This window comes from Diadema setosum, chromosome 2 (assembly GCF_964275005.1).
Source record: "Diadema setosum chromosome 2, eeDiaSeto1, whole genome shotgun sequence".
Lineage (NCBI taxonomy): Eukaryota > Metazoa > Echinodermata > Echinoidea > Diadematoida > Diadematidae > Diadema > Diadema setosum.
The window spans coordinates 23,192,682-23,336,860 of record NC_092686.1 but is presented as its reverse complement, the minus strand read 5'-3'; the positions used below and the strand labels follow the sequence as shown (position 1 = coordinate 23,336,860).

The following is a 144,179-nucleotide window of genomic DNA, read 5'->3' as shown; positions in this document are numbered from 1 at the left end:
CAGCTACAACATACTTAAGTTTCAGAGGAAATGAAGCAAAATCAAGTGAGGTAAAAGTGCTTGAGCGTTATCGTCTATGCATGGTTAAAAAAAAAAATCCCCCCATAGACATAACACATAATCTTCGCTGATTTTGATATCTTGCCTTTAATCACAACTTCTAGTATGATGACGTCATCAAATTAGAAAACATCGACATGGACTTGATAGACAATTGTTCAAAGTATAACATATTCAAAGTATGTCGTCAGTTTGGTATTGACTGGACGATCAAACACAGGAACATGAGGCAGCGATTAGTAATCTTCGCTGATTTTGATATCTTGCCTTTAATCACAACTTCTAGTATGATGACGTCATCAAATTAGAAAACATCGACATGAACTTGATAGACAATTGAAGGGGTCGATGCAATATAGTGCTAACCCACACAATGTTCATTTTGAGATAATCGCTGTTGAATGTTTGGAAAGTCCATACATTGTATATTGATAAAACATGAATGCATGCATTTTTTACCATCTTATTGGTTGAATTCAAATATGATATTTTCACGGAGGTTAGAGTGAAGGATAAGGATTATGAAAATGCTTAATCGTGTCATTAATTCCCAATCAATGACATCCCTACTATAGGCATATCATAATTTCTCATCTAAAATCAATGGTCTATAGGATTCATGCACCATTACTTGTATAGTGCATAAACTTTGCTTTTTAAGCTTTGAGTGAAACGTGTCATAGCATAATTCTGTAATTCCATCAGCAGTGATTGACATAATGAAGAAGAAATATATATCACATTGAACGCTTAGAACCTAACGGGGGGGGGGGGGTATTATAGCATGATACTCGGTCTTTTACTGCCCAGCTAGATGCCAACAACATCCATCACTCACGGCTACGCATAGAGAAACAGCCATGGCGAAAATAAAACTTTGCTTTCTCATAGGCACAATGACACAGAACCCCGTCAAACACACTTTTCTTGGCAGGGATGGACATGAAAAAGTTCATTACTAATACTAAACAGCGTATGCATTCCATTCATGTGGAGCTAGATACCTCTATAGCAACATAAAGCCTGTCTTCAACTCCGTTGATAGAACAATGACAACCTGAAATTTCAAAGAGATGAGCGAGACGCTATATACACCTGGCCTAGAGTTAATTTATTCAGTTCTCATTCCTACTTCAAGTTGGGTTATGTTATTGTAATCATTCCCATCTGCAGTATAACAAAACCAAAGTGAGGGAAAAGGGGAGAGAAAAACGAGAGGTGGCAAAAGGAAAACTGCATGCACAACTGCAATCCATAGCATTGCGTGTGACAAGTGAAACAAATGTTTTAGTTGTTATAGCAGTGTTTTATGAGCATAAACAGACAAATAGACAGACAATGTCAAATTTAAAAACCATCAATTTAATGTCAGAGATGGTAAACAAGATGCATTGAAACCGTAACTAAATCGAACATATTCAGATATAACATTCTTGAATTAAAAACAAGATAAAGAAAAATAATGTCCACGTCATTATTAAAAAAAAAAAAAACGCCGCACGAACATGCATTATATTCTTGATGCAAAGTTCCAAGGATTGTCTCATTAATTTAAAAGCAATGATTCCCTTACCACCACCAGCACCACACCACAATGACGTCTCTAAAATCAATGGTAGCACATATCATTGTATCTTGCATTGAATTAGCTCCCTTTTCCTAAACTACCAGTGAAACGTGCCATATTATATGGTGTAATTCGATCAGTAGTGATTGACTTTAAAGAAGAAAGATAATGCAACAAATTGAATGCTTACCACATTGCTTATAGGGCTATTCCAGTTTGGTACTGATCTGTTCTATTCTCCCAGATGCCAACAACACATATCACCTATGGCTAAACTAGTGAAACAGCCATGACGAAAATAAACGACAGAGAACCCTGTCAAAATCACTACACTAATTGGAAAGGTATTGCCCGAAATTCCTCATATAATATGAAGCAATATCAAGTCACTTCCTTCCCTGCCTGTCTTTAACTCCGTTTTTGTCAAACAATAACAACCTGGAATTCTAAACAGATAAGCGAGACGCCATACACCTGGACTAGAGTTAATTAATTCAGTTCCCATTCCTGTTAGTTATGTAAACGTACACGTTCCTAAATATCCTGCTACAGTATAACAAGAACAAAATCTAAATGAAGAGAAAAGGAAAGAGAAAAAGAATGGTAGCAAGCGTGGCACTGTTTCAAGGGGCAATTTACAACATTACGCGTGACAAAATTAATGAAGCAAACCCAACCTCCAAACTCCAATACAAAACAAGGGAAATAGAGTAGCTGTGTTCATGACATCAGAGTGAAGCTGAACTGCTGAAAAAAAGAAAAGAAAAAAGAAATAAAAGGAAAAAGTCCTGCGGGACTCGATTAACTTCTCTCCTTCCGGTCGGGCATTATAAACACGCAGCGTGCTAAGCGATTCTGCCACACGGAAGATCCGAAGATCCTGTGCGAAACTTAAATCTATCTATGTATGCTATACACAACACAAATTTACATTGATATTCAGTTTTTTGGCGATATACGTCAAGTGACTGATAGCGCTGTTCAACTTCCCACGAGTGGCCGCGTGGATTCGATCAATATACAGTTACAAAGATAAATCGGGAATCGTTTCGACCAGATTCCATTCTCATTTTCAGTGATCGACAACGAAAATAATGTTAAGTAGCGACTTGAAGTATAATATAATATTGAGAAATATTCGTGAAGTCCAATTCTTTATGCAGTCCTACATAATTCAGATGAAATTGTTTCTGTCATGCAACCAATTGAAAATTTCGTGTGGTGTCGGCGTGTCCAAGTAAGTTGATTGGAAAGGATATGTGAATGAATATTTACCAATAGGTCTTTATATTGTAAAAAAAAAAAAAATCAAACATGGCCATGCGGTCTTTTAAGAGCCATCTTCACTTTAACATTTGTAATTTCAAGTCCAAGTTGCCAGTCAAAGCAATGTGGTCTCCAACACAAAACAAAGGGATATTGTGTGTGTGTGTGTGTGTGTGTGTGTGTGTGTGTGTACGTTTACATGAAAACGTGATTTCTACATGGACGAAGGTGAATACTCCATAAAAGAAAAAAAGCAAAAGATGTAAGCATTTTGTTTCGTGTTCTTATGGGGTTCGAACCCGTACGTGTGCAACCTCACGTATCTTGTGACGTCGCCTTTATCCTCTCGGCCATACGTCTCGACGAGAAAATATGAGGAATGTAAACTTATGTATGTGAAAGATGAATCAGGAATCGTTTCGTCCACATTCCATTCGCATTTTCAGTTTTTAGCTGCAAAATTATCAACCTGATGAGGAGATTTGAAAAAACAAAATGCATGATTACTGCAGCTTATTGTCTGAGCTACCACATACTTAAGTTTCAGAGGAAATGGAGCAAAATCAGCTGAAATAAAGGTGGTGAAACGTTGTCAAGTCAATGCATGGTTTAAAAAAAAATCACCTCCCTTAGACATAACACGTCAACTTGTCTGATTTTGAGTCTTTACCTTTAATCACAATTTGAAGTATGATGGTAAGTCTTCTCGAACTAAGAGTGTGGAACGGAAGCTTCTACGTGAAAGATGAATCATGACGATCACCCGTGACCGACACATCTTTAAAGGGATCAGTTATTAGAGGTGGAAGACCTCGTGCCAAGATATTGTTTCAGCAATTCCAAAGCAATGATACCCTTACATTTAGGTATACCATAATTTCCCTCTGAAATCATTGGTATTATTCATGTACAATTGCTTGCCTTGTCCATAAACTTTGCTTTATAAACTTTCAGTGAAAGGTGTTATAACATAATTCTGTAACGCCATTAGCAGTGATTGACTACATAAATAAAGATATATCAAATTGAACGCTTAGCGCGTATAAAAGGGGGATTTTAGCCTGATGTTGTGTTATTCACTGCTCAGATACCAACAACACTCATCACTTACGGTTACGTATAGAGAAATAGCCATGGCGAAAATAAGGTTTTCCTTTTCTTTGGCAGATAGACACACAACCCCTTTGAACACACTATAATTGACATGGAGGGACATGAAAAAGTTCATTACTACTACTAAACAGTGATGCCTTCTACTCATGTGGCACAAGATACCTCTATAGCAGCATAAAACCTGTCTACAATTCCGTTATTGGGTCAAACAATAGCAACCTGGAATTTCAAAGAGACGAGCGAGACGCCATACACCTGTCCTAGAGTTAATTTATTCAGTTGCCATTCCTGCTCCAGTTGAGTTATGTAAATTATTTTCCGACCTGTCTTGTGCAGTGTAACAGGAACAAACGTAGAGAAAAGGAAAGAGAAAACGAAAGGTGGCAAGCGGGGCACTGTATATCAAGGGCAATTTACAACATTACGTATGATAAATGAAGCAAATCCAACCTCCAGCCTCCGACAAAAAAAAAAAAAAAAGGGAACTTGAGTGACTGTGTGTCGTGGGGTAATGACATCGGAATGAGGCTGAACTGCCAAAAGAAAAACAAAGAGAGAGAGAGAAAAAAAAAATAATAGCGTCCTGCGGGTCCCGAACATCTCGTCCTAAGGTAGTGCATAATGACCATGCAGCGCGCTAAGCGACTATAAAGCCACACGGCTGTCCCGAAGATTGGATGTGAAATTCATATCTTTATATCATTTACAACATGAAAAAGTTCATTACTACTACTAAACAGTGATGCCTTCCATTCATGTGGCACAAGATACCTCTATAGCAACATAAAACCTGTCTACAACTCCGTTATTGGGTCAAACAATAACAACCTGGAATTTCAAAGAGATGAGCGAGACGCCATACACCTGGACTAGAGTTAATCAATTCAGCTCCCATTCCTGCCAGTTATCTAAACGTACATGTTCCTATATACCTATCCTGTTACAATATTACAAGAACCAATGAAGAGAAAAGAAAAGAGCAAACGAAAGGTGGCAAGCGGGACACTGTAACAAGGGGCAATTTACAACATTAAGTGTGACAAAATTAATGAAGCAAACCCAATCTCCAAACTCCAATACAAAACGAGGGAAATAGAGCAGCCGTGTTCACGGGTTACGTATACTTGGTAAAATAATACGATAAATGACATCGGAGTAAAGCTGAATTGCCGGAAAAAAAGAAAAAAAAAAGAAAGAGAAAACTTCCGCGGGAGTCGAACTTCTCGCCTTCCGGTATGGCGTTATGAACACCCAGCGCGCTAAGCGATTACGCCATATGGCTGTCCTGGAGATTCTATGCGAAACTTAAATGTATGATTATACTGTCGTGACAGTGCTGACTGAGATGGCGCTATTCAACTTCCCACAAGTGGCCGCGTGGATTCGACCAATATACAGTTGCAAAGAACAATCGGGAATCATTCCGTACAGATTGCATTCTCATTTTCAGTTTTTAACTACAAAATTGTCGACCTGATGAGGAGATTTGAAAATATAAAATGCATGATGACTGCAGCTTATTGTCTCAGCTACAACATATTTATGTTTCAGAGGAAATGGAGCAAAATCAGATGAGGTAAAGGTGCTTAAACGTTGTCAAGTCAATGTATGGTTTGAAAAAAAATCACCTCCCATAGACATAACACGTAAACTTGTCTGATTTTGAGTCTTTACCTTTAATCACAATTTCTAGTATGATGACGTCATCATATATCAAAACCATCACATGGACTTGAGAGGCAAATGTTCAAAGTACAACATATCTGAATTTGGGATAATATTGAGCTTAAACAACAGAGATACGAGCAAATGAATGTCAGAAACAGTACCTCAAAAAAATCAATTCCACTTTTTTTATATAAAATGACGATTTGATGACGTCATCGCGTTTCTCTGGCAATATTGATACTTGGAATGTTATTTACAATTCATATGCTTTTGTAATATGCAATAGAAATATAGGGTCAACGGACGATTTAAAGAGCTATGACGAAATAAACAAAGACATGTTTTTTCACTATATTTGCAGAAAGACGCGCGTGCGGAATTTCAACTTTGACGCCTGTGCATTCCTTTGTTATGGGTCGAAATCGATCGGAAATCAAAGGATACTGTTACTCAAAGTATCAGGAATCCAAATCAGTCAAAAAAATTGCATTTCCATGTTTCTTAAGCGCTCTGCGCGCGAAATTGCGCGGACGGACGCGCACGCGAGAAAATGTTTGAAACGCTTATAATTGTCTGAAACTTCGAGATTTCCCATTGGGAAGTCGTTTTGAGCCTTTTAAAATTTTGACGCGCGCTTACGCGCGCCTAATGATGACCTGGGTAACTAGCGTTAGAAAGTAAGATAGAGCGTGACCTGAACTTTATGTCCAGCGAAAATGATACAGAAATGACATCTAGTTATGAAGTTATGATTGATCATGTGACAAGGTCCGAAAATCACAAAATGGCGCCTAGATGACGTCATAGATACGTTACTGTCATGAAAACCTTATTGTGGCTAGATATTGTTATGAGACATGTTGACTGAAAATGTCATGTCATTCCGTGATGTCATTGTTGAGATATTGACGACACAAAATGTGGCAGAAAGAAAGAAGAATAAAAAACGAGATATGAAACTCGTCACACTAAGGACGAGTTAGGTGATACGCTTGGGGTCATCAGATGTCGGTCATCCGTGATCGACAAAGAAAAGAATGTGATATAGGCACCTTGAAATTATTCAGCGTGCATGCAAATCCGTTTCTCTAACCACTCGGCCACGGGACATCCACGGAAATGGTTAGGCAAAAAAAAAAAAAAATGTATAGATATTACAGGGGGAAAAAGTCAATGCCCACTCAACAAACGGGGCCGCGTGAACATGTATTGCATTGCTAGACGGAAATGCGGCCTTGTAACGACTGATGTCGCTATGCCATTTCTGGCGACTTGGGAAAAATACGTGCCGTAGACATAAAACCTATAATCGGCTGGTTTTGATACCTTGCCTTTAATCACAATTTTCAGTGTGATGACGTCATCAAAGTACGAAACAATAAGCCAGTTCGGGGTTCCACTTTGAGCATGAGCAGAAAAAGGTCATCTGTACCAGCAGTGCATGGTGGTTTTTAAATTCACTGAGATAAGCATCTGTAATGTAATGATTATTCAACTGATCCCTATAAGTGGTGCTTGCCAGCACATCCACATGACAGCAAAAGCGGTGTCTGACAATATCAAGAGAAAGAGATTGTTAATACATTCAATGCAAAATAATGAAATGGATGCTTTCCAAAATGTCAATGGAAGGATCATTCTGGTCACCTGGTCTATGCAAGTTCATCCTTTGTTTGAACATGACTGATGAATTCCATAAATTGTTACGTTGGGCAAGCTCATGCCTTCTGTCGCTTGAAACTAGTGGAGTGCCTAATCAACTGAGAAAGAAGAAAGGTCATTTGTACCCATGTGCCCATGAGCTAACCCCGAACTGGCTTATTGACATGGTCTTGAAAGACAATTTTTCAAAGTACAACACCTCCGTCGTCGTCATTACATACTATGATCGGTTTGACAAAGTCAGCCTGCAAAAGTTTGCAGCAGTCGAAGCAATGTGGTCTCCAACACAAAAAAGAGGGATATTGTGTGTGTGTGTGTGTGTGTGTGTGTGTGTGTATAGGTGCGTTTATATACGAACTTGACTTCTACATGGACGAATATGTAATACACCATTGAAGAAAAAAAAGTAAAATAGCAAAGTATTTTGTTTCGTGATCTTGTGGGGTTCGAACCCGCACGTATGCAACCTCACTTCTCTGAGACGTCGTATTCACAAGAATCCTTTTGAGTGGTTCACAATTTACAAGCATTCAGTGAACCTCTCAGTTCTTTCTTTTTTTTTATCCTCCAAACATAACTTTGTATTTTGCCGGTATGCATGTATAATTTCGTATTTGTTAACCATTATCTACCATGTAAAGTCGAATACATGCCTATGTTATATCTTCTGATACATTTCGTGTTATGTTTGACGAAAAAGAAAGAAGGAATGAAATAAATGAAATGAAAATGAAAATGAATGAATGAATGAATGTGTGCAACCTCACGTCTCTGAGACGTCGCCTTTAACCACTCGGCCATACGTCTCGACGAGAAAATATGAGGAACGTAAACTTATGTATGTGAAAGATGAATCAGGAATCGTTTCGTCCACCTTCCATTCTCATTTTCAGTTTTAAGCTGCAAAATTGTCAACCTGATGAGAAGATTTGAAAAAAAATAAAATGTATGATTACTGCAGCTTATTGTCTCAGCTACAACATACTTAAGTTTCAGAGGAAATGAAGCAAAATCAAGTGAGGTAAAAGTGCTTGAGCGTTATCGTCTATGCATGGTTAAAAAAAAAAATCCCCCCATAGACATAACACATAATCTTCGCTGATTTTGATATCTTGCCTTTAATCACAACTTCTAGTATGATGACGTCATCAAATTAGAAAACATCGACATGGACTTGATAGACAATTGTTCAAAGTATAACATATTCAACGTATGTCGTCAGTTTGGTATTGACTGGACGATCAAACACAGGAACATGAGGCAGCGATTAGTAATCTTCGCTGATTTTGATATCTTGCCTTTAATCACAACTTCTAGTATGATGACGTCATCAAATTAGAAAACATCGACATGAACTTGATAGACAATTGAAGGGGTCGATGCAATATAGTGCTAACCCACACAATGTTCATTTTGAGATAATCGCTGTTGAATGTTTGGAAAGTCCATACATTGTATATTGATAAAACATGAATGCATGCATTTTTTACCATCTTATTGGTTGAATTCAAATATGATATTTTCACGGAGGTTAGAGTGAAGGATAGGGATTATGAAAATGCTTAATCGTGTCATTAATTCCCAATCAATGACATCCCTACTATAGGCATATCATAATTTCTCATCTAAAATCAATGGTCTATAGGATTCATGCACCATTACTTGTATAGTGCATAAACTTTGCTTTTTAAGCTTTGAGTGAAACGTGTCATAGCATAATTCTGTAATTCCATCAGCAGTGATTGACATAATGAAGAAGAAATATATATCACATTGAACGCTTAGAACCTAACGGGGGGGGGGGGGGGGGTATTATAGCATGATACTCGGTTTTTTACTGCCCAGCTAGATGCCAACAACATCCATCACTCACGGCTACGCATAGAGAAACAGCCATGGCGAAAATAAAACTTTGCTTTCTCATAGGCACAATGACACAGAACCCCGTCAAACACACTTTTCTTGGCAGGGATGGACATGAAAAAGTTCATTACTAATACTAAACAGCGTATGCATTCCATTCATGTGGAGCTAGATACCTCTATAGCAACATAAAGCCTGTCTTCAACTCCGTTGATAGAACAATGACAACCTGAAATTTCAAAGAGATGAGCGAGACGCTATATACACCTGGCCTAGAGTTAATTTATTCAGTTCTCATTCCTACTTCAAGTTGGGTTATGTCATTGTAATCATTCCCATCTGCAGTATAACAAAACCAAAGTGAGGGAAAAGGGGAGAGAAAAACGAGAGGTGGCAAAAGGAAAACTGCATGCACAACTGCAATCCATATCATTGCGTGTGACAAGTGAAGCAAATGTTTTAGTTGTTATAGCAGTGTTTTATGAGCATAAACAGACAAACAGACAGACAATGTCAAATTTAAAAACCATCAATTTAATGTCAGAGAAGATGGTAAACAAGATGCATTGAAACCGTAACTAAATCGAACATATTCAGATATAACATTCTTGAATTAAAAACAAGATAAAGAAAAATAATGTCCACGTCAGGATTAAAAAAAAAAAACGCCGCACGAACATGCATTATATTCTTGATGCAAAGTTCCAAGGATTGTCTCATTAATTTAAAAGCAATGATTCCCTTACCACCACCAGCACCACACCACAATGACGTCTCTAAAATCAATGGTAGCACATATCATTGTATCTTGCATTGAATTAGCTCCCTTTTCCTAAACTACCAGTGAAACGTGCCATATTATATGGTGTAATTCGATCAGTAGTGATTGACTTTAAAGAAGAAAGATAATGCAACAAATTGAATGCTTACCACATTGCTTATAGGGCTATTCCAGTTTGGTACTGATCTGTTCTATTCTCCCAGATGCCAACAACACATATCACCTATGGCTAAACTAGTGAAACAGCCATGACGAAAATAAACGACAGAGAACCCTGTCAAAATCACTACACTAATTGGAAAGGTATTGCCCGAAATTCCTCATATAATATGAAGCAATATCAAGTCACTTCCTTCCCTGCCTGTCTTTAACTCCGTTTTTGTCAAACAATAACAACCTGGAATTCTAAACAGATAAGCGAGACGCCATACACCTGGACTAGAGTTAATTAATTCAGTTCCCATTCCTGTTAGTTATGTAAACGTACACGTTCCTAAATATCCTGCTACAGTATAACAAGAACAAAATCTAAATGAAGAGAAAAGGAAAGAGAAAAAGAATGGTAGCAAGCGTGGCACTGTTTCAAGGGGCAATTTACAACATTACGCGTGACAAAATTAATGAAGCAAACCCAACCTCCAAACTCCAATACAAAACAAGGGAAATAGAGTAGCTGTGTTCATGACATCAGAGTGAAGCTGAACTGCTGAAAAAAAGAAAAGAAAAAAGAAATAAAAGGAAAAAGTCCTGCGGGACTCGATTAACTTCTCTCCTTCCGGTCGGGCATTATAAACACGCAGCGTGCTAAGCGATTCTGCCACACGGAAGATCCGAAGATCCTGTGCGAAACTTAAATCTATCTATGTATGCTATACACAACACAAATTTACATTGATATTCAGTTTTTTGGCGATATACGTCAAGTGACTGATAGCGCTGTTCAACTTCCCACGAGTGGCCGCGTGGATTCGATCAATATACAGTTACAAAGATAAATCGGGAATCGTTTCGACCAGATTCCATTCTCATTTTCAGTGATCGACAACGAAAATAATGTTAAGTAGCGACTTGAAGTATAATATAATATTGAGAAATATTCGTGAAGTCCAATTCTTTATGCAGTCCTACATAATTCAGATGAAATTGTTTCTGTCATGCAACCAATTGAAAATTTCGTGTGGTGTCGGCGTGTCCAAGTAAGTTGATTGGAAAGGATATGTGAATGAATATTTACCAATAGGTCTTTATATTGTAAAAAAAAATCAAACATGGCCATGCGGTCTTTTAAGAGCCATCTTCACTTTAACATTTGTAATTTCAAGTCCAAGTTGCCAGTCAAAGCAATGTGGTCTCCAACACAAAACAAAGGGATATTGTGTGTGTGTGTGTGTGTGTGTGTGTGTGTGTGTACGTTTACATGAAAACGTGATTTCTACATGGACGAAGGTGAATACTCCATAAAAGAAAAAAAGCAAAAGATGTAAGCATTTTGTTTCGTGTTCTTATGGGGTTCGAACCCGTACGTGTGCAACCTCACGTATCTTGTGACGTCGCCTTTATCCTCTCGGCCATACGTCTCGACGAGAAAATATGAGGAATGTAAACTTATGTATGTGAAAGATGAATCAGGAATCGTTTCGTCCACATTCCATTCGCATTTTCAGTTTTTAGCTGCAAAATTATCAACCTGATGAGGAGATTTGAAAAAATAAAATGCATGATTACTGCAGCTTATTGTCTGAGCTACCACATACTTAAGTTTCAGAGGAAATGGAGCAAAATCAGCTGAAATAAAGGTGGTGAAACGTTGTCAAGTCAATGCATGGTTTAAAACAAAAAAATCACCTCCCTTAGACATAACACGTCAACTTGTCTGATTTTGAGTCTTTACCTTTAATCACAATTTGAAGTATGATGGTAAGTCTTCTCGAACTAAGAGTGTGGAACGGAAGCTTCTACGTGAAAGATGAATCATGACGATCACCCGTGACCGACACATCTTTAAAGGGATCAGTTATTAGAGGTGGAAGACCTCGTGCCAAGATATTGTTTCAGCAATTCCAAAGCAATGATACCCTTACATTTAGGTATACCATAATTTCCCTCTGAAATCATTGGTATTATTCATGTACAATTGCTTGCCTTGTCCATAAACTTTGCTTTATAAACTTTCAGTGAAAGGTGTTATAACATAATTCTGTAACGCCATTAGCAGTGATTGACTACATAAATAAAGATATATCAAATTGAACGCTTAGCGCGTATAAAAGGTGGATTTTAGCCTGATGTTGTTCAGATACCAACAACACTCATCACCTACGGTTACGTATAGAGAAATAGCCATGGCGAAAATAAGGTTTTCCTTTTCTTTGGCAGATAGACACACAACCCCTTTGAACACACTATAATTGACATGGAGGGACATGAAAAAGTTCATTACTACTACTAAACAGTGATGCCTTCTACTCATGTGGCACAAGATACCTCTATAGCAGCATAAAACCTGTCTACAATTCCGTTATTGGGTCAAACAATAGCAACCTGGAATTTCAAAGAGACGAGCGAGACGCCATACACCTGTCCTAGAGTTAATTTATTCAGTTGCCATTCCTGCTCCAGTTGAGTTATGTAAATTATTTTCCGACCTGTCTTGTGCAGTGTAACAGGAACAAACGTAGAGAAAAGGAAAGAGAAAACGAAAGGTGGCAAGCGGGGCACTGTATATCAAGGGCAATTTACAACATTACGTATGATAAATGAAGCAAATCCAACCTCCAGCCTCCGACAAAAAAAAAAAGGGAACTTGAGTGACTGTGTGTCGTGGGGTAATGACATCGGAATGAAGCTGAACTGCCAAAAGAAAAACAAAGAAAGAGAGAGAGAGAAAAAAAAAATAATAGCGTCCTGCGGGTCCCGAACATCTCGTCCTAAGGTAGTGCATAATGACCATGCAGCGCGCTAAGCGACTATAAAGCCACACGGCTGTCCCGAAGATTGGATGTGAAATTCATATCTTTATATCATTTACAACATGAAAAAGTTCATTACTACTACTAAACAGTGATGCCTTCCATTCATGTGGCACAAGATACCTCTATAGCAACATAAAACCTGTCTACAACTCCGTTATTGGGTCAAACAATAACAACCTGGAATTTCAAAGAGATGAGCGAGACGCCATACACCTGGACTAGAGTTAATCAATTCAGCTCCCATTCCTGCCAGTTATCTAAACGTACATGTTCCTACCTATCCTGTTACAATATTACAAGAACCAATGAAGAGAAAAGGAAAGAGCAAACGAAAGGTGGCAAGCGGGACACTGTAACAAGGGGCAATTTACAACATTAAGTGTGACAAAATTAATGAAGCAAACCCAATCTCCAAACTCCAATACAAAACGAGGGAAATAGAGCAGCCGTGTTCACGGGTTACGTATACTTGGTAAAATAATACGATAAATGACATCGGAGTAAAGCTGAATTGCCGGAAAAAAAAAAAAAAGAAAGAAAGAGAAAACTTCCGCGGGAGTCGAACTTCTCGCCTTCCGGTATGGCGTTATGAACACCCAGCGCGCTAAGCGATTACGCCATATGGCTGTCCTGGAAATTCTATGCGAAACTTAAATGTATGATTATACTGTCGTGACAGTGCTGACTGAGATGGCGCTATTCAACTTCCCACAAGTGGCCGCGTGGATTCGACCAATATACAGTTGCAAAGAACAATCGGGAATCATTCCGTACAGATTGCATTCTCATTTTCAGTTTTTAACTACAAAATTGTCGACCTGATGAGGAGATTTGAAAATATAAAATGCATGATAACTGCAGCTTATTGTCTCAGCTACAACATATTTATGTTTCAGAGGAAATGGAGCAAAATCAGATGAGGTAAAGGTGCTTAAACGTTGTCAAGTCAATGCATGGTTTGAAAAAAAATCACCTCCCATAGACATAACACGTAAACTTGTCTGATTTTGAGTCTTTACCTTTAATCACAATTTCTAGTATGATGACGTCATCATATATCAAAACCATCACATGGACTTGAGAGGCAAATGTTCAAAGTACAACATATCTGAATTTGGGGTAATATTGAGCTTAAACAACAGAGATACGAGCAAATGAATGTCAGAAACAGTACCTCAAAAAAATCAATTCCACTTTTTTTATATAAAATGACGATTTGATGACGTCATCGCGTTTCTCTGGCAATATTGATACTTGGAATGTTATTTACAATTCATATGCTTTTGTAATATGCAATAGAAATATAGGGTCAACGGACGATTTAAAGAGCTATGACGAAATAAACAAAGACATGTTTTTTCACTATATTTGCAGAAAGACGCGCGTGCGGAATTTCAACTTTGACGCCTGTGCATTCCTTTGTTATGGGTCGAAATCGATCGGAAATCAATGGATACTGTTACTCAAAGTATCAGGAATCCAAATCAGTCAAAAAAATTGCATTTCCATGTTTCTTAAGCGCTCTGCGCGCGAAATTGCGCGGACGGACGCGCACGCGAGAAAATGTTTGAAACGCTTATAATTGTCTGAAACTTCGAGATTTCCCATTGGGAAGTCGTTTTGAGCCTTTTAAAATTTTGACGCGCGCTTACGCGCGCCTAATGATGACCTGGGTAACTAGCGTTAGAAAGTAAGATAGAGCGTGACCTGAACTTTATGTCCAGCGAAAATGATACAGAAATGACATCTAGTTATGAAGTTATGATTGATCATGTGACAAGGTCCGAAAATCACAAAATGGCGCCTAGATGACGTCATAGATATGTTACTGTCATGAAAACCTTATTGTGGCTAGATATTGTTATGAGACATGTTGACTGAAAATGTCATGTCATTCCGTGATGTCATTGTTGAGATATTGACGACACAAAATGTGGCAGAAAGAAAGAAGAATAAAACGAGATATGAAACTCGTCAGACTGACGAGTTAGGTGATACGCTTGGGGTTATCAGATGTCGGTCATCTGTGATCGACAAAGAAAAGAATGTGATATAGACACCTTGAAGTTTTAATTGAGTTTGCATGCAAAACCGTTTCCCTAACCTCTCGGCCACGGGACATCCACGGAAATGGTAAGGCAAAAAAGAAATGTATAGATATTACAGGGAGAAAAGTCAATGCCCACTCAACCAACGTGGCCGCGTGAACATGTATTGCATTGCTAGACGGAAATGCGGCCTTGTAACTACTGATGTCGCTATGCCATTTCTGGCAACTTGGGAAAAATACGTGTCGTAAACATAAAACCTATAATCGGCTGGTTTTGATACCTTGCCTTTAATCACAATTTTCAGTGTGATGACGTCATCAAAGTACAAAACAATGATGTGGTCTTGAAAGACAATTGTTCAAAGTACAACACCTCCGTCGTCGTCATTACATATTATGATCAGTTTGACAAAGTCAGCCTGCAAAATTTTGCAGCAGTCGAAGCAATATGGTCTCCAACACAAAAAAGAGGGATATGGTGTGTGTGTGTGTCTGTGTGTGTGTGTGTATAGGTGCGTTTATATACGAATGTGATTTCTACATGGACGATATATGTAATACAAAATTGAAGAAAAAAAAAGTTAAATAGCTAAGTAATTTGTTTCGTGATCTTGTGGGGTTCGAACCCGCACGTGTGCAACCTCACGTCTCTGAGACGTCGCCTTTAACCACTCGGCCATACGTCTCGACGAGAAAAAAAAGAGGAACGTAAACTTATGTATGTGAAAGATGAATCAGGAATCGTTTTGTCCACATTCCATTCTCATTTTCAGTTTTAAACTGCAAAATTGTCAAACTAATAAGGAGATTTCAAAGAATAACATGCATGATTACTGCAGCTTATTGTCTCAGTTACCACACACTTAAGTTACAGAGGAAATGGAGCAAAATCATCTGAGATAAAGGTGCTTAAACGTTGTCAAGTTAATGCACATAAAAAAAAAAATCACCTCCCATAGAGATAACACGTAAACTTGTCTGATTTTGAGTCTTTACCTTTAATAACAATTTGAAGTATGATGGTAAGTCTTCTTGAACCAAGAGTGTGGAACGCAAGCTTCTACGTGAAAGATGAATCATGACGATCACCGTGACCGACACATCTTCAAAGGGATCAGTTATTAGAAGTGGAAGCCCTCGTGCCAAGCATATTGTCTCAGCAATTCCAAAGCAATGATACCCTTACATTTATGCATACCATAATTTCCCTCTGAAATCAATGGTAGGTATATTCATGTACAATTGCTTGCCTTGTCCATAAACTTTGCTTTACAAACTTTCAGTGAAACGTGTCATAACATAATTCTGTAACTCCATTAGCAGGGATTGACTTCATAAAGAAAGATATATCAAATTGAACGCTTAGCGCGTATAACTAAGGGGGATTTTAGCCTGATGCTCTGTTCTTCACTGCTCAGATACCAACAACACTCATTACCTACGGCTACGTATAGAGAAACAGCCATGACGAAAATAAGTTATTCCTTTTCTTTGGCAGATAGACACACAACCCCTTTAAACCACACTATAATTGACATGGAGGGACATGAAAAAGTTCATTACTACTACTGAACAGTGATGCCTTCTACTCATGTGGCACAAGATACCTCTATAGCAACATAAAACCTGTCTACAACTCCGTTATTGCGTCAAACAATAACATCCTGGAATTTCAAAGAGATGAGCGAGACGCCATACACCTGGCCTAGAGTTAATTCATTCAGTTGCCATTCCTGCTCCAGTTGAGTTATGCAAATTATTTTCCGACCTGTCTTGTGACAATATAACAGGAACAAACGTAGAGAAAAGGAAAGGGAAAAGGAAAGGTGGCAAGCGGGGCACTGTACCAAGGGCAATTTAAACAATACGTATGATAAATGAAGCAAATCCAACCTAGAGCCTCCGACAAAAAAAAAGAGGAACTTGAGCGACTGTGTGTCGTGGGGTAGTATAATTGATAAGATAATACGATAAATGACATCGATCGGAATAAAGCTGAACTGCCAAAAGAAACACAAAGAAAGAGAGAGAAAAAAATGATAGCGTCCTGCGGGTCTCGAACATCTCGTCCTAAGGTAGTGCATGCAGCGCGCTAAGTGACTATAAAGCCACACGGCTGTACCGAAGATTGGATGTGAAATTTATCTTTAATCTTTTTTTATTTATATATATATATTTATCTTAAATATTTATACCATATACAACATGAAAAAGTTCATTACTACTACTAAACAGTGATGCTTTCCATTCATGTGGCACAAGATACCTCTATAACAACATATAACCTGTCTACAACTTCGTTATTGGGTCAAACAATAACAACCTGGAATTTCAAAGAGATGAGCGAGACGCCATACACCTGGACTAGAGTTAATCAATTCAGCTCCCATTCCTGCAAGTTATTTAAACATACATGTTCCTACCTATCCTGTTACAGTATAACAATAACCAATGAAGAGAAAAGGAAAGAGCAAACGAAAGGTGGCAAGCGGGACACTGTAACAAGGGGCAATTTACAACATTAAGTGTGACAAAATTAATGAAGCAAACCCAATCTCCAAACTCCAATACAAAACAAGGGAAATAGAGCAGCCGTGTTCACGGGTTACGTACACTTGATAAAGTAATACGATAAATGACATCGGAGTAAAGCTGAACTGCCGAAAAAAAAAGAGAAAAAAAAAGAAAGAACGGATAAAAGTCCTGCGGGAGTCGAACCTCTCGCTTTCCGGTATGGCGTTATGAACAACCAGCGCGCTAACCGATTATGCCACATGGCTGTCCTGAAGATCGAGTGCGAAACTTAAATCTAAATACTATCGTGACAGTGTTGACTTGTGATGGCGCTATTCAACTTCCCACAAGTGGCAGCGTGGATTCGATCAATATACAGTTGCAAAGAAAAATTGGGAATCGTTCCGTACAGATTGCATTCTCATTTTCAGTTTTAAATTGCAAAATTGTCAACCTGATGAGGAGATTTGAAAACATAAAATGCATGATTACTAAGCTTGTTGTCTCAGCTACAACATATTTATGTTTCAGAGGAAATGGAGTAAAATCAGATGAGGTAAAGGTGCTTAAACGTTGTCAAGTCAATGCATGGTTTAAAAAAAAATCACCTCCCATAGACATAACACGTAAACTTGTCTGATTTTGAGTCTTTACCTTTAATCACAATTTCTAGTATGATGACGTCATCATATTTCAAAACCATCACATGGCCTTGAAAGGCAAATGTTCAAAGTGCAACATATCTGATTTTGGGGTAATATTGAGCTTAAACAACAGAGATACGAGCAAATGAATGTCAGAAACAGTACCTCAAAAAAATCAATTCCACTTTTTTGATTTAAAATGACGATATGATGACGTCATCGCGTTTTCCTGGCAATACTGATACTTGGAATGTTACTTACAATTCATATACTTTTGTAATATGCAATAGAAATATAGGGTCAACGGACGATTTAAAGAGCTATGGTCAAAAAAATTGCATTTTCATGTTGCTTACGGGCTCTGCGCGCGAAATTGCGCGGACGGACGCGCACGCGAGAAAATGTTTGAAACGCTTAAAATTGTCTGAAACTTCGAGATTTCCCATTGGGAAGTCGTTTTGAGCCTTTTAAAATTTTGACGCGCGCTTACGCGCGCGTAATGATGACCTGTGTAACTAGCGTTAAAAAGTAAGATAGAGCGTGACCTGAACTTCATGTCCACCGAAAATGATACAGAAATGACATCTAGTTATGAAGTTATGATCGATCATGTGACAAGGTCCGAAAATCACAAAATGGCGCCTAGATGACGTCATAGATATGTAACTGTCATGAAAACCTTATTGTGGCTAGATTTTGTCATGAGACATGTTGACTGAAAATGTCATGTTATTTCGTAATGTCATTCTTGAGATATTGACGACACAAAATTGTCCAGAAAGAAAGAAGAATAAAAAAAAATAAAGAGAGATTTTGACAATCACAATAGGTGATACGCTGATAGCGTATCACCTAAAAAAAGAGAAATTTTGACAATTACAATAGGTGATACGCTGATAGCGTATCACCTAAAAAGAGAAATTTTGACAATTACAATAGGTGATACGCTGATAGCGCATCACCTAAAAAGAGAAATTTTGACAATCACAATAGGTGATACGCTGATAGCGTATCACCTAAAAAGACAGATTTTGACAATCACAATAGGTGATACGCTAAAAGCGTATCACCTAAATAAAGAGAGATTTTGACAATCACAATAGGTGATACGCTGATAGCGTATCACCTAAAAAGACAGATTTTGACAATCACAATAGGTGATACGCTGATAGCGTATCACCTAATAAAAAGAAATAAAGAGAGATTTTGACAATCACAATAGGTGATACGCTGATAGCGTATCACCTAAAAAGAAATAAAGAGAGATTTTGACAATCACAATAGGTGATACGCTGATAGCGTATCACCTAAAAAGAGAAATTTTGACAATCACAATAGGTGATACGCTGATAGCGTATCACCTAATAAAGAGAGATTTTGACAATCACAATAGGTGATACGCTGATAGCGTATCACCTAAAAATAACAAACCTTCACGAGTTTTGGTCCAAGTTCAAGCCTGAAGGTGCGGTTAAAGAAAATATTTGCTTGTGTGTTCAACTAATTCCGCAACAGAATCAGGCTTATTGGGGATACAACTGTGATCAATCTAGTGTTACATGTGCATTGGTATTAATATTAGTTGATAATGGATGATTCATAAAAACAATATTGTGCCAAACCCAACCCTACAATGTGTTGATCTGAATTACGAAGTACATTCCCATCCTAATGTCTCATGTTCATCTTCACGTGTTCCACGTCTGATGTTCATTCGGTATGAGTGTGTCAGCTAGATCAATTCCAGTCAGATCAATCACAAGTACAGAGATACATTTACATGGAACATGATAGCTATACAGTGATCTGATAATAACATGTCCCGAGGAGTTACACAAACATGTAAATTGTGGTGGGATGTCCCACTATCAATGTGAATAAAATTTATACAAGAATTACGTAGGCCTATATACATACATGCATGCACAAAAAGAAGAATTGTGATGAAGAAAGAAATACGCAAGATATTGTTCACAGACTTCCCCAAAAATGATTAAAAATAGGGATGTATGTTTTATTTTTATCTCCCTGGATCAACAATTCTAGCAAATCTTACTTTTTACAGTGCATAACAGGTATTTCTTAAATCTACTTTAGATATATACAGATAAGACGCAACCCCAAGTAGGGGTGTAAGTTCCACAGTTTGGGTCCAGCAAAACAAACTGGTATGACATTGTTCTATGACTTGCAAGATGTAGACAAGTGTGCTGTCATCATGGAAACTCTTGGGGGGAGGACTAGCTTTTAAGCAAGATGGTATGGTTTTATTCATAGTTTTGTATGTAGACGAAACACATCTTGTTAAAAAATATATCATAAACTGTCTATTATCAGCCTCATTTTATGATAGTGTTCAGCATAGGGTAGGGGATTCACCAACTATGAATCGAATAAGTAAACTAAAATTTATTTTGGAGATAAATTGTTTTTTAAGGTGCGACTGGCATAATATGTTTGCCCATACCAAATTGCAGTAAGAGATACAGGGGAGGATGAGTATAAATCAGAGGATGAGTATAATCAAAATGTCATCGAAAGAAACGGACGTGTTTTTGTCTTGGCTCCCGCCACCCACCACAGTCCAGTGAATCCACACAGCTAAAGTTACTATGTAACTTTCCAGTCTTCCACTCTTCGACTATGTCTACATCACAACTGGACCTTTTCGCGCACTCAAAGCGCACTATAGCTTTACATTACGGGAGCCAGTCAAAAACTATAAGCATGTCGTTCCTAATGTCCGCTTGGATTTCTGTGTTGTACATTCTCTATTGTCATCGTCTCGGAAGCCCTCGGAGACAATCAATTTGTCCTCATTTACATGTTATGTGTGTTCCATGTTTCTCTTCGTTGTCACTGAACTTTCTCGTCTACCTTGTACTGCTCTCTTTTCTTCCCTGTTCGTCTTCTTCGCAGCGATCTTCTGTCCATCATGATTTTGACAAAATTCACGTTCTTTGGCTTCTCCAGTGTCCTACCTAACTCTGTTGGTTGAGTGTTTTCTTGCAATACGCACTCGTTCCTGTAATTGCGGCTTGTTTGACAACGCAATCTCTCATAGTTATGTCCCACATTTACAATGGCTAATTTCCCGAATGCACCGTTTAGTTCTCTATCAAATGATGACCTTTTTTGAGCTTTTCAGGCAAATAAGGTTAGAATCAGATTCAGTTGGTGGAGTATCTAATTCACGAACAACGTTTTATGACAATTCTGTCGCTGACAACTTAAATTCTTCCGTAAATGAATTACCTTCTGATTTCAGTGAAGAGTTAACCGAAAATATGTCGTGTAATTATATTACTGTGAATCAATAGCTTTTTCTAAAGATACATTTTCTTTGTTGCATTTAAATATTCGGAGTTTGAACAAACATTTTGATGAGTTCAAATTATTCTTAGAGATTGATGCTGATCAGTCATTCTCTGTTATTGGTTTAAGTGAAACCTGGTTAAATTCCAACTCTGATTTTTTTTTTTTTTTTCGATTGACGGCTATAAAATGTTTGTCAATAACAGGCCCGATAAGAGTGGTGGTGGTGTTGCACTGTATAATATCACATACTTTTGAATGTATTGTTCATGATGATATTTCGAGAATGGATAATATTGTTGAATCCCTTTTTTTTTTTATAGAAATTTACATACCAGGAATTAGAAATATTGTGGTAGGCATTATGTACAGACCTCCCAACTCCAATATCAAGGATTTTTTAACTTACCTTTCTGATTTGGTAAAATCCCCTGTTTTCAAAAACAAGGATTGTTTCTTCCTCGGCGACTTTAATATTGACTTACTTAAGTCGGAAAATGATACTGTCGCACACGAGTTTCTTCAGACATTTTTGTCCTCCTCTTTTCTTCCGCTTATTTCGAAACCTACGCGTGTCACAGATCACTCTGCTACCCTTATTGATAATTTGTTTTGTAACACCCTACCCCTTACTGATTCTTATATAATATTCTTTCAGATATGACTGATCATTATCCAATTATGACTCATTTTGCTCTTAAAACCTCTGTTAATTATATTAGTTTTTTTGAGTTTCGTCTGAAAAGTTAGCTAGTCTCGAAAATGCTGACTGGTCAAGAGTATTTGAAAGTGATTACGTCAATTTGTCTTTTGATTATTTTATGGAAACATTCAATTTTCATTTGGATAATGTAATTCCAAAGCAAAAAAAAAAAAAAGAAAAAAAAAGAAAAGAAACTAGACTATATATATATATAAAAAAAACACCTAGGTTACCGTGGATTTCGAAATCAATTCTTCGGTCGATTAACAGGAAAAATCGATTATATTATAGATACAAACTGGAGAAAAATGAGCGATCAAAACATAAATACACTTCATATAAAAATACTCTAACTGTGATTTTACGTTCCGAAAAGAAAAAAATATTATTTTAATCAATTGCAAAGATATAAGTTTGATATGAAAAACACTTGGAATGTTTTAAAGCAAGCTATGAATATTTCGAGTAAACATTCATGCAGCTGTTGATAATATCAAGTTGAATGATGAAATCATCAGTGACCCTGTTCACATTGCAAATGTTTTCAATTCTTATTTTTCAAAGATAGGTGAAAATTACGATCAAAATATTCCTGTGTCAGAGCATCATTTCACTGAATATTTAGGTCAGTGTAATCCCAATTTTGTTTACTTTACTCCAACTAATAGGCATGAGGTTATGGATATTGTATTTTCCTTTAAGAATAAGAGGAGTTCTGGTTATGATGATATAGATAATTGTGTTCTTAAAGGTGTTATATCTTCAGTTGCTGATCCACTTGTTCATATTTTCAATTTATCAATTTCTAATGGTGTTTCCTGATAAGATGAAACTGGCCAAAGTAATTCCATTGTTTAAGAAGGGTGACAAATCTGAAGTCAGTAATTATCGTCCAATTTCATTATTATCATCGTTGTCCAAAATCTTAGAGAAACTCATTTATAAGAGAACTAGTAATTTTTTGAAGTTGCATAATATTTTGACTAATTCTCAATTTGGTTTTCGAGAGAAGCATAATACAACTCATGCTCTTTTATATTTTGTTGATAAAGTAGCTCACGCAATTGATAATCACTCTCATTTAATTACTATTTTCTTGGAATTCTCCAAGGCCTTCGACACAGTTGATCATGATATTCTACTCCACAAGTTATCACATTACGGAATACGTGGGAAGGCCTTAGAGTGGTTCAAGAGTTACTTAGGAAATAGAAGACAATTTGTTACAATTAAAGATAATTATTCAGTAATAAGAGAAGTGAATTTTGGCCTTCCATAAGGAAGCTTATTAGGGCCATTATTATTCATTGTTTATATTAATGATTTTTGTCAGGCATCTGATGTATTGTCCTTTATCCATTTTGTTGACGATACCAATGTATTTTTTGCCCACAATGATGTTAATTTTCTTGTTCAAAAAGTCAATACTGAATTACAAAAAGTGAATAATTGGGTTAGAGCCCATAAATTATCGTTGAATGCCTAAAAAACGAAATATATGATTTTTAGTAATACTGTTGACACTTTGAGTACAGCTATAGTTTTAAATGATTTTCATTTAGAACGAGTTTCACATTTTAAATTCCTTGGAATTATTGTTGACGACAAACTTTCCTGGAAGTTACATATTGATTATATATCCAACACAATCTCACGTAATATAGGTGTTATAAATAGAATGAAATTGTCTAATTCCACAAAAATCATTCCTTATGTTATATTCGTCATTGATATTGCCTTATCTTAATTATGGTGTTTTAGTTTGGGGCAACCTCACCAGAACCTACTGGATAGAGTGTTCCTTCTTCAAAAGAAAGCTCTCCGTGTCATCAGTTATCCTTTCATACCCTCCCACTCAAATATGTTATTTGCCGCTAATAAGCTGCTAAAAATTAAAGATTTGTATTTATTTAATTTGGGGCAATATGTATACGTACAGCAACAACTCACTCCCCTCCATATTCGATTCTATGTTTCAAAGAAATCAATCATTCCATGACTATCCCACTCGACGTTCCAATAAATTTCACTTACCTCTTTTACGAACAATTCTTGCTAAGAACACACTTATCTATACTGGCCCAACTTATTGGAATTTTCTGAATAATGACATAAAAATTGCACCCTCTATATTTTCATTTAAGAGGAGATTAAAGTCTTTCTTATTGCAATGTTATGTTCCTACAGAATTGAATCAGCCTGTTGGCTCATTTTAATTTCTTTTCGAAGAATTTTGATCACCAATGATATACTGTCACATATTTTCTCGTCCCTGTTGACCTGACACACTTACAGAGTAGATTCAATTCTACTTGTATTACTTCCGCATCTATTTCTCTCTATTTTTCCATATTTCCGTATCCTTTCCACGCATCCCATTATTTTTTCGATATAGTTCTGTCGAGGATCGCTGGATCTGTTTTGCCTTTCTGTCCGTTGTGTTGTCTTCCTATTATGACAGTCTTGTCTCGTTCTGTCTTGTATTTAAGTCCCCCTTTATAAGTTTTATCGTCCCAGTCTCGTTTAACGTCCATTCGCCTGTGTATGTGTGTCTCTCTGTTACTCTGTCTTCTTATTGGGCTTCCAGACTATTTTAGCTGACTTTATTCCCAATTTTTCCCCTTTTTGCATCAGTTCATTTTCTATTGACATTCTGTACCTGAGGGCCCACATTCTATAAGCATTGCCTTTTTAGTGGGTCCCTCCATTTTTCGATATTTTGTGTAATGTTATATCGTCTATATCACTTCGGTCAATTTCCATTACAACATTCATTTTGTTTCCCCAAGGTTCCACAATTATGTTTTCTCAATTTACTCTGTTTTGATTATATGTAACCTTATTCTCTGTTACCAAAGAAAGTGAAATGTTTATGTTCTTTTCGAAAAATGAAATAAAGTTTGAATTGAATTGAATTGAATTGAGTGTACAATACAATATTCGCAAGGCATTTTGAACAACTATGTGCTGGATCGAGTCTTCAAATAATTCTAATGCTCTTTGATACCTAGCTTTCTCTAAACTTCTTTATGTGATACTTCCAACTCAACTTTGAGTCTTCATAAACTCCACAATGGAACTTGGTGTACCCAACCATAGGTATTCTTACACCATTCAAATCAATTTCAAGTGCATACTTCTAACATATTATTAATTCATAAAGAAATATAAGCGCGGCACTACAAAGTTACGATAAATAGCAAAGTTTTCTCTGATATCTTTATTACATCCATGACTACATAGGTTCGTGTACAAATTTACACTACTGTGATACCAGCAGCTTTCCTGAAAACCGAAGAGCTATACCACCAGCAAAGCGAACGAACGGCGCCGTTTTGTTGGCGCCTCTTTTCAGGTGGAGCATGTACTATGCTGTCCACTGCATAAGGCCTAAGAACTGGTAAATGCAAAGGAAATATGCGCCAGCTAGATCCACCAACCCGATCGGTTCGGTGGACAGGTACGGTACAGCAAATGCACAGAAGCAGGTACATGTATTACAGAAAGTGCCTCCATCGCAAGCACGCATAGTGCATACAGGCAACTCTACACACATACATCGTAAACACGCATACACACACATGTCATCTCCATCATCGGCCACACCAAACACCTCCTGGCTGAGTGTCTGCACATTATCGTGCCCCCTCCGCCCGGTCTGTCTGTAGGTTTTCTATTGAAACTGCGCTAGTTAGTACACATCCCCATCCTTCGGTCACTTTCCTGATCGGCTCTACCCTTTTGTCAACGACTGCCATTCTCCACCCCGTATACGTGATTTATAGTTGAAATTTCGAATATAATCGTTCTGCATGGTGCCAAACTGAACATGAGGCCTAGTGTCGAGTATCGGACGTTTGTTTTGGCAGTCGTGCTGTCGGGGTTTGCCTGTGACTTCGCAAACGGACAGGATCCCGACGACGAAAAGGTTCCACCACTGGCCAGGTGAGTATACATTGTACGTTCGTCTCTCCGGGCGCAGCCGGGCATAACACAGGCTATCTAAACGTGGGGTTTTCCTTTGCTGCTGCGTGAATCACTTACGTATAAAACTACATTCATACAATGTATCACTTCTTTCGTGTGTCTATACACGCACAACCATTACTTTAGACTATAAACTCATAGAGGAAAAAACGGGAGTCATTTATATTCTATAAGAATGTTTGACTCAGAGTGGCTGCACGGTTGGGAATATGAAATATTTGGCCTGAACCAGTGACTAATAATATGAATGTAAAACTAAAAGATGTATAATTCATGTACAGTCCCCTGAAGTAGGCCAATGGCAATGTACTGTGTGACAAATTAAAGCTTTATGTCTAGCTACTGGCCAGGCTTACTGGTATTCCTTTTTGAAGTGGAAAGTTAAATGTAACAACAAAAATGATAATGAAACATGAGCAAAAGAAAGAACATTTCAGAAGCCAATAGGCATGTTATATTTACCATGTCTTGCTTGTCACTGAAAGGGGGTTACTTTGTTTCATGTTGACCTTTATTTCTACTTCTGCTATGGGGATACTTGACAGGATCCATCTTATAAAATGTCAGGATGTAATATGTATGCTAAGGTTTTTAAGCTTGGTGCATAGTTTATATGTGGCAGTGCAAACACAACTCTTTTGTTGTTGTTTTTTCTGAGAAGAGAGTACCAACTCAATTGACTCTATTTTACATGTAAATACATTGTACATTCTTAACATCAAGTTACCTATATTTGAATTCTCTGGTGTCTTTGTGTACAGTATGATGCCTCCAACAGTATATAAACTCATCTCTTGTGAATGATGAGTCAGTAATGTTACATTATGAGAATATATTTCTATGAGAATATATCATCCATAAATTTACTTAGAAATTGCACAATCAGAACAGTGTAGTACTGTCTGAGACAGTCAGATCTCTTACATTGTATGCTGAGTTTCTACTGTAACTGTCTATCACCACACATTTTTTTTTTAAATTTAGTGTATTATTTTACTATACCTAAGTTTTATTCATAAAATGCATCTTTTTTTAGTTGTAATACAAGATATTACTTTGCGTTTGATTGCTATTTGTTTGAATCATTAAAATGAATAAAACATAAATACAAAGATAAAGAGAAATGGTCAATACTTCATGTGCAATATACCCTGATTGCAATTCTTGTTGTTAAGAAAATTGATGTAGAGTACAATGTATGGTAGCAAAATGTTATCATCACCTACATGTACTATATGACCAAGACAGACCATACATGTATTTGAAATGTTACAGGCTGTAGTTTTAAAAACTGACTCTTTGTCAAGTGAGTAAATATCCTTTGGATGTGTACTGTAAATAGCAAGCCTAAAAGAAATTTGCTCCAGCTCTCGTATGTCATTTTTTTATATGTTTGTTTGTCTTTTGTTTACTTCATATTCACAGTGTACATGGTATAAATGTGGTTTGAAAATGACACACAAATTGTAATACAACATTGTCTTTTTTATTCTATCTAAAATTATCATCTGTACATTATGAAAAAGAGGGCATGCAATTTCGTCATACTTATAGCCAGTAAGCATACTGATGCATGCAGCCAATATGAAGATGGGAAATGGATAGAAAATAGGTCAGATATGTAAATTTCCATTTTCCATTTTACTGAATTCTTTTTTTTTTCGAAACTACATTTGTGCGCACTCTCCATTTTCAATTTCTCCAGCTTGTCATGCTCTTATTTTCAACATATAAAGTTCCTGCTATTAAGAATGATTTTCATTTTCATCTTTTTTTTTTTTTTTTTTTAATTCAGCATCTACATCTGGATTTCTATGGTTAATCTATAGGGCAAAAACAAGACCAAAATTGTATGAGTGAATTGTTTTGTAGAATATTACTCTTCACAGAATTACAGTTTATGTATGAATTACATGTACTTCATAGTGTTCATAATTTAAGATAAAGTAATAAGATAGTGTCATTAGTATGTCTTAACTTTAGCACTACAATGTTTGGCATTCACTAGATATTAAATAAATGAAAAATTATCTTTTAATTTCGATGTGAATAATTGAGAAATAGTATACCAGTAATAAGGTGCTGGGATTTGTATGAGATGTGACTTGATGAAAAAACAGATTGTAAATCATGGGCATTCCTAAGGCTGTTCATTAGTGTGGACATGACAAGTTAAATGTTCATAGAGCAAAGTTCAATGCAACTTTCATTTGCTAAACTCTTTACATGGCAGTGTGGAACTATGGACAGAGGCTTTGAGTAGACAGCTGACATCGGCCCTTGACAATGTTACTCAAATCAATGCACTCAAAGAGGTGAGTATTCTGTCCATTTGCCAAAATCTTTGTTAATACATTTTTCTGTTCTGTGTGTTTTGCAACATTCTGTGATAGTATTAGAATAGCTTTCTTTGTTTGGTGTACAGTGTATATTGTAGAATGGTTACAAGGCTGGCCCTGCATTTTTAAAAGTCGGGGGGGGGGGGGGGGGGCAGGGCAGTTTATATTTCTGGTGCCACTTCCAGGTTTCATCAGCTGACAAGCAAGCATTAAAAAAAAGAACCCCCCCCCCCCCTACAGCTCCCCAGTTGCGCTGGCCCTGCAATGTACATGTACATTGTTAAGTTTACAGGACCCTGTTGCATAAAAGTTGAGATCAACCAGAAGTCAGAAAATCCAACACTAGGGAGCTTTAGATTTTAGATGCATGGACATTCAAAGGAAAAAAAAAAACGTTCTGAGCGTGCGCAGAAACGCGCGTCAAGTCGATCTACATTTTTAGCTTGCGTCGCCTGAGTTGTTTACTATGCGTACTGGGCTATTTTTACGTCCGCACAGTTTGCAACGTAGAGAACTACTTCATGTACCGATCATATATGGGGGTGCGATTTTATTTCTTATACGTTGCGTCCCAGCGTAATCGAAAGCTACTTTTCTACACGACGCAGGGGAGAGGAGAACGTCCAGCACACTCATCGTCTCAAACGTCCGCGCGTCAAAATCTAAAGCTCCCTATTATTAAGTCTGTGAATACTCAATTCTGATTGGTTAGTACATGTACCTGACTTATGTTTGATTTTCTGACCTATGTTTGGTTGCATCTTTTCATGCAACAGGGCTCAGCATGCATAATGTCATCATGGACAGAATTGACCCATATCTCATTTCTGTTGTACATCATTACCACATGCCATGGCATCAAAAGACCAGTGTTGGCTTACTGCAAATACTTTGGTAGTTTTAATGCCACTGCTTGTTACAATCCTTGTTCAGATAGCTTGTTAAAGTTGACAGTGAGGCTGTGACAGGTAATGTACTATTATATGTCATACACTACAATGTACATCGTATGCAGATGTAGTGTACATGTACAGTAGTTGTTGATCTTATCCCCTTTAGGTGTGACGTAGGCTTTGATAGTGTACAACAGTAGAAGTACTGTATTATTATCATAATATTGTAGTCAAAGCTCTGTGCAGTATTTTATTCAAGCTTAGATTTATTGTTGACAGATTTCTAGTCTTTGTGATCTCATGCATGAGAAATCATTGACAAAAGGTTTGTTGCCCATGTACAGTGGCACAGGCTGATATTAGGATTCAGGCTGTAAAAAGCTGTGTCTGTTTAACCCGTTGAGGAAGGACTGATTTCGCTACAACATGCATTTCCCATAGACACCTGCCCAAGTATACTCGGGACTTGTCCTCAACGGGTTAATAGGGTGGCTCTTGACATACCAGTTAGTATTACACATGTAAACTGGGAGTTAAATTTTTGCTCAAATTTGCTTTGAATGCTTGTTTCAAAGGGCACTGTCCATAATACATAAACCATATGTGCATGTGTGTTCTCTTTCATTGGCTAGTGTGTGTTTGTGTGGGAAGGAATATTGATGATGATTGATGGATGTCCCCACAGTCATATTTACTCCCTTTTCACCTGTCACAGATCAAAAGTGAATGTACTAATAAAGTGACTATTAAAAAGGGGTATGGAAAGCTGAATCCATGTACATGTATTTTGTTGAATTTCCATCATAGTCTCAAACTCTGAAAAAAAAAAAACAGTGTATAGCTTAATAATAGCTTAATGTTGTTGATGTGTCTTGAGCTAATTATAAATGTAAACTCATGTCATACATCAGTATACAATTTATGTGTTGTTGTTTTTTTAAGAACCATGAACTAGTAGCAGTAATCTAAACAAAAATTGTTGCAGGAACATTGTTTATTTTTTTTTTTTTTTTTTTTTTTTTTTAATCAAATTAGCCAGCTTTGTGCTGATAAACTGTTGTTTGGCAAATGAAGTTCAAAAGAATGAAAATAATGTACAGTTTCAGTGTGATTGCACTGTGTCTATCAATAAGTGTACACTATTTTTAACTGTAGGCCAAAGAGTTGTTACAAATGCACTGTACAATTACACATATTATTTGTATTAAGCCCTATTTGTAAAACTCTTCCTCTGTGAATCTACATCATTGTGTGTGCATGTCAATGTTAATGCAATATTTACAAGATATGGCATTACCTGATTGGGAGTAATGTATTGCCTGTGTTGATATTTATAGATTTCGACAGGTAGAATTGATATCCATTTACTTTGATTTGCTACCTCATACATGTACATTAATTCAATACTATGTGTTGAAAGAATGCACCATGCGTTTGTATTTTCTCTACCTCAGCCATTCAGCAATAATGAATGCATGCTATGCATACTGTTTAAGTATATATTTCAAAATCCATCTGGTTTCTGTGCCATTTAGAGATGGCAATTTTACATTAAAAGCCTGGAGGCATATTTCTTGATATTCATTTGATTTATTAGTGTAATTATTCTTCAAGCAAATATAACTCAGAGATACTACTAGTGCGATAGGGCAGGCCACCTAAAATGGACTGTACATCAATACATTTGTATTTACCTGCATCTACACGTACATTTGTATGTAGACATTGATTTTCTGATGGCTTCGAAGGTACATGTACATGTGTATTGGTAGGTACATTGATATCTTCCCAAGATGAAACCTCACAATATCTAACTAATCTAATGTACAGTATCACACCAGTGGGCAGTGTCATTTTCTGTGTGGGCATATCCTGCTGTACACATAGTGTCTTGCCGAGGGATGCATGCATGCAGTAGCAGCGCACAGTGCTGTGCCTTGGGAAGTAACACACACACATACACAACACACTCACAGACACACGCATACACACACACACACACACCAATATCAGTGTGTCCCATGTTATCTGCGCATAGAACTGGCTACACCTGCAAGTACAGGGTACTCCAGTGTGTATGATAAACTCCTTTGCTGGAGGTACAAGGTTTGGGCTTGTGCCATGCATAAACCAAGCACATGAGTGAAAATACATACATCAGTAGAATGTGATTGTACTGTACAGAACATGTACACGTACATGGGAGCTGTGTGGTGTCAGGTTGCATGGGCATGTCAAAAAGTGCAGGATACATTTTACACCATGGTTAACTGATCATATCTATAGGGGCCTACGTTTGTAAATGATTTTGTACATAAATATGTGACCAGAAGTATGAAACATTATACCAGCTAGTATCCCACCTTCTTACGCAAATGTTGATAGGAGGGATACAATGTATGTGCCATTAAAATTATCAAAAACAATCCTGTTTTGCTGCATTCTCTAGTCTGATATGCAAAGTTGCATTGTTCAGTATAGACCTTATGCATATGACGTCACACGGTCTTACCAACTGAAGGGCGCCCTCCCTCAGAGGGCAAGCGATGCGTTGCTAGAGCGTGCTTTTACACGCGAGGCAATGGGCATTTACACACAACATCGGTGTTTCTTTTACTGTCTTTTCTATTGCATGTAATCTACAGCCCTAGATCGGGAAATTCAAGCTTATATAGCAAAATCGACATTTGAGGTATGCATTGCACTCACCAGGTTAATGATATATCCAACATTTTGGCACAATTTTCATGAAAAAAGATGCAACTACCAGCAGTCGTAACAGCTCATCAACCTACGAATCCGTTAGCCAATCACATGTGAGTTAGATTTCTACGTGTTTTTTACTAAAACACGTACCTCGCATGTGATTGGCTAATGAAATTCAAAATGGCGACATACATTCAGCGAACGGCGATGTTGCGCTATGGATACAAATTTCTGCGATATAACCTAGGAATTCTGTAGTTACTGTGAGTATTTCGATTGCACAATGTGAGAAAATTACCCAAATATTGCTGCATAATGTGTCATGTCATGTCAAACTTGTTTGATGGTAAGAAAAAACCTGCCACTAGCCTGGGGACTGGCGGCGAGTGAGGCGATCGCCGCTAGCGCGCATAGGAAAAGCACATAACAAGCTGCACGCCTCTGCGATGTCAAGGACTTCGCTTGCCCTCTAAGATGGCGTCGCGAGAGGTTGTCAAGCGAGTGATGACGTCAATGCATAAGGTCTATACTGAATAATGAATTATAATTATTTGCTGATGATATGAAATTGTCATCTCACATAACTTGCATTTATGTACTGTAGACCTATTGAAAAATAATGTGATATGGCAGAGACATACTACCTGTCCTTCTTAGTGTGACTTTATGGTCAGTGCTGAGTATTTTGACAGGTATTCTATAGTCAAGCAAAGTGAAAAAAATTACTGCACTACATGTACACTGTAACATTTGCTGTTCACATGGTTTGCATCACTGTAAATAGTACCTACATGGTATGTGCAATCGACTTGTAGTTGATAATACACATATTTCATTCAATTTGTTACTCACTTTATACTGACTCGATTTTACCATGAGGCTGAATGCACCCACCTCTGATTGAACTGCTGACTCTGCCCAGCTGTCCTTTGTGTGTATGCATCCCTCTTTGTTTCTGGAACCATGACGTTACCCTGTGCAGTGAAGAATTACACTGCAGTATAGAAACAAAACATTGTATGTAAAACCAGAAATTTTAGCATGCATGAAATTTTCACAAATTTTGTGAGGAGCCCCAAGATTCACGAAATTAAAATACACGCAAAAGTGCTTGTCCATACACTTAGATGCATTGAATGTCAGTGACAATTGGCGAAAATTTAATTTTGCAATAAAAGCTGTTAGCTCCGATTCACAAAAATTTCACGCTGCAAATATTTCTGGTTTTACAGTATGATATTTGTTGTAGAGTTAGGACATCACTGTCATGGTCTTGATATGTGTAAATCTTAGTTGAGTGGTTACAAGTATGTGATTGAGTTGCAGCTGAAATAGCCAATTCTTCAAGATGTTATGCAGTGTATGGCTACTTAATTGAATCATATTGTATGCATTGTCCAGCACTGTTGTATGCAAAGAGAGTAAACAGTAGCTTTCTCAGGGTGTGACCGTTCCTTTCTTTGTTTAACTTTTCCTTGCAGTTATACAGACAAGAAAACTTGACGACAGTGACGATTGATGGGGTAGCTCTAATCAACGATGTGGCTGATAAGTGGCAGGCCATACTTCAGAAGAAAATGACAGCTGTCAGGGTATGTAAAAGTAATGTGAATATTCCAAGCCGTGAGGTGTAAGATAGCATTGAGTATATGTTTGGACAGACAGACAGACAGACAGACACACTCACACACATATTATATGCAACAGTTGTCCAAAAACATGTATGTTAATCTCCCATTGAAGATCTTTTTGATTATAAAAATTTGATGATGTCACATCAGTTTTTACAAGTCCCTTTGGAAAGTGTACTCAATAGCCAGAAATTTTAGCGTGCATGATTTTTTTTTTTTTTGAATTTCGCGAGGAGCTAAGATTTGTGAAGTGAAATGCATGCATTTGCTATCGTGTCTGCACTTGTATGCATTGAATGACAGTGACAATTCGCAAAAATTTCATACTGTGAGCAGCAAATATTTCAGGCTTTACAATACCTGCCCTTTTAGGAGTACTTCTCTTGGGCTTACCTGTTCTACCACTGATGAAGATTCATATTGGTGATAGAATGTGTATTTAGTTTGAAAAAAAAAATGAAATTTGAACCAAGGAAAATGTAGCACTGTAGCCTGTCTTGATGAATTGTGATCTGATCAGGGTTGCCCTGCCATTATATTTAGTCTAATTTGCTCCGTGTGTTGAATAGCAAATTTGATTACTTGAGGCCGGGCCCAACAAGGTACAAGTCGCACCAGAGGACATCACAGTATTATCAGCTGGAATGATAAAATCCTCCAGATATGCAAGCAAGTGATAGAAATGTGTCTTGTTTAAAGACCTAATAAAATGCTTGCAAAATTTTTTAATATGCAAAAGAAATGTAAAATATATGTCATGATTATCAATGTAAATATGTTGTCAGTGTCGTTCCGGTTTTCATCGCTTCTAGAAACTCCCCCAAATATCACATTTTTGGATGACCCCGTTGCAGCTTTTGCGAAAAAGATAGTCACGTGACTAACACCCCTGAACCGATTGATGACGTATAAGCACGGAGTTGTGCTCAGTTAGCAGACGCCGCTCAGCACAAGCACTCAGATTACTACTAGCTTGGTACACGCGCGTACACGATAGCTAGCCCGGCCAGGCCCGGGCCCCGCGGGATGTGCGCTCCCGGTCGACACACTGACTGTCGACATGTACGCATTAGTACCACGTACATTATCACTAAGTTAGCTTGCACAGATACCTGGTACCTCGAGCATAATGTCTTACCCTATATGGGTAAACTTCGACATTGATGATGATGATGAAGACTGCAGCTCGGACGATAGCGGAGAGGAAGAGGAGGCACATGAAGTTGAAGGGGAAGATGGGGAGGGAGAGGCAGCCGATGAACCAGAACGTTATCGTGGGGCTGCACCTTACCGATATGAACCAGCTGCATCTCCCCCGCTGCCAGTGCAAGAACGTATGAACATATGGCACCAAGCCCGAGAATAGACCTCACGGAAACGATCGCCTGGGAAATACAGAGTGGTATGTCTGGTATGCCCCCATATAGTTTAACGTTAGAAAGGATACACTGTATTCTACATGACTGACATTGTAAGTTGTAACTGTCTAGTAAGTAGATTAGAAGAACAGGCCCAGCTCGCTCACAAAGTGAGCGGCTACTCCGGCCGCAGCAAGCAAGCGGGAGCGTCCCGGCCGTGGCCTGGCCCGTCGGCCGGCGCTTACAAGTTAAACTACCAGTAGTAGTCTAGTAGTAGATCTAGTAGCAGTCTACTAGTAGCTATAATAGTCTACTAGTAGTAGTAGTCTACTAGTACTACTACTAGTAGTGTACTATTACCACTACCTGGTACGGCACTAGGTCTAGTAGACTAGTAAGTAGTAATAGCAGAATCTTTGGTAGTAGTACAGAGGCTACACTCTAACGATTAACGGTTAGGGGGATATGTTGTTACAGGGTGGGTCGTGGCTGAAAAAAAAAAAAAAAAAGGCCTAACACGTTAACCAGTTTCCCATAGTCAGTTTCTGCAATATGATCAGTAATTTAGATGCGTCATTTTCTAAGAAAAACGATACCAAGAATGATCGTCAATTTTGGTCGAGTAGTTTTTGTTTTATGCTAAAAATCATACTGTGGAAGGAAGCCCAAACGCCGTGACCGATGAATGCCACGGTGGGGCTGGATTCACGAGTAGGTCTAGGCCTATAAAGCAGGCGAGTCGCCGTAGTATTAGTACAGACACGCAGTGGTGGTGGGGCTATCGTGAAATAGGCCCCACCGCAGTCACGCGTGCACCGTACCCGTGCGTTTATAGCAAGCAAGGGTAGGTCCTCCTAGGGTTTAGGGTTAGGTAGGGTTGTATTTATGGTTAAATTGGCCGTTAAATTAGTCAAACCAAGGGCCATATTATGAAGTCATTTTCGCCGCATTCACGAGTATTCACTGTGGAAGGCAGCCCCACCGCCGTGCTTACCTACCGAGATGAACGCCACACGGTGGGGCTGAAACAGGCGAGTCGCCGTAGTATTACTATTAGTACAGACACGCAGTGGTGGGGCCTATTTCACGAGTTTGCCGAAAATAATGGATATCCAAGCGTACCACAGTTGTAATCTGTATTATTGGCAGTATTAAATCCGATACAGTTCATTAAATATTTTTTATTCTTTTGTCTAAAGGCTTAGCCAATGACAATAGTGCAGCGCAGCACCTGCTATGCGCTCGCTAGCTCGCTCCCCCGCCAGCGCTAGTAGCCAGTGCAGCCGCCGGCCGCGCGCCGGCTGTCGCTGCGCTGCGCTAGCATAGCCTTGCCAGCTCGCTGGCTACGGCTAGACTGGTCGTGAACGACTCCGTTCTTAGACGTCATCACAATTTAGAAGTGATAGTGCGCCGCATGCGGTGAAAGTATAGCAAGTTTTCCAAAATCGAGGAAATTGCATCCATTATGTTAACAAATATAGAACAAAATTCAGAACAGTAAAAAACCCCGCACAACCATAGAATTACTTAGAATTTAACATTTAATATTATTACATCATTGAGAAAAAAATGCCTAAACCATTTTATTAGGTCTTTAAAGATTTAACGTGACAAAGGCACTTTGATGTTATTTTGCTATCAATTTAGCCTTTTCATTAGTTTGATGAATTGTTCAGTGATGCATACCAGCAATATTGCAATTTATTTGCATAGTGGAAAATGGCAAACTCAGTGACATTTTTCTTGTTTGTTCAGTTGCTACAATGCAATTTGTTGACTCTGCTATAATTGTGTAAATTTTATCGTATTCTATACAGGTGCACAAGCTAGTTGACATTTGTCAGAAGATTTGGTTGTGGCAGTTATTGGGCAAATTTGAGTGTAGTATTGTACAACCGGGGTTTTGATGGGTGTACAATTTGTGTTTACCTTTTCGTTACCACAGGTATATTTTGCTTTTTTTTTTCCAGCTGTTTTATTCATTAGAAGAAATAAATTCCATGCTGAATTGCTGGTTACTGAGTCTTGCACTTGCAATTTCTGGCATAATCGTTTATTCTTTTGAAGTGATATGACTGTCACTCACAAAAAAAAAAAAAACCAAGTTCAGAAGCAATTTGTTTGTATGAAGGAATGTTATTGGCTTAACACAACTACAATATATTCAGATTGATGATAGAGAGCAAGGTTGTAAGTACATAGATATGATTACTATTGGAATATGGTGTTTGATTATTTAGCGAGATCTGCAATGTAGATTTCTAGAATTTACAGTGTTGAGTAAAGCATTTTATACCAAGTACTTCTCTTAGATACTCAGTATCAATTGAAAAATGTGAATAGAAGTCTACAGTTTATTTACTGAGAGCCTCTGTTCTTTGCATTACTGCTACCGTGTACATACCTTTTTCTATCATAATGAAGCCAGGGATTTTGGACAGTGTACAGCACTTGTAAAAAAAAAAAAAAAAAGGGGGGGGGGGTTATACTGTGCTGATTGGCACTCAAGGCACACAAAGTGTTAAAGTCATAATTTACCATTTGAAGATGAAACAAAAACCCAGCATTAGTGCTTCAAAATAGTTTTAAAATGTAAGTCAGGGATAGAAACAACCACTGTAAAAATTTGAATCCATATAATCAATGTTAAAGGGGAAGGCTAGTAACTGATCAGTGGGAATCAGTGGAAATGCTGGGGGATGATTGTTCCAATCCTTATGGGATTCATTCAAGAGTTCATTGTATATCTATTGTTGTGTGAAAATGATTTGCTTCAAAACGGTCTCATATTCAAGCAATGTGCACATTAATGCTCCGTCACTGACCAGGGACGCTAACCTGGAAGCATTAAACTGCACATTACTTGAATATGAGACCATTCTGAAGCAAATCATTTTCACACAACAATAGATATACAATGAACTCTTGAATGAATCCCATAAGGATTGGAACAATTATCCCCCAGCATTTCCACTGATTGCCACTGATCAGTTACTAGCCTTCCCCTTTAAGTGTTGTTACAATGTAAATACACAAAATGTGAACAACAGTTATAATAATAATGTTTCCAGACTAAACCGTCTACAGTTACGGTTTATTGAGAAAAACACTGATCAATATCTCCTTATATTTTAGGCTTTATTGCAAAAATTTTATATGGCAGGATGTTTTGTGACACAACAGACCTATACATATGCATCAAATGTGATATCTTGAACATTTTTTAAATCACTGCTCCCAAAGGTAAACTGGAGTAAAAGGACCTTTAATAGCAGGGTTTGGTATAGCTTACTCTGTTCACAAGGCATGCTGCATTGTACTGTAGTGCTTTTCAAACAAAGACACACACAAAGGAGTTGAAAAAAAAAATGTATATAATACTAGAGCACTAAGATGTAACAAACAATCATGGACTGAATTCATTGTCAGTTGCCATTGAATACAGAATGTAGACTTCACAGGTTGTAGGCACATTAAGTATTTAGTTTGTGCGCTCAGGTTCTACAGTAGATGCAAAACTAAAGGCAAAAGCCGCTTGTGATGTGGGTAGAGGAACATGCCAATCATGAGTAAACCTGGGATTTCATAACAAGAGATTGTATTGCAAAGCTTGGTTTACATTACATGTGTATGTCAATGTGTGACATTAAATGAAGAAATCTGAAGCATTCCATTTGGCTTGTCTCTACTCCAGTTGAAAAAAAAAAGAAGAAGAAATGGTCTTACATATAATTTACAGATATTGAAGATTATAAAATTGAAGACCTGCCCTTTCCATCATATGTTGCAAATGCCATTGTTTAAAAAACTGATCCACAGGAACACAAAACTATTCATTGCTCGTTGCAGTGATCTGTGAGAGACCTGTAGACACATAGTGTACGTGCACAACAAATTACATTAACACTAAAACTATACATCTGCATACATGTATGCGCCTACAGTTCTTTACTTTGTACAAAGACTGGCAACAAGAACTGTTACTACAGTATTAGCAACTTTTGAGCTGAAAGCTATGCAATGATGTGTACTGATGTTGCATACAGTGTAAGCCAGCATTGTGCCAAACTTCTGATCAGAGGCTCATAAGTCGAGAGGAACTACTTTTGCACCAGGATACTATACAAATATCAAAATAGCACAGTCCTTGTTGTTAGAATGCTAAAGTTCATGCTAATGTGTAGGTACTATGTACATGTATGTATAAAGATAGTGTTGTCTGAGCTGCAGTTTGAAGCTGTACTGGTATAAATCCATATTGAAACTGCCATGGCAGTCATGGAGACAGCTGACAGTCTTGAAGTGAAAACATAGTTCTGGTAAGGGTTTGAGAACCCGTCTTGCACCATTCCATATTTGCTTGCAATGTATTGAAAGAGTCTACCAAGAAACTTACCTGGCTGATGCGATTTGCCGGGAAAGTGATTTGTTTTGGAGTATTTTGAGATCAAAAGTAGATGTCGGTATACCGACTTTTATTCCAGAAGGATCCAGGTCCAGGTAACTCGGTCTCCGCAACGACTTGGCCCTATTTCAGACAATTTACACGCAGTTCGTGATCATTGTATTCTATACATACATTGTAGGTGCACGTTCATTTTGTATGCGCGCAAAAGAGGTTCTTTAATGCGCACGTTGTATCAACTCGGCCCATAACTGCGACCAGCCAGAACGCGAAGCGCTCCCATAGCACAATACTGTACAATCCAGAGTTATAGGGACAACTTGGCCTGCGCAGCTGCCATTAAAGCGAGGCCGAGTTGTCCCCGAGTCCTAGGTAGCGGGACCTCCGATCAGGTAAGTTCTGAGATACGAACCTTTTTGGTTAATATTTCGCATTTTCGTCATTCCCCAAAAACGAATATCATGTTATTACAGCCTTACTCCACACATTTCTTAGGCATATATACATAACAACATTTTGGAACGATACAATTTTGCAGGGGTACCAGAATTATGTTTTGCCTTTAAAACGTGTGTGCTCAAGCTCACCTAGTGCAGTGTACCTCCTTGATCACATGTAAGTGATATGTGTGCTCTACACTTTGTGCACAGGATACACAAACACATGGTGTGATTTCATTGCTGGGAGAGTTGCGTTGGCTGTGAAATACAATGCAACTTTTTAATGATGAATGGAGCAAGGAAAACAAAAAACACACCTACATAATGTAAAAGTACATTCACATGTGCAGAACTGGATGGAAATTACATGTTGAACAGATAGTGAACATGTATGCAGTATGATATTTGTTTTGTTCAGAATATGTCATGACACTACAGGTATGTTGGATGAACATTATTTTCAAATTTTTGGGGTCATACAGTATGATGTCCCTGTTATCAATTTATCTCAGTATTTAACCAATATTACCTGCTTTATACTTAAACTATATACATAACATGATATTCCTTGAAAAAAAAATTGTATACATCTGCAGTTAGAACGTATGTTGTATATGAATGTGACAGAGTAGTAGTCCACCATAAGTTTACATACCGTGTACACTGTATGACCAGCGTTGTAAGTGAAAATTAGCATGATCTCGTTTGATGTGTAACAATTCTGAATGTAAATGCACTTGTGAATCTATACAGTATAAAATTCAAGGATACATACCTCAAAGCTTCTACAGATCGAATGGATTACAGTAGAGACAAAAAGAATTATGGCAATGCGACTTGATAGCATCAAACAAACAGGAGGGAGGATCAATTTCAATCTAGCATGAATTAATAACACCCATCTGAGATATTATCATGTCATTAATGTAAGTGATAGACGCACATGCCAATTTACTTATCAAATACACTACATATCGTATATTATGACACATACGATTGTCAATCACACTCAAAATCTGTAGGAAGTTTGTCGTCACCTTTAAATGTAACATGGATCTTAAATTTATGTGTGTTTGGTGTGTGTCAGCATCGGTGCTCAGATCTGTATTGCTCGTTCATTCATGAAACCTGATCTTCTTCTGAATTTCATGTCTGTCTAAAAGGGTTGCACTGCAGACTGCTGTCATATTTCAAGTTTGGTAGGAAAGATACAATAAATACTTCAGTGGTAGTACACACAGTTCACTTTATTCTGCAGTGTTAACGCAATGCCCTATATGTGCAATGTCATCTTATTTGTGATACGTGTTGTAGATCGAGGAGGGGTTGTAGAACCTCAAAATGCAGTGACATTAATTTCTGCGATGGCAATTGTCTAGCCTCGGTGAGCCATCAAGGCTGTTGCTTGTGTGTACCAGAGAGAGGGAGAGATGTACCCGTACAACACTGATGATATGCTGTCTTTGCAGTGAGGCAGTGTGTACACTGTGTATGTGTGTGTGTTCATGCAAACCTGTGTGTGCTATCCAACAGATGCCTCACTCTCACCAACTCACTGCTGGGTGACAAGCTTTGTGGATCTGCCTAGAATTATATGAATTAAACATGAGCTTCTCATACTCTTTGTATACGTACACACAGTGTTAATTAGAGGTTCCCCATTAGATGTGATATGTTCGTGGACACCAAAGATAACCTCTATCAGAGTTATTACTTCTTATTTTACAAAAATGTAACATTTTAAGTATATACTGCCAGTTATGTTGACAACCTGGCCATTTACAAAGTATAATTAAACATTCGTGTATCAATTTTATCCACTTGAAATGTGAATCAGGAGTAAGTAAGAAAGAATTTTGCAATGCGTAGACATTTTTAGAAAGGCTGCTACTTGGATCATATTTTTTTTTTTTTGTGTGTGTGTGTTAGAGAATGTATGATTGGCAGCAAAAAGTGCAGCAGTGTCACAGCTTTTATGCATTTCCATAGTAATTATTCCCCAATTGCTATTTTGAATGTTTACTTTTCTCATTAAAACAGTGTAAATGTAGTTAGTTACTGAAAGTTTTGCTATAATGGACACAATATGTATACCGTAAGAAGAGGTACGTGATTACAGTTGTAGGCAGGCTGTAGCTGTACTTCCAACACTACACCGTATGTATACAGACATGATTATTATGTCTAATGATTGAAAATATATCACATCATGCACTGTACATTGTATGTGTAGGCCTATATGCCTGGCATCCTTACAATGTTTGAGGAAGTTATAGGAACACAATTACATGTACTTAATGTTTTAATTGATAACATCTGCATGAATTACAGTTTATAGTGATCATGAACTACATTTGTATTTCACAAAGTGTATCTAAGAGAAGGGGTATTATGAATTTGTGCTATAATTTTCTTTAAATTTTACTGTGAACATTGTTCTTTAAATACTGAATGACAATCAATAGAGACATACAGGAGTTTGATGAAATTGAATAAATAATTGATCTTGGTTCTGCTGCTTTTTTTTTATAATACAGAAAATAGTTGACAAGCTAGAAAGGAGCTTTGCAGCATATGAAACAGATCCCGACATCGAGGTGAGTATGTTCATTGCTTAGTGTTTCAGAGGGGTGGTATAGTATTGGTTGAGGTGAGGATTCAGCTTTTTATGTTTTGCAAGATATTTAGAAACCACTCTATGAACTGTTAAAGAACATACAATTCTAAGGGAAATTGAAAGTTTATTTGATGAAAATTGGTTTTGAAATGGTAAAAATGGTAAAAACAAGGTAAAAAAAGAGATCCTAATAAAAGTCGTGGCCTGTTGCATTTTATTAGGATCCCTTTTTTGAATATCTCGGCCATTTCAAGACCAATTTTCATCAAATAAACTGTGAATTCCTCTACGAGTTACATGTTCTTTCGTATTTCAGTTTGAGCTTTCTCATTATCTCACAAACACGCAAAAAAAACCTCAAAACTGTACCATCCCTTTAAACCAAGACTTTGTGTACCATCAGGTAGGATTTGAATGAACTTAGTCGATAAGAGGATGGAAAGTGGTAAAAGATGTGTAGTGCAGCCATTCAAGACCTGACTGTAGGGCCATTCATGCTACCAGTGAAAATTGTAACATGTTGCTGAATGTTGCTAGGCAAGTGTGACAGAAGCCAACTGAAAAATTGCCAGGAAAGAGTTGATTTTTTTTTTCTCGGCATAAAGTTTGGTATCATCACTGGCACTGAAATGCATTCTGCAGAAAACAAAATGTAATTTTTGTCATATGACTTTCATTGATTCCTATCATCAACACAGAAATATTTTGATAGGAAGGTTGAAGTATTTTTTGTATTGGTTTTATTTGAAAAGAAATTATCAAAAATAAAGATTTGTGCATACAGTAAGTCAGATGGAGACTAATGAAGGATGACATCATCATATCAAATTTGCATATTTGTGGTTGTGACTGATATTACTGTTTTGTGAAAATGTTCAGAAATTTGAAATTTTTCACCTATCTAATCTCATGTGTGATTTCAAAGCAAATTCTGCCAATCTGTACAGTTTAACTAACTTGGTGTACAGTAGTACATTCACAACTGTAAATTGTATGAGAAGGTTGGAATAGGCATCTTCACTGCAATCATTGATGAGGCTACCCTGAGTAAATACATGTATGACCTGTTTTATCATATTACTATTAATACTACTTCTACTACTTCTTCTTGTTCTTATCATTATCAGTATCATGATTATGATGATGATTATTATTAGTATTATTATCATCATCATCATCATCATTATTATTATTATTACTATTATTGTTATTATTATTATAATGAAAATAATAGAAGTGATATAAAATAATATTAAAGCTAATAATTATAGTAGATTATCAATATAAGATACTGTTTTGCTGCAGTACGTGTAGAGAAAATTTAGTCCCAATTTTTTCCATGCCTATACCTATTTACCGTCATAATTCTATGAATTGTATCATTTTTCTGTTCAATTTTTGTAATAAATATCCATTTAGCAAGAAGATGTGAGTTACCCAAACTCTAAGAACTTGACTGGTGTGGAGCTGGATTTTGATGACCGTTTCAAGTCATTTGTCAACCTAAGCCAGAGCTCCGTGCAGATTCCCACCGACATCTACAAAGGAGGTAAGTACTATCTTTTTACCTGTGCTGACCTGTGCATGAAAACTTCATCACACTCCAAAGTTCTAAATAGAATAAAATATAAAATTTCTAAATGTTTTCAACCAATTTCCATCATGTGCCTATTAGATCAGTGAACTGTCTTACTGTTCAATCTTTGAGGGCTGATAAACACACCCCAAAAAAAAAAAAAAAAATGTGATTACAAACTTGTTTCTTAACATGTCTTTTGTCCCCGCCGAATGAGTTCGAGCAAGTGACTATGAAACGGGCTCCGTACGTGTGTGTGTCCGTGTGTCCGTCCGTCTGTCTGTCTGTCTGTGCGTCCGTGTGTGATCAAAATGTTCAATTTGCTACTTCTCTGTCATTTATGAGCCAATTTTGATTCTGTTTGCTTTATATGATAGCACCACATGGGAGCTTTGAAACTTTTACACAGAATTTCAGTTGTGACCTTTGACCTTGACCTTTGACCTATATTGTACATTTTGCTTCAAAATGCTACCCCTTCGCCATTTCTAACCCGATTTTGATTCCGTTTGCTTTATGTGATGGCACTAGGCGAGGGCTTCAAAACTTCTACACAGAATTTTGACCTTTGACTTCTTTGACCTTTGACCTTGATTTTTGACCTATATTGTACATTGGCTACAAAATGCTACTCCTTCGCCATTTCTAACCCGATTTCGATTCCGTTTGCTTTATGTGATGGCACTAGGTGAGGGCTTCAAAACTTTTACACAGAATTTTGACCTTTGACTTCTTTGACCTTTGACCTTGATTTTTGACCTATATTGTACATTTTGCGACAAAATGCTACTCCTTCGCCATTTCTAACCCGATTTCGATTCCATGTGCTTTATGTGATGTTACTAGGTGAGGGCTTCAAAATTTCTACACAGAATTTTGACCTTTGACTTCTTTGACCTTTGACCTTGATTTTTGACCTGCATTGCACATTTTGCTACAAAATGGTACTCCTTTGCCATTTCTAACCCAATTTCATTTCCGTTTGCTTTATGTGATGGCACTACAGTCTGTAGGTGAGGGCTTCAAAACTTCTACACAGAATTTTGACCCTGGACTTCTTTGACCTTTGACCTCGCTTTTTGACCTATATTGTACATTGGCTACAAAATGCTCCTCCTTTGCCATTTCTAACCCGATTTCGATTCCGTTTTCTTTATGTGATGGCACTAGGTGAGGGCTTCAAAACTTCTACACAGAATTTTGGCCTATGACTTCTTTGACCTTTGACCTTGATTTTTGACCTATATTGTACATTGGCTACAAAATGCTACTCCTTCGCCATTTCTATCAAAACCCGATTTCGATTCCGTTTGCTTTTTGTGATGGCACTAGGTGAGGGCTTCAAAACTTCTACACAGAATTTTGACCTTTGACTTCTTTGACCTTTGACCTTGATTTTTTACCGATATTGTACATTTTGCTACTAAATGCTACTTCCAGCGGGGACACATTTTACGCACCGCGTAATTTCTACTTTTCCTTGTATCTAATTGTGGAAATGCTTTTCAAAGTCTGAATGTAGAATTAACTTGAATCACATTTGTTTGGCCAGATGTGGTCTAGAAATGCTTTTCAATCAAGTTTTGCCCCATTTCTGATGTGCATTTACAATGCAAATGGTTTGACTTGAAATCTAACATGAGGAGGCAAAACCTGGCTTGATTGTGTGTTCACATGAAACATTGTTGTGCATACTCCTGTATGCAAGCATACTGAGAGCTGTGGGGAACGTTCATTGACAGGCCATGAAGTTTTTGATGCAGTAGGTGTATGATGTCTTATGCAGTTATATGCAGCATGTAATAGTCCGTAACAAAACTTGGAGGCGGTACGTAATGGGACGCGATGAGAATTACATGTATGTGTAGTCTAGCCTGACCAGACACCATGAGAATGGTGCCTGGTAGCTACATGTTGTTCACTAGAGCGAATACTGGAATGAACAAGACTAAAATATACGGGGGGGGGGGGGGGGGGGGGGAGGAGAATATTCCACCCTACCACAGTGCATTACGTTTCAGGCAAATGGGACTGTTGTGACTGATGGCAAAATGACGTAAACATAGCATAAGAAATGCATTCCAGAAGCATAGTGTAATACAGATACAATGTATGGAGTCTTTTGCAAGTGTGAAAACCGTCTTCATGACTACCTTTGCAGAAGTCAATAACCACAACAAGAATGCATTTCTCATGATTACACAACACGACAATTTAACAGCAAAGGGATGCCATAAGGCATTTAAAGATACAACAATGTCAAACAGAGTGCCTTATTGTGGACCCATGTCTTCCTTTGGCAGAACACTGATAAATTTCAGCCTCTATGCAGGCCACACACTAACCCATTTTTTTCTACTGGTATGACCAGTAGGTACCCAGTTTTTCCATTTTTTTTACTGGTCCGTTTCTGAAAGAGTTAATGGTGCAACAGTAATTTTTACTGATCAGAGACCGTCGGACCAGTGCTAGTGTGCAGCATTTCTTTATGTCAGAATGCCATTAATAAAAAGTAAAATGTCAACCATAAAAATTCATGAAATGGAAGGCGTAAAATATGGCATATGTGGACCCAGAGATATTTTGAATCTGATTTGACTCATGATGCATTTATTCACTCATATTCCTGAAATAGTAGCAATGAGGATTTTAACCCATTGAGGATGGGCTGATTTTGCTACAACTCGCATTTCCTATAGACGCCTGCCCTCTATTATACTCGGGACTCGTCTTCAATGGGTTAAGATTTAATTGTTGAATCTTGCTATTGTGGTCTTATGTATGTCATCCCTTGTTCACGCAGACAAAGTGATCCTGAATGGTATCCAGGCAACCGAAGATGTTGACAGCGTCTTCCTCGAAAACTTTGAGGAGGATCCCCAGCTGCTGTGGCAGTACTTTGGCAGTGCTGATGGCTTTTACCGCTCCTACCCAGGTAAGGCCCCCTTCCCTCCCACCACTTTATTCATTTGAGTCAATGTATTTGAAATGTGATAAAGAAATGTGAAGACAAGGCATTCAAGTATACATCAAACACTTTGAATACTCTTGCAAAGTCTTGTGTACGTTACTCTTGTAATGTCTTGTACTCCTTACTGTAATGCTTTAATTTGACCTTTTCTGTGAACATTTGAGTCACTGCTACAGTAGGTGAATGAGCTGCATGAATGCAGTTCGTGATGTTCGGTGTTTCAGTGATGTGCAGTTTTAAACTGCAAAAGTTACACTGGAGTCATGATGGAGTCAATACCCTCTGTGGTATTTCCGTCACAGAAAAGGGCTACGACTGAAATGGCCTTCACAAGTTGTCATGTTTACATGTTGACATTTTGTTATGAAGGTGAATTGGTCACATTGTTGCTATCCTATCTTGCTTTGTACTTTCAATGTCCAAAGCTTAGGATGTCATATTCTCCCAACAGATCGAAGTGTGGCAGGATTTGATTGATATTGAGTGGTACAGCTAGACAATAATGGTCACTGGTCATGACTACACATCAGCAAATTGTATTAAGACGCATAATGACTGTAATTACCAGAAGCAGTCATTAAAGTATTCCAGTTAAGAGCTATGTACTATAAAAAGAAGGCAATTTAGACATCATAGCTGTAAAACACAGATGCCAAGGTGATTAAAGTGTAGCTGCTCACTAGAAGCTCAGTGTGATAAAGCTGTTAGTATGGTAAGCTTTATTTTGATAATAAAGTGTCTATAGGGCTGCAGATAAGTTATAAAAGCTGTAAATGCAATATATGTCATTGAATAGAATTGACAATGTAATTACTGAATTATTGTTACAGAAGACAAGTCTATCAAATCAAATGTGATTAGTCAGGCTGGATTAGTGGTGAATGAACAAAAAATATCAGGCTAACAATGTGTTCCTCTTGATGTTCATTTCAACACAAAAACAAACTATGACATTGAAAAAACAAAGAAAAGAAAGAAAGAAAGAATATTGCCCTAATCCTGCCTGGGTTCTTCTTGAAGTACTAAGGTACAATGTGAGTGTTTGTAAAATAATAATGATAATAATGTTAATGATCATAATAGTAGTAATAATAATAATAATAATAATAATAATAATAATAATAATAATAATAATGATAATAAAAAAATTGATACTAATAATGATATGATAATATGTGTCTAAACCTTCATTTTCTCTGGGATTGCTCTAATGTATCATGCAAGAATTCAGTATTACTATCAGATGAATAGCAATAATGGAATATCCTGAAAATGTGTTTGGTTATTCACTCATCTCACAATTAGCAGACCTCGTTATGAAATGGTTTGTACAGGCAGGAAGGGCACACAGAGTACAAACATGTAAATTATCATTTTCCCTTCCAAAAGCCTCTACTTGGAGTCTTGGAAAGAGGTCATTTTAAGGGGAAATATGTGACTTTTGGGAATGATTGGAGAGAAAGCAGCATGGGATTTTGTAAAATGCCGTTATGCCGTTTCTCGGAAAGAGACAGCTCCCAATAATAAGCGATCATCATATGGGAATTTGTCCTTCCCAGTTACATCTGACTGGACTTCTGAGGGAGAGAGAAAGGGTGAGAGAAAGGGTGAGAGAAGAGAGAGAGGGAGGGAGGGAGAGAGAGAGTGTGTGTGTCTGTGTGTGTCTGTGACACTACCAAGTATATTGTTGTATCACATAACACAGTGGAATATACACTGTATGCTATGAGTGACTGCCTGTGAGGCATTGTGTAAAATGAAAGGGTATCTGCAGCAAAGCCATGTGCCCTGCATTGCAAGCCTGTGTGACAGTGACCATATCAAATGTCCTATCCGGCCTCTTAAAATGTCCCATAGACATTTTGCTGAGAGGCAGACTATTTGTAGAATACTTATTGTACAAGAGTTTTATCATCATTTCTTCTTCTTCTTCTTCTTCTTTTTTTTTTTTAAGGAAATGAATGGTATTTTACCAAAGCCAGTCTTCATACTAATTTGACACTGTGACATGTATGTAAACAGTGAATAATATCACAGCTTTTTCTTTAGACACATGCATTAAATCTTCTTAAATCGACACATCTATTCAACCATAATTGTTATTGATTGAAGGAATTGTAAGAGGGATTTACAGTGTATGCATACAGAGATGGTAAAATGCAGCTTCCTTTTGCTTATTATGGGCTGATTGCATTGCATTTTGAGAACACATGACCAGTTTAGACCCACTGAATCTGACTTCTAAAGGGACAGCTTCTCTACCTCATTGAACAATTAAAAAAGAGGAAGAGAATACCAATAGCAATAGTGTCACAGTATGCACAGGTGATTTTTGGTATATGAGTGATGCATTGCATTTGTGTGTGTGTGTGTGTGTGTGTGTGTGTGTGTGTGTGTGTGTGTGTGTGTGTGTGTGTGTGTCTGTGTGTGTGTATGTGTGCAGAAAAGGATTTTAGGATTTGTGAGAAAGAGGGTTTAGAGGATAGGCAATGGATTAGAGCATATTGTGGGTAAGGCTGCTTTCACATAGAAGTATTCGGTATTCGCTATTCGCTATTCGCTATTCAGTATTCGCTATTCGAGCACCGAATACACCATCACCCGCACCGTCAACTCACCATCCCATGTAGTGAGGATTTCTTCCTCCTACATCCCAGCAAATCTTATTAACAATTTCTAAACTGCATCAGAATGTCAGTTTACATGCTTATTTTTGCTAAAGGGCAAATCCAGACCAAAATTGTCATTATTTCATAAACGAGAGATGGTATACGCTGCAAGAAAATCGAACAAGCTCGATTCCCACTTTGCTATACTTTTCGCAGCTATTCGTACTTTCGAATAGTGCCCTCTTATGTGAACCGGTGTGAGGAAATCCTATCGTTCGATTCAAGCTATTTGCGTGCCCTCGAAAAACGAGCCCGAATACCCGAATAGTATACTTCTATGTGAACGCAGCCTAATGAACACTGTTATCAAATACCAACTGATATTGCTGCCACAGGGATAAGAATAGTTATGTGGGTGAAACTGTAATTTGTGAGCATCAGTAGTACTGATTGTTCCACAGCTGGGCAAGGGTCTAACTCTGGGTTCTTCAGTTCTGACATTTTCAAAGCAGACACTCAGTAACACTCTTGAACTGTCCCCGAGAACAGAAGAGTGCTTACAGTCAAATATGAACAGGTCTTTATCCAGTTACTCACTTTTTACATCTGCCACGCTCTATCTCTTTCAGCTGGGCCATACATAGATGGCTTATATGACGCCCGTTTGCGGAAATGGTAAATTTGATTTGGTTTTGAATGGGCCCGATCATCTGGTTGTCCACAAGAGACAGCTAGATGATAGTCATGATTTATCGTTTGTTGCCCGGACCTTGTTGTTTGCACTTGTCAATCTTTTACCTTTATTTGTACTAACATCACCATAACAATTAATACAAAGAGGACCTCAATTCTGTGTATGGTCAATCAGGAAATGATTGACATATCTAGTGGTGTTCGTCAGTGAGTGGTCTTTATTTTTTTTTTTCTCCTCTTATGTTTGATTGATGTTAGAAACTTGAGAGTGCAGTATATTGATAGTATTTTCATCCAAAGCACTTTATGGGATTCATATATATATATATATATATATATATATACATACATACACATGTATATAGAGGTGTGTGTTTTTTTTTTTTTTTTTTTTTTTGGGGGGGATCAAAGTCTATTGTTAACTTTGTTGCAAGGGGTTAAAATGTGAATCTGCAATACAGAATAAAGCTTTGCTAATATGCAGCAACTTCCTGCAGAAGTAATGGAAGACTTGCCCCCTTCCGTTCCCCCTTCCTTGCTCCCCCCCCCCAAAAAAAAAAAAAAAAAATCAACCAAGAGGGATATTGCATTAGTTCTAATGATGATGAATAAGCTGAATTTGTGTTATGAATTATCCCAGAAGTTTTGCATAAAGCAACAATGCAGCAAAATTTAGACACACATATAAAAGTTAAAAGCAAGCATGTGGCTTTATTCAATGTCATCTTCAAACTTCCAGCTGCTAAGAGAGACTGGCTGCAAATAAAAAATTGAACCCAGTCCTCAATGGAGCATGAAAACTTTATACTCACCTGCTATCCATATTGGCTTGGTTTTAAAGCAGTAAGAAAGTATGAAACTAAATATTCAGAAACTAATCCCGGCATGAATTCAGCCATTTTGTTTTCCCACCTGTTGGGTCACATGCGTGAGACCAATCTGATGCAAAGACAAAGAGTAAAATCTTGCAGTCTTGTCTGAGCATTGTATACCTAATTATAGTAGTAGTGATTGCTGTGTTGTGCGTGTGTGTGTGTGAATTTGAATGTCTACTTGATATTTTTCAGACTTATGGTGACTATTCTTTCTGCATCCATTCATCACAATGCTGATTTCAGTGTACATTGCATTTATCATCCAAAGTCAACTATCATGGTTTCATCAGCCCTCCGTTATCAGGCCCAGGCTGGTTTATAGATGCTTCTATAAACCACAATTGTCATGAATTTTGCAAGTCAACAGTTATCTCTAAAGTATAGGGGAAAAATATGTGCCATGACACTAATTTATACAAGGTATGTATCAGCTATTCATTCTGATACTGATGAAGGTATACTGTACATTGCATTCATCCAGCTCGCCTTATCATGATGCGATCTGCTCTCTATATATTCTGAAAGTTGACACAGAACTGGTCGCAGGTTTTCAGATGCTGTATATGCCATATTTTGCATGGTTGCTGTATTTTCTGAAATTTTGTTAGTCAAGGAGTGTTTGCAAAATACATACAATGTACATCAAAAAGCAAAGTGTTGTTGCTGCTAGCACAAATGTAATTTGTGTCGTCTCTGAGAAGGTAAAATGCAAAGTTTACATCTTGAAGAGAGATGATACATATTCCTTATTCTGTCATGCAATCATGAATTCTAACACTCCCGAGATTGTCTGACATGTCCCAATTTGCAAAATATCTTCTTCTCTTTTTTTGGTAGAATTTTCAAGTGCTTTTTAAGACTCCACTATATTATTATCATATTCATGAAATGTATGGCGTATAGGTACATTACGGCACATTTATCCAAAAATCACATTTATCATCTGGGACATACCTACTTCATGGAACATGTGAATTTTTAAAGACACAGAAAAAGGAAAGGATAATGGTGTCCTTGGCAAGGTGCAATGGAATCAAAAAATATCTCCATGCGTGTATTACTCTTCTTGCATTGTGAGATTTACTTTAATGTGCAGGCATTATTCCAAGGTGCACAACATGCTGACTCCAATCTTTTCTCCTGGCAAACTCTTGGTGGAAGGATGGTATTGCAGCAGGAAATCATTTTTTTTTTTTTTTTAATCAGAGTATAGCAGTAATAATGAGCTTCACAACGCTTTTGTGGTCCATATCACCCAAACAGGCACCCATGCACACATTCATGTACAAGTTTATATGTGCATGTATCCTCAGTGATGTAGAGAACACACATCTACATTGTATATTCTGATACTAAAAATGTGAATGTAAGTAGCAGGTATGTCTTATTCGCCTGTTGCGTATTAGATGCTATGAGGGTATATTCTGTTTCAGCGAACTTGGATAATTGGCATCAGATACTGTATTCGTGTCTCTATTGTTATGAATTCTGTATCATTTTGGATGCATCCTACCTTCACCTGCTCACATCATTCATATAGTTCAAATATTTTTCTCCAACTACGAATGCAATTGCTACCGCAACCAGTGTAGATGTAAGTTTCTTTTATGTTAAAGAAGATTATGAAAACTTTATGACAGCAGCAAGAGCAGTAAAGAAGAGAAAGTAATGAGGCAGTTTCACTGGTTTTTGGTTCAAGTGACAAAACCATACAAACCTGGCTGAAGAAATTATGATTCAATAATTGCATAATGCACAATGCATTTTTTGCTTTGGCTGAAGGGAATACAGGAACAAAACAATTACAGTAGCAACAACAACAAAACCACAAACAAAACATTACGCTTACATAACACATTGGAATGATATTTCACCGCAATCCAGCGCTGACTTTATTCTCTTGCGGTGGAGCTGCACTTCATACTTCATGTATTCATGCAAGATGACTGTCATCAATATACTAAAAAAAAAAAGCAAGAGTTCCATTGAAATCATACAGTACATGCAATAGAAATGTTACAGAGTATTACATTTTAACACAGTAATATCTGTATCACAGACGAATGAAAATTCTCCAGTAGTTTTTTACTCTATAAAAAGATACCATAAGACATGCCTTTGGATGAATTATTAATCGACAGCAAGCCCATTCCCCTTAAAATTTGTTTTTGTTTAATAGGTATTTAATTCTGCAATTATTAAAAGGAAGTTATCGGCAGTGAATTCTTCTTTATTCATTTTGACAAATTAGAAATTCTGTAGGAAAAGTTTTTGCACAGGTTAACAGGAAACTTGTTATGGGATGACATGACCGCATCATAATTGTAGTACAAAAACATTTAAACCTTTCAGATTTTATTTTTTTTTTTTTACCTTAAGTTTCGTACTTCATGTATGACATCAGTGATCCCAATGACGCTTCTTGTGTCATGTTCTGTCTAACAGTATGTTATTGTGTTTTGTTTGTTCGATTTATTGCAGTGGACGTGATTGCATAGTGGACTCTTAGTTTTAACCTGTTGAGGATGGGTTGATTTTGCTGCAACATGCATTTCCTGTAGACATTGCCCAAGTTTACTCTGGACTCATCATCAACGGGTTAAGGGGGACTGGGATAGGGTGGATATTGACGGCTGTGCATGAGGCATAGTGACAGAGTTTGCCTTTAAAAGAAAATGTGGCAACTGTGCTCGTGGTTAATGAGGAAGAGCTTTTTTTTTTGAATTTTTTTGTTGTAATTTTCATATATTGTTTACCACGCTGTGTTTGTAGACTTACAGACTGGCACAAAATAAAATGTTTGATAACCTTTCTCTCTCTCTCTATCTAGTATATCTATCTATCTTTCTCTCACTTTCTCTCCTTGTCAACCTTGTGTTGTTTTGAATATTAGTCAAAGAAATCCACCTGTTGCCAGTAATGTCTTCTTTGCACTGCCTCCTGTCAAATAAATCCTTGGGTCATATTGTCATTTGTCCTTCAGTATGTACATTATGTATCCTTCTTACTGTTTGATAAATGCATAAGCCTTGGGTATTCTTCAAGGCATCTTATGTCAAGTTTTTATTTCTTTTTCAGGTGTTTTGAATCCCACTCAAATAACAATGTCAGACCTCATGGTCATCATTGAAACTATTTCATGTTTTGAAAGAAATTTCCCCATAGCAGGCCTCTGGCAAATTGCTGTCTTTCTTCTGATATAAATGTATGTATGTTACTGATGGTCTCTGCATCTTTTAATCACAAAACTTGGAGAGCCTTTATGCCATGGTCAGTGGCCCTAATTTTTGGTCAAATTTCAGATTAAAAAATCAAATGGCATGATTTATATAGCAAATAATTTGAGAGATCTTCACTTTTGTAAATTTCATGAGCGAGTGGTATTGATGAATTCAAAAACATGAAAAAAAAATATTAATTCTGGTTCTGACATGAATGCTTGGTGACGTGCACACATACATTTCTTTGTTTGGTACTGTATTCCACAATCGCAAATTCAACCACTCGCAAAATTGTTGGGAAATTCTAATTTGCGAAAAATTAGACTTGCTAAAAATGTGTGTCATATGCAGTACTCATCTTGTGCTCCAATAACCATAGAGTACCATAGAGCATCTTGTTGATTCTTTACCAAGAGTGATAGTGTTTCATATTTAATCCTTTACAAACTTCAGCAAGAAATGTCACATGTACTTGTATCTCTGAAAGACATATCAGCTGCTGTTATTCAGAGTTCACAGAAATTGCAAATCTCAGCCACTGGATGCTGCTTGAAGTGTTGGTTTTCGAATGTTCATGGTGTTTTGAGTAAATTTCTTCAAGAGACATTGACCATGGCAGTTCTTCTGCTATTTATAGCTTTCCATCCAATTATATACATTTGTATTGTCCAGAATGTATGCTTACAAGTATGTGTGAGATATATCATGGCCTCAGGGCTCTGCATCATGTTCATGTACACGTTGTATCATGTGCTATTACTTCGTTTCTCCCTCCTAAATATGCTCCCTCTCATTGTAGCTCGCCAGTCTGCTGATGATGAGGTTTCTTTTACCTATGATGCCAGAACAAGGCCATGGTAAAAAAAAAAATGATAAAAAACAAACATAAGTATATGGATATATTGACCAGGTGGTTCAATTTTCACCAGCTCTTTAAAATCCTACAGCAAACCAGTCCAACCCCTCCCCCCCCCCTTCATCTTCCATTTTTAATTCAGACCCTCCCTCTCTCTAGAAAAGCATTGGTACATAACTCAATGTGTGTGTGTGTCTTTTTCTCCCTGTTTCCCCCGGGCCACCCATGTGTTGCACTAAAACCTTCAAGATAGATGTGGTCATTATAGCTATTTCAGGGTTGTGAGGGCTCTCGTTGAATGTGCAGACTTAACATGAATGTATTTAAGTGAGAGGAATTTCTATTTTCCTGACATAGCAAACCTTTTCAGAGCAAAATTTGTGGCAGATAATGAAATGTACAGAAATGACAAACAAAAGTATATGTAATTTGCCATCAAATTTTGATCAGACAGGGTCCGTTGACTAGTAGAATTGCAATTCATACTAATTATGTTAATTCAGTCTGATTATACTTTATTTCCATTAAAGAAAATATAATACATCAGGCAAAGTATTTACTTTTGCCAAATTATATTGTTTAACATTTTGTAAGAAGCACAAGTCAAAATACAATACAATATATATACACAAATGAATGTATAATGAGAGAAACAATGCATACGTTGCAGTGGTAACAAAAAGTAAATACAGCAATGGAAGAGAGTGATGTACTGAATAGTAGAGATTGAAAGGAATAGATCACTCAAAAAAATCTGCCAGTAACATCCAAAATGTATTTATGTACAGTTAGAACATTTGATAACTGAAATATATGACGCAGGTAATATAAAAGCATTTCGTAAATTGATAGTACTTGATGTAAGGTACATAGGAAGTGCAAACTTTAAATAAGATATCAATACCTTGGCACAGACACTACAAAACAGAGCTTGATCAGCAGAAAATGTGTCTTTGATTGCAAGGTGATTTATATTGTAGTGTTTTTGTTTTTTTTTAAATCAAAAACTTTGAAGAAGATTATAGGCTTGAAACAAGTGCCGTATGAGAATTCTGTAACATAACTTTCCAAAAACCCCTGTCTACTAGAGCACATTGCAACACCTATTAGAGAAAAAAGAGAAGTAGTCCCACCTCACATCCAATGACCCCATGGAAGACCAGCTTAATGTAGCTGAATATGGGCTATCCAGCCATCTTCTCAGATGGAAATGAACAAACAAAACAAACAAAAACAAATAACAAAAGGGGGAGATTTGACTGTCCAACAGAAAACCCACTGGTAGAGTTGACACAATAATTGATCATGTCACTTGTGTGGAAATATCTATGTGGGTTCAAGTAAGTACAATTTTAATTTCTGCAAGGTTTTTGAAAAATAATTATGGTAAAACTGTGCTTACTGGACTGCTTAGTGATTTTCAGTGAATGGACAAACATAACTGAGTACACAAACACACAAAAGTTATGATAGTTAAATGCTGAAGTTTACTGTATGCCCATGACCAAAATCATGCTACTGAATAACTTGCCAAATGACCATATTACTGACACTACATGGTTAAAAATTGAATTGTATGATATATCTAGTTGCCTACATTCATGTTTTCAAAACAGGTACATTGTAGCATTCTTATTTAATCACAATAAATTCATACATCTATACATGATTATGCAATCCTATATACAATAACAGAGCCTCTGGTCGTAATGAGGACAATGAGTTTTTTGTTTTCTTCTTTTTTTTTAACAATCTGGAAACACACTCAGCTATATAGTGCCTGCCAACCTCTTTGGTCCGGCATCTTACAGAGCACCATTTGTATTGCATGATATATCAGGTTTGTTAAGGGTTGTGACAGATTTGATACAGAGGCATGCTGTAGAAATCATTTAACCCTCATTTTTAATACTGCGTTCTGCTGACATTTTGTTTATATACACCCCATTCCCCCTCCCCCAACATTTCTTCCCATAAGGACTGAATTGAATTGAGTTAATGTGGTTAAGTGACTGAAAATAGCAGCCCAGAGGCTGAACTACTTTCAGTTTTTCAGGATACTAATGTGGTGGTCCATCTGTCCTTCTGGAGATCATGGAATTAAAATCATGACAGCGGAGTCTTGATTATGAAGTGAAGATGACCTGCTCGTTAGTTCCTGGATGTGGGGAGTGATTAACTTCATTACTGGTAATCAAGCTGAGGGAGTTTATAGTTGATAGTTTGTAGCATTAAAGGTCATCTCCATAAACTGGTCCAATTCCCCCCCCCCCCCAATTTCTTGTTGCATTATGGTACTGGGCCCCTTAACATCTCTACTCATGATTACTGCAATATACCCCAATAATGAACATGTACTACACCTGTACTTCTCTAGCTTAGCATTTGCCAACACGATTAAAGGCGCATAGTCCCGGTAGTGTAGAGGGCACTGTTGATGATACTGCCGATCACCTTTAGCATTGATACGAAGATTGCCGAGTAAAGCACGTAGATGTTGCTAAGTAACATTGCCTTCGTTGTCTTTGCGCATCACGCAGTCTGTAGTAATGCCAGGGTGTGTGTATATGTGCTTCTTATTATGACATCACAACAGAAGTTTGCTAAAGCTGTCATCCCCCTCAGCCGAATCATGGGGTGAACTGTGATCAGACCACTGACTACAGTGGATCAGACTTCTTCGGACTCGGGGAAGTGGGTCACAGCGTAAGAGCTAAAGAGGAGCCGATAGCATAGGTCTCCATAGGAAACTTGCTCAGTGCGCCCGCGTACGCATTTGGCTAAACCACCGGGACCATGTGCCTTTAAAAGAAAACTGTACTGACATTTTCTAATTGTCTGATAATTCTAATCTACATTTTTTTGATGCCTACAACTGGAAAGAGAGGATTCTAAAACCCAGGATAAGCCTGTAATAATTTTTTGAAAAAAATGAAAACGAGCAAGCCATGGAACGATCCACACAATTTGGCATACGTCACAGGTGCCACCCTCCGACTTTAGCAAAACGAACTACACATGTCAATTTACTGATGAAATCTCACATGAAGTACTGCAAAAACTGTTATTTAATAAAATTGCATTATGGAGCTGAAATAAACATGTTATACAATATTAATTAATTTTTAAAAGGAATCTCTTCAAAAGCTTTTTATTTAGATAAAATTTGTGGGGAATATTCCAGATATGCAAAATGAAATTGGCATCATTGTCCGAACGTGCTGCCCATAGAAAACTGTGTGTAAGTAACGTTGCACTAACTATATACTATGCATTGATGATGATGAGCGATAATGGTTCGACAGTTCAAACTTATCTAACGAAGATGAGGACTGAGTGATAGTCAACGGCAATCACGGTTTACGCCTAGTTAGAAGAAAACGGCACCCAGTACACATAGACTCTAGACTAGAACTAGGACTAAGACTAGTGAGCAGTCAAGGACCGAGTAGATTCTAACGTTACGTGGCAGTTCAAGTCTTGATGAGTAGGCCCCTACACTCACTCGCCGCCCCATCGACAGCTGTACGTGCACAGCGCTAATAGGCACAGCGTAAACGTTATAGTATACATACCCCTGCTGCCAGAACTTGAAGAAAGTCCAGACGAAAGTCCAGACTCCAGATCCAGATCTGGACCCTTGTCCTGCAGACACTGTTGTTCCTGTGCTGAATTTTTCAGGTAAGGTATCTGCTTTATGGATTTCCAATGTTTTGTAGTCGAGATAAATCTCATGGTGGTCGTATTAACACCAAGGACTAGATCTAGATCTAGTTTAGTTTTAGTAGGACCCATACCTCGGAAGAGTGCCTGACCACGTAGATACTAACAGTGCCACCGCTTCGCGATTCAAGCGCTGGTGTAGGTATAGTGCTAGCGTACTTCCATATCCATGTAGATGTCTCAAAATTCACTTAACCAAATTGCACCAAAATCACAGGAAATACTCTATGACTCATGTCCACTTGCTCACGCTAATTGGAACCAAATCGCAAGTCGGGAAGCGTAAGTGAAGTTGTCGACTTTCCTGTCATCGCTAAAAATAATCTGCTCTGTACGACTAAACAAGAGTGATCGCGACATAGGCCCTACCTGCCTGCGCACGCACAGACTGAAGTTAGCCATGTAATATGATGAGACAAATCTTTCAAGTAGTCGGGAGCACAAAATCAATTTATAAATTATTTGAGCTAAGTCGAATGAAAAATATAGTTCGTAAATCACACAAATCGCCAAAATCATGACATTTTTTAGTTTAGTTCCCGCGTAAATTCCCCGTCGCAAAGTACTAGTCGGCTAACTTCAGTTCTAGATTGTGCATGTCGCGTTTACCATGATCTCTCGCGAAGAGTGAGTTTTTTTTGAGTGACGACTTGAAAGTCGGCGTCAATATTGATACTTCTCGATTACCAATTTCGTTCAAATATAAGACAGTATTTTGAAATATGCTTAGAAGTATATCCTGTAATTTTGGTGCGATTTGGTTCAGCGAAATTTGAGACAGCTGCATGAATAGGACAGTACACAAGTGCCGCCTGCTAGCTAAATTGGGCCTAAGCGTCGTCTGCTACTCGGTACGATTTAACGCACACGTATGCGAGAGCTTGTAATCAGTGATATAGTTGGCACCTGTGACGTCACGACATCCGGGCTCGTCAGCTCATTAGCATAATTCTCACCCAAAAAGTTCAGTTATTAACATGAAATTACGGGCTAAATCGTTATGAAATTTTGATTCTGTTTGCACCGCTGGGTGTTTTAGAATTAAAAGAACAACATATAAAAAAATAAAAAAACCGGTACAATGCCCTTTTAAGGCAGCATATTGTACATGCATCATATGAGGTGAAGTAGAGTACCGGTATGCAGAGTCTTTTTTTTTTTTTTGCCTGATTTCTTGCTGCTTCATGGTACCAGATACCTTAACATCTCTTCTCCTGGTAGCGTGCAATATACCCAATTAATGAATGTGTACCACCGCTCTGACTGAGTAAAGGCAGCACGGTGTGCTGGAATCATACGTGGTGAATTTAGAGTACATAGGCAAAGTCTCACATGTCATTCGGAGAAGCAACACTGTGTCCATCAGAAGCACCAAGGTTGAATCTCATATAGGTGTGCTAATGGTGGTGGGGCAGTGCTGTTGAGTATTACGACACTTACGCTGCTTAGGCGTGGCATTATTTTTGCATATTGTGTATAATATATCAGCATTAATGTACCATGCTCAAACAGACATTTTGCTGCAATAGTATCAGCAGTCACTTTCTGTAGATATACATGTCCAATGTGTAGTGTGTGAACATATATTATGCAGGGATTGTATTCACCAAACATTTGGTATTAAAACTGATCACCTGTTTGGGGTTGCTGTGATTGTTGATGCTTGCTGACTATAACAAAAATAACCACCACTTTTTTTTTTTTTTTAAATTAATGAGGATAACTGGTTGATCCTATCCCCATATTTTCTGATCTGTTGTTTGCGGTGTTTGGAAACAAGGTTATTAAGCTAATACCAGCTACTCTGCTCTTCAATCTTCCTTCATATAATCAAGTGTGTGAAGAGGACAGCTCTAAATATTTCATCAGGCTTAGATGTGAAACTAACACTTTGACATTGTATTTATTCCCCCACTAATGTGTGTGCCTAACATTCTTTGATTATTAAAAAAACTAAACAACAACAATGAAAAACACCTAACATTTACCTCTCCACTTTTTCAGTGGATATGATATTTTTTTTTCCACTTTACACTTGTAATGAATGTTGATTCATTTGGCATCTGTTCGCATCATGTTTTTGATACTGGGTTTCCTTAAACTGCAAGACATGACACGATGTAAATGACCCTTTCTGGTATGCATGACAGAGAAGTATGACAACTTTCAGTGCATGTTGAATGCAGTTTTGGAAATTTGACAATAACTTTTCAAACCATAGGGACAGATAGACACTTACTTTTTTTTTTCTGAGTACATGCCTTTCATTTGAAGAAATATGCACATGCCCCATTTATGGTTACATGCATTGCATACATGTATATATTTGATGTAACACAAGATATACTGATTTTATGATGAAGATTAATGGATATTCTTGCAATTGTTTGTGATTGTATTTAAGCTCATTAAAGTTTTTGCCAGATTAACTCCTTGCTCCTCAGTTTATGGTTTGAAGAGACAATGAGGTTGCCATTGGGGCCTTAATACTGACAATTTTTTATGAAAAAGACATAGAATTCCTCCTTGATAAACTGCAATCTGGAGGAAAATAAATTTTTGCAGACACAAAAAAATAAAGCATTAAAGCTTGCAGGAGGATACAACCATCTCTATTGGAGTGTATATGTTTCACCAATGTTATATCAATGCTATTCCATATTAATACCTCACACTTTCCTTTACCTTGCATATGTGTCAAATCACCATTGGGGTCCTGTTGCAAATGACTCTAGTTCATTGAATCTAATGCAATTTGGTTTTTGGCCCATGTATAAGAGCCAAATATAATGATGCGTTCTGAGATTTGTACTTGATTTTGCTGTCTGCAGTCGCTTGCAAATACTTCACCCATTGAGCCCTATGTACGTTCCTGTTACCCCGTCCGAAATCAGAGCCAGAAGTGACGTAACTCTCAGAGCAGAGGTGTTGGGTACTATGCCTACTTCAGAATTTCTGTGGCTTATATAGACCCATTCACCCCTTCTTGAATGTTCTGTAATTTGCTCCAACCTGAGGCTACATACTTCTACCTACTTGTGAGTTCAAGACCATTCCAGAAATCCTAGCTGACTCACTGTCTAACTATGTGCAAAATTACCAATCACATTGGGCTACAAGGACAGTGTATGGATTGTATTACATCATCCCTAAAAATAACTACCAATCATGTTAGGCTACAAGTACAGTGCATCACTCAGCCAAATATGTAGGCACTTCCTAGATCATTCTAGATTGGGTGAGCCATGTTGTATTTCCTGTCACATGTATGCATGTACTGTAGCTATACCAAATAGAAAGTTCTCCACTTATCTGGTCAACCTGTATACATACACACATTTAAAACAACCATGCAGACAGTACATCATACATGCAGAAATACTAGAACTTAGAAGGTACTAGTACATTCATGACACCATCCCCCATGGGAAAAAGAAAGCGTTGCTGTAGCAAGGGTTTCTTTTACCTTCACAATTTCTCCTTGTTACTTACAGTGTATGTAGTGTAAAACCCAAGTTAAGCAGCAATAATCACATACTATCACATGCCATTGTGACTAACTATCTATGAATCAATTCCATGATTTCTTTTCATGGATACCATTTACAATGATATTGCTTGGATTCTCTGAGCTTATACAATCATATCCAACTCAAATTGCATACATCAGTAATAGATATGCTAAACGCATAAGTGATATGCGGTGACAACTTTTCACCCTTAAATTCTAATATGCTATCCACTACCTATGTCACACCAACTTTCACCATGTTGACATGACACACCCTCTGATCTTTGCATCTGTCTGGTGTACTGATCACATAATTCACATTATCAAATTTTTCTCTTCCGAGCCAATTCCATCTCACACAATTTCATTTGGTGCTCCATTTCAAGTTTCTGCATATCCATTTCCATTTCTCTTTCCTTCATTTCGATTTCTCTAGCTCTTTGCTCTCTTTCTATTTCTGTAGCCTTTTCTCTTCCCTTCATTTCCATTTCTCTAGCCCGTTCCCTTTCCTGCATTTCCAAAATGTGTCATTAGCTTTGTATGAAAGTAGGTTGCCATTGGGGAAAATGACAAGAGTTAAGCAACAGAGCCCAGGTGATATGATCCATAATCCTGCAAGTCATTACTAACCCCACTGCCAGATCATTACATTGTCATGCACTGGTTCATCTGTCCCTTAACTAACATGGTTAGACTCCTTCCCCCATTCCCTCTTTCAGCGAAGGAGTGGATATCTGCTGGTGACCAAGACAAAGACCAGTATGATGTGCGGCGTAGGGGCTGGTAAGTGAGGCTACTAACTCTTAAGCGCAGCAAACATCTAGTCCCTACTTTCTTCTCTGGCGGAAGAGGAAAACAACAACAAACAAAATATATAAGGAGGAAAGCCATGATATTGGAAGAATAATATCAAATAAATTGTTTTGAAGAGAAACCAGAGTTTTATAATAACCCTGAAAATAAGTGTATGCTGTCAATTTGCAACTTGTTTGATCAATTCATAATACATTGCAAATTTGTAATACAGGTAGGTATGATTTCAGAGAGTGAATCTGTTTCCTGTAGTCATTGAAAAAACAAAAACTCTGAAATGGAAATGATCATTATTTTGAAGCTTTGTTTCAAAGAACGTAGAATCAAACAGCCAGTGAGTATGGTAGTTTCTTTGGCTTTATGTTTCTATGTCTGGAGGTGTATTAACAGCTGGTAGTAACAGATGGTAGAATATGACAGAAACCAAACTATTAGCCAGTACAATGATAACATGGTACTTAACAGCAGTCATATCTTTTTACTAACCCATGTGAGTGCTATGTTTCCCACACTGTATATCATTGTTGTATATGTATACCTAAATAGCTCTGTCAACTAATTTTTCCATGTATATAACTGTGCACACAAATCATTTACACATGGTTAAAACTCTCTCCATGCACTTATAGAGCAAAGTCTTCGTAACAGAGTATTCATGTACTTGGTGACATTATCTTCTCTTATGTATACGTAGTAGTTGGAGTAACTTGTAACTTTTCAACTTTAAAAAAAAAACAAACTTAGTTTTAGGCAACGTGATTTCCGTTCAGTGTTTGGAGGGAACATCTCCAGTTTTCCTAACGAGGTCAATGAAGGTATGAAAAGAGGATGGGTCATAGTTTCAATCTTCTTCACCGTATGTCTCAGAATAAAACCAGGTGTAGAAGAATTAGCCAAATTAATGTTTTGACAAGGCTTAGAAAATGAGAACTAAGTGCTCCATCCCAAGCCACTATCCTTTGATAGGTGGATGTCTTACTTAAAAATTTAAAATAAATAAAAAAAATAAAAGATGATTGAAGTTGCAAATTTCCTGCACAGTGTTACTTGTCACAAGTTTTCATAACATTTTATACTGTACTTTATGTCCCAGGGATACGTACACACCTTTTCCCAAATAAAACATCTGCATGAAGTTAATTCTTGCTAAGCTTTAATAGGCAGTAGGAAATCAACAACTAATCATTGTGCAATGTGAGCTGACTCAAAACTGATACCATTGGATTAATGTGGATTGGATTTTGCGGAAGTGTGGCAAGTTTCGTGTAGAATGGCTAGATCTCTAGAGGCAGAATTAATGATAGCACACACAAAGCATTTAATGCACATGTCTAAAAGTCTTAATCATATTACTATGTTTCTGTGTTATAAAAAGGTACATTCAAGCAACAAGTTCTCCAAAAGATGTCATGATTCTCGTTGACACGTGAGTAGAGGACACCCTCCTTATTGTTCGTGATCTATGGGATGTCATATCTTGGTACTTCGATTCGTAATTACCTGTTCAAATGCATCATGTAAATATGCTTGATTCTGCCTTGTAGCTGTTCTTCTTTGCAATATCATGGTTATCTTCAAGATCCGTCCTCAAATATTGCTCTATCATTATTAATGAGGAATGGAAGGGAAGTTTGCAAAATGTTCCAAAGAAGAAAAGGTATGTAAGGGAGGGAGAAAGAATGGTAGGATGAAAACAAGGAATAGAGATAAAAAGAGGAAGGAGTGGAAGAAAAAATCTTGAGAAAAATAGAAGGCAAACTTTCTTAAAGGACAAGTTCACCTTCATAAACATAAGGATTGAGAAAATGCAGCAATATTAGTAGAACACATCAGTGAAAGTTTGAGGAAAATTGGACAATCGATGCAAAAGTTATGAATTTTTTTAAATTTTTGTGTCGGAACTGCTGGACGAGGAGACTACTACAGCTTGTGATGTCATATGAGTACAACAGTTTAAAGAAAATGTAAAGAAAATTCAACATATTTTCATTTTTTTTTGCATAATAAAGGAGCATTTGACTTGCCTCTTTCTAAAGGTAGGGGGAATAATATTACCCATGACATATGTCGGTAACGAGTCAAGGGAATGTGTACTTTTTTCAAAAGATGAAATTTTGTGAAATTCTCTTTATATTTTCCTTATATTGTTGTACGCATGTCACATCGTACACTGCAGTAGTCTTCTCATCCAGCGGTGACTGCACGAAAACTTCAAAAATTCATAACTTTTGAACGGATTGTCCGATTTTCCTCAAACTTTCAATGATGTGTTCTACTAACATTGCTGCATTTTCTCAATCCTTATGTTTATGAATGTGGACTTGTCCTTTAACTCTTTCAGAGTTTGTAACATTCCATAGTTTAAGATGAATTGATAGATGATTAAGCACCACTGCGTCAAAAGATGTGGATCACTGACTTGACAAAAATGTGTATGGAGAGTCCACAGCTCCCATGCTTGGTACTTTAAGCTTGTAGGTTCTTACATTGATCACTCTCTGCACAATTTCGGTATCATTGTTCAGTGGGCAAAAGTCCGCCGTTCAATTGCAGCTCATTTTTTTTTTTTTTCTGATCTTGCTTTGTACGTTTTAACAAGGTCACTTCTATCTATGAGAAGATGAGGCATGGTATAGTAATTTGTAAGCAAGAATGGTGATGTCCAACAAACAGTGCTGCAAAAAAAAAACACAAAAAAAACCAAACACTAAAACTCATTGCTACAGATGTCAGCTTTGTTAGTTTGCGGTGCACCACCTACATGTATATTCTCTCTTGGATGCTTGGAGTATCGGAAATGTTGGGCCAGTTTGAGACATCGCATCTGCGAGTTCTGTTTTTTTTTTTTTTTTCAGGACCATACTCTTCCAAGAAAGAATCTACTTGGTGCAGTGCAAACTAATTGAATCATAACATCTCACCATGCACACCTACATGTAGCAGAATAGAACATCTCTATCTACTTCTTGTTTTTCAACAGGAGTGGCAGCACTTTTGGTATGACCCTTGCCATCATGAAGGTCTCCGTGTCCAAGGCACTCGACACTCTTGGCAATGATGACTTTGTTCGGGTTGCAGCTGTAAGTATGGTTGTTGTCTTTTATACGGGCCAATTACTACACACTGAAACCAATTGTACTCTATATTTATTTAATACATTCATTTGATACATGAAAGTAAATGACACAAATTGTACTCTATATTCATTAAATACATTCATTTAATGCATGAAAGTAAATATTCCCTTGACATGTTGTTCTGATAGGTTAAGGTAGATGTTATGCCCCATGCCTCCTGATGGAGCTAGGACTAATGCACTTTCTATGTCTTATGAAAATTAACTTTTGTGAAATTCCATTAGTATCAGTTTTTCTCTATGTCATTCTACTAACTGTGACATCATGATTTGTAGTGTTCCCATTAAGAGAGGACAAATCAAATGAACTAAATCTTCACAACTTCATGATGAAAGGAATGAAAGAGAATACAAAATAGTGAGTGATCACAAGTGCAATGGTTCAAGATTTCTCATGAGGTGAAAGATAGAGACCAGTTCATGTGTAACTGATTCATGATATCAATTAACTGATTCATAGTCACAGCTACTGTACGTGGTGTGTAGAAGTATTGGTCTCTGCCGCTGATTGCTTCAAAATGTAGGGAATTTATGGATCCAGGAAAAAAAAAAAAATGAGCCTAGTAGATGCATGTGCAGTGTCCTTAGTATTAGGCAGTATTCTAGGAATTTTGCATATTACATGTATCAAAGTGTGCTGAACTCTTTCTTACTTTAATGTCGCATCCCCCTTTGTTGCCAGTTCAACGACTCTGTAACAGATGTCAGCTGCTTCGACACGTTTGTCCAGGCCAACCTGAGAAACAAGAAGGTGAGAAAGATCTGGGCCCCATTTCAGAAAAGATGTTAGGATGGCAACTCTTGCTGGAATGGCAACCTACCATAGCAACAGCCAATCAGGAAGCTGGATATTCTTATGGTTACCATGACGATTGCCATTCCTGCAGGAGTTGCTACATGTACCATCTTAACTTTTTATGAAATTTGAGCCTGTTCTTGTCTGTCAAGTTGAAAGTTTGAAAGTTTATTATACTCAACAACCCCATTCAGGGTATCAGAGTCCTATATCATTAGAAGCATATATCACATTCAGCAATTCAGTTATACATTTGAAGTTTTGAATTGTTATACAAAATGTACAAAATAACCATAATGAAACAAACATGAATACAAAACAGTAGAAAAGAAAAATAAAAAAAGGATGAAAAATAACTTAAACATGTGTCAGAAACAGAATATTATAAACCACCTTTAATCCATTCTGTGGTGATGTTCTGCCTTTGAGGAGACCAACTGTTGGGTTCAATGATTATTAGTTTGTGTTTTCATCTTTGTCCTTCAGAACAGGTGTTCAGATAATGCATTGTAATTAAACTTCTTGAAGAATCAATCGCAGTAGGTGCATAAGATGACCCCCTGATTTTTTTTTTTTTTTTTTTTTTTTTTGGGGGGGGGGGGGGCACTGGGAGCATGGCACTGAATTTAATTAGCCAAAGGAATGTAAGTAGAATTTAAACATCTTCCCCAGCATCAGAAGTGGTGCTGCTAAGCTGTGTTCAAAGAAAACACCTTTTAAAAGGTTTAAAGAAACCCATGTTTTTTTTTAGGACAACATGTCATTAGTGACCTTGGCCACCAAAAGAAGAAGGGGGGGGGGGGGGGGGCATGCTGGGAAGGGTAAAACAGCCCAACCCCCCCCCCCAAAAAAAAAAAAAAACAAAACAAAACAAAACAAAAAAACAAAGCCCAAATTATCAACCTAATGTTCTGATATTAAAAGTAGCTTGTGCAAACACTAAAAAAACCCACAAATTATTCAGAACTGTCTCCTGCTACAGATGAATATGATTTTTTTGTTGTTTCTTGTTTTTACATTGGATATGAATTTATTCCATTAGATCAGTACTTCAAATTTTGCCATCAATTTATTGTACATGTAAACTTGCTAACACTGTGTGCATGTTTGCTGCTTTAGGTGTTGAAGGATGCAGTACAGACGGAGCTGGTAGCTAAGGGAATTGCTGATTTTGGGAAATCCCTGGAGTATGCCTTTACAGCATTCAACAACGTGAGTATGCAAATACTGTTCAAGTATGTGACATGCAGCAGGCTACAGTACTTATTTTGACAATTCTACAGATTCTGTACATGCATTATCACTATTTTTCATCTATTTTTTTTCCCTTAAGCTGCAGTCACACTATGGGAAACTACTACTCTAAAAGCTGTTATTTTCGTGAAAGTTTAAATTTCGCAAATTTCAACAATCACTGTTAAACCACAAATCTATAATAACATCATGCAAAAATACATGTATCTTCAAGTGATAGGCAGTAATAGTGCACTTATGACAGCCTCGGGTAAAAATTGCCAAAGCAACATCTCACGAAAATGTCCCTGACTTCCTCATTTGCGAAAATATCTGTATGCGAAGCTTGTACTGTACTCGATATTTTGCTGTGTGGTTTTGGCAGTGTGACCGCAATCTTCTTGAAAAGTTACCAGCGAAACTTCCATTGACACTTCTTGCATGCATTTGGGAAGCACTTGCAGGTTTTCTCACTGCTCCTAAAACTATGTGTAGCTTTGTGTAGTCTGACTGCGGATGGCTGAGACTTTGAGAAGGTTATGTGATTAGATGCATTTCATGTTGTTTATCACATTGCGCATTATTTTGCACGCATTTGATATTCAAGGAGAGGGAGTGGTTTTTTTTTTTTTTTTTGGTTTCCCCCCCCCCCCCCCCCCCCCCATGTGGAGCACGCATATTAGAGACCAAAACTACACTGCAGGTAGTTCTGCATCATGGGATGTTCTCACTGCTCAGAGTTATTGGGAAGGAAACTATAAGAAGTTTCATATAGTTTGACAGTGTGACTGTGGCTCATATGTCTTTCTCTGTCAGTGAAGCAAGTTTGATAATGCATGTCACCTTGCATCACAAACCTGAATGGAACATTGCTAGGTAAAATTATGGGATCTATTAAATTGTACATGATGTAGGTTAAAAAGAGAAAATGACATTTTATTAACGATAATACCTCATCAATATTGGATATTTATACAATGTAACTCTCCAGATATGTGATAGAAAATTTCAGCTCACTGAACTAAATGCCTGTTGAAGCACACTGATGCACTCTTTATTGTATTACCAACAAAAAGAATGTTTAAAACTTTAGCTTCTGCTGTAGATTATTTCAGTTAATATTATTTTTGTCTGATTCTCTTGTTGACTGATTTTAAAATTATTAGATATTTTCAACAAGACACATATTTTCATTTGATGAAAAATGGAGAAAACTATTAACCTCAGATGCAAAAAAAAAAAAAAATAGAAGAGAAATAGGTCTTTCAAAACTATCAAAGATACTTCTGTTACTTTGATAATCTGGTTTGCTCTCAAACAGCAGGTTTAAATAGGCAGATAATCTAGTTTGCTCTCAAACAGCAGGTTTAAATAGGCAAAGATTTATTCTGCCTGCAAATAAAAAAAAAATAGCGCCAAATCAGCCTTTTTAACCCAAATATGTTATCAGGTATACATGCAAGTGACATTTGGAGAATGTAATTTGCATGGCATTAAATTAGATCATGCTGCCTCATAACTTTGTCTGCAGAATTTAGTGTTATGCCAATTTGTCGTATCTCCTATAAATGGGTTGAACATTGAGAAAAGAACTGTGAAGTGCAAACTGTCCCCATGTTCCTATGTCTGCCTCCAGACATTATTCAACTATAATTACAGGATTTTATATAAATTCTACATTGGCCACTAAATATTTCATGCTAATATTGTCTGAAAAGAAAAAATAAGGCATATCATATTCATGCTTGGTCCATTAGTCATCATTTTCAGCCACACTTTTTAACTGTGTTCTGCCACATTGTCTTGCAAATGCATGGCAAAAAAAAAAAAAAAAAAAAAAAAAAAAATTGCCAGGAGTAATGAAGGTGGGCCTAGGGCAATTACCCCCTGGGCAATTTACCGGACCCTTCCCCTGGCCCTAATCCTAATCCTAATCCTGAACCTAATCCTAACCCTAACCCTAACCCTAATCTTTACTCTAACCTTACCACTAACCAGTATTTAGCCGGGGGATAATTGCCTGTGGAGGATAATTGTCCTGATACGATGTGGATGCTTATGCCCAGGTCTCCCTGATGGGAAGAAAAAAAAAAGAAGGAAAACAGACATGTTGACTCACAACTGTCATCTCATCCACATCTCAATTTCAGTTCAGCGCAATAGAAAGACAGGGTGCCGAGGCGAACAACCAAGGAGCAGACTGCATCCGAATCATTATGATCTTTACGGACGGAGGGACTTCGAAAGAGGAAGCCATCTTCAGGAAGTACAATTCTAATCCATTTGTGGTGAGCTTGAAATATTTATTTTTTTTTTTAGCCTGGTAAATCATGCTACGTACAAACAGAACCAGCAACAAAAACAATAATGAAAGAACGAAAACATTATCAAAATATGTCACACATTCTTTTCATAAATTTCTGACATTCATATGACATTTTTGAAATTGAAATTAGCTGACACAAATTCTAACATTATCAACACTGAAACAATACTCTTTATGTATATGTCAAGACAGTCTCTATAAAACCTAGGTTTTTTTTTTCTTTGTGTGTATTGAAAGAGTCACACATTTGTAGAGTTATCTGCATATGGAGTTTTATAAGCCAAAGGATAATGACAATGATTGACAGAGAATTTCTGGCATCCTAGCAGAATATTTTGCTCCTAATTGTATCCATAAAACTTTGTCTAGTCACAATTAACAAAGCATGCTGTCACTACAAAAATGTAGCCACTCGCCAGGGCATGCACTTAAGTATCTTTGTGCACTTATGATGGCCTCAGTGTTAAATGGTGAAATATATCTTGCAAAAATGTCTGTGACCTCATTCGCAAAAATAGCTGTATGCAAAAATAACAGCTTTTACAGTAAAAAAGGGCCTTACCTCAGAGCTGATACGACTGTCCATTTCCTTTCCATGTGTTGTAGGCCCGGCTCTTCGTGTACAAGGTTGGAGCCGACTCAATGGTGTCCTCAGATGGAATCAAGCACATGGCATGCAACAACAGAGGTAAATTTGCAATTTTACTTCTGGAGTCTCTGAAAGAGACTACATTGAGAGACCCGCTTTGCGCACGCGCAGTCATATCGCTTTTCTACGCACATGTATTTGGAAGTATATTCCCTATCGCAGATGAATTATCCATCTTTTATCGCGTTTTCGCTGTCATACAGTCCTGGAAACCAGCAGTTAGTGGAATTTAGATTTCCACAATCTTCCTAGATCGTGCTACGATCTTTGCGGTGCTTAGCAAGGCAGCAAGCACAGCTCTTTCTGTCTCATTCCACGAAAGTCACGCGGTGGCTAAATCGTGATAGAGGCACAACAGCTGCATCATGCAGCTAAGCCCGGCGCAGCGGAAACCATCAACGTTTGCGAAGAACGTTCCTCTCCGACAGACAAAACAGACAAGCCGAAAAAGAAATCTGCAAAGTCGGATGCTTGTTCCGGTACTAACATGCGCCACAGTCTGCCATCATAAAGCGGGGCCCAAAGATGGCCGATAAGTCCTCGGATGTGTAGGACAGACTTCAATTAACCCTTTGAAGACTAGCCCTGAGTATACTCGGGCAGGTATCTATTGACCGATTCTGTGACGCGCTATATGTATTTTTGGCATGGGCAGCGCCATTACGCGGTGTCTCAGCCGACCCCCCCTTCCCACTCCCCACCCCTCTCCCTACATTAGCACGCGCGCAGAATGAAAAACTGATGCATGGTTGCTTTAGCCAATGGGCGTCTCGTACTGAGTGCGCGAATGCTTGCTTAGTGCGTGAACCTTTGTTACAAGTGCGCGATAAACATGTTGCCCTGGGGGTGGGGGAGAGCAGGGGGGGTCGGCTGAGACACCGCAATTTGAGCTCATGGCTGGGCCCAGTGCCATAAAATGTCTGCTGCCCTCAACGAACCCGAATCGGTCAATAGGAAATGTGTATTATAGCTAAATCAGCTCGTCCTCAACGGGTTTAATATAAGGGGTGTGCGAGTACTGGATCCTGTTGTGTGAAGGGATCATTTTTCAGTGTAGTCTTGTCTGTTTGAGGTGGGGGTGGAAAATGAGGCTTGGCACATGTACATACGTGTCACATAATTGGCTCTGTGCTGTTTGCTGCCCTCTGAATACCCCACAGATATAACTCTTTGCATGCCATGTTCACACACCCAACTCAGTTGACAGCGTGCCACCCTCGCATATTTTGCCCAAACGTACAACCGTGCACAGACCAGTTGATATACTGCAATATATGCAACCCCACATTGAAATTATCATAGCCATAGCTTTTTGTCATAATATTTACATTACAACAGTGCATCCAACTTTCTCTTCAGCTCTACTGTACTGCAATTCTAGCATAAATACGTCATGGCTATGAAAAACAAAATATTTTCCAAAAGTCTTCATGCATTGTGATCTCAAAAAACTGTGACGCATAGGGGAGTTTACTCCATTGCACACAGAGAGTAAACCCAGCCTTTAATCGGAGTAATCATGGACCATTAACCATGCCTGTGCCTGAGCTTTTGTCTTTTTTTTTAAACTCTGTTTTCTCTTCTTTTTTTATTTGAAGGTAGTTTTACATTAGTAGTGTAATGTTCTGGTACTGTATGATATTCTCAGGTGTCATGTAAGAAAGTGTGTATCAGTATTTTTGGTTGCTTTATAATGTGGTTATGTTTGGAATGTTACAAATGAGTGCAGTAATATTAATCTGTCAGTTGATATACCACCAGAAAATTCAGTGCTTTCTTGTCCCTTTCTTGTTCTAAAAGAGAAGAAAGTCACTTGTTCAATCTTGTTCAATCAACATAGAAAGATCTTACTGATGCATGTGACTACGACCATCTTCCCCGCCCCTCAGCCCAGCCCAGCCCCCCAGTTTCCATGGCCCCTGTATAGCAGTAGTCTTACATTGAAGTGGTGGGAGATTCATGGGGAGGAGCTGTGAAGGTTATTGACTCTTTCCTGCATGTCAATACATTTGAAATAGTTTCAGACTTCATACTGTTTCTTCCATCCTTCCTCTCCCTCAACTCAGGATACTTCAGTACAATCCAGTCTTTTGGGGCAGTCCGTCTCACAACACTGGTGAGTAAGCTTTGAGTACAAATAGCAAAGCAAACTGACAAACAGATACACCTTAAAGGGATGGTACAGTATTGGTGGAGATGAGAATTGGGCTTTTAACTTTCTGCGAGATACCAAGAAAACACTTATGATATAGACCATTTTAAGAGGAATTCAAAGTCTGTTTGATGAAAATCGGGTTTGGAATGACTGAAACATCCAAAAAACAAAGTAAAACAAAGCGATGGTAATAAAGTGTGGGTCCCACACTTTATTAGAATCGCCCTTTTTTGGACATCTCAGCCATTTCAAAACCAATTTTCATCAAATAAAAGTTGAATTTCTCATAGAATTACATGCTCTTTCATATTTCAAGAGGTTTCTCATTATCTCACCAAAAATGTTAGAAACTTGAAATTAGGTCTCACCCAAAACTAGACGATCCCTTTAAAGGACAAGTTCACCCTCATTAACATAAGGATTGAGAGAATGTAGCAATATTAGTAGAACACATCATTGAAAGTTTGAGGAAAATTGGACAATCCGTTCAAAAGTTATGAATTTTTGAAGTTTTTGTGCAGTCACCGCTGGATGAGAAGACTACTGCAGTGTATGATGTCACATGCGTACAACAATATAAGGAAAATATAAAGAGAATTTCACAAAATTTCATCTTTTGAAAAAAAGTACACATTCCCTTGACTCGTTACTGACATATGTTATGGGTAATATTATTCCCATTGCCTTTAGAAAGAGGCAAGTCAAGTGCTCTTTTATTATGCAAACAAAGTGAAAATATTTTGAATTTTCTTTACATTTTCTTTATACTGTTGTACTCATATGACATCACGAGCCTTAGTAGTCTCCTCATCCAGCGGTTCCAACACAAAAATTTTTAAAATTCAAACTTTCACTGATGTGTTCTACTAATATTGCTGCATTCTCCCAATCCTTATGTTTATGAAGGTGAACTTGTCCTTTAAGGAGAGTGCCAACATTACAGTATTTTTCTTTTTTTAACTGGTGTGAGTATGTTCTTCTTGATTTTTGCTTCGATTTTGTTCTCCTTGATTTTTGCTTCGATTTTGTTCTCCTTGTATTGTTCAGAGATGTAAAAGAGATCTGTTCGTGTGCTGGGACTTCAACAAAGAAAGTAGTTGGTAGAGCAATAAGGAAAGTTGAGAAGTAACAAGTTGTTGACAGTGCAGAGATAGAGCATGCTGACTTGGTGTCTGCATTTTCTTCGTCACAATTGAGAAATTAAGTTTTGTATGAACTTTGCTAATTTCTGGAGATTCAGTTTACTAGGGAGTTTACATATTGCTTTATCTGTCTTACCTGCACTGCCCATAACCAGTTCTATACATTGTTCATGTAAGAATTCTGACCACAGACTTTTTTCTGGAACTTTCTTATTTAATATATCAAAACTTTGTCTAAAAAGGAAAGTTAACACATTTTCTTCTTTGAAGTCCCAGTGTAAAATGGCCTTCATTTCACCCAAGCTTTTGTGCTTCTGACTAATGTAAAATCAGAAGTGTTTGCACGCATTTTAATTTTGTGAGAGGCAAGATTTGCAAAATCAAATTGCATAGGAAAGTTCTTGTCTACACTTTATGCATTAAATGCCAGTTGCAATTTGCAATAATGTCATGCTGCGAAAAAGGCCATCAACCTTATTTTGCACAAATTTCATGCGGGGATATCTTGCTTTACAGTATCAAAACACTAAAGGCCTGATGTCAGCCACTCAGTTTTTGTGTATGATTTTTCAGATGTGTGTTTGCAAAGTATGAAGTATTGCAAAGTATGAAGTGGTATACATGTTTGACGGACAAAAAAAAAAAAAAAAAAAAAATCCATTGTTGAGGTTTTGCTGCTACTTTCCATTGCAGGACTACGTACCTGTTGTCAGCAGGCCCATGGTACTCAGCGGTCACAAGAACTTCCAGTGGTCAGATATCTACCTGGATGCATTGGTAATTAACTCTTTACTTTATGGCCTATCTTGTAATGGTTTCATTTATGATATGCTAATTAGGAACAGGCCAAAATCAATGGGAATTTTTCTGTGAATTTCTGACAAATATCGCATCGCATACCACACCATAAACCTTGCCTATTCATTGTGGTTAGCAGTGTGCTGAAGATCCGAATTGAGAAAAAAAAATTGATGCGATTTTTTTCCCCTTTTTGTGTTATTATGCTCTGTATGGGTAGCTGCTTTCATTAGAATCAATTAACATGTCTCTCTACACGAAAACTATTTGAATCTTGATACTTCTCTATGCAATCCTCATAGTCTATAGTACTTTTTTTGCTTTTTATAGCAATTGCTGTGGAATGTAGACAAAACCACAGGTTAAAACTGACTCTAATGGTTTGGAATGAGTTGAAAACATTTATTACTTTCATTTTCTAAAGAATATGCAGTGAAGGTCAGAATGAATGTATACTAATTTTGCTTTTTATACTTGTTTGTTTTGTTACAAACTGTAGCCTATGTATGTCCAAATAGTTGTAACATTGTCTTTTCCCATAAAGAGGTGTTTTTTTTTTTGTGTGTGTGTGTTTTTTTTTTTCTAGTTTATGTACATCCAGTTAATGCAGGTTGCTTGTGTCTTGTAATACTCTCATTTTATCCCAGGGCCTTGGAATGATGACGACGCTGACACTGCCAGTGTACAACACCAGCACCTTCATTGTGAGTGAAATCACCTTATATTTCAAGAACCTTTACAGATATGCTGGTACCACTCTATGTTGTGAAAACGAAGGAGCCAACAAATCGTTAGTCTATTATACCAGTCTCTAGAGGTTTTTTTTTTTTTTTTTTTTTTTTTAGTTTGGAGTCTGAGGGTAGGGAAGAGAATTCTTTAAAGAAAAAGAAATGTGTGAGTTTATTTCTTGTCCACCACCCTGCCAGTGAAATCTTCATATGGTAAGAATTAACTAGGAAATCTTTTAATAAAGCACTTTGTGATAAAAAGGTCACATCACTGATAAACCCATGGAATAATAACCATGTTGGTACTTTTTGAATGATCTCTATGCTTGTAATCTTTCTTTGTGTATGCTTCACAGTTATCTATTGCACAGTTTCAGGCATTGTTCCTGAACATGTCAATTCATTTTGTCAAATGTAGTTGAATATACCAGTGCTTTACCGTTTGGTATTATTTGCCAATTGTTATTATTATTATTATTATTATATAATAATAATAATAATAATAATAATAATAATAATAATAATAATAATAATAATAATAATAATAATAATAATAATAATAATAATAATAATAATAATAATAATAATAATAATTTTTATTATTATTATTATTATTATTATTATTATCATTATTATTATATAATGTTAATAATGATAAAATTATTATTATTATTATTAGTATTATTCATTTTTGTCATTATTTTTGCAGTTTACAGCAAAGAATCCCTTTTTTAAGTTCTCTCTTTCTTTTTTGGTATAAAATGATGATATGAGATGATATTTTGTAAAATGTGGTGCCTTCCACAAGGAGGCACTTTTCTTCATTTGAATGCAACATTCTCTCTGCCACATGAAATGTTTTCTGCCCAAATACAAATTGAACACCATTTCTCCCAATGTTTATCCCTCACACTGAACTCAAATAAAGTGCTCTGAACAGTTGTTTGAGCTCTCTGTCCTTGGGCGATGGCTCACATTATGCATACATCAGTGGACTCTGGTTATGACAGCATCCAATTGAAATCTGAATTCTGATGATATGTGTATGATTCTGACCCTACCAAATGACCAAATGTTGCAATGTTTATGGCCAGATAAATAATCTGTAGACATAACGTGGCTGTAGGTAAATGTTTTGTCTGATGATTATTTTGAATCAGTTCATACTTATTCAAATATTATGCCACCTGTGTTTATTTAAGGGTTTGGTTTGAGCTAGACAGGATATATCTAGGGTCAAAGCTATCCATACTACAAGTGGTATATCCTGTTGAATATTAAAATTGACTTTCAGATCAGTAGATTATGAAATAATTGATATTCAATTCAATGGACTTATTGGATGTTTTTGATGTGCGAGGTCATGTTTGAGGGTGTTTCCCACATAAGCTTCTCAGAGTCATTTCAATTAATTAATCACTCAGAATCAGAATCAAATGCTCAAGGATTGACCTGAACATATGATACAAGTGAGATAATCCAGGCAGCAAGAGACTTCAGATTCGACTATTGGACGTTTGAGCCATTTACCAGTAGCTGCAGATGATGCATTGGACTTTGCTTCCCCCCTCCCCCTGGCATTTGTCTTCATTATAAGGGCAATAATTTTTCAAAGCACATGCACTTTAATAAGTAATGGGACAGTATCTTACAATCTGTAGCACTGCACTGCTCATGTGCACCACACTCATCAATGTGGCATAAGTCTCTCCTTTTGTTTGTTTGTTTCTTTCTTGTGTGTGTGTTTGTGTATCTTTTGGAATAGCTTTGTATTTGAAAAGTTCTCTTCTCTTTGTATCTCATTACATCTCATTTGTTTTCATTTTTTTTTTTTAATCCAAAGGTGCCAGATTCAGATAACATTACTGCAAAGGTAGTATATTTAAACCAAAATTATGTAACCCGTATGGACCCCATCCCTCCCCATCCCCAAAGTCTTCCCCCATCCCTAAAGTTCTCCCCCCCCCCATCCCCCAAATCATTCCTCCCCTTTTGTGCATTATCATCATCGCCGCCGCCACCACCACTACCACCCCCATCATCATCATCATCATCATCATCATCATCATCATCATCATCATCATTATCATTTGGTGCCACGTCTGTCAGAGGCATCAACAGTCATGGCGCTCCTGTCCCACCTAATTGTTTGAACATCTTCCGTGAAACACGTTTGAGAGTTGTTCAAGATTTGGGTAGATTGGAAGTTGTACGCCTGTATGCATGGATACTCAGTCCTATGCAGTTGATACTACTCTAGTTTCAGAGTCGTAAGGGTGATCTTAAATAGTCTGCTTGTACCTAAAAGTGATTCTGTATGCTGCACTACAGGAAAATGAAGTATGGGAGGAGATAAAAACACATTCTCAAAAAAAGACAGGAAGAAGACGATGACCTCAAAAGACAACAGGTATACCCCTAAGCAGTTTATATTGCTTAGGGGATCATGCTAAAGGGGATCAGATTCAGAATATGAATTATCTGGCGTATATGTCAGACAAAAACAGATGGTATAAATGTAAGTATTTAGATATAGAGAAGAGGACAGCAATGGAGAAAGTCTTCTTTGGGAAGATTAAAGACATTAATACATTGAGAAATACACATATGTAGGAACATATGCATAGCTACCAAAGGTATGCATCACTAAGGTACATGTATTGTGTGATTGTGATTAGTGCTTCTACAAGATTTTTGGCGTTTGGATGATCCCCAAGAATATATAGATGAAATTCGGAGGCTTTCAACTTGCGGTTCCTGAGAAAGATACTGCATATGTTATGGCCTGAAAGAAAGTAACTAGTGAAGTATTTGAAAGAGAAGAAGTTATACCTTGTCTCATCTTTATGATAAGATGGAAGCAAATGAAAGTTATTGGACACATAAAAGCCGCAGTCACACTGGTGAAAGAAAGATTGTGACCTTAAAGATCGTGAGATTATGCTAGTATGACTACAATCTTCTCGTGAAACTTCTTGCGAAACTTCCCACTCAAACTAGAAATATTTCCCGGACCCCAGCCAATCTTCTCAATCCTTTGGCAGGGTGATTGCTAGCAACTGAAATTTCACAAAGTTTGTCATGTGACCAGTCCATCCCCTGTTTGCGGTTGGTGCCTGCAAAACGCATGGTCATCATGATATAAAGGTGTCAACTGTTATGTCACAATCACTGGCTGTCAGATGGCGCGTTCTTTCTTCTTTCATGCGCGCACACACCAGTGATCCAAGATTTGGGAACTTGAAAGACCGAGGTTTTGATAGAGAGTTTTAACAGCTGGGCTGCTGCCATCCAGATCAGGAGCACAAGAGAACATTGAAGTTTTAGAAGGAATACAGGATTGGAGTGCCATGGCTGTTGATGTCTCTTCCCACCCCCTCCTCCATTCAACATTATTTGGGATGCTATCTATAGAGGAAGCATGCTTCCCTCCCATGGCTGTCATAACATCCCATCGCCTAGGCAACAAGGAATGCAGATCTTGGATAGGCCAATTCACCGTTTCACTTTGTGCACGAGCAGAAAAAGGTCATTTGTGCAATCAGGCATACTTATTTTTAAATTCACTGAGATCAGCATCTGTGATAAAATCATTTATTCTTGTAATGGCGTATAAGTGGTGCTTCTTGCACATCCACCCAACAGCAAGCCTGGAGTTTGGCAATATTGATAGAAAAGATTGCAGATGCATTCAAGACAAAACGATGATTAAATGGATGCCTGTTGAAGTGTCAGTTCATGGACCATTTCGGTCACCTGATCTGTACCTAAGTTCATTCTCTGTTTAAACATGAATTCCATAATTTTTTACATCACACAAGCTTATGTAGTATGCTGCTTCTAAAATGAGTGAAGGGCTTAAAAACAAAACAAAACATTTGTAATAAAGTGCAGATGGGCTTTAAAAAAAAATCATTTGTAACAAAGTGCAGATGAGCAAATTGTGAACTGGCTTATTCAAGTGTTTTATCGCTGCATACAGTTCCCCTCCCCTCTACTGCTAGCATGTCCAGCCAGTGCTTGTGGTCCTTGGAAATAATGGAGTGACCGAATGGCAAACTTTCTGGGGATGTTTTTGGTTTAATAACAGTTTGCATGTCATTAAATTTCTTTCCTGCCACCCACCTTAGTTCCTTATCTGTAGTCAATATAATTATATGCCCTACCCCATTCAGAATCCCTGTGTAAAAACCTTCGTCTTTGGAGCCCCATCAGATCAGAAATTTGTTTGTTTTCATTTGATATCATCCATTGATTTTACATGCAGTGGATATGTAAAGTTTTGAAGTCCAAAGAGTGTTTTACATATTTTTATTTATTTATTTATTTTTTTGTTCATTGACTTCTTTCATGACTCCCTTTTATTCTACATGAATATGTATATGAAATATGGGTCCTGTGTAGGTGCATGAATTTCATGCAGCATATATTCATAGCTGTAATCATCCAGCAAAACCAGTCTGGTCAATTGTCACCACACTTTACTGTAAGGTGTGAGTCAATCATGTACCCCCATCCAAGTTCCAAAGGCCGCATGTTCATTTAATTTTTTTTTTTTTTTTTTTTTTTATAGCAAGCTGTTATGTGTATACTTAAGACAGTCTAGGGGAATCAGTGCATTCCCATATATTTTGCTAATCATAGATTAGTACTTATGCAATGATTGACAGATGATGTCAATGACAGAATCTGGATGTGGAAGGGGGTTTTTTTGTATGTGTGTCGGGGTGTATCCAACACTGAAGAAAAAATGGAAGGAAAATTATAAAAAAACAAAAACAAATGGCACTTATTTAGATATTCATTTTGCCTCATTAGTGATGTGGAGAGTATCAAGAATCAACATAAGTCAACATGTTTTTGCATAGCATAAGTCCTTTAACTTTTGCATTCTACAAATTCTCCTGGTAGAATTGTCTGTTTTACATCTTAGACCACCAGTCCCTCCTTTCCGTGCTGTATTTATTTATGTAATCATTGACTTTTTATTATATTGATGGTAACCATTTATATCATGCCATCAACTTTCTCTCTCTCTTTCTCTCTCTCTTAAAGGGATGATATAGTATTGGTGAAAGTGAAGATTGAGCTTTTAACTTTTTTTGCGAGATCAACATAAGAAACCACTTATAAAATGTTACGGAGCATACCATTCTGAGAGGACTTCGAAGTTTATTTGATGAATATCGGTTTTGAAATGGCAGAGATATCCAAAAACAAAGTAAAACAAAGTGATCCTAATAAAAGTTGGGTCCCACTTTTTATTAGTATCACTTCATTTTGGATATCTCAGCCATTTCAAACCCATTTTTTATGAAACATTGAATTTGTTTTGGAATCACGCACTCATATTTGATAAGAGGTTTTTCATTATCTAACCAAAATAGTTAGAAACCTGAAGCCAGGTCTCAACCAAAACTATACCATCCCTTTAATTTCTCTCCTCCTTTCAACTTCTCTCATTTGCATGTTGTTTTTGTTAGTTTTACTAATTTGCTTTCCATCTTGCAAATTAAGAAAAAAAAAATAATCCATGGCAGGTTGCACATTTGATTTTAACTTCTCCTTCTCTTACACCACCTATCATCATCCATTCCATATTAATAAAACAAATAACCCAAGGTATTTGATATGTGACTAACCTTATTGTCTCTCATGTCATCTATAAGCATTGCCTATTTAAGGCTGTCCGCTGTATTGATAAGAATCCATCCATTTCAATTCATAATGGCACTCCTTTCTTTTCTTTTTATCCTGTGAACCCAATATTGAAAAATGGAATATTGACTGGATTTCATCAGCGTTGAGGTTCACCAGAGAATATTGCCCTCATGAATACAACACTCACAGGCAATTCTGGTAAACGTCATGGAAGGAAATTAAGAATCAAGTATGTTTTATTGAGAGTTAAAACAATTCATGTGTCTTGACTCTCAAACTTCAAAAACTTGTCATCATCCGTGGCTATAAAGAGGATACTTCCATTCAATGACTTTGGTTATCCAGTTTTGATTAAAGGAAACCAAAGCCCAGATATCAATGTGGATTGAGTGAAAGCAGCAATATTAGTCAAACACATCAATGAATGTTTAAGAAAAATTTGATGATCGATTCAAAGTTATGAAGTTTTAAAGTTTTGGTGCTGTCATCACTGGATAAGGAGACTACATATGGACATCATTTCGGACAACAGTATAAAGTAAATTGGAAAAGAGGAATTTCACAAAATTTTGGTTTTTATGAAAAGTACATATTCTATCAACTTGTTACTGACATTTTTTAAAGACAATATTATTCCTCCTGCTTTCTTGAAGAGGTAAGTCAAGTGTTCTTTCATTATGCTAGTAGAAAAGTGAAAATATATTGCATTTCTTTGTATTTTCTTTATGTTGTTGTCCATAATGATGTTATGAAGTGTAAAAGTCCCCTTACAATGACAGCACCAAACTTCAAAAAATTTGTAACTTTTGAATTGATTGCCCCATTTTCCTCAAACTTTCACTGATGTGCTAATATTTCTGCATTCACTCAATTGACATGTATATTTGGGCTTTGGTTTCCTTTAAAGTTGATATGCACCTGATGTGCACCTCCTACCACCAAACTCATCTCTGCGGCCATTTTGTCACTGGCGCCAGGACTGTATGTTGGCATTATTAAAGGACAAGTTCACCTTCATTAACATAAGGATTGAGAGAATGCAGCAATATTAGTACAACACATCAGTGAAAGTTTGAGGAAAATTGGACAATCGATGCAAAAGTTATGAATTTTAAAAACTTTTGTGTTGGAACTGCTGGATGAGGAGACTACTAAGGCTCATGATGTCATATGAGTACAACAGTATAAAGAAAATGTAAAGAAAATTCAACATAATTTCACTTTTTTCGCATAATAAAAGAGCACTTGACTTGCCTCTTTCTAAAGGCAATGGGAATGATATTACCCATAACATATGTCAATAACGAGTCATGGGAATGTGTACTTTTTTCAAAAGATGGAATTTTGTGAAATTCTCTTTATATTTTCCTTATATTGTTGTACGCATGTGACAGCATACACTGCAGTAGTCTTCTCATCCAGCGGTGACTGCACAAAAACTTCAAAAATTCATAACTTTTGAACGGATTGTCCGATTTTCATCAAACTTTCAGTGATGTGTTCTACTAATATTGCTATATTCTCTCAATCCTTATGTTAATGAAGGTGAACTTGTCCTTTAAAATGTGGATTGTAGTTTATATAATCTGTATTCATCCATATCATTCATTTCCAGAGTCAGCAGTTGCTTGGAGTGGTCGGCACGGATATCACAACCAAGAACATGGCCGACACGGTGCCCAAGAATAAGGTATGTACAATGATTGCGCCACATCAGTCCAAAGCATAGCATTTCAGATTGTACATGCATGCGCGTGCGTGTGGGAGTGTGCATGCATGTAGTGGTTATTAGTGTATTTAAAAAAGAGGAGAGAGAGAGGAGAGGGTGATTTTTATGATAGTGAATGACAAAAAGGTCCAAAATGAAGATAGAATTCGAATGAATACAATATGTTCTTGCACTCGTTCTTGTCTGTATTGAATTATAGGCCTACTCTATTTTACCTTTATTAGTTTAAAACAACTGTACTGTATTTGAAGTAAGATGGTAGAAGACAGTCCACAGCCTGCACAACCTGTGAAAGTATTTGCCCAGTGACTGACTGTGAAACAACTCTTTCTGCTGTTCATGTGGTATGCTAGTCATGATGTTGGTCTAGTAACAACAACAACAAAAAAATCCTGTTATATTTTCATCAAGGTCACCATATTAGAATTTATCAGTAGAAATTATTTCCATTCTTACCTACCAGTGCACTACATCATGTTTTTGTAGTTTCAAAGAAATTCCATGCTTTAATTGTATATTGACTTATAATTTCTCTACAGTACCTTTGCTGCTAGATGGTCAATTGTGGTGTCTAGCTGTACATGAATAGCCCCCTCCCAAGAAAAGAAAAGAAAAGAAAAGAAAACTATTAAAGAACCAAACGACCAATCCTTCCCCTTTGTAGAGAAGCTAGACCCCCCAAGGTGACAATTATCATTTAACAAAATCACTGGACCCCATAATAAAAGAGGACCCAACCTTGTGTTAGTGGCAGTATATCATGGTAAAGACCATTCTAAACATTTGAAACATACCTGCATTAGAGTTAGGGGGGGGGGGGGGGCAAGGATATAATTTGCTCTGTCTTGAGCTGATTTATTGCTATTCTACTCAGACCTCTCAAGTTTACATGACTGTATGATGCTTGGTAGATTGCCCAGAAAATCCATGTCACATATTCTCCTTCACCAAAGTATAGAATTTAAGAAAAAACAAACAAACAACTATTAACATGAGGTGGAAAATTTATGCATTGTCTGTAAGCTAAGAAATAGATTTTGTTAAATTTGTTATTAAGTAAGTACTGTATGTATGATAGTAAGCTGCTCAATTCTCTTCCCTGTATAAAGTTTTCTCTCCTGGCCACAGCTCTGAAATCTTTGATGGTTGAAGTCGATCTTCCTTTTGTTTCATTGTTCAGAAGAGTGTTGTAGAAAGCACAGAGTGGAAAGAATTCCTTGTGTATAGCGGACGCTGACAACACAACTGAACACAGTGGAGTGGCTTGCATGTTACTGCTTTTTTTTCTCCTTTTTTTTTAAACTAACAGCATGGAATCACACTTTATATTATAGTTTGAGAAATGTGCTCAGTGTTATGGATGTGGCGTGTGAACTGTTTATACTTCACACAAATTCACAGCTATTGTATGTGATATATAGTTTGATAATAGATCTAAAAAAGAATGACTTCAATACCTATATCAGGGCTCCACACTAACTTTTATTTTTGGTGGCCCAAAGGCAAACATCCGACCTTTTTTGGTGGCCCGATCAGGTCACCAAATTCTTCATTTCTGAAATTTTGGTGGCCCGACGTGCAATTTTGGTGGCCCTGGGCCACCGGGCCACCGTTAGTGTCGAGCCCTGCCTATATGTTCTATTTTAAATATAATACTGTAATGTAGGTGAGTCCTGAGAATCATGACAGGATGTTTTAAGGATGAAAGTGTCCATTTCGTATAATTTGCTGTAGAAAGTGGTGCGGATTTGGAGTTACACCGTAAGTAAGGGGGGGATGAAAAAAAAATTAATTGATTTCATTTGGAATGTCTTTACTCTACACAAGCTTCATGTTTTTTTTCTTCTAATTAATGGAAAATTACAATCACATTTTCCGAATGCTGTATCACCCAAGCAAGTAAACGGGATGGAATTTTATGGGAAGCATTTTGGATATCTTTTTATCATAGCCACAAGAGAAGATAAGTTTATTTGTGTAAAGTTGGGAATTGAGGATTTTTTTGGGAAGTATGACATTATAAATATGACAGAATATTTGATATTCCAGCTTCATTCATCTTTATCATCCTGTTCTATAAAATGGAGTAATCAGTGTCAGTACTTACTGATGATGATGATTTTTTATATTTCTTTAGGGGGCGGGGGGAGGGGAACAGTTGGTAAGGAATAAGACCTAACAAAAGTCTTCTTACTTTTTGATCTCAAGGTGCTTTGCAAGAAACAGGAAGTAGAAATTACCCTCTTTCTTTATCTTGTTTATTCTTCGAATGGTTCTATCTTTTTTTTTTTCCAGCCTGCGTTTAACTCTACATTCAGTCAAGCTGTAAGTGTTTTGTACCTAGCCTTATGCTTCCAGCAGTTTCTTTGGCACCCACTAACGAGCATGCCAATCTATCCTATTTGTTATCACAACTCTTAGTGTGTGCTTCTGTTTTTTCCCCTCTGCCTTGACATGTGTACACATAGCATATATATCTCCCTATGGATACTTTTCTGCAGTATATAATTTGCAGTGTGAATCTGTATTGTATGGTGCTGTAAAGTCACTGATTTGATTAATATCTGTCTTCCCCTAAATTGCCGCTAAAAGTAAATTATTAATCAAAACAATTATGCATGGCTTCACTAACCCCTGAATATCTTTTTCAGAAATTTAACATGTTTTGCATGGCTGTACATGATCTTATACAAAAATGTACTAATAGAATCCCTCCTCTACATTCTAGTGCATGTGTATATAAGCACATGCAGAAAGAAAAAGGTCAGGCAAATTGACTTTCATACAACTATGATTATCCTCCTATTTTTTTTTTCTGTCTGGATGTGCACATCAATATTTCACTTTATTCATTTATATCTACCACAATATATTGATTTGAGAGGATCTTTTCGACATGCATATTGAGCAAACTCTCGATACATCTAATTTATTGTGTTACAGAGTGAATCTTCAGCGGGACCTATTCCTGAGATGCTGTAGATAATCAAGTTCAGCATTTTGTAATGGCTGAAATGATGTGTTTTTGTTTGAATTATTTCATGCTATTATTCGGAAACACAATTATCACTTCTTTTCCCCACGTTTTGAGTATTGAAACAGAATTGTGATACATCAGGGACTTTAATTTGATGTTCTTCCCTGTTTTGCATACTTGCCAACTAGTAAGATTTTATCAGATTCAGTAAGATTTTTTATGTTAAAAATAGCAAAATCAGATTTTCTGTCAGAGAAATCAGATTTTTAAAAAATATTTAGATATACCTTTCATGTGTATTTTCTGAAGATTTGACCGAAAGTAATATTTTTAACTTCAGTTTACATATAAAATAAGATTTTTGCAATCTATGACTAAGATATTTCATCTTGAAATGTTGGCAGGTATGGTTTTGATCATTACAGGATAATTTTTTTTTTCAACTCTAGCACATATTTTTTTTTTTTGCGAGTTTTTTGTTTCTTTTTTATCCCATCATTGTACCAATTGTAATGAAAGTGAGAAGTATGCTTCTTGGTTAATTGTTCCCCTATTTTTTGTCATGCATTATTATGTCAGCTATGGAAATGGAAAAAAAAAGAAGTCCCATTTCCATCGTACATGCTTTAATTCTTATGCAGCAAAAGCACCGATTAACTTTTTGCAATGATGTAATTTTTATTTGTACACTTAAATTCCACACATTATGTTGCATGAAATCACCAATCTGTATTGATACAATGCTGATATTCTATGATATTTCCAACTGCAGGTACATGAATGTTACACTCTGAACAAAGCATGAGTCAAAACTGTTTGATCCATAGCACTAGGAAGACATGAAGATATGAAATTGCAATATCTGGCACATTTCTTTATTAATAGCCATTCATAATGACTTGCTTAAATATTTCATATTGTTTGCAGATGCAAATAGTAGATTTCTTGTCGTTGCATCAACTGCATATATTTTTGCATAGTTTGGAATGGAATGCATAAAAAAAAAAAAAAAGCACCTGAGTGCAGTCGGTGTAGACCTCCTAAGATTTTTACAGTCCAAGTACTAATCTTCATCTGATGAATGCAAACAAAAGGAGGATGGCAGTTTAGTTTATGCATATACTGACATAGACCCCGTTTACAGTGTGGGGCTGGGCCGAGCCGCGGCCGAGCCGCCGCCGAGCCGCGGCCGAGCCCAGCCTCAATTGCGTGGCCGAGCCCCGCAATTTTGTCCGTTTACACTGCCGGGCTCGGCCGCGCTTTTAATTCAAATATTATATATATATATATAATATACTTTCAATATTTTGTCGTAGTGGCGCTCTACTTGTAAACAAACGCAATTTGGTATAGCCTGGTTTTCAGACCCTTTGCCAACTGGATTCCGTGGCAACGAAGTCGCCGTTCAGGCAAAGGCCTTTGCCGAAGGAAAAATCCTTTGCAGGACAAAACCACCTTAAACTATACGGTCTAGTTTTCGACGTTGAGGGGGTTAATATCGTGAATAGCGAAATAGTACGAGCAGAGGGTTTGGAAGCCAGGCTAAAATTGGCCGCGCATTTGGCCCAGTTTGCGTTTACACCAAGAAGAGGCCGAGACCACCTCCAGAGCTTGGCCAAATGTGCGGCCAATTTTGGCCTCACATTTGACCTTTTGCGCGTTTACACTGAAATGAAGGAGGGCTCGGCCGCGGCTGAGCAGCGGCCGAGCCTCGCACTGTAAATGGGGTCTGGATGGCTAAATGAATATTACATTCAGTTCTACAGCTTTATCACAAATGCTTCTTTTCTTTGCCAAAAATCACTTGATAACATATTCTCACCATTTCTTGCCAGCTGACATTGATTTAAACCAACAGGTTGCCCAGGTTAACCCTCTCTTTACAAACATGCCATTGACCATTTGTAAACTGGTAGTCATTGGTGCTGAGAGAGATTGTCCAACCACTTTGGCTATAAACTGGAACTGCTTGACCTTAAATCTTTACAAAGTTATTTCATGTGTACTGTGGATTTTAATGGGAAGTAGGATTTGTCAGTTTATACTGTCAATCTCTGTCTGTCACTTCGTTTTTCTGCTCTAACATTTAGTCCAGACCAAGATATCTTGAGCGCTATATTCTAATTGGTTGGTACATATTCAGGACTTCAGTGTAACTCATATTTTTCCATACAGTATCACTAACTAGTATCATCTAATGTGTGTTTGCTTGAGGGTGTGTATTTCATTGGTGTATAGGAACAGTGGAAACTGTTGAAAAAGAATGTCAGCAAACTGGCCAAGGAATATGTTATTCTCATGCTTGTAATGGCATATTGGCAATATCAGGGTCCTGTAGCATAAAAAGATGCAATCAGACATAAGTCAGCTAGGAAATCAAGCACAAGTCAGGTATCAACCGAACAGAGTTGAGTATTCAGAGACTTATGCTTGATTCTCTGATTAATGTTTGATCTGGGCCCTGTTGCGTAAAAAAAATTGCAATCAAACATAAGTCAAGTATCTGCCAATCAAAATTGAGTATTCAGAGACTTATGCTTGATTCTCTGATTAATGTTTGATCTGGGCCCTGTTGCATACAAAATGCAGTCAAACGTAAGTCAGAAAATCAAACGTAAGTCAGATATCAGCCAATCAGAATTGAGTATTCAGAGACTTGTGTTTGATTCCCTGATCTATGTTTGATCTGGAATTAATTTTTATACAGCAGGGCTCTGAGCCTCCCAGTCTCCCTAAAAACCTAAATATTTCATCATGTCCTGACAAAACATTGCAAAAATCTCCCTGATTTGGAAATTTCAATCATTTTTGCCAATTGCAAAGCATGTAACACACAAGTAACTCCCTTGACTGCCCTTGAGAGCACCCCTCGATTTAATGAGGGAATACTAGCAGCCGTGCACTTGCATCTATTTTGTCACTTCAACCTTCCATCTTTCAGAGCAACTTGCATTAGAAGTTTGTTGTTTGGGTGACAAACTAAATATTGTAATGTCAGCATTGTGGTATACTGTAAAAGTGGATATTTTCGGGCGACTAATTTTTCGCGCTAGGCCGGGTCAGAAGAGTTTCGCGTGTTATTAATTCCGCGGAATCAAGACATCACGCACAGGAACTTACGGCAAGCAAAAATATTCGCGTGCTTTTATTTTCGTGCTAGTTTCTGGTTGCGCGAAATGCGCGAAAATTTCAACACCGCGAAAATTTCCACTTTCACAGTACCCAAGCTGCATAAACTTAAAGTGTAACCAAAGTAGTTCCAGCAATACTATTTAGACCTGATGTACAATCTACATCTACATAATGTTATCAGTTAGTTGATCTGATCGTGCTGGAAACAGTGAGACATTATGTTTAATTTTTCATTTCATTTATTGCAGTAGTACCACCCTTATCGTTGTTTCTGCAGTACATATTGACAAATATTGAATTGTATGATTATACACACTCTTATTGTGCTGTTGCTTGTTCAAATACATGCATGAAATTCTTGCTCAGTAATTCCTCCTACTAAATGTTGTGTTGGAAGATCACATTTTCTGTCAAAGATATTTAATGTGATTGACATCATGGATTTTATGTAGTCCTCATCATTACTTCTGGCAAATTGAAATGTTTTTTTTTTCTTTTTTTTTTAAAAAGTCAAATATTCAATTGATTAAAGGGATGGTATAGTATTGGAGGAGATGAAGATTGGGCTTTCAAGATTTTGCGAGATACCAAGAACCACTTATGAAATAGTACAGAGCATACCATTCTGAGAGGAATTCAAATTTCAGTAGATGAAAATCGGCTTTGGAATGGCTGAGACATCAAAAAATAAAGTAAAACGAAGCAATCCTAATAAAAGTGGGTCCCACCTTTTATTAGGATTGCTCTGTTTTGGATATCTCAGCCATTTCAAAACCAATTTTCGTCAAATAAATGTTGAATCCCTCTGGGAATTACATGCTCTTTCATTTTGATAAGAGGTTTCTTGTTATCTCACCAAAAAATTTTAGAAACCTGAAGTTAGGTCTCAACCAAAACTGTGCCATCCCTTTAAAGCACAAACCTTTATTATGTACATGTATATGGGTGTGTATGTGTGTGTGTGTGTGTGTGTGTGCGTGCATGTGCGTGTGTGTGCGTGCTTGTGTATTTCTTTCGCTTCTGGCCAGGAATATCATAGGGTGTTGGAAATGCTAATTTAGGGAAACTGGTTCAATAACGACTCAATGCTGACACTAAAATTGCTGTGAAAAGGTTGATAGATTGTTTTCTACAATTTGTTTTCTAGACATTGTGTATTCCTAACTTGATTTCTTTTAGGAAAAACTTCTTGCTATTTACAATAATTCAAAGTGTTTTCTTGACTCACACCTCAAGGTTAATCTTACGCTTGGTTTTCTATTACAGCAGCATAAAATCCTCTTGGTTTTCCTCTGACTGCAACTAACATGTATATTATGTATTTAATACGATGCAGTTATATGCGATATACAAACCTTGTACATAGGTTGGAATCTCTTTAATATTTGTGACCCGCTACAACAAAAGGATCCTAAAGTCGCTGACGGGTGAGCGGAGAAAATCGAGTTTGAAGTCAGATCATCAAAATCCGTCAAAATGTACGCATTTATGTTTTTGACATGATTTTGTAGTCTAATGTTTCTTCTATCATCTGTCAAAATTTTGAAGCTAAATGATCAAAGAAAAGGCAAGAAAATATCTTTTTTTTTGGCCATGATTTTCCGAGTTTCAACGGAACAGAAACGTGTCCGAAGATTTGGATTTAGTGCCGCAGCTAGACTCCACCCCTAGCAACGAGGGAGTGATCTCACTGGTTAGTGCGTGGCATCCTGGATACTGATTGGTCGTGCGTAGACCGCTGGTGGTAGGCTTGAATGAACATCGCGGAGGTTGCTAGGAGCGTACCTTCTATTGTCAAACGGTGAAAACTGTCTTGCTTCCCCTTTATCATGATAGCGTCGCAAGGAAAACTTTGGAGGCGGTTTTCTCGAAACGCTGATTTCTCAAACCACTAGACATGTGCTAATAAAATCATCGATATCTCCGCAACCGAGTTCTTTTATGAGTCATGTTATATATGACATTAAATTAGAAGAGTAAGGGAATGATGTTATGTCATTTTCAGAAAATTGTCCTCCCCCGACTTTCGGATCCTTTTGTTGCAGCGGGTCACATTTAAACTTTCAGTGTGTATTTGTATTGAATAGTAATGAAATATTGAAAGGTATAGGTGGACATTTATAGATGGAGTTAAATGTGTTAAATGCTTTCTTGCTTCTCAGACATATGACTTATACACTCAGGATTGTAGCATTTATTACATATCAGATTGTATGTGCAAGTTATGAAATATTTTGTTTACATATTGCATCTGAACTTATTTACAGATTGGCATTAGTTGTTGCATTGCTTCTCTTTGAAATGGTTTGTGTACCCCCTTTGTCTTATCAGTACTTCATGTTTATTGCAGTAGCATGATCATGGACAGGCTCAGTTACACAAAATACAGTCACATAATTGTATGATTTTCACACAGGCACACACACACACACACACACACACACACACACACACACGCACACATGATGTTCACATACACATTGACACACAATGTTCTTAAACACATAACCACACAATGTTCATGGACAGACAACCACACAATGTTCACAGACAGACAACCACACAATACTGGCAATGTTACAATGATACAAGTACTGTGAAATTACGGAGGCAAATTTGGAAGTGAAACATCTTGTTTTGTCTTCATGTTTTTTGCAGCAAATAGTGACTTGAGATAATATTAAGAATCATTTAGCTATCAAAATGCACAGAGATAAGAACCACAACCTAACGACAACCCTATTTAAGCCTGTTTATTTAATACCCAGTGGTATCTACATGTATATTTGTCCAATTGCCATTCACTGTGATTTGTTGCAAATGTCAAGTGGATTGAAATTAGTAAGGATGTTTTGTGTTCTTAATGTTTTCACATTTGAGACATGCTTGTAAGTTCCATGTGATAATCACAGAGTGGTCATTGGATGCTCTTTTTTCCACCAGATACCATTGAATTATTATTCATTTATCAGCCCTGCCTAATGCTCTGTTTTCATCTGCTCAGTACTCTAGAAAGTCTTGATAAAAAATGAACCCCCCCCCCCCAAAAAAAAAAAAAAAATTATCAAGATATTAGAGGCAGGAACATTCTTTTTAATGGTCACCCTGAATCTACATGTGATGTATTATACCGCTGTAGTAGCTAAAAACATATATAATTTCTCTTTATTCTACATTAATCCACAACATTTTGCTCTGACAATTAAGTAGTCTGATTTGAATAATTTAATCACCTTTCACAACAGAACACATATTTTACTGTGATAAAAGACTTCAACTATCACTATAATTCTTGTTTTTCTGGACGTGGTGTGTAGATTGGGCCCCAGGCTTACGTGTTTGGCATCAACAGCAACGGGTATATTCTGCTCCATCCGAGACTCAAAGCAGAGGTATGTATATGACCAATGTCATATTGTTTCTTGGTGCTCTAGATGTGAACAGTTGCACGCTGAACATACCCACAAACAGATAGTATTAAGATTTGCCAAGATAGGCAGGTCGCTGGCTTGAGGCAAAATCCTGAGAGAAGGCAAGATGCGGCAATTTGCTCCAGATTTTTGGAAAGGCTTAAAGTCAAACAACCATTGGGATATTTTTGGAGGAAAACGCAAGAGATTAGGGAAGTTCTTTTGCCAATGATATGTTTGTATATTCTGACAGTCAAGTACATGGAAATGTATTTGTGAAATTTCATTGCTTCACGCAAGGCACAAGTCGGCTAATATGAACTGGCACTTTGTAGAATTATTTCAGAATTAGACATTAGTGTTTTGTCCATGGAAGATGAGGGGTTTCAAACATGAGGGGTTGTGCATATTCTCAGTTCTGTGAATGAATTAAAGTAGAAACCTAGAGGTAGATAAGGCCCTATATTAGAATTGTAACAGAATTAATTGTCATTGCTCTGTTAAACGCTGGAGTTATATGCAAGCTGTAATTTTGTCTGAATATAGTGTATCATACCATGCTGGACTAACAATTGTAAAGATTGTGACTTTTCTAACAGCATGCTGTGATCGTTTTTTTTTTCAATGCTAACACCTATGTGATGAGATGTTGTCATTGACAGAGAGTGGCTAGACGTAGAGAGCCACAGCAAGACTGAGGCAACTTTAGCTAGCTCCAACTCGCTCTATCTACTAACACTTGTCGCTAACTGGTAACACGATCTTGTCCTGAAAACAGTATTTAAAGACGTGTGCATTCTCACTGGTGGATTCTTCTGTGAATAGTTTGTATGTGTGTGTGTGTGCGTGTGTGTCTTTTTTTTTTTTGAGTGTGTGTGTGCATGGACCTAATATTCACTTCTTTTCTTCCCTAATCTCGAAGAGATAAGCCTTCCATTCTTTCTCATTCTGTCGCTCTTGAGACTGCAAAAAGAAGATTGAGGTGTGCGTGCTACGTAGTAGTGGCAAATGGCAAAACTGTCATGATGAAGCCATTCTGCAACAGAGAGCATTGTTTGAACTCACTGTAAGCATGTGATGAATGATTTGAAGTACTGTACTAGTAAGAATATCACTTTTAGGTAACTCTTGAGTATGTGCATGGCATGACCATATGACTACAGACATTGATGCGTTTGTAGCCAGGGGTAGAATTGAAATCAAAGGGATTACAGATGTACCTGTTCATTACCAACTTGAATGAAAAATTGAGCTGAAAAGCACGGGATGCTGCATGTTAATTAAACGTCATCATTCTGAGCGATTTATACAATTGTCATCCTATTCAAACTATATATGGTATAGAAGCATCTGCAGGGTTCCAGTGTATAGGCACTGGTGATATTATGATCATGCTCATCATGGAACTATTATATTTCATACCTCGAATTGTGACACACACACAATATTGATGTCATGTAATTACATGTCAGCTGAGAGAAGTTGATAATGCATCTAGCTGTTACAGTCAAAGCAATCAAATCTTCAAACAAATATTGCAGTTTTAAGAAAGGTTTATCTATTCAAAAGTGTTCACAAATGTGACCATTGTAACCTGAGACATGCGGTGTCAAAGAATGCAGACAAGAATAGGTTTTGATTAACCCATAGAGGATGGGCTAATTTTGCTATAACATGCATTTCCCATAGACACCTGCCCAAGTATACTCAGGAATAGTCTTCAACAGATTAAAAATCTATGTTGACAATGTGAGACATGCCATTGAATTCTTTTATTATTTTTTTTTTCTCGTAGTGTGTACAAGTTTTCACAGTGAGTGATGCTTTAATATTAATTGTAAGCCAAGTCTGTGAGCTAACATTAAACTTTTGTACACTGGATAACATGTGACAAGTTGGCCCCACACCCTTGTGACATTGTAACTAAAAACATTAATTCCTTTTTATCATTTTGACAAACTGATCAATTTTGAGAAGAACACATTATTGTCCAGGAGTGCTGCAAATTGTAATCATACGAGGAATCAAGGCTTCTGGTATTAAATGGAATAAATGACGTTTGACTGCCAACAGTGAACACAATATCATATCCCACAATTAGAACAGACTCTTTTTTGTGATCCTGTTAATTCAAAATTCTATACTTACCAGACTCCATGAAGGCAAATTCCTCTCTTGAAGTTTACTTCATTCAGAATAAGAAAACAAAAACAAAAACGAAACAAAAACAAACAACAACAACAACAACAACAACAGCAACAACCCTGAGTTATTATCATTAGTGTTGTTTAACATTTTTTTTTTTTTTACACAATCATGTTAACATTAAACATACTTATTTAGCTATTAATTCTGCAACTTCATTCCCCTTTCCATTCACAGTGTTGTAGAGTACCAAGTTGTCTCAACTAGAGAGAACAGTTTAATTGAAGGGTATAACTCTTCTTGAATTTAAATGTCAAAAGAAGTTGAGTGAAGATTTATGTTCTTTGCTGAGCATGTAGGGAGCTTGTCTGCCCACGATGAACATCACCCAATCTCAGGCATAATTACACTTCCACATGAATAGTAAACTGTTATCACTGTTCTAGGAAACTTTCTGCCCCTAAAATGCCACTTTATTTTACGTCTGATATTATGATGATGCTTTTATTGTTGTTATTTGTTTTGACTTTCACATGCAATTTTTCCGTCGAAATTATAAATTTTCTAACAAAACCTTTCAAAAAGTAAATTCAATATCTTTCTGAAGAATGCTTTGAATAACAAATCAATGTAGTATATTTGACAAATTTTTAATTTGACCACACTCTTCAAAGATGCAGTAGTGAGGATATTTCTGGATTTTTCCCTGTCTTTTTCCTGTTCCATTAAAAATTGAGACAACTGTCAGTGGACAAAAGAGAAAGATAGTCAAACCTCGCCACTGAACTGACCAGTGTTAATAGTGTCTTCCGTATTTGATTCCTGAATGCCAGGTCATTTACATACATGTATGACCTTTGACTGGTTGAGGAGAGAACAACTTATACAATAAAGTCTTTTGATTTCTTTTATCCCTTCTGTGGCGTGGTTAACTGCAATGAGAATGCTAGCAGCTTTGGACATGACCTTCCATACTCTGCTGTTTGTGACCTACTCTCGATCTTTATTATCAGATTTCTAAACTTCAGATGAGAGTGTCTTTCACTAAATGTGAATACGTTGTCATCACCATGGATGAGATGAAAGTCAGGGGACTCCCTTATAAAGTGAAAGTGGTTTCCATTCATGCAAAAAGCCCTTTCCTATTCTTTGCCTCTGGAGAAATCACATAGTGTTTATGATGAATTATATTATTTTACAGTTATATCAACTTTCTGTATGATCATACGTCTACGCTTCAGATAGGAGTATCTTTTACTAAATGTGAATATGCTAATCATCGCATCCGTCCAAATCTGTTTCATCAGATGACTCCATATTAACATGACAGTGGTGTCAATTCTTGCTGATAAAACCCTCTTTTTATTTTCTTTGCCTCTGGAGAAATCAGACAGGATATAATTGGGAATTACCATAGTAATATGACCATAATATTACATCTAAAAGACACTACCTGGTGCTTGTAAATGTATATTGTCACTGTCCATGTCAAATCAAAGTTCACAAAAATATCATAATATACTAATAGAATTGCACAGAATGTAGTGTCTTGTTGAATATCTAACATTTGATGTTTGTGTACAATATTTACACATCCTAACATATAGTGTTCATGTCAAGCATACACTGTTATGTGTGATTGTACCATGAGATTGAAAGTAAACTTTTTGCAAAGACTTACACTAATATAACCTTCACAGTATTCCAGAGGAAGGGCAAGTCCTTTTATAGTGATCCTACGTAAACAAAGCTGTCATTGTATCAACTTACTTCTTATTTAATGTTATTGTATGTGTTTAAGATCACAAATGCATTGTTACATCACATTTTTCATATAAAATGGTATATTATTGGTATACATGTGAACACTTCAGTATTAAATTTTAATGGACATCATTCATTACGGTAGTCGGGTGAAGTGCCATGGTGTTGATTGTATTGATTTGTCATAACATTTCATAATCATCATTTTCATGGTTTTCCGTGAAATTCATTTTGGTATTCAAAGCCAGGCACATATTCTCTTTATACATACTATCGTCATTTATTCATATTTAACGTTTTTTTTTAGTCCAAGCATCATGATCAATAGCTCACAATTTTTCTGATTCATTCCTTCCTTTTTTGTATTGCAATTATGTAAAAGTGCTTCCATTTCATAAAAAAAAAATCTAAAAATTGAGAAGGCTGAAATTAGCACTTGGCCAAGTACTGGAGTGATGGAAGTAAATGACCTCTCTTTGGTTAGATATTCTAGAATATTGTCATCCATGGCTGTTTATGTTGATTCTTCTGGTGTAAGTCGAACGTGGTAAGTCAAGCAGAACATGTGCGTGGACGTACTTGTCTACGTTTAAGATGTGGACACCATGGAAATATGAAAATGCATACAGAATATTCTTAATTAGAACATCTCATTGCCCACAGCCCACTGAAATCAAGATGTGTGAGGAATTCAAATTTTTGTTTGGGTTTTATTAGCATGTCTTGAGTTATTTTTTTGCCATTCCTTCTATATGATATCTTTATACAGTAGTCAGTATTTTCTCCATGCCATTGAAGTGTTGTTGTAGATTCAGAAATCACAGATGCCGTCTTATTGGTGGAATGAAGCTTCGGACGCATCTGAAAGTTTGGCTGCTGAGTATGTCGATGGTTCAAGTTTCTTACTTGATTTATTAGTCTCACTCATTTATTTTGTTAATGATTTTTTTTTTTTACACCTCAACCATTCGCCATGTGATGCTCTCTTTCATCCTTTCCCTTTCTTTCCATTTCAAATTTCTCCTCCTCATTATGTTGGTGATAACAAACAGGACCATATCAAATCCATCCTGGAGGTATTCCTCTCACCTTCATTCTTTTTAAACCCTTGCCTCCCGTTTTCATTTGCCTGCGTGGTAACAAGAAAATATAATGGTCAAGAGTAACCTCAAAGAGAAGTGCATCTTGGTCCATTTTCATTCTTGTTTGCAACATCTGTATAATCATATTACATATATATATTCATATTTGCTCTCACATATATATATATATTTCCTCTACTTCTCTCTTTCCTGTACTATATTATGTGTCTTATCTTTGCATCCTACTTTTGTATTCTGTAGCAGTTTGTCTAAGGTTTGTTAGACTACAGAATGTTTGGTTTTTGTTTGAGTTTGTCATGGAAGATAATTGGAAGGAAAATCAAAGTGTACACATTTTGCCAAATTCTTTATTTTATGCTGTTAATGCTCCTCTGCACTGGTATCTGATATGCTGGTACCATTTTCTGGCTTTACCCACAAACAAAATTTGTCCCCCCAAAATCTACCTGAAAAGAAATTTAAAAAGAGATTGAACAAGATGACCCCCCCCCCCCCCCCCAAAAAAAAAAAAAAAAAAAAAAAAAAAAAAAAAAAGAGGGGGAAAAAGACGATGATTTGTATTGACTGCTGCATGCTGTTCTATGCACTATGGGTATTGACATTGAGTCTGCATTTTCATTATTATTTTTGTAGGCTTGTCATGTCTTGATTCAACCAAATGTCCACCATCTGGCACTTGCCTGTGGAATGTTGTATGGCACCATGCTTGCATATTGAACTCATTGTCTGCCTGCTTCATTTCATTTTTGATTTTTTTTTTTTTCAATTGTAGTAAAAAAAAAGAGAGAGTCTACTTTTGAGTTAAATCAGCACAGTCTTGAAATCTTGACTGACATGTCACACTTTTCAGTCTTAAAGCGCAAATAGAAAGTGATCCAAGGTTCACATTATTTTGCATCTTTTGTTTTTTTAGTGATAAGTTTTCATCTTCACTTAGTCCAGAAATACTATGATGGTTCTTTTCAAATGTGACAATGCAAACTTTGAAAAGAAATCAAGCCAATGGTATCATGATGGTGACATAATTTTTTTTTTTTTTAAGAGTGAGAGAGGGAAAGAATTGTAAAAAAAGAAAAGAAAAAGATAACAAGATGGAGGATTAAACATATTATTTCCAAAATTTCAAGAGGTAGGCCTCATTCCCCTGCTACAACCTCATTCAAATCATACAAAACCGTAAAATCATCAAAGAATTTATTAATTTTCAGTTCTCTCTAATTAAAAGATAAAGTCAGACAGATGCCCAAAATATATCAAATGCTCAATTACTTTTATTGCTAGTATATAGTTCAGCAGTGTTTGAAGAACCATTCAGAAAGCTACCTAAGTATTTCTCAAGACACAATCACAATGAAATTTATGTTTTGAGACAAAAGAAAAGTAAGAAAAAAAAGTGGAACAAATCAAATGTGCATGAGAACAGAACAACAGAGTTATCCATTTAAATACAAACAACTCAATGCTGGAATTCTACAAAGCCAATGAAGTGTAATATTACCTATATTCTATTGAAATACATCTCAAACATCTTTTTGATTCACATAGACTACACCTTGTGCCCACTTCCCCATCTCTTCCATTATACAGCTTGTGCAGATGTATGGTCTGTTGTGTGTATTTTGAGAGTGTATCCACATGGTTTGCCAACGAGAAAACGGGAGAGAAGTTTTCATGGTCAGACGTCTAGGTATTTAGCAGCAGCTGGCTGGAGTGAAAACATGGATGTGTGTATTTTTTAGGTGAAATTATCTCCTTTTCTTCAATAATTGGCTTTGAAACTCCATGAAACTGTCAAATGTGGTCCATCTTAACCCGTTGAGGATGGGCTGGTTTTGCTACAACATGCATTTCCCATAGACCCTTGTGTGAGTATACTCGGGACATGTCCTCAACGGGTTAATCTTCCTGATAGTGCAAGAAATATTATTGATACATAATATGTAAAAGAATGGTCGATTGAGGATTTTGAATGCTGATGCCATGTTGCCTGTACCGCCATTACCATGTACATGTAGATTCATACACTGTATGCTTGACATGTGCATGCACAGCATTCACACTGATTCACACTCCAGCACCATACATATAATGTACAGGCAAGGTGTTTGTTTTCACTCCAGCTGTAACCAGAAGTGATGTATGCCCGACCATGAGAAATAGACAGAAAGACAGAGTGATGTAGAAAGATAAAGAGACAAAGGGTGAGAGAGAAAGAAAGGGCGAGAAAAAGATGAGGTGTAAAACTGGTTTCTGAGACAAAAACAAAGTGCACACGCGTCAACCTGTCTCTCACAGATAGATCAAGAGAAATATACTGTAAAAGTAGAAATTTTTGTGGTGTTTACAGTTTCACACAATCAGAAACTAGCTCGAAAATAAAAGCACGCAAATATTTCTGCTTTCTATATTATATTCAAGTAGTTGATTTCTTGATTCTGCGGAGTTAAAAACACATGAAACTTATCTGTATCTACCCAGATGAACACAAAAAAATAACTCCCACAAAAATATCCACCTTTACAGTAGGTGTGAAAAGGAGTGAAGAATTTGAGAAACTTTCATTTGTTCCAGTTCACTATATATATATATCATACCCCATCTAACATCTCACCATCACTGACACTTGTCAAGCCTTCACCCTGTACCTTGCGCCCCCGTCAGGACCCGTCTTTGTTCCATTGATGTAATTCACCTCTGTAACATTAATCTGGCGAACTCATCTCACTGAACATGGCCACGATCATGCGTTAATTTGAGAATGCCACACTATGAAATCCAGCCCATGCAAGCCTGTTTCATCTGTTTGTTGATTGTCACCAAGCCATTTGATTCCATCATTTTGATTTGTAAATTTTTTATTTTCATTTTCCGTGTTGTAGTTTCTTGCTAGCTTGTGACTTGATGAGGTTGCCTCCGGTTTAGCATGGGAGTGCACGATATTTTTTTACGTTAATAATTTCCAACCACATCTTTTTGCCAGTGCCCACTCGTTTTATCATCCATCTGTTCTATGTTTCACGCCATTTGACTGCAACTGTCAATTATTTGCCTGTATTCAGTGCTCCACATTGTCTGTAAATTTCCCCCATTTATTACCACCATGAATCATTATGGAGTTGTGATTTGTGCTCATGACCGAAGTGACTTAGCTGCAAGTGCAGGAGTATAAGGTGTTTAAAGTATCGCACAGCTACGACTCTCATTTGGGGAGTTTTGGGATGTAATCAAATGTGACCCGCGACAACGGTTTCAGGCAAAAGTCGCAACAGCAAATTCCCTCCTAGGCGGGGTACAAAGATTTTGACCATTATTTTTGTCAATTTTGTTTTTTTGCAAAAATCGAATCTTTGATATGTTTTCTACATCTACACTAAATTGCATAGCATAAGACAAAGTTTTTCCTATCGAAAATGGAATTCTAAGCACCCTATGTTGGATCGCACTTGTCAGTTTCGAGCTTCTTTCGAACGCCGCGCCAATATCCCCAGCGTTGCTACGGCACAGGGTCTCGCATGCGATTGGCTGGTGCGTCGCATACATTTACATAATTCGGCTTTCGGAGACACCAGTTGCAGCGTTTGGGGAATGCTTTGTCCACGCGTGCACGATGACATGCTCCATTGTTCTTGCTATAGTGGTTTATACGCTCGCTCTGAAGTGCGTGCTCTTCGTTTGGCTTTCTATCCAAACTATTCTACCGCAATGTTCGACAACGGAAGTGAAACAAAAATCATGTAGCATGACATAACCGTGTGAAAAGAAAACTAGATATTCTCAAATTTGTCTACTTGTACATGTAGTAAAAATTATGACAGCAGACTGACTCAATGGAAGGTAGATAAGAGGAAAGGAGCGGTCACATGTGACTAATTATATTCAAATACTACACGTCAAGATCGCACCAAACTAACGAGTCGTGTTTGTTTGTTTGTTTGTTTTTATTTAATTAGCACCACCGAACAAAGCAACATATGCATGTCTTGTAAAAGCAAAACAAACAGGAAGCGTGACCCTTGCCAGCACTAGCAATCTTGTCCCTTCAAAAGGGTCGCCAATGATAAAGACAAATCAACCACAATGAAAACGCGATTTGTAAATGTGTGGATTTGCCACCGCTCCTGTTACATGCACACGGTCAGGCGTGTGAATGCCATTGCGTAATGCGTACACCAAATACACATGTACATGTGCACTATACAGCTGTACGTGCAATTATCGTATTCGCCATCTTGAAAGACGTACTGGTAAACAAACCCGAGCGAAACGCATTGTTTTTCGGCTTCATACGCTGAGCTCCGAGGAAGGTGTCCGGGAAATTTGACTCTCTCAGTGAGCCAATCAGAAGGCGATGTGGTTGCTAGAGGCGGAGCTTAACATGGATTGGCACCATCGTACGGATGGGTGATTCTCCCCTCGCATCGCCGCTCGGACATTGTCTTTGAGAAAGAGGTGAATCTTCAAAGCCTGTTTTCTCGCAATTTTGTCAGGCTAACAACTTAAAAAGTGCATTTTATTTCTCTTTCTATGCCCACTTATGGTGCCGAAGAATACAAGTATTTTATATCAATGCAAAGCTTAGGAAACGGGCAATGTAATTCAGTGAAAAAATGAATTTTCAAAATTCCCGACTTTTGCCTGAAACCGTTGTCGCCGGTCACAAATTTATGAATGCTTCTTTCAAGTGATTCAAGTGCTATAAAATGCTTCCTAGTGCTCTTCTGTATCCTTAAAATTAAAAAGAAGAGAAAATCCTGTGTTGAAACCTGCATTCAATCCACTTTGCTCGAAGCCCATTAGTTGTTGACAGATAGGACTATGAAAATCATGTGGTCACTAGGTTATGCATGAAATCTGAATACTGGTAGATTATGAAACTCCTATAGGCCTGTAGACCATTATGATGCTATTCTATCTAAATTCATAAATGTTCATTTTTCCTTCTTGGGACCTGGCAATGCTCTTTTCCACTCATCTGTACATTTCTATGCATTTCAATATGTTGAATCCAGTTTGCATGATTTCGATGTTGCTAAGCTGGGCAAGTTCGGGGCATACATTGTAGTTGTCAGCTACAAGCTGTGTTATCCAAGTATGCATAAAATTTGAACAATTTAGTAAACCGATGTATTACTTCACTCCACTGTCTACACATACCCCACAAGTTAGAGCATACATGCTTGCATCATTCTGCATCTTTGAAATACAGACATTCTTCCATCGCCTCCACTTTAAATGTAAAGGAGCTGAAGTCTTCCCTGTTTTGGAGTGTGATTAGGTGCCGCTCATTTTGGAGTAAAATTACTGTGTGATTTAGCTCTCTTTAATCAAATTTTCTATGTGAGTTTAACTCTTTGTAAAGTGAATTCAGGTCTTTCACAGAGTGAATATATAAGGTAGCTATACCGCCATACCTTTACATTTATGGAGTAATGTATAATCTGCAGGCAGATCAAATGGTTTAAATTGCAGTGAACGTAAAGCTTACAAACACATGAGAATACAAGAAGGCCTGCTTCATAGATGTAGACCTGCACTTGTGAAAGAAAATTGACAAAAGAACACTAACAAGTAATTCTGAGGACCCACTAGTATCATAATACTCGGGAGAAGGTTGTTTGTGTAATCATGAACTGAGGGTAGTCAGAGATTATCCGTATTCTGTATTCACTTAGAACAAACTCTTTTTATGCCCCTCTAACTGTGGAGGGGAAGATTTTTATGGTTTTTGCAACAACATAGTTGACTTGGGTGGCAAAATGTACCCTACTCATGTACACACCAATATTTAAAGTAATTTAGATGTTGAAAGTAGTGTTAGATGACACAAATCCAATTGGCTGTGCAATTGTGTATTCCGTCATACTTTATAGTCTATTACTATATGTCATGTTATGTTAAGTTATATATCCATACTGTCATTACCCACAATTATTGGATAGGTCATTTCAACACAACAGAAATGGAATGTGATGGATACAGGTTGTTGTTGTTGTTGTTTTTTTTTTTTTTTGGGGGGGGGGTTTATATGCATACACATATTCTGTTTATATCGCAGTGAAAACTTGTCAAACTTTAAAATTCAACACCTTACTGGTCTTGATTTAGGGTGTGTTTTTGATGAAACTTCTATCATTGCATTATGTTTTTAAAGCCAACATGAATTGAGTGTGGAAACTGCATTGTGTCAACAGTTTGTTTACTTTCTGAGAGAGATGAATTTGAATGCATGCTTTTAGCTGTACCAAACTTTAATACCAGCACAAGGTGCTTGGGATACAAAATACACCTTATTATGCAAGGATATGATATGGTATGAGAAGAAAACTAATGTATATGAAAACCTTTTTGTGTCCAGACATTATATGCATTGAGAGTCAAAGTGGAAATAGTGTTATTGGTGGTGAATGAAAATGTCATTCCTTTTAATTTCCATCAATGAAAGATGAATGAGGCATATGTGCTGATATGAAAAAAACAACAACAAAAAGCTTGGCATTTTGCATGAGCATGCCAAAGGGAAGTGTGTGACATTTCTTTGATGTCACCTTTTGAAAGATGAGATGATTGCCAAAACTATGGAATTCTCCATAGTACCATCAGCCTGAGCATATATTTCTGACTAGTCATGAACAAGGTTGTGATCTGAACAATAACTTGTCATGCTGATGTCCACTGTTGTACTCCTTCGATCCCCTTGCCCCCTATACAGGGTGGCCCAAAAAGAACGGAACGCCTAAGATCTTTAATTTCAGCGATATCGTTGCAAATGTGTCATTATTTAGCGTACTGTTGGAAAGGCCATTCTTTTTCCAAGAGAATGACACCAAGCTCTTTAATTTCAGTTAATGCGGTGCGATTTTAGGACCATTTTTGTCAACCCTTGCAATTTTCAAAATGTGATCATTTTGCACTCTCAGAGACACCGAAATCAGCGAGAATTCGGCTTGCCATAGAAGCAGTAACGTTCACAACGTGTGGAATGTGGCTGTCATTGTCCTTTACCATTGTGAATGAGACGACCCGACGACAATAACACTGTCCGCCCCACATTCCGCACATTGCGAACGCTACTGGTTCTACGGTAAGCCGAATCCTCACTGGTTTCTGTATCTCTGAGAGTGTAAAATGATCACAATTTGAAAATTGCAAGGGTTGACAAAAATGGGCCTAAAATCGTAATGCATTAACTGAAATTAAAAAGCTTGGTGTCATTCTATTGGAAAAAGAATGGCCTTTCTAATAGTATGCAACATGATGACATATTTGCAACGATATTGCTGAAATTAAAGATCATAGGCGTTCCGTTCTTTTTGGGCCACCCTGTATAGTAGTGTTGCCCCTCCCCCCCCCCCCCCCTTTCTTCTCTGTTTAAAACCTCTTGATTAGAAGGTAGCATCCTAAACCTACCAGTAGAAGCATCCCAAAATCTACTCTTCCCTTTTCGTGGAATCTAGTGTCCGGTCATTTATTCATGTCTTCCAGAGCTGACGCATCACCATTCGTATAATCCTGTGTTACATCATACCGAGCTTTTAGAGACATCCGTTTCAATATAGTGTGTGTTGATGGTCAACAAGTACAGTACTGGTATTGTATTTGTACTTAATTGTTACAGAGACATAAGATACTGAATACCTTGACGATATGTATTGTATGTGTCCTGCGAGGTTGAAGTTGAGCACAATTAGGGTGGATCATTTACAATAAGCGTCTGTGTGTGTGTGTGTGTGTGAGTGTTTGTGTTTGTATATTTGCATGTGTATGTGAATATGTTTGTGTGGGTGTGCTCATTGTTGCAGGGTATATGACAGTTAGGTCTGTGATTGTTACTGTCCAAATGTAGCATGATGTTACTCTTGTGTTGTGAATGTCTACTACAAACTCCTTTGTACATGTTTCTATTGCACGGCTCATCTATTACTATGTGACTCTCAACACCATGGAAGCTTTATTGAGTTGCCGAATGACACTTTGATTTTTAATTCCAAATTCATCAGGATCTGTGCTTTCCAATAATTAACGTAATTTGTCCCCATGGTTTGTATCTCTGTCAACCCACCATAGAAAAGGTGGGAAGTCTGGCCACCAGAGAACCTTAATCAACTTCAAAATTCTTGAATTGATGGTTAGAATAGAAATTAAGTTTAAGATACTGTCAAGCATGCAAGCATGTAACGTTACAGGCAATTAAACTTAACAGGTCAGCTCAAAACATTCCTATACCATGCTTGCTGAAAAATGCAAAGGTTTCAATTTAAAAAAAAAAAGTTCTTTGACCTTGAATTTCGTATCAGCAGTGATGAAAAATATGAAATGTTCAGTTTTTAAAGATATATAACTTATTTTTCGTCACTACAACCAGATCACCATAATTTTGTGACTTTTTCAGCTCCAGTGTCGGCGATTTTATCAGAGTAGCATGGTGCTGGGTCACATTACACATGTTGCTACCCTTGGCTATATTGAGTGTTTCTGCTCTATCATGTACACCAGTCTTGTGTAGGCTATCAAATGGATGTGCGTCTCTAGTAAATACTAACAGCATGAAATATGTTCAGCACTTTTTAGCTCTGCACTTTTACTGCAATATATTCCAAGCTTAAGAGAGTTACATTATATTTTACATACTAGTCAGTTGTGATGAGTGTATGGAATGTTACTCTAGCATGCAAATGGCCCATACATAAAAAAGTCAACCAGCACTTATGTGTGTATACCCACAGCATAGTATTCAACGCTCACCAAAGTTGGTGTTGGTATGTAAATTTTCTACCAAAGCCATTAGAATGGTATATACATAAAATTTACAAAATACTATCATTTCTATTTTGAATACATTGTATATTAAGGAAACTGCATCAAGATTGTTCTGGCTTACATGTTCTCTTGTTATGAATTTAAATGCATTCCATCTTGCAGTTAGATTACCTTAATAGATATAGAAAAAATAAAACATGAAACATGTAGAAGTTTTGATAAAATCAAACTTGAAAGCAGAGTCATGGAATGTCAAATTTATGTTTTCATAAGACAGTGATATTGGCAGCAATCACACATGTAAATATACATGAGAAGTTGAGTCATTTTCATTGCCTGACAGTTCAACCATTGGTTATTTAAATATTTTGTGAAAATCAATATCTTTACTAGATGATTTAGAGCAATTGTAAATATATTCACTTTCAAACTCATCTTTGCTACCAAGTCATTTAGAACTTTACAATAATTTGGATTAAAGGATACATATTGATTTCTACCTCTTACCTCTGCAGAAAAAGAAGAAATTATGTGCAAATTTGTTTGCATGACAGTGAGAGACTTTGTAAGGTGATGACATTACAAAATGTACCTCATCTGATTTGCATAAATTATGTGACTGGTACAGATATCACTGTCTCTAGACTTCCAACATTCCAGGAACTATTTCCGTGCAACTTCTATCATCTTCCACTCCTCAATCATTCTACTCCTCCAATTATTGAAGCCAACTAAAACATGGGGTAGCATTGCCACATTAGGTTGGCTATCAATGTTTGTTCACATGGTTCATGAACATATTTTTGAATAAAGATGTACATATAATTATAATGAATCTTGAATAATGAATAACACTAATAGCACTTATTACTGATGTTTCTGCGCATTAATACAGAAAAAAAAATAATATATATATATATAATTATGATTGGAGGGGGAAGGAGGAGGAGGTACATTTCTAATTTGGTGATAGTGATACACAAATACGATTTCTGCTGCGAGTTGGCGTGCGAGTTTTTATGGCAGATTGTGCAACTTTTGTACAAAACTCTTCAAAATACTTAATTTTATAGTAAAAAGGACTTATCCAGTGACACTGGACCAAGTGACACATGTGTACTACCCTCTTTTATTGTATTTTATTTAGGGTCTAATCTTATTGTATTTTCAAATTTATACAGCTTGTAGTATGTATGTATCAAATGAATATTACAATTATTATGTAGAATGGAATTATGTTCAAGGTAAGGTTAATGTGTGAGTGAAAAAAAATTATCTACTTACTGAAGCTCAATATGAATTTCTCAGATTATCAAGTTTATCAGCATGCATAAATGTTGGGACAGCATCATAACTATTGCACTTTATATTCTGATGTAATTGCAATGGCTTTTCATCAGTACATTTTTGAATGTATGAATGTGCATGGCAAACTGCATGACGTAGATGGAGTATGAGTGCTGTCTTCAGTAGGTGTGAAATTGTCATAAGTTTGCCCCTTGCGTGGAATATATCATATATATTATATATTCTTTGCATTCATTTCGAGCATGATTTTTGTGTGTGTTATGACATGCACATTTTCTTTCTTTTTTCCTGTAAGGAAGATGCAGTCTTGTAATAAAACATTATAATTTATTACCGATTTATTACTTTATCACACCAATTTGAAAGCACTTCAATTCACCCAGGAACAATCCTTTACAAGCAAGCCCCAGAGAATCAAAATCATTCTGGTACATAAATCTACAGTGCATCTCAACCAAGACTGTTTGGCATGATTGTTTAAAGTGCATATTTGTAAATGCCATTGCTTAAAACTATGGTGGCATGATGCAGACATAAAGAATACCTTTAACCCCCCCCCCCCCCCTTGAGGATGAGTTGATTTGCTACAACTCGTCTCCAACAGTTTAACTGTTAAATGACAAATCAAAACGATTTATCAAATTTTTGCGATCAACGTTTCAAGTCTTGTTCTGAAGTCTGTGGTGACCCCTGACTTTGCCTCACTAGCCAAAATCAGAGTAGCTCTATGTGCTTGAAAATTGGTGTGTGGTTCTGATTCAATGGGTTGGACATTATCTGTCTTTCATTAAGAATTGTCCTGGTTTGTGAAAACATATAGATAAATTTTGATATTTGCACATAAACATTTACGTTGTGCTTTTTTGATTAAATATGTTTCTGTAACTGGACATGTGATGGCTACTAAATGAATCATTGGTTAGAAGGTTAGGAACAAACAGTAAAGTTAATTTTGATACAATCCTATAGGCAAGATTGCAGATTTATGACAAAATCAAGAGAATGATTTTGAATTTAAGGTTAGGAAAATACAATAAAGTTGATTTACATACAGCCTGTACTAAGTTAAATTTGCAGATCTATTACAAAAATTTAGGAATGATTTCTTTTAAAGAAATATATGTATCTCATGAAAAACATGTTCTAATTGACTTTATGACTGTTGCAATTCGCAAAGATAGAAATCAATTTTAGGGTTGTTATTGTTTCATACCGGCTCTTAGTAGGAATTGTGAATTTCTATGGATAGTACAAATGAACCCTTTTTGTTTTTGTCAAAAATAATAAAAAGGCACAGTAGCCAAATGCGTGGAAAAGAATTTGACATAATTATTGAAAGTTGTCACGTAGGCCTACGGCTACAGTACACTTGTTTAAGGCTGTCCTTGACAAGTATTGCATCAGTTACACAGAGAAAATATGTTTGAGAGTGACCCAATAATTCAATGTTTAATAATCTTAATCTCTTGCAATCTGACATATGATTTACATTTGAATTAATATATTTTTTTATGATTTACTGTATTTAGCAAACCAAGAATGGGGGAGGGATTGAAGCTTCTTTTTATATATATATATATATATTTGGCTGCTTAATGGGGAAAATGAAATAAGTCAAACATACTTCATTGATATCCAGATCCATGAAATTGAACTTGATGAAGTGGTGATTCTATGATGTCTGCAGTACCAGTGACAGTTACATTTCAGACAACCACATATTCAACTCACATGAATTTGTAGACATCTAAATACAAGCATCCTAAGGGAATGGGCGGGTAGTGGGTACGAAAACAGAGACCTGCGAAGTGAGTCTCATCTTGCTTGAACTGTAAAGTTGTGGATGTGGTATCGTCAGGATTCTGAAGGTTTTGTTGGCCTTATTTGTTTTCAACTTCACTCCAGCTGAGCTATTTGTCTGATCCGCCCAATGTTGACTTCTTAGAGGTGGAATTTACAACGGATGAGAAGTTAGAAGTGAGTATATTTGAATAAGATGTAAATTACTCTATACTGCATATGTTATATTTTGTGGTGTTTTTTCTCCACAGAATTAATAACTTGTGAAAATGTTGCCTCCCATACCACAGATACCATCTTTAAGATGGGAAATTAATTACTTTTCCCAAGAAAAGGATAATAGCCATTTCTCACTACATGTATGTCGTTGCAATTCTTGATCTCAAATTCAACAACTCACAAGATTGTCATTGTCTGGCAAAAGTCCAAATTTGCCAAGAATTGTGCTCACAAAATATTTGGCATATACAGAAGTTGACCAAGATCTGAGTTTGAAATGAACCAGAATGTGTCATTTTTGCTGTGAGATAAAGGAATGTTATTCTTTTCTACTCTTCAATTAAAGTTTTGTCGTTAAGTTTTATATTCTACTGTTATATTTGATAGATCTAAATACTGCATTATAGAAAGTTGCCATTTTCTGCAGTCTTTGCCTGAGATAAAGTGTGTTAATCTATCTGTGATATCTTTCAGAGAATATATTTCATTACATTGATGTCAAGAAAATTCAGCATTCTTGTTCAAATTTGCTACACTGTAGGAGCATTTTCCTATAAAAAAGATTAAGGAAAGAGAAAAGTTATATTTAAGTATAAGAATTCACCCAAATTACTGATAGTGTGTGTTTGTTAGAAAGAATTTAACATTTACTCTTAGCCCAGATATCAGTGTATACTGCGATAAAACAGTGCTTTCATAGTCATAATTCCTGATTTAGATTTCCAAAATAAGCAAGTAGAAAATATGTTCATGTGTGTATATATGTTACTGCTGAAATAACGAGTGTCAATTAACACCCAATCAATTTTTCGTAGCAGCTCTGACTCTGTAAGAATATATCACTCCAGAAGAATAACATAGATTGGCTTCCACCTTTCACTGCAAACGACAGTGCCCTTATGAAGTTAAAATCTGCAGAGATATTTGGGATCCTGTGACTTCTATGTTTTGGAGTGGCTGAAAGTCGAAACGAAACTAACTACAGTGCATGGGATAATTTTGAAGTTGCGGCGCAGGTAGTTTTGAATCTGATGCAGTTGAGATGATGCTCGCTTTATACCGGTATCATCGTTGTCTCCTTGTATCTTTGCAGCTGAGGAGGAGCATGATTGACAGGCAGAACGGCACTGTCACCTTTGAGACTCCCCTTATGTCCAGAGATGAGGTGAGAGAAAGATGAGATATTCCCTTTTGGTAATGAGGAAGGAAGTTACATCTGAAATTTGTCTGTACACATTATATGTGACAATGCATCGCAAAACCAACAAAAAGTCGCATGCCAAGATTTTGTGTAAGGACTCAAAATAGCTGAAATGGGAGAACCTAGTCTTTTTTTTTTTTCTGAAAGAGGAATGCTTCCTCAACATTTGATTTTTTAAGTTTGGGGTCATGAAATGGACGGGAAGTTTTTTGTTTGTTTGTTTTTTGATTTTTTTGTTTTTTGCCAGTTTTTCTAGAACACCTTTTTTTGGTAGAAGTGTGATTAGGTATGTCGTAGAGGCTATGTGTCATTTCTTAGAAACCATTTGCATGCTTTTCACATGCAATGCTAATAACTTTTTAAAAGATAATATTACTGCTGTGAAAGTTAGTACTTGTTACGAATAGAATGCTTTAAATGAATATAGTGTGCAAATTTCAGCTTATGATAATCAATTCATCGTGGTTGCCCTGGAGGTTTACATCCAGTTTTTTGTTTCGTTCATTGCACAGAGTGCAGCTTGTTGAGATTTAAAACTCTTGGATAGATCCTAAACATCAAAGCCTCTTTTCTCAGTAAACACCAGGGTACCAAATATTGCATTATTTTAGAAAGTCTGTAAGGTTTTAAGTTGACTGAAATATGTTTTAAATCATCTGCAAAGCTGTGAAAACCATTTTCTTTCAGTAGTCAGATTGACTCATATTCTTAGAGTGTTTCTCATGAGCTTTGTTCTTACTTTTTTTTTTTCAAACAGCGCTACATGCAGTATGTAAACATGACCTACTCCTACACGTTTATTGATAACACCACATTCAGGTAAGCTGATTTCCACTTTTTGTTCATTTCACTTTGTAGTCAGCAGCTTTAGGAACCTGAGAAAGAAAAGAAATTAACTAGTATCAATTGTACCTTTAAACGTACAAACAATGTATTTGTAGCTCCACTGAATGCGGATGGAGCGCTACTATTGAGCTGTACGGGACAAGTGGGGGGATGTGCTTCAACTCAGCTGGGAATGTCATCTCATGTAGATTGGATACTTGTAAACAATAAAATAGTTCAAGAAGTAAAACATATGTTTAAACTTTAAATGATAGCTCACCCGGAACACAGTAGAAATGGATTTCAAACATGTCTTCCAAGTGCCGATTGCCAAGCATGACCTGAAAATATGTTTAGAACCTTGGGCCCTGGAAGTTTTGGGGTCATATGCTCTTTGGTTCTTTCTTAGCATAATTTGTGAACATGTTATATGTTTGACAATTTTGAATTCAGTGGGAAAAAGCTAAATTTCAAGCAGAAGAATGAATACCAGTACCTCTAAAGTAGGAGAAAACACACCTACAGCTGAAGAAATTCAAACTCAAGTGGGAAAATGGGAAATTCCCCAAACATGGCCTCAGGGCTGGAGATCTGCTGTCAGAAGAGTTTGAGTCTGCTAAGATCCTTTCTTTGAAAAATCATTCATGAGGTACTATAGTTACGGAACCATGAAGTTTGATGTGTCTTTACAGAACAGCTTTGTTGGTCACAACTGTATGTACATGTATTGAAATTATACACTTTAACCTGTTGAGGATGAGCTGATTTTGCTATAACAGACGTTTCCTATTGACCGATTCGGGTTCGTTGAGGGCAGCAGACATTTTACGGCACAGGGCGCAGCCATAGTGGGTGTATCAGCCGACCCCCCCTGCTCTCCCCCACCCCGGGGCAACATGTTTATCACGCACTTGTAACAAAGGTTCGCGCACTAGCAAGCATTGGCGCACTCAGTACGTGACGCCCATTGGCTAAAGCAGTTTTTCATTCTGCGCGCGTGCTAATGTAGGGAGAGGGGTGGGGGAGTGCGGAGGGGGGGTCGGCTGATACACCCACCATGGCTGCGCCCATGCCAAAAATACACATAGCGCGTCACAGAATCGGTCAATAGACTTCTTTCCTAGTACACTCGGTTTTAAAGGGATGGTTGTAGTTTTGGTTGAGATTGGGGATTCAGATTTTAACTTTTTGCGAGATAATAAGAAAACACTTTTGAAATATGAAAGAACATACAATTCTAAGAGGAGTTCAGAGTTTATTTGATGAAAATCGATTTTGAAATGGCTGCGATACCAAAAATAAAGTAAAACAAAGTGGTCCTTGGAGAAGGTGGGTTCCCTTTTCATTAGGACGTCTTTGTTTTTGGATATCTCAGCCACTTCAAAACCAATTTTCATCAAATAATCTTTGAGTTCCTCCTAGAATTTTGTGCTCTTTCATATTTCATGAGAGCTTTCTCATTACCTCACAAAAAAGTGAAACCCAATCTCAATCAAAACTATACCATCTTTTTGAATGGAAGTGGATTTCACTGTGATCCTGAACCAAAGTTGAACCTCTTTCTCCTGCAGTGTGGCCATTGCTCAGCCAAGCTTTGATCTCAAGCAATACAGAGTGCAATCACTGACCAGGTCTGATGGTAAGTCTGCTGATCATACAATTTGTATCAAAAGGGAGGTGAACAAACACTGTAAGAAAAAAACAAGCAAACAAGATTAGCACACTGCTGCCCCCCCACGGAAAAAAGCAGTAACTGACATTTTTATGAATGTTTACTTTTTTGCAAAAATGAATGGTTTACCCAATGCTCTCCAATGTTAATAGGTCAGTTTTGCAAAAAGAAAAATGAAAGTGACCAAAAATACAATTTTTCACTTTTGCAAAAAGCAGTAACTGCATCCAGTTGATTCAACTTTGCAAGTTTCCCCACGGAAAAAAGCAGTAACTAACAAAGCCCACGGAAGAAAGCAGTAACTAACAATTTAGTCTTTATCATTCAGACTCTGTATAGTCCTTCCTGTATATTTTTTCCCTAATACCATTTATTTTTTCTACTAATTTTTTTTTTTTAAACAATGTAAACAGCAGTTTCTCCCATAATTTAGGAGAGTAGATATAAAAAGATTGTTTCACCAGTAACTTGACTCTGTCCGCAGGGAATCATATGACAAGTTGTAGAAAAAGCTTCTTTCTGGAGACTAGCAAACCTGGCAGACTCAGCGCGCTCAGAGTGCAGAATACGCGTGCAGCAGCTGCATGCGCATAAATTCTGCAGCATACAGTAACTAGCTAAACATTGCATCACATCACAGTCATCACTTGCATGCACAGTATTGCAGGTCTGGTACGGTCTGAGTGATCATGCCAGTGCTAACCATGCTGTCACACAGTTTCTGCGGTCCAGGCATGCCTGTAAATCTATCATGAATTGCAGAGGAAAAGTCATGGTAGCCATGGCTTTGGCCAGAACCAGAAAATCTAGGTGAGCTGAAAATATATTGAAGGGAATTGATGAGCACTAATATTAATGCACTAACGTTAGTCTAATGTTAGATGTAGGCCCTAAAGTTTAAAATAGGTCTACCAGATCTAAAGTTACAGAGTAGATCTAGATTCTAATCTATTGTTAACTGTTTAGTGTTAGACAAAATGTCAGTAGGCCTAATCTAACGTAATAGATCTAGGTCTAGCACTAACATTGGGCATAGATCTGTAGTCTAGCTGTAGTCTGTAGTCTATCTGTAGTCTAAGTGTAACGTCAGAGTTCGACTAGGATCTAAGACGAAGAGACTTGACTTTATTGTCTGGTCCAGGGTCATGTGTCAGGGGCCAGGCCGGGCACTCCAAAGTTCAATTAGGGTACATAGGTGTCTACCTTATTTTTACACAGAATGCCATTCAATCTACAAGACCTAGTCTAGGTCTAGCGATAGGACCTAGATCTTATAGATCTAGACTAACCAGAAAGTAGAAGAACTTTATAACCTGGTGGTGGTAACAATTCTCCTCCTATGGTCATGTGACATGTGCAGTTACTGCTTTTTTCCATGGGGAAAACAGCAGACTCCTGGCCGTCTGCAGTTACTGCTTTTTTCCGTGGGGAAACTACCCAGAATCAAGGGTGAGCCACCGCAGTAACTGCATTTTCCTAAATAACATTTAAAAAATAACGGAAACATCATTTTTTCCTAGGTATTGTTAGACAACTAGGTATGGTGCATAATCATACCACAAAATTATTTTTGAAAGTTTCTGTGTTTTTAAAGAATCTGCAAAAAACACAAAATCGCATTTATCTCAGCTCAGCAGTTATGCAGTTACTGCTTTCTTCCGTGGGGGGGCAGACTTGCAGTGATGTCAAATGTCAAGCCATCATTGTTTATTAAAGTTTGATGTCAGTTATCGTTCATTACAGCAGGTTCAAACATAAAGACAGAGACAATATTCAGTTTTGATTGCCAGGAGATACAATAATATTCACGGGCCACAAAATGTTGATGGGGGGGGGGGGGGTGGGGGAAGGGGACGGGAACAGTTGACAGACCCAATTTGGTCCAGGCACTCCAATTCCTTATTCCTGGTTTGGTCCAGGGGCAATAGCAGGTGCCTTGTGTGTGTATGTGTGTGTGTGTGTGTGTGTGTGTGTGTGTGTGTGTGTGTGTGTGTGTGTGTGTGTTGGGGTGGGGGGGGGGAGTAGAGTGGCAAAAAAGAAATAATTTAGTGCATGTGCTTTAAAATTGTTTAAGATATCAAGTACGTTTTTGTAATGTCCAGAATTGTCTCATCATTTTTATGCCTCCGCCACGAAGTGGTGCCGGAGGCATTATGTTTTCGGGTTGTCCGTCCGTCCGTCCGTCCGTCCGTCCGTCCGTCCGTCCTTCCGTCCGTCCGTAATGAATTTTGTGGACAAGGTAACTATCGAAACCTGTTGAGGTATTGTAATGAAACTTGGCATGTATGTGTATTAGGGGGTGAAGTTGTGCCTATCAACTTTTGGGTGCACATGCCCAAGGTCAAAGGTCAAAAGGTCAAGGTCAAATACATAAAATTTCACTATTTCCACCATATCTATTGAATGCCTGAAGATATTTTCTTGAAACTTAGTGTATACATGTATTACCCAATTAAGATTCTCTGGCGAAAGTTTGGATCATGCGGTCAAAGGTCAAAGGTCAAAAGGTCAGGGTCAAATACATAAAATTTCACTATTTCCTCCATATCTATTGAATGCCTGAAGAGATTTTCTTGAAACTTAGTGTATACATGTATTACCCAATTAAGATTCTCTGGTGAAAGTTTGGGTCATGAAGTCATAGGTCAAAGGTCAAAAGGTCAAGTAAAAATATTAAAACTTCTTTTTTTTCTCCGTACCTTGGAAAATTGTTCAAGGTATCTTCATGGAACATAGTATATACATGTACTGACTGGAAGTGATTATCTAGAGAATGTAGGGTTCATGGGGTCAAAGGTCAGGGGTCAAAGGTCAAGTGCAAGACTTCAAAATTTTACTATTACCCTCATTTTTATGCAATGCCAGCAGGGTTATTTTTTTTACACTTGGTGTATGCGTGTGTAACCTAATAGAAATTCTCTGGAAAGTTTTTTTTTCTTCTTTTTTTTGCCTCAAAGGTCAAAAGGTCAAAGATCAAGTGAAAGTGCTGAACTAACTTTTTCCTCCATATCTCGGAAGTTGCTCAAGTTATCTTGAAACTTAGTACATATTATGCATGTTCTACCTGAAAGTAATTATCTTATGAATTTTAGGGTCAAGGGCCTGATGAAAATGGTAACAATTTACTATTCAATTCAGAAATTGCACTTTTTCTCCACACCTGTACCTTGAAAATTACTCAATGCCTAAATGTATGAATGGGTCAAAGTCAAGTTAAAGTCCTTAAATCCCTAGATACATGCTCTCCTATTCATCCAATTAAACCTAGGTCAAGGAAGGTGAACATTCAACACATTTGTGACAAACTTTTCATTTCAATATTTTGCCAATTTTGTGAAAATGTAATCACACATTGTCCACATGTACTATCTAGACCTATTGGGAAAATCATGCATTATGGCGGAGGCATACCAGTCGCCAAAGCGACATTTCTAGTTGTATTTTGTTTTATTTTGTAACCAGAAGTGATGGAGTAACCACCAAATTATTGCATTTAGCAGCATTTTTGCAAAATGCAGTCAGGGTGACTACTAACCTTGTGAAAGATTGGTCAATGCGGGTAGCGTAACTGCAATTTTTTTTTTCTCATGATAATAGTAATATTGATGATAATAATGATGAAAATGAAGATGGTGATGATGATAATTGTACTTAATCCTATTCTTATCTTCTGTGTTATTAGTGCTGTCACAGTTATTGTTCCATCAATTTGTTTTGTTTTCCCCTAAAGCCACAAATGACTTACAGTACATCCAGGAAAACACTGAAACATATTTCCTGATTGCACCATGGTGAGTTTATGCTAATGGCAATTTTTTATTCATGTGTGTATGGCAGTGTGTGTGTCTGTAAAGTACTACATGCATGAGTGTATGCATGTGTTTCACAAACGACTTACAGTACATCCAGGAAAACGATGAAACATTTTTCCTGATTGCACCATGGTGAGTTTTTGCTAATGGCAATTTTTTATTCATGTGTGTATGGCATTGTGTGTGTCTGTAAAGTACTACATGCATGAGTGTATGCATGTGTTTCACAAATCAGAATTGGGTTGTCACAGTGAGGTCATATTCAAATGACCCAAAGTGACTGCCCAGCTCATGAACCGGCAAAAAGTTACAGATTGGGATTCTTTATGATAAAGAATGATAATGAGGTCTTTTTTATCCAGGGTAGCCCCTCAGTGTTGCCACTGTTCTACCAGAGGGCCCTGCCATTGTTATTACCCTAGCATTGCCAGGTACCCATTTATACACCTAGGTCGAGAGGGACATGGTGGGTAAAAACAGCTTGTCTAAGGACGTAGGCACTGGGCGGGATTTGAACTCGGGTCCTCCGATCGGGAGTCAGGAGTCTTATCCACTATGCCACAGCACCCCTTTTATAATGGACCATGATAATTCTGTCATTTGGGTTGACTGACTCAAATTTTCCTAGTTTGGGTTTTACCTGGGAGATCTCATGGAGTCATTTTTTCTCTACCTGCTGCCAAGATTTGGTGGCATAAAACAAAGCCATAATTGATATATTAGCAGTTTTTCTGGACCATTGGACTGGTGCTGCTTTCACTAGGAGATATATAGAACATGATTTCAACAACACAATATTTTTATCTTCTTGAGAACACATGGTCAAATTTGTCACCAAACCCACCACAATTGTGACAATTTGTGTACTTCATACAAGGACCACAGAACCCCCAATTTCAAAAAGTAAAATTGTGTAAAACAGGAAATACTCTGAGTAGATATATCAGTGAATGCATTTTCAATGTTATTCAGTAGATTCATGGGTTGGGTGGGGATCCAATTGGGAGGGGGGCAATCTTTAACTTTTCAGGTTTTTTTTTTTTTTTTTTTTTTTTTTTAAACTGCATAGGTGAATTTCTAAAAACAGTTTGCATGGCAGGTATTTTACAGAGTGATGGAATATGCATATGGACACCATGCTCCCACAGAAGCCCTCAAAGCTGCCCCAAGTTAATGTTCTCTGGTAATAATCTGCAAGAGTGCTTGGAAGGTGAACTTGTGATACTCGGGTGAGCGCAAGACCTCCGGGTCTCTAATTTGTTAAATCAGTTTTTATAAGTGATTGTGCATTAATTCTGAGTTGCAGTAAAGAAAACACTTGTCATCATTTCAGGGTATTCTGTGAGGAGTTGCAGGATGCAGAAGGTAACATGACGACTGAAAACATTTCCAGAGTCATCCGAGTTAACATTAATCAAGCAGTAGGCCAATCCGTACCCAGTACTGATGAGATACAGCTGCCGAAATGTGAGTCGCTCATGATTTCTTACCTGATTTTTGTTTGTACCAGGTACACTAGCTTGCCCATCCAATGGTACACACACACACTCACACTATTTTTCCCTTTCATGACAGATATGAACTTGAGAAGAAGAAAGTACATTCTTTACATCAAATTATCTGAGACTTTTGACATACTAGTAGTTAATGCTTGGAATCTTGCAACCATGGGGGGGGGGGGGGGGGGAGGGTTCAGTTTGTATAGTTCAAGTGATCATTCAGAGTTCCAGAATTGGCATAATTTTGTGCATGTTATACCAAGCAGTGATTCTTCTTCCTGTTTTTTTTATTTTTATTAATGTTTGATTTGTACGAAGTAACACAATTTTGTAATTTACAATGAAATAACAGTTTCCATACCCAAATTGTTATGTATATACTGTCTTTATTTACTTAATCTGTTCGGTCGTTATGAAGTTTTCATATAACACAAGAAAACTGCCAGTCCCCAGGGCTTTTTTATAATGGGAGTTGCCTTTATGTTGGGTGTGCATCTCAATTAGGGTCAAGGGTTATTAGATATTTCAACAGTCTATGGTATTAAAGGGTTAGTAACTCACTTGGAACCTGTCAATTCCCGATAAAATTAATTTTATTGAGTAATCCATCCTCATGGCTGAGATATGTTCACTTTTTTTTTTTGCATGTTGTGCTCGCTGCTTTGATATTTCCTATTCATAGGTGACGATTTCATGGTGAACAAATTGTTGATAGACGGGAAGATCACATCGAACTTGGCTGATGAGTGGGCGAAGCAAGAATCTACTATGGTGGAGTGAGTCTATTTTTTTTTTCTTATTTTGCATCTACTATATATACAGAGGCTACTCTGTTTTCTGTGCTGGATGGCATGGGGTGGAATAGTAAACAAACACTGTATATGCCAAATATTTTGTGAGGTTCTTATTTTCACTGATTTCGCATGTCAGGTGCTATTCGTGAATTTAAAAGCATGCGAAAATATCAACTCTGATCCCGACATAAATGTGACATGCATGCATACTTCTCCGTTCAGCACTGGACTCAACAATTGCAAATTCAAACACCCGTGAAATTGTCACGAAGTCCCGCTTTGCAAAAAATTAGACTCGCTAAATATATAGTGTATACAGTACACCATTCACTGAGAGGGTGTAGTTTAAATTATTGATTTCAAGGTGACAGGTATAGCATTATTTTCTGAGGAGCAGCCCTGAAGAAAAGAGTGCAATTTCTGTCATGGAGGGATCTATAATTCACTTACAGTGGCTCAAAATAGTGCATGATATTTTGTTTCAAATCCTACCAACAAATCTTGATAGAAAACAGATAGTAAGCTTCCTAAAATAATTCTTTTTTTGTAATAAATCTATTGCAGGACAAACAAAGAGTCAACCAAAATGGGCATGAATTACAAAGCAGTCTGTGAGGCCGATACCTACAGCACTTTTTTAATACATGCTGTCAGAAAAAAAAAGAAAAAAAAAGGAGAAAACAATGATCGATCATCTTTCTGCAGCGCAATTATATGGTATTGTGCACTATACCATAAATGTTACGTTATGTTATTACATTTGTCTTCATTGGCATTATATTGTTACTTTATAGCAATGTTATGTATGGTCACATGACTATATAGGCCAATCACTGAAGAGGATTTCAGTAATGAAGAATGTAATAGAAATCATCGTATTAGGTATGGCCTCATGAATATGTACATTTGTACAAAATAAATGACAGTCATGTGAACTATATACTTATACTATATTTATATGTTTTGTATATATGCTTATTGAATTTTCCTTTTGCCTATGTGTTTCTCCTTACATAATACTTTTGTTAAAATCTAACCATTGCATTTGTCATTGTTTGTATTTTTTTTTTTTTAATTTGAGGTTGATTTTTTTGTTTGTTAGAATCCAGTTCAAACCAAACAAAACTAGAGCTGATCGAAAATTTACCGTGATTTATGGCACTGAATAAGTTCTCAATTCAGCACATGCTAGACATGTTCTGATCGATGCAGAATAATATAGCTGAAGTGGAAGATGTTTGTGATGATTTGTGTTATCTTTCCAGCAATGGCTTTCTGTACGTGCTGGCTGCCACCCAGGGAGGCCTGACCAGATTCTTCCCAAAAATGTGAGTCAGTGTTTCTCTTTTTCTTCCACCCCGCCCCCCAAGCCAGCTTCAAGATCCCCTCACCCCTCTCGATCTCAGAGCCATAGTTTCCTTTAAAGTATGGTGAACGAGAAAAAAAGGACGATAATCATAAACAAGGTGATTTATACATTTCTGGAAAGCTTACGTCTCTAGGAATATGAATAATTGACTTTCAGAAGGTAAAAATGTCTCCACAACGATGGAGAGATGGTGTTTTGAGACTCTTTTTAGACCACCAGAACCCGATCTGACGGCGAAATTTTGGTGACCAAAATTATGACGTCACGAAATGTGCGCTGTGCTACCACTCCATCCACACAGTGGGCTCTGTCTATGGAGGGCCGTTGCGAACGTGGTTCGTTTGGGGCATACGTATGGAGAGGTAGTATGCCCGTTTCCATGTACGCCCCAAACGAGTTGTGTCCGCGGCGGCCTTCCATATCCGTTGCCTCTCCCTCGCTTCTTCTACCACCCCTACTTTGCCACTGTCACTATCAGTGTCATTGTCACTGTCATCACTAAATTCACTCTCGATGTCAAACTCAAAGTCTTTCCGCACAATATAAGGTAACAATTGGACGTTTTAATGTCTCAGCCGAGAAAGCAGAGGCGACTAAATACAGGTCAGATATTGCATCCGCTCACCACGAAATACGTGCTTTATGAACGGCGGCCTCGATGTCCCGCTGCACTCGTAAAGAGTTTTGTTCATTTCGTGACGTCATATTTTAGGGCTCGAAAAAGACGGCTGTTCCGGAGCAAATATCGGTGAAGCAAATCAGTCAGTTTAAACTCACAATTTCTCAGTGGGGCGAATATCTTTTAATAAGTCACATTAAAAATCTTTTTTAGGAGACATTTCCCTCTGTTTTGACACCTTCTCTTATATGATTTTCTTGATTTTAATGTCTCGTTCACCATACTTTAATGGAGAAGATACACTGAGTTGACAATAATAAGTGGAGTAAGATCAAATTGACAAAATGGTTTAATATGTAGTCAAAATCAAACATGATAGTAGACATTTAAGGAATTTTGCAGTTTCACATTATAGTTGCTACCACTTATTGTCGCTGGGGCGACAAGACCTTGTATCTACAAAATGTCAAATGTTCAGGAGAGCCAAAAAACATGACGACCAAAGCACTGTAGCGAATGGGATAGCCTTTCCTTTGACATGCCGTGGTGGCTTCATTTTTTGGAGTAAGACAGTTGGGATTTGGACAGGACATCACTTAACCCATTATTTGACCATTAATCCAAAAAAGGTCATTTTCACCAAAATTGCAGATACAAGGTCTTGTCACCCCGATGACGATATGCAAGTTAAATCAGGGCATGATCTAGCTCATTGCATCACAAGATTTCAATTGACTGGCACACAAAACTTGACATATATTCCCATTTTCCGAATGAAAACAAAAATGAAACAAGAAAATGAAGCTTTCCCACCAAATTGTCGCATTGTATTATATCAGCAGTGATTCTGGGATGGAGGGATGTAGTTGCTAAATATTGACAAAACATATTACTGTGTATAAACTGTTTTTTTCACAAGGGTGTAATTTTCACAAATTGTGCGAATCACTGTTGGACCGCGTATTTAACAAGGCGCAGAAATGTCGCCATGCGCTAGGCTAATAGTGCATTTAAGATAGATTTGGTGTCAGTTCACAAAAACAACATCTTGCAAAAGTGTCTGTGTCCTCCACATTCGCAAAAATATCTGTACACGAAAATATTAGCTTATACAGTATTTTTTCAGTGAGATGGTTGTGATATGGTGTCATCGCCTCATCTGCTTTGTGTAGTATGGTTGTGGCTAGTTTTGTTCCATTATTTTCTGAAAGTGATGCTTTTCCATTCTGTTTGTGTGAATTTACCCTATTTTGATCTCCCTACCCCCTTCCCCACCCCCCAAATAACAACAACAACAACAGTTGACTGTAATGTATATGGGATACAACATTACACTTAATAAAGAGAAGCCTGCCTTGAAACTTGTGACATTTTTTTAAATGCTAGCTATATCGACGTAAACAAAAGGCATCTATTTTGGGAAATTGGGCGATTTGCAGTGTGCATTATGCTGTACGAGTGCTTTTCTAGTTTAATACGAAAATTACTATTGAGAGTGTAATTTTCAAAAATGTATTTTGAGAGTGTTTTTTGTCTGCGTCCCGTGACCGCCAGCATTCCGATGCAATGGACGGAGGAGGAAATAAGAAACATACAAGATCCGTGGGAACAGGATTACTACCAGCGCAGCCTTTACACAGACAAATACGTCTTCTCCGTTCCGTACAACAGTGGTAAGTAGTCCCACAAGAAGAGGAAGTGTGGAGAGATGTTGCATGAAATGTGTGCTTGGATGCCAGAGACATTCACCTTCCTATGCAGTACTTGGCTGCACAGAAGATGATGATCACTTTTTTTTTAACCCTATTCCCATATTCAATATCATTGTTGAGGATATTGAAAAGAATATGTTCACCAAAAGTTAGAAGTCTTGGAGCTTTATTTTTTGATTTATAGGGAAAAAATATATATTTTGCATAAATTAGCATAGATTAATTAATATACAATACATAGATTAAAATTTGGAAAATCTATCTATACAGTCTTGTAGATTACATTGGCCTCTACCTTAGTGCAAATTTTCACAAGGATCGCGCGATCCACGACCGAGATCTGAAGGGGGGGGGGGGGGGCCAAAAAGCCCCCTGGTGGTTTCAAGTCCCTCCAAAAACCTGATGGGATTAGGGTTAAAGGAAATCAGAAGCCCCAAATATCAGTGTGGATTGAGTAAAGCAGCTATATTAGTAGAACACATCAGTGCATATTTGAGGAAAATCAGGCAATCAATCAAAAAATTAACTCTTTCCAAAGTTTTGATGACGTCATCGCTGAATAGGGAGATGGCTACACTTCATGATGTTATTTTGGACAACAATGTAAAGAAATTATATAGAAGATTCCACAAAATCTTGTATTTCATGAAAAGTATGGAGTATATAATTCCATCGACTTGTTGCTGACACATATAAGGGTAATATTATTGTGGACTTGATCAACCAATCAGAAAATCAGAGATCCAATAGGAGAGGCTGCAGTATGATTCAAATGATCATTCAACATTTTTGTAAAAGTCTCAGGTATATGCCAACTAAGGTTTAGGTAATCATAATGTATGTAAACTGCCTACCGTTGCTGCACTTGTAAGTACAGATAGAGATATAATATACAGATAGAGATATAACAAGAGCATTGACTGGTAGACCTAAAGCAGATGTCCTGAGGTCAAGATATTTTGTGGTATGGATGTTTTCTTGATTCTTCTGAACTTTTGAAAAAGATTTGGCACAATAATGTCTTTTGGGGTTAGGGAAGGTGAAACATAAAGAATCGTCTCATTCCCTTTTTATTTGGGTCCATTAATTCACTGCAAATTAGCTAATGAGTTTTGGTTGTATGAAAGTGAGAAAGTAATTCTTTCAGTCCATATCTCTGTTGTGTTTCTACAGGTGAAGGCTTCTATGATAACGCATCAGAGTACATCGCCAACATCACAATCAGCAAGGCCGTTTTCGTTGGTGATGTGGTCCCAGCAGGTAAGAAAATGTGTGATTTGACTCACACTCTGTTCTTCGCTATTGGTAAATTGATTGGAAAATTATTATTTTGTTATCAAATCTCATCTCTTGTTCTTGTGTTAAGAGTCTCGGTGTGTCTGTCTATAGGCCTGTATCATGATCAGTGGTGAAGAGTCCACCTGAATGCCTTTAAGGTTCATTATTGGAATTCCAGCTATCTAGTAGAGGCAAACATACTTGTATATTAACAACCATCTATTTGTCTGTAGCATATATCCTATTGCTATATCCCCAAGTCATTGCCTTTTTTTTTTCTTTAGTTTGGTCCTAAGTTGTATCCATTCTCTTAACTTTGTCCTTTGCACATGGTTTCTGGTGGGACCCAGGCTTAACACAAACTTGCCTTTAGTTTTAAAGTTTCACCGTATTTCTCTAGCATTTTTACTTAGATTCAAATTTTCATAGATATGACACATATATTATATTTTACTCTGCATCCAAGCTTGATAGCATGCATCTTTCTATGTTTTTGTATCTGATGTATTTGTTTTTTTTTACTGAGAAATACAGTGTATGAAAATATATTGAAATTAAATATTCAAACATATTTTGGATGATGAGGCAGGTAAGAAAATATTGTGTAGAATTGTCTGTAGAGAGGTGGCAAGACAAGAATACTGATAATGTTGACCCACTTCATTCATCATGTGACTACTCATTAATTTCTTCTCGTGTGTTTGTTTCGCTTTGTATCAGTTGTCGGAGTGTTAATGGACCCAGCTTTCTTCAACGATTCCTGGACGGATGTTACCTCGCTGGTAAGTATCATCAAGTAGCAAAACAAAAAAGTTTAGAATTTCAAAGATTTTTTTGCATGTTGCAGTATAAATATGAATGTTTGCATCCTTTCCCCATGCTTTCATTAATTGATTGAACAGATACACAAATACCGAGGTCTGTTTAACTTTATCCCTTTTTTTAATGATGAAAGAAAGATGAAATGCTACTTAACTCTTTATTTGCCATGGTGGAAACCCCCTGTGTGCCACATTATTCTGAGACGCGAAGATAGTCATGCTTTGAGAAAGAATTCTGTTTTTCCAGTCTATATAACTTCTACAAATTTCTGTTAAGCTGGACATAAAGTGAGCAAAGTTGAAGACGAATGCCAAGCTTTGCTTTGATATAAATTGTATGACAAATCTATTTTTAACTTTTCTTTTGAATGACCAGTTGCTACAATACTGTAAAGGCATGACTTTTGTGCATAAAACCATGACAGAAACTTAGAATTTACACGCAAATTTATTTGGAAACACCGTTTGATAGCCAATCCCCACATAGAATGCAAGCTGTATATGAGAGGAACAAAAGCGCGAGAAACGCTTTCATTGTACTGTGGCATTATGCGTTCTATCGATCGGTTTGGGCGGCTTTGTGCGTTTGAGCAGAATATGCGAAGTTGGCACGCCGTCGACTGAGTTGGACGTGCGAACGTGGCACATAAAGAGTTAAAGGATGAAGCAAATCTGCACAGTGGCACACTGTCCAGTTGGGAGCAGTTGAACTTGAATTTCGATGTGTGGACTTGATCATTGCAAAGGTAGCAATGAGTCACAGAAAAAAAAAATAGTGTGTACTACTTTGAATTTTGGCGATTTTTTTTTTTTTAAACTCTGCATATTCTCCGTGTGATCATGTTGAACTGAAACTACTTTGTTTAAAGTGAAGAACTCCATGAATCAAGTCCAGTATGATCTGATTTTGTGCTTACTTGTGAAATTCTGATACCTATATCACTGACAGACATTGTCATCTACATGTATGTATTTGTTAATAAACAGGGCTTCAATAAGAAGATGCTGAACTTCTCATGTGCAGATGTGGTAAGTAAATAAGTCATTGGTATGATTCTGGCACAATTTGCAAGTTGCATTAATTTATAACAAGCGCTTCTATTCCTTATAATATTCTTATTGGGTCCACAGATTGAGAAAGTTGATGTTTGATGGACTTCTTTGCTCTGTATGCATCTTGCTATTCACAAGGAGGAGGGGAATTAAAATCACTAATTTACCTGCCTGAGTTGTGTCTCTCTGATGCATGACCTTCAGTTTATGTTTTACATATGTGGGGAACAGATGCACCAGAACCCAATGGCAAGGCAGATCATGCATATGGCTTGCTTCTTGCCTAGACGAGCAATGCTGCTCGTGGTTATTACGTTTCCCTACATGAATATTTGGCAGTTTCAGGCTTTTGTCAGCTTTAATTTGCCAGATATCAGGCCTCTACTATGTGAGACTTGTAACCCCACATTTTAGGTGCAATAATACAAAAGCTTTGATGGTGAAATATAATTTGATCGTTTGATCTGCTGAGAGTGCACAAAGCTGTTGAAAAACTTGTCTGTTTTTTCCAGGACCTGAGTTGCTATATTCTGGATGATGGTGGCTTTGTTATCGCTTCGAATCAGGCCGACCTCCAAGCAAGCGTGAGTTTCACATTCCTCTTTCACCCCAGATACACCCCCTCCAGTTTTGTTGTTTCCAGATAAACATGTTGGGAAGTGTTCCTGTGCCTTTTTGACCTGTCATTATTCTGAGACCATAATGTAGACATGTCTTGGGAAAACATTTTGATTTTAAAATCTGTACAGTATGCCCCCCCCCCAAAAAAAAAAAAAAAAACTACAACAGAATTTCGCATTGATAACACCCGATATGATAAAACCATCTAAATGCTACTTCAGAGTCGTGAAATATAACAGCTTAGCTCTATTAACAGAAAACCCCATTCAATTTGGTTGAGCGGTCACAGAGAAATGTGGATTATTATAAAGCAAGTCATGAGTCTGATTCTTCCAAGTTTGGCGCTTGGATGCTCTTGGAACTGCATAATGTGTGAACACAAGAGACAGAACTTGGAGGGAAGAGATTCCTGACATGCTCTACAAAATTCCTCATTTCTATTTGACTACTGAAGCAAATTGAATGGGGTTTTCTGTAAGATGTGGGCAAAGAGTCATATTTTCATCCCCTAAAATTGTATTTGGATTGATTCACTATTTTTGAAGTTATCATAGCAGAGGGTACTGTTGTAATTTTTTTGGGGACATACAGTATAACTCTCTAAAATCTTTAGCTTTCTGTTATGGTCGTTATGCATGTAATGAACAAAGATGTAGAGAAAATGCCAAGCTTTGATTTGACATATATCTAATGACAAGGCTATGATTATTCATTTTTCAAATGGCCAATACGTCGTGCTATTGTCCAGGAATGACTTTTGTACACAAAACAGTGACAGAAACTTGGGATTTACTCGCAAATCCAATAAGCAACACTGCTTGATATTCAAGCTGCATAATGACAAGGATGAAATCACGAGCGATGCTTTCATTGAACTGTGACATGTGGTGATTTATTGATCGGTTTTGGCGGGTTTGTTCATATGAGCTAAAATATATGTGAACATGACATGCTGTTGACTGAGTTTGGCACACAAAGATTTGATAATCCTTTCTTTCATTTGTCTCAATCAGTATACTGTATACCCTGAATATTTCATGAGGTTCTTATTTTCACAAATTTTGCAAGTTGGGTGCTATTCCCTAATTTAAAAACATGTGAAAATAACGACTCTCATGCGACATGAATGCGACGTAAGTTCATACATTTCTCAGTTCAATACTGGTACTCCACGATTGCAAATTTAACCACTTGCCAAAATGTCGGGAAGTCCCAATTTGCAAAAAAAAAAAAAAAATAGGCTCACTAAATATATGGGGTGTACAGTATTTCCCCTTCATGAGCATGCCATCTTTTACTCACACACAGGTGGGTCGTTTCTTGGGCGAGTTGGATGGAGATATCATGGGAATACTGCTGGACGATGGAGTCTATCTTCTGTGAGTCTAACTTTTGACATCTGGCCTTTTTGTTGCAGTGATACAGGATAGATTCTCAGTTGACAAGTAGTAATACCGACAAATTTTGACTTGCACAGATTTTGGATGCAATATTGGTCCATGAAAGCTCATAAAACCTGAGACGGAGGTTTATGATCATACAGAGATAAGTTTAGAATGCAGTGAAAGTTTCAAAGCTGAGAAACATATTTCTTGCTGCTTGAATATTCCGTATTTCATTTTGCTAAAAAAAAAACAAGTGATGTTATACACAGTACCTGACGTGTATAATGTTCAAAGATGATTGAATAAGTTATGAAATAAGATCATTACAGAAATAGTTGGTAAGAGCTCGAATGAAGAAGTGACCATGGGTATGTGAATATATGGGTGAATGACTAGATGGATCAATAGATACATCAGACAGGCTCGGTGACTTATCAGGCAAGTGACCAATTAGTCAACTGACTAAATAAACAATCTATGTTTCCTTGGATAAATGTGTGAATGCCATATGATTATTACAGAAATCTGCATCAGTTATCAAAAAGTTATAGAATATAATACATGTTCTTGTTCACCATTTTTATTCTGCTTTGTTTTTGTTTGTTCGTTGTTGTTTTATTCAGGAATTCCACAGTTGACTATCAGGCTGCCTGCCGCAGGGTTGCACCCTCAGACAGTGCTGGTGTGAGGTCCTGGTTTGTGGTAAGATTAATTCCAATTTTTATACCCCTGCCAAACGAAGTTTGAAGGGGGTATATAGGAATCAGCGGACGGTCGGGCGGTCGGGCGGTCGGGCGGTCGGTCGGTCGGTCGGTCGGTCGGGCGGTCAGGCAGTCGGTCCGTTGCAAATCTTGCATCGCGAACTACTTCCTCAGTTTTCAACCGATTCCCATAAAACTTGGCACAGATGTGTGCCTTGGGTTGTAGATGTGCAAGACATATTTTTTGACAGTACCCAAAAGTACGTTGCCATGGTAACGGCATATTATGGGCAAAAATGGGTACAAATCTTGCGTCGCGAACTCCTCCCACAGTTTTTGATCAATTTTTATGAAATTAGGTACAGATGTTCATCTGAATATGTTAATGTGCAAGACACATATTTCCGCAGTGGCAAAAAGTGCGTTGCCATGGTAACGGCATGTTATTGGTAAAATATAGGGCAAAATGCTTCATGGCAAAACTGCTTCATCAGTGTTCTTCCAATTCTCATGGAATTCGTATTGAAAATGTTTGTCTTAGGATATAGGTCAGCATGACACATTTCTTGACAGTGACAAAAAGTATGTTGCCATGGTAACAGCTCACATATTATGAGCCAAAATGATGGAAAATTTTGTGTTGCAAACTACTTCCTCAGTTTTTGCCCAATTTCCATGAAACTTGGTACAGATGTGTGCCTTTGGTTGTAGATGTGCAAGCCGCATTTTTTGACAGTACCCAAAAGTATGTTGCCATGGTAACGGCATATTAATGGCAGAAGATCAAGGAAAGATCTTGCGGATTTAACTACTTCCTCAGTTTTTTGACCAAAGCTTATGAAATGTGGCACACACCTTGATCTTGGTGGGAAGATGTGGAAGACATATTTTTCGGACGTGTAGGAAGCTACGTTGCCATGGTAACGGCATATAAATGGCAGAAGATCAAGGAAAGATCTTGCGGATTGAACTACTTCCTCTGTATTCGACTGCAGCTCATGAAATGTGGCACACACAGTAGTCTTGGTGGGAAGATGTGCAAGACATATTTTTTGGACGTGTCGGAAGCTGCGTTGCCTTGGTAACGGCATATTAATGGCGGAAGATCAAGGAAAGATCTTGTGGATTGAACTGCTTCCTCAGTTTTTGACAAAAGCTTATGAAATGTGGCACACACAATAGTCTTGGTGGGAAGATGTGCAAGACATATTTTTTGGATGTGTCGGAAGCTGCGTTGCCATGGTAACGGCATTTAAATGGCAGAAGATCAAGGAAAGATCATTCCTTGGGTAAGACTGTCGTCACGGGGCAGGGGTATTAATCACCTTAAGTGATATTTCTAGTTAATACTTACTACTCTCTCTCACTCACGCATGAAGAGAGATATGTACACCGCCACATTACTGTTCACATACAAAATACACAAAGCAATATATATCTATACTTGTATGTGTATGCATCCCTTTCACATTCTCTTGTATGACCTTCACCACACCTGCAAACATAAAAGACACCACACTAGTCATGTGTTTTCTGTGTTCTATCAGAATGTCCTGACAAGCTCTAGAAGGTGTCTGTGCATTTCTAGCCATATTATATCAACACCCTTTCCCCGTAAAATCTTCTCAAAGCAAGACCATATATCTATGATATGATGAATGTAATTACTGATGAGTCTTTATATAAAATTTGTGTTTCCTAGTTGAAATGGACATATCCAATTGTGTGCAAAATAAATGATTGTGTGAGAAAATCAAATCATATGAGAGATGATGGGTGTCATTTAAAAATCACAAAAGATAATAATCATTAATTTCATATGTCAAATACAAGTACTCAAGTTGAATTCTGTTGTTTCACCTTTTCTCAATTACCCTGCAAGATTATCAGGTACTTTTTGCTACGCTGTACAGCTCTTAATTCAGCCAAAGTTGTGAAAATTATTGATTTGGTACTTCCTTTGAATCATGGTTTATATGTCTCTAACTTGTTGACGCTTCTGAAAACATGCAAGAAAACGTGATGAAATAAAGAGAAGAAAAGAAGAAAAGAATATGCTGAAGAGAAGTGTCTCCCAAGAAAACATAAGTTTGTTTCAAGATTTTTTTTTTAAAGGCAGTGATATCTCCTTATATTTTAGGCTTTATTGTGAAATTTGTGTATGGTAGGATATTTTGTGATACAACTGACCAACACATATATGCATCAAATGCGATGTCTTGAACATTTTTAAATCACTTCTCCCAAAGGTAAATAGGACCTTTAACTGGCCAGTTTTTGCATTCATATCATATTTGTTCATCTTTCCCTTCACTCTACAGCCAACACTCACTGATGTCATCAACTTTAATTTCTGGGCAGCCAATGCTTTGTGGTAAGAAAATGACAGGAGTCACTTAGTAGTAGTAGTAGTGTTGTTGTTGTTGTTGTTGTTGTTGTTGTTGTTGTTGTTGTTGTTGTTGTTGTTGTTGTTGTTGTTGTTGTTGTTGTTGTTGTTGTTGTTGTTGTTGTTGTTGTTGTTGTTGTTGTTGTTGTTGTTGTTGTTGTTGTTGTTGTTATTGTTGTTGTTGTTTTTATCATCATTACATTCCAGAGTGGCAGCTTTGTTGTTGTTGTTGTTGTTGTTGTTGTTGTTGTTGTTGTTGTTTTTATCATCATTACATTCCAGAGTGGCAGCTTTGCAGACATTCTGGTTTGTCTCTTCCCATGATTGATTATAAAAAAAAGCCCCCAAAACAATAAAAAATGGTATAACAAACTGCGTATGTTCATTTGTTATACTAGAACGACATTGAATTTCCAATGTATTTTGTTCTTCCTTTCTTTCCTTTTTGTCCTTCTTTCTCTTCTGTACCACCTTCCTCTCATTCTTTATTTTTTAATCTTCTTTATTTTAAATTACTTGTCCTTTTCCACTTTGCCCTCAAAATGTTCTACTTCTTCATTCATTTTCATGTGCATTTACGCAGTCACATCATGCGGTTATTAGCTTTCTCTTGTAATCTCTTGTGACAAAAAATATATGGTTGGCTAAGATTACCAGTTTCAGGGACAATGTAGCCTAAGATAGAATCTACAACCATTAGCAATACTAAAACTCCACTTTTCCATTCGTGTTGCGGACATCTTTCAAAATGTGCTCCTTTTGTTGCCCACAGGCACTTTGTCTATCACACCATTGCGGATTTCTTGCTGTTTGGATGGTCAGATCTGCCAAGTAAGTGCAAAATACTAACTTTTCTTCTTGTTTGCCAATATTGAATGTGTGTCAACTGTATTCCATTTTTGTTTTTTTGTATGTATGTATGTGTGTGTGTGTGTGTGTGTGTGTGTGTGATATCCCTTTCAAAGCTTAATCCTACCTTTTGAATACATGCATGTACATACCAAGGAATCTATTTTTTTTTAAACAATATTTTGTGTAGTTGACATCCAACCAGGGCCCTGTTGCATTAAAACTGAGATCAAGCATATGTCAGGAAATCAAATATGTGTTTGAATACTCAATTCTAATTTGCTGATGCCTGATTTACAATGTTTGATTTTCTGTTCGATTGCATCAATTTAATGCAGCAGAGCCCAGAAAAACTGACTGGTTTAAGATGTGTCCGATGAAATTAATGAATTAAAGATGGTAAACTCAACAAAGAAAGAAGCTAGCAAGGCAGGTCAAGAATGCCATGAATTCAAGCAACATTCAGTCAGCTTTGCTTAGTGCATGTTTCACCATTGTAAATACCCTCGGGTGCACTGCATCTGCACTAACGCACTCTCACCTTTGCATTATTCGTGTACTAGTAATCATTGCTCTATGTGCATCACGTTCAGATTCGTACGCTGAGACCATAGAGCAAACTGGCAATGTGAGCTGCATCAAGATCATCAAGAATTTCCACTTTGGACCAAACATGACTGCAGAGGGGGTGAAGGAGTGTTACAACTGCACCAGGTAAGAATGAATGTATGAATCCTGTTGGCATGGTGATGTCACAGCATATAGGTATGTCTGTATGCAGATGGATATTAGATTGATTGATACAGTAATAGATAAATCAGCTTGTAGAAGGACATGTACATTAGAGGATTGAATTAGACAGATAAATCAAATGATGGAAAGAAATATCGATAGAGAGAAAAACGAATATATACGAGGTTAGTGGACTGTCAGACAGGTACTGTAGATTGAGGAATAGGTTGATAGAAAGGTGGGGAGGGGAATGAGTAGATGGACGAATAGTTAGGTAGATAAGTAAAGCTACATGTAGCTACTTGATTGACAAACAGAGATAGGAAGAGGGATTGATGGATTTTACACAGTGACATTATATTACACAGATAACTAGATTGTACTGTGAATAGATATGATACAATCTGTCATATATATTCATATAAGAATGTATGTGTGTGTGTTTGTGTTTGTGTTGTGTGTGTGTGTGTGTGTGTGTGTGTGTGTATGTATTTACAGAGAGAGAGAGCCATTATGTAGCAGAGATACAGATAAACAAGGTGATATATATCTATTGTGATTCAATATTTGCTTTAATCTGGGTTCTCACAGGAGCTGGGTAACCAGTGAGATCAAAGGGACCAACCTCCTCATGCTGGTCACGGATGCCCAGTGCGACGGCTGCCCCAACGAGCAGGTGGTCCAGAAGCCGCTGCAGCCCTCCGATGATATCCTTTTTTTTGTGCTGGAGAGATGACTTTCCAAAGAGAACAAACGAAAACTCTTGGCCTTAAATTTGAATGAACTCCAGCATTTAATTTGTTGAAGTTTTGGCACTTAAAGGAGAATGAAACCCAAATATATATTTGTGGATTGAGCGAATGCAGCTAGAGTATCAGATTAGTTGAGGAAATTGCACAGTCCGTACAAAATTTATATGTTTCTTGATGTTACATATTGACAGTAAAATATAGTGAAAATATGAAGAGAATTTGGTATATTTTTGTATTTTGAGCAAAATGAAAAGACACTTGACTGATATGTTTCAGAAAACATGGGAGAAATATATTACCCATAACATATTTGTCAGTATCAAGAGGAGGGATTGTGTACTTTTTATAAGAAGTGAATTTGAACTCTTGGACTTCTTTGTGATGTATGTTTTTAACACACATGCTCTTAGTTAGGATGATGACCTGAAATATTTTGTTGAACTTTGACCTGTTGGCCCCCAGTAGACACAAAATGAGACTCCCTGCTCTGTGAAAGCGTTGTTCAGGTTTTGATCTACATTTTGTCACATCCTTCCAAAGACTTTATATGTTTTGCCTCCAGTCACTCCACTCGTGTGCCCATTCCCTGATGGGGGAATTCCCTTGCCCTCCCCTCAAAAGGGCTGGGGTCAAGATCAGGTCATTTAATTTTATCAAAGAGTTTCCACCTCCTATAGCAAGTATCTTGTTTTATCATGCTCATGTTTTATTCCCAGTAAAAAGCAAAATCCATCCACTTTAGAACAAAATGGCCCTCCTCTGTCTAATCTCTCAGTTGAGGCAATTTATTTTGAACAGCTTTGAGGTCAGATATAGTCTGCCAAAATATCCTTGACAATTTGTGGTGTTCACATGAAGCTCCCGATCCCTGCGTGCTGGTCCGGGAGCCACGCTACAGGAGGCGGCCTAGTGAAAACTGCTACAATTACAGCAGTGAGGTGAGTCCATTGCCTTGACTCTGCCTGGTACAATGGTGGATAAGAATACTGTATACGCTATATATTTCGCGTGGGTTTTATTTTCGCGAATTTCGCGAGTCGGGAGCTATTCGCAAAATTAACAACACGCGAAAATATTACCTTCCAAAATGAATCCCTTGCATTGATGATACGAACATTTCAGTATTAGCAGTGTCTATGCCATGTCACGGCTTACCGAACAGACCATACTGGCTAAGCTTGTTTACGTACATATAGCACGTCCACGTCTAACTACTAACTAGTATACACAGCCCAGTCGCTGTAAGTAGCATTCGCACAGCACAGCGTATTAACAGCATCTGGGGTGGTCGGGCTAGTCCACGTCAATCCAGAGCCAATCCATTATCGCAACCCCTCGTACCACTCATCAGAAATCTAGCGTGATGGACTTAACCACTTCAAAAATGTTGAATTCTAACTTACTAGTTCACAGAGTTTGGTAAGTTTTTTTCATGCAGTGTATAACTAGTATCATTCTTATTTGCTAGTAAGTTAAAAATTCACACTTTCTTTGTCACTTCATATTTTCTCTGGTCCCCCAATCGCGAATTTAACCACTCGCGAAAATGTGCAACAGCGGCAATTCGCGAAAATTTATGTACGCGAAAATTATAGCGTATACAGTAGTTGATTATACAGTAGTTGATTATAATCATGATTGGTATTGAAATGATTATAATGGTAGCATTTATAGACGATGGACGATAAAGATGAATGTGAACAAAGATGGTGATGATGACATGATATGTAGGCTACAATGTAATAGAGTTTAATGATTGCTGCAATTAAAAAGTTAGGATGATGGTCACCTACAATTGTAGATGATCACTATTATAAAACAAAAACACAAACATGATGACTGCCATGTATCCATGCATGCTAATTTACATTTCACTAATGGCATGCTGTTTGAAACAATGCACATTGTGTATAACATGGTGTACCATGTCATGGCTTCTTTTATCCATATTAAAGATTTCCTTGTCCTCTTTTGTTCTTCTCACCCCAGGAAAATTACACCATCTGCCATGGTATTCCAACAGCCTCATCATCACCATGGTTGTTGCTAAACCTGTACATCTGCTCCGTGGTAATAGCTTGGGCTTCAACGATATCATCATGATGACTCTGGATGCATGTTGGACTATATTCAAGTGCGAAATCTGAATTCCCTATTCTTTGTCAGTCTTCTCATTTTGAAGTTTGTGTGGGACGTATGATTTGTGTCCTATGAAAGTCTGTTCATTATTGGCAAGTTAAAATTGCCTTTATCATTAGCAAACCACAAATACAAGATCTGTAATTTTCCTTGCTTCTAATGCAGGGTTCCACAAATATCTAAATCCCAATCATGTAAATGGTTGTGCCACACTGCTCATTTGCTTGGGTTGTTGTTGTTGTTTTTTTATATTCCTTTACTGTAATTTCTTCAGGAACGCAACTGGGACAGGCGCCAGTTTTTCATTTTAGACATTTTAGGGCTTACGCTCCATTGATGAGCCGCAAGGGGTCCTCACTCATAGTTTTTTGTCGTGTGGACACAGTAATCAATGAACTCAAAAGTTAGCATGACCTTTCTGTGAACCCTATTTCCCCTTTACAGTACTGTTGGTATATTAACTGTAGTTTCCAGATCAGCCTGCATTGCGTGTTGTACACTACTTTATTGCCGCACATTATTGCGTTTAGGGCTAACACTGCATGTATGTATTTCTTCCGCTCCTGTGGTTTAATCATCAAGTGGAACTCTCACCTGAAAGTCAAATCTTAAAGATTAGGTGTCATGTAGAGGCGTCTCGCAGTGTAAAACTACTACCCAATCATCATAATGATTCCAGCGACCAGGATACTAATATGTAGTAATGAAGTTTACACAACTCGGCCAAATGGAAGGGCATCTGTAAGAATATCAGAAAGAACATCCCTTTATTATCATTCCTATCTTTATCTCATTCACGTCATCCTGTACATGATCATTCCCTCTTGTAACTGTTGGCACGCTACCATCAAATTTATGTAAAAAAAAAAAAAAAAAAAAAAAAAAAAAACTCCTGTGATCTTTTATGATGCTTGATAAAGGAAAAGGGCAATGTAACTGTTGGAAGAGTCTTTCTTTAGACAGTGATGCCAAAATCAGGTGGTGAGCAATGAAGATCATGAAAGTTTTCTTTCAGATTAATTGATCTAAATTCTATCCAAACTTTCCAATGCCTCCATTAAACTCTGTCCTCCACCAGTGAGCAGTGCAGAGAGGAGAGAGAGAGAGAGAGAGAGAGAGAGAGAGAAAAAAAACAAACAAAAAAAAACCAGGACAGGAGTTGGCATGTTACCCACCTGGGTTGAAGGGGGCAACTTTCTTAGACATTCCATAGTTTGTTTTCTCAGGCAGCAGCAAACACCGGATGCATCATGGCTTGTATATCTGTAATATCTTTCTACCCAAAGTTGGAATTTCAGCAGATTGGACAGAAATATAACGGTACTTTTAGCTCTGGCACAACCATACAGTAGTGACTCTGTAATATAATGCTGTAAAATCATCGCCATATCAATGTGTATTTATATCTCTACAGTGACTTGTGTTGAGAAGGGCTGATATTTCAATTGTATGTAATCTCATAGTGTTTGAAGTACAGTTATTGTACGGGTACCTTGTCCACACACAGTAAAAGCATTCAAATTCATTCAGTACATATCTTCAGGTTTTCCTTCGCATACTGTTATAAGGGGTGTACGTCTGCACATATTACTGTTGCTGTCATGTACACGTATCATATTTGCCAGCCTTAATATACAAAACTTCAAAGTTCAGAAAAGTTGCATATGGTATATTGCAAAAATAAGCTTTGGTCATTGCTGTTAAATGACATTGAGACACACAATTGCTGACAAAGTTTGCTCATTTAAACAAAATGGTGATGGATTATTAGGTTTGTGTTTTATGTTTGTGTGTTTGTGTTTTTATTTGGTTATTCTTGGCATTTCCATCATGTAATCACAACTAGAACTAGAACTTATATGTGATAGAATTTGGACTACAAGATGTCGAAAGATTTTGAAGATGTGCAGAATGTAGATGGAACTTTCTCACAGGATCTAATATACTGTATGTGAATCTTGCTGTACACATTTCAAGGTACTGCTCTGTTACAAGAAACTCCCAATTCTGGTACGCTAACACACTCGCACGAAAATGCAGGAGAAAGGCACTTTTTATAGAAGAATTGAAAGAAAAAAGTGTTGCTGCTCAATTTCATATCATATTCTCCAGAGACATAATTATATTAACCAAGAGCCAATGCTGAAATGACTCTATGATTTGTCAGTTGAATTTTGGCATTTTTTTTTTTTTTTTTTTTCATGTGAGCAAGGTATTAAGTTGAAGCAATATGCTGGAATTCATACTGTAGGCTTGTCCATGGAGATTGCTGAAAATCTTTTATTGGATTGCCGCCCATGATAATGATCAAGAAGGCACATACATGTATGACTGATACAAATTCTGAATGTGTACACTACTGGGATGTTTATGAAATTATTAATGAACTGTGATGTGATATCTATGTATGCTGACAAATACAAGTTACCAAGCTGTATGCTTATTTTTCTCATTTGTGTGAAAAAAGCGACATTGCCGTTGATGTTGATAGATATTGGGATAAACTTTGTTCGTGTATTATTCTCATGTATTCACTTGTATTTTATCGACATATCATATTCTGAACATTGAAGAGATTTGAAGCTACTTTGGGCTTCTGAAATAACTTGTCACTTTTAAGATATGCAAGATTGGTAGAGTATTATAACCCACTTTAGATGACTTATATTATTAAGAGGAAGGTGTACTCTTATCCGTATTTATTCCAAAATAATCTTCACCACGGTATCCATACCAGCAACCACACTCCAGGAGTGCCGAGACCATTCCTTGTCAGATCCAGGAATGCTCACCTTGATTTCTTGGAAGAGTAGCACCTTTTTGTTTGTTTTGTGTTTTTCCTCAAAAAACCACATGCACAATATATCTCGGAAATGTTATCCAGCTGCTCATGAGTTCGACCTTGATTTAGTAATCGGCTATAAAAGTTATTCAACAAACAACAAAAATAGAAGGAGAAAAGGTAATGTGCACTTCGCAGTTTAAGAGGATGAATATGGTTTGTCTCAATGCATTCAAAGAAAAAGAAACTGCCATGGTAAACAAGACTCGTGCTTGAAGAAGAGAATTATGACATATCTTATTCGCATCATTCCATTCATACTGCCTTTTGCTCTAGCCCCCTTTATCAGCTGACGATATTCCAAAGCATTTTCTGCTTTCTAAATATATCACATTTTACATGCAGTCGATTCATTTTCTTGGCAGTAGTATGAAAAAAAAAAATTTACCACACAATGCAACAAGAAGTCTTATTCTTTGATGTGCATGAAAGTCAGTATGTTATTATATTCATACTGAAACTATAGACATGATTGTCTTCTTGTAAGCCTATGGCAAAGACTTTTATTGTGACAGCATTGAACATGGTTTTCTTTTCATACTGTTTGATAAATCATGGCACAAATATCATGGCAAAGAATTACAGTATAATTTCAGTCAACAAACTAAAATGTTAATTGCTGATGCCCATTGATTGATTTCAGGTGCAGATGTGAGAACTGCTTCGTTGTTGAGTGTATTTTTAGGTCAGGCATGTTTGCTAGACAGACATCCTACATATGAAAATGACAGTAATGATCTCAGTTTTTTAAAGTGGTAAGCACATTGTTATAGTACTGATTATATGTTGCATATCATGTCTGTGGTTATATATTTATGCTTACAAGAGTAAAAGCTGACTGTATTATTCAAACTTTGCAGGGAGTTTTTGTTAGTATCAGCAACAATTTCAAGAAGTACATTCATTAATATATGGCAGGTTATGATATACTAGTAAACATATTGCATTGGCATTTAGTTAGTTGTTAATTTATGATGTAAATAGTCGTAGAGGTTGTACTTTTGCTCATCTAAAAGAGAATGAAATCTTTCCTATTGCATCTTTATTAAGTACCTGCATATTATACAATATGTTCCTCAACATTTAAGTGCAATATCTACATGTGTTTCTACAGCAGATCATTTTATAAATGTAAATATGAAATGTAAACAGTGATGTTCATATAAAAAACAGGGCAGAGATACTTTTGCCCCACTTTTCAGTAGATGGAAGAATTGCAAATGGAGACATAAAACATTTAAAGTACTTGCATAAATATAGTGCAAATGGACAATATTACTGAAGTGTTTTATGCTAATGTATAATTCTGTAATCCCATCTGTGTATTCTCATAAAATACACTAAAAAGGTCACTGACCTAAAGCCAGAAAACCTCCCTTTGATTATTATCATTTTTTTCTTTTTAGCAAAAGGCAAGCAGGTAATATACATTGTATATGTATTTTTTGTCCAGTAAATGTGACTTTAGTTTTTTAAAATAAGCGTATCAAAAACAGAAGTGTCGTATTACTAGTGAAAATGTTATGTGTAAGATAGTACACAGTACTTGCCTTGTATAGAGTCGGCTTGTTGTAGGTGTTACCTTCCAACTCATACGCACTTGTTCATCTGTTACCTGGTTTTCAAACTATTCAGCTGTGTTTGCTGATGGGACCTCTTGACACACAGCTTTGAGAAAATATAATTCTGATAAATTGGATGAGTGTTCCTGCCAGCTCAGGGAGGCTAGAGGTGTAGTATCACCCTGATGAGTAGAAATGGGGGGATCTTGGACAGAATTTTGATCACATTAGCTTAAAGGAGTACTTTTAGGATAAACATTCAAGGTAAACCTATATCAGATCTTCGACATTCTTTCATCATAAAAATAATACAGATGTGTAGTCTACGATAGGATTCATTAAATTAGAATCATATGATAACCAAGACTTTGCATTGAGGTGAAGATGGACTAATACTACTTTAGATTGATTGCATAATTATTTATGTGCACAATTCACCTGCAACCAGACTCTGATTTTGAACTTTGATAGTTCCCTGGTGTAGATTGAGATCCTTCTCCCCCCACCCCCCTTCATTTTATCTCTTAGCACTGAGGAAGACCTTTAATGTCAATATTAACTTGTACAACCATTCAACACATTTTGACTATACCATGCTTCCCTGGCATTATGTAAATACGATATATATTGAAATATTATATGAGGGGATTTGGGTCATAGATGGGTTTTGGGTTGTTTTTTTTTTTTTGAGAGAGAGAGTAGGATTCATTTGATGTCTACAATATTTGCAATGGACACTTGGTTGCCTTCTTGTACATAGAACTTATTGTTGCTGGTTCATTTTGTAAATACAGCAGTATTATATACTGTAAAAGTGGAAATAATCCCGGTGTGGACATTTTTGTGCATTTTTGCACAACCAGAAATTAGTGCAAAAATAAAAGCATGCGAATGTTTTTGCTTGTTAATTATATGTACCACTATGTAATGTCTCGATTCTGCTGAATTGAAAACATGCAAAATTCATTTTACTTGGCTGATCGTGAAAATATGTCCACATTTACAGTATATCATTAACTGTTTTTTTATGTTTATAGATGTGTGAGATGGATTATTGTTTATTTGTATGTAAACCAGGTGAGGAGACTTGGTAAACATTGCATGTGAAAATATGGCACTCTTGTTGATGCGGGTTGCCATATTAGCAGTGTTGCAGCCAACACATAGCTACGGCTGTCATTTACTTTTCCCCTTACAAAACTCGGCGTGGAATCCTGCATCCCATGCAGTATCAGCGTTATGACCAGCCGACCAACAGTCGAACCACTGCTCAATTTGAGCTGCTTGGCCTACCTGCAGTCATGATCTGTATAATGCTTTTGGAGTGTGCCATTTCTAACTCGTTGGTTTCATCTGCAGCAGCAGTAGCAATTTGTGTATCATTTTATGGAACAAAGGATGCAGATTCTATTTACTGTGTCGTACTTTACTTGCTGCTGTTGACATGTGTGATAATGGCCAAATTAATGCTATAAGGGGAGGTGTTTTGGACAAGGAATGGGCCTGATGCTGTATAGGGTAGGGTATTCATCAAGCAGGCAACTCTACTCATTCACTCAGTTACAATTTTACCATTAATCAGCACTTCATTCTGAACAAATCTTACTATTCCACCGACAGATGTCTGTTCAGAACTTGAGGTTAATTTGAAGAAGAAAGGCTTTCAAGTAGTGTGTTGGTTTCCATTCGTTGGTTGATTTCCATTCGTTGCCATGGAAGCCATGAGTCTGTGTGTGATGTCATGATTGACGAATGATCACATTTATTTGACACCAGTGGACTTGTTGATTAATTGCAAGACACGTTCCTGTTGTGGGACACTTATAATGCCAATTGTTGTGTGAATTTGTTAAACATAATGTGATGAAAATGAATTATAATGAATACTGGATTTCTGGTCTCTGAGGAGCTTAGCGTACACTGTGTCAGCCTTTTCTGATGAACAGCATTTTTCCCAAGAGCTTGTAAAGAACTAGTCGAGGCTAGAATTGTTTTGGCCTTTTGCTTGTGCTACGTAAAGACAGTGATATTTACTGGCAGTCACATATTATCCTATTGAATCCTGATTTAGATATACAATTTTGTATCAACTCTAGTTACTCAAGATCAATCATCATAGATAGGATATTTTTTTTCCCCCTATATACAAAGTGTGTAAGCTGTTGATGATACTGATATCTGTGGTGGAGTACCATTATTTGAACATCAGTAAGTTTTTGTGGTTCCATCTAATCGCCTACATCACTACTAATTGTAATGAACGCCGTAGAATATATTCCAGAGAGTTGATAGAATTCTTCGTAGGATTTGAGGTGACAGTTTAGGTCTAAGGAACTGACAACACAATATGGTTGGATGACTTAATTATGGATCCATCATTATTCAGTGATGCTCCCTAGTACAGTCAGTAGCTTCTGTTTCTTGTGCATTTTTTTTTTCTCAACTCACAGTTGTCTGGTAATATGTAGAGGTATTTATCAAATGCTAGAGCAGGGACACATACTTTGAATAGAATGTGAGAGAAAGAATTGATTATTAATGCGCCCAAGATAAGATTTCTTTCTGTTGGCTGAAGAATTCATTCTTAGCCCTCTCTTAATTGTTAAGCTGTGGGCATTAAACAGTGGAAGGACGTACAATACCATAAATGGAGTATCCCCATGTAGAGTGGCTGCTACATACTACAACTCATCGTACAATGAAAGTCATAATGCATTGCCTAAAATGACAACAACAACAACAAACAGTTTACTACCATGAAGAAGTTATGTAAAAACAACCTTTCAGCGATTTTTTTTTTCCATAGAGAAATATAAATACAGTGGAACCGTGTCGTACAGAGGTTGCATAGAACATAACCCTCTTATAACAAGGTGATTTGGCTGGCCCCTACTGTTTACATTTTTATTTCTTTTTGTACCCTGATAGAATGAGAGAGTTGATAGAATTCTTCGTAGGATTTGAGGTGACAGTTTAGGTCTAAGGAACTGACAACACAATATGGTTGGATGACTTAATTATGGATCCATCATTATTCAGTGATGCTCCCTAGTACAGTCAGTAGCTTCTGTTTCTTGTGCATTTTTTTTTTCTCAACTCACAGTTGTCTGGTAATATGTAGAGGTATTTATCAAATGCTAGAGCAGGGACACATACTTTGAATAGAATGTGAGAGAAAGAATTGA

The 144,179-nt window shown here is 37.2% G+C and overlaps 1 protein-coding gene across 1 annotated transcript; it reads left to right on the top strand.

The window, feature by feature from the left end:
* Positions 1–25,893: 25,893 nt before the first annotated feature.
* Positions 25,894–137,694, top strand: LOC140240926 (voltage-dependent calcium channel subunit alpha-2/delta-1-like). The gene is made up of 39 exons (XM_072320701.1): positions 25,894–26,123; positions 28,399–28,480; positions 33,585–33,695; positions 42,475–42,534; positions 43,974–44,103; positions 46,934–47,065; positions 63,309–63,372; positions 64,778–64,828; positions 66,383–66,482; positions 67,221–67,289; positions 68,454–68,546; positions 70,718–70,855; positions 71,500–71,581; positions 73,609–73,658; positions 75,533–75,616; positions 76,285–76,341; positions 83,642–83,716; positions 93,182–93,256; positions 110,257–110,328; positions 111,464–111,535; positions 112,329–112,390; positions 113,968–114,035; positions 117,799–117,859; positions 119,214–119,347; positions 120,062–120,155; positions 121,439–121,501; positions 123,716–123,834; positions 125,047–125,133; positions 125,872–125,933; positions 126,960–127,001; positions 127,538–127,609; positions 128,955–129,025; positions 129,655–129,733; positions 132,054–132,106; positions 132,891–132,949; positions 133,561–133,681; positions 134,291–134,406; positions 135,304–135,389; positions 136,441–137,694. Exons 1-39 carry the CDS (start codon positions 26,008–26,010, stop codon positions 136,552–136,554), a joined length of 3,276 nt encoding a protein of 1,091 aa, XP_072176802.1. The 5' UTR covers positions 25,894–26,007; the 3' UTR covers positions 136,555–137,694.
* The last annotated feature ends 6,485 nt before the right edge of the window (positions 137,695–144,179 follow it).

Bases quoted from the DNA above. Each gene is read 5' to 3' on its own strand.
- LOC140240926 (XM_072320701.1), top strand. From the start codon at position 26,008: ATGAGGCCTAGTGTCGAGTATCGGACGTTTGTTTTGGCAGTCGTGCTG. The intron at 127,002-127,537 runs GTAAGTAAATAA...TGTTTTTTCCAG, and splicing joins ACTTCTCATGTGCAGATGTG to GACCTGAGTTGCTATATTCT. The intron at 132,107-132,890 runs GTAAGAAAATGA...TGTTGCCCACAG, and splicing joins TGGGCAGCCAATGCTTTGTG to GCACTTTGTCTATCACACCA.